Below are 144,179 nucleotides of genomic sequence, written 5' to 3'. Positions count from 1 at the left end.
GCGCGTTTGGACAGTGGCCTGTCAGAGGACCATCAGACTGGGGCTCGTGCACGGGCGCACGAGATGTTTTTATTTTCCCTCTCTTTGAACGAAAACCACCACTCCCGGTCGGAATATTATCGTTTTTTTTACGAGAAAAATGGCATAAAAATTGATTTTAAACAGCGGTTGACATGCTTCGAAGTACGGTAATGGAATATTTCGAATTTTTTTGTCACGAAATGCGTCGTGCTCGTCACCCTTCTTTACCATTCGGATAGTGTCTTGAACGCACGAACAAAACGCCGCTATTTGGATATGACTATGGATTATTTGGGACCAAACCAACATTTGTTATTGAAGTAGAAGTCCTGGGAGGGCATTCTGACGAAGAACAGCAAAGGTAATAACATTTTTCTTACAGTAAATCTGACTTTGGTGAGTGCTAAACTTGCTGGGTGTCTAAATAGCTAGCCCTGTGATACCGGGCTATCTACTGAGAATATTGCAAAATGTGCTTTCACTGAAAAGCTATTTTAAAATCGGACATAGCGAGTGCATAGAAGAGTTCTGTATCTATAATTCTTTAAATAATTGTTATGTTTTTTGTGAATGTTTATCGTGAGTAATTTAGTAAATTCACCGGAAGTGTTCGGTGGGAATGCTAGTCACATGCTAATGTAAAAAGCTGTTTTTTGATATAAATATGAACTTGATTGAACAAAACATTCATGTATTGTATAACATAATGTCCTAGGGGTGTCATCTGATGAAGATCATCAAAGCATTTAGCTGTGGTTTGGGTTTATGTGACATTATATGGTAGCTTGAAAAATGGGTGTCTGATTATTTCTGGCTGGGTACTCTGCTGACATAATCTAATGTTTTGCTTTCGTTGTAAAGCCTTTTTGAAATCGGACAGTGTGGTTAGATTAACGAGAGTCTTGTCTTTAAAATGGTGTAAAATAGTCATATGTTTGAGAAATTGAAGTAATAGCATTTCTAAGGTATTTGAATATCGCGCCACGGGATTACACTGGCTGTTGAGTAGGTGGGACACAAGCTAGTTAAGGATCACCTCCACCTTACCTGGCACCCTAGACCCCTCAATTTGCATACTGCTCCAATAGATCCACAGACGATGCAATCGCCATTGCACTGCACACTGCCCTATCCCATCTGGACAAGAGGAATACCTATGTAAGAATGCTGTTTATTGACTATAGTTCAACATTCAACACCATAGTACCCTCCAAGCTCATCATTAAGCTTGAGGCCCTGGGTCTGAACCCCACCCTGTGCAACTGGGTCCTGGACTTCCTGACGGGCTGCGTCCAGGTGGTGAAGGTAGGAAACATCACCTCCACAACGCCGATCCTCAACACAGCGGCCCCACAAGGGTGCTGCTCAGCCCCCTCCTGTACTCCCTGTTCACCCATGACTGCTTGGCCAAGCACGCCTCCAACTTAATCATCAAGTTTGCAGACGACACAACAGTAGTAGGCTTGATTACCAATAATGACAAGACAGCCTACAGGGAGGAGGTGAGGGAACAACCTCTCACTCAACGTCAACAAAACCAAGGAGATGATCGTGGACTTCAGGAAACAGCAGAGGGTGCACCCACCTATCTACATTGACGGGACCGCAGTGGAGAAGGTGGAAAGCTTCAAGTTCCTTGTTGTGAATATTTCAATAGGGTAGACATTTCAAGGATATTGAGCAAAGCTATAATCACACTGAACTCCCTGTTCACCCATGACTGTGTGGCCAAGCACGCCTCCAACTCAACCATCAAGTTTGCAGACGACACAACAGGAAATGACAGAGTGATTTCTGCATATTGCATTTTTAAATAAAACATGGCAATATACAGTAGTAACAATATAGTAGATATTCCAAGGATATTGAGAAAAGCTATAATCACATAGATTCTGACAGTTGCACACGGGGGGTGTCATCTGAAACCAGCCGTTTGTTTGTGGCTCTGGGGAGAAGCACACACACACACCACTACCATCCACACCATCAGAAAGCCATCTTGTATGTAAGAGGTGATTTCTGGCTCGGCCAGGATTTGGTCAACTGAAGCCATTTTTACATTTTGGTCATTTAGCAGACGCTCTTATCCAGAGCGACTTACAGTTATTGAATTCATCATAATGTGGGACAAGGTGGGACAACCAAATACCGTATCACAGTCAAAGTAAGTACATTTTTCTTCAATAAAGTAGCTATCAGCAAAGTCAGAGCTAGTAAGGGGGAATAAAAGTAAAGCGTGAGTTTTAGATCACAAAAGGCTTTTATTTTTTTTGTTTTGTATTATATTGTTTGCTTATTTGGGGGGAAGAGTGAGGAGGGGGTGCGAGGGGAGGTACTTTGGGATTAAAGTTGACCTGACAGACGTTTTGCACTGTTTCACTATGGTTTTAGTCATCAATCTAGAAAGAGGGCAATATTTTTATTCATGTAGTAGTGTCACCCCACCCACCAGAAAGCTTTGACCTTTGACTTTCACCTGGAATTCTTTATTTATGATCTAGTACACAATAAAAGTGTAATAAAACATAAACAAAAATTCTAAATTGTGAATGAATAAGCCTTTTCATACTTTATAATATGTCCATATATAGTTATAATCTGTTTTAGGAACATCCACCCAAGATATGTCACCATATTTACCAATTACTTTACCAAACATATCATCACATTAAGTGATGGTAAACATCTGTCAAATTTGTGAATGTCTAAATCAACATTTGGGCCATTTAAACCTGGTGTGACCCTCCTATAGACAAGGGGAGAAAGGCTATGTAAAAGGCTGCATTTTGTCATTCTAAGCATATGCAATTGTGTCTTCCTCCGGCATAAAACAAATGTTTGACTTCCAAACAAAATAAATTATTTACTTATTTTAGGGTGTGTGTAGGTCGCATTCTTTATTGTAGAGCTATGAAAGTAATGTATTTATATCCGCCTGCTCGAGACAAATTCAGCATGCTTTGCCATGTCTGTGCCATGATGCAATTGAGCTGGTTAAATGTTTTTCAAAGGACCACCCCTTTGACGTAATGTTGCAGTGAAGTTATATAAATGGATGTAATGATGCAGCCAACCACTAGAGGGAGGCAAATATACATTTATTTGGATGTTGACATCTGGATGTCTGTCTTCTGACTTGTAAAACAGTGGGAAATCAATCAAATAAGTAATGTAAACATATAAAAAAATATATATTCTAATGCCTGATTTTGGGGACTGTCAGCTTAAGAAGATATTATTAAGACACTCTTTGAAGAGGTAGGGTTTCAGAACTTTTCAGAAGATGGATCCTGTCCATCTATCCTAGCTTCAGGGGGAAGCTGGTTCCACCAGTGGGGTGCCAGGACAGAGAAGAGCTTGGACTGGGCTAAGCAGGAGCTGCACTCCCGTAGGGGTGGGAGGGCCAAGAGACCAGAGGTGGCAGAACGGAGTGCTCGGGTTAGGGTTTGAGCATAGCCTGAAGGTAGGAAGGGGCAGTTCCTCTTGCTGCTCCATAAGCAAGTACCATGGTCTTGTAGTGGATGAGAGCTTCGACTGGAAGCCAGTGGAGTGTGTGGAGGAGCAGGGTGACATTAGAGAACTTGGGAAGGTTGAACACCAGGCCTGCTGCAGCATTCTGGATAAGTTGCAGAGGTTTGATGGCCATCCAAACAAGTATTTGTTTTCTTTCCAAAACAGACAGGTGCTGAAAGAAAGTGGATCAGTCCTTTGTGTATGGGCTGCTTTTGGCACAATGACACTTCTCCTCAGCTCTGTTCGGGTCTCTGCTTCCTAGTCATGCAGAATTATCACCTCAGTTAACCAACATATAATCTGTACTGTATGTATGGACTTGGCATTGTATGGACTTGGCTTCATGGGTAGGTATATAATTGCAACCTGGTCCTTTTCTGTTTGCCTATGCTTCTCGCTGTCTGCTTAACCCACATCCTTTGACAACGTGTGTTCAATAATATACGCCTTCTGATCATTCTGATGAACATACTCTGAGCACGGCTGGTCAAGTGTGTGTTTACCAGATAGCCAGTGTAAAACAAAATTAAAAGGAGAAAAGATGAAGCCCAGAAATAGCCTGGAGACAAATGAATCAAAGGCTGTTCAGTACACAGGATAATCACAGTGTCATAGTAGGAAGGTGGGCTGAGGACAGATCAAAAGTACCAAATCACTGCACCTGCCGCCACCATCTCCCTAGACGCATGGTGGGGCATGTGCTTCCTGTTCAGTATCAACCACATGCAACACACCCACACACACACACACACAGGCAGGAAAGCATCACACCTCCACCATGATATAAGGCCCCACGCCATCCTACAGAGGTCAGCGTCAAACTGATATATCTGTATCATTTATGTAACTCCTGTTTGTTGAGTTCATTGCAGTGGGAAGTGGTGTACTATTGAAGGCAATCAAACTACTGGCTCAGCGTGTGTGTGTGTGTGTGTGTGTGTGTGTGTGTGTGTGTGTGTGTGTGTGTGCGCGCGCGCACGCATTGGATTTACCAAGCATAGGCTACATCAAATGTGATGAGATGTCATGAATCCTCAAGTAATAGTTTGCGTGATACAGTCAGAGCATGCAGATCCAGATCTGGCAGCGAAACAATTCATTCAGCCTCATTTACTGCCTTTTAAAAAAACATAGCTGATATGGCTGACTAGCTTAAACAAATGTGATTTCTACTGACAATTGAGATGTACAAACTATGGCATAAGGGGATGATGAGCGGATAAGAGGCAATCCGTAATTTTGATTAAGACATGACGGATGTAGTCAATATTAACTATTTGTTCAGCACTTTGGAAATGTACTGCGACAGAATTCAGAACATGGGCCGTTCTTACAGTATTCTCCCTGTACACCAAATCAGAACAGTAGGATAAATAAAGGGAGCATATAAGCAGACAATGAAAGCTCTTACAATATTTGATTATTATGTTTCTCTAAAACAGGCTATAGGCTGCATGTGCACCACCAAGTCAGAACAGTCGGCAAAATTATGAGGGTGTTGGATTACCTTTCAAAATGTATTTTCCCAGTCGGAGCTCTCTTTTTCCCGAGTTCCCAGTTGTTTTCAACTCACTGAAGTCTGAGATTTCCCAGTTCTGAGTTTCCAGTTGTTTTGAGCAGGGCAAAAGTCATGCTGGATTGACAGCATGGCCAATGTTGAATGTTTATCCTTTAAAGCTTGGTAAAGAGACCCTTAAACCCAAACTTGGGAACACACACCCACTCCACTGAATAGCAGTGAGTGCTTTGCAATGCTTGCAGTTAGCCACTGATTCCTTCCAAACCACTCAATTTTGAATTGCAATCCCAACTTGTTGTGTAATGTTAATGTCCAATGGCCGATGAGCACCGATACGTTTTATCTATAATTTCTCTTCATTATTTCTCTTCACATGACAAGGATTGAAAAGGATTTGCCAGTAGATTTATTTTGAAAGTATGATGTTGACATGATGAGTCCAATCAAAGCTACTGTAGAAATAACGTGATTTGACGTCATTTTATCTGTGGCCAATGACCTTGAGCCTTCTTGGATGGACACTTCTAATGTAACTCTATGGCAGCACCCAAGGGGCTTGAATATTCAAGCTCTACCCTTAGATTTCGCGGTGATGTGGTGTCTCCATGAATAACAGAACACTGAGCCAATCACGGCGCAACTAGAGAACATTACCAACTCCTACGCTCCGTATTTTCCGCTGGCTGCCCCACCACCACAGAAAGCACTGACCTAGGCTGAAATGTATTTTGGAGCTGCCTTACTCAAGAAATCAAAAAAGAGACCATGTTTGTATGCGGCTTTATTTACTCCATTATTATTTTGTAATATTGTTTGCAAACTGATATGTGACACGTATTAACCTGTTGGGGCTATAGGTTAGCAATGAACCCCGAGCCGGGATTGCTAACAAGGCTGGAAATTCAAAACATCAAAAATCTAATAATTTCAATTTCTCAAACAATCAACTATTTTACACAATTTAAATGATAAACATCTCCTTAATCTAACCACATTGTTCGATTTTCAAAGAGGCTTTACGGCAAAAGCATAAAGTTAGATTATGTTAGGACAGTACATAGACACAAAAGTACAAACATCCATTTTCAATTCAAGGTCACCAAAAGCAGAAACCAGCTTGAATTATGCACTAACTTTTGTCAATCTCCATCAGATGACACTCCTAGGACATTATGTTATACAATACATGCATTTTTTGTTCCATCAAGTTCATATTTATATCCAAAAACAGCATTTTACAGTAGCGTGAAATTCAGATTTTTTCTTCTCTGAAATGCTTCCGTGAACATAACAAAATTACTATTCGAAAACATTGGTAAATTATAATATTGTCATTCAAAGAATAATATATTATCATCTCGTAATTGCTACCGAATGGCCAGATCTCAAAATAACTTTACTGGGAAATCACATTTTGCAATAAACGGGGTGCTATGCTAAGAACAACAGGCTATGCTATACAGTTAGCATCATCTAAAATCGATAATAACATTGTAAATACCCCCTTACCTTTGATTATCTCCATCAGAAGGCAGGATCCCAGGTCCGGAAGGCATTCCAGGTCCGGAACAAATGTGGTTTCTTTTGACAAAGTTCATAATTTATGTCCAAATAACACCAAGTACTTAGCGTTCATTATGCTCCCACAAAACGTGGTGGGGGGCTGGTAAAATCACGCCGAAAAGCTAAAAAAAAAACTAGTAAATAATCTTTTTATGTTCATTCAAACATGTCAAATGTTGTTTAGCATTAATCTTTTGGTCCATTTTTAACGTTAAACATCAGTAATATTTTCACACAACCTATCCTATGTCTAGATAAAAAATGATGACAAACTCACGTTTCTCAGATTTATGCGCAGGCGCAAAAAAATGTGATGACATGTCAACTTCCTTGGATTCTAATTTGCTCTCTGTTTATCATAGACGCTTCAAACAACTTTATAAAGATCGTTGACATCTAGTGGAAGCCGTAGGTGTTGCGAAATGAATCCTTTCTCACTATGGTATCTATAAAACAATGACACTAAATAGTACAGTCACAAAATCCACATTTTTTTGGATCTATTTTTCACAGGTTTTTGCCTGCAATATGAGTTTTGTTATACTTACAGACACCATTCAAACTGTTTTAGAAAATTCAGAGTGTTTTCTATCCGAATGTGTTAATAATATGCATATCCTAGCTTCTGAGTTGGTGTAGGAGGCAGTTAAAAATGGGCACATATTTTTTTCAAAATGTCTCAATACTGCCCCCGAGCCCCAACAGGTTTTAATGCCAAAATAACATGCAAAACAGGCAACAACAAAAAAGCTAAACATGAATGACGGGTCGCCACTGTACTTTATTCTATTATAGTAATGTCATTGATTTCATTATGCTCTCTCTTCCTTCTCTCTCTTTACAAGGATATGATCCATTAGAATAGAATAGAATTACTTTGTTTTTCCCAGAGGGAACTTCAGTTGTGGCAAGTTGGATAAAATATGCATGGGTCTCGCTGTATGTTCAGAAGGTATTAATACCTTTTTGGTGTTCTGTTACACATTAGTCTTTAATATTTCTGACTGGTGAATTAATATTTCACCTCAAGCTTTTTCACATTCCTGAGAGTACTCCTCCAGCTCAGCACACAAGCACTCTCAGAGCCTTGATGAAATAGCTCAACACCTCTGAGAATCTGTCAAGGCATGGCACTAACTCAAACACATCTTAGGGCTCTACTCAATCTGCTTCGCCGAAGAGTTACAGATTGTGCGATCAAAATGTAAAGGTAATTTCTGATTGAGCCGACACATGCAGCGTTTACATTGAAAGGAGCCTCCACTGACACTGGAACGTTGCCTTTAAATTTCAATAACGCTGAACTTCCATGATACGGATTGAATAGAGACCTTACTTCAAGAGTACGGTCAGTTCTCCATCTGCAAATCTTAAAATCCTATTTTTCCTCCACCATGTGGTAAGAACATGTAAATGGATTCACAAGGAGCTCCCACCAAATGAACCAGACGCTATGTAGTGCAGGTAGAGGAGCAAATGTCTACGAAGACAAATGAAGGATAGACCTGAAGTATGTGGTTCCTAAATGACTCAATAACCATGTCTCCATATTGAGTTTTCTTATAGGAAAGCTCAAAATACCTATATTCATAAACCTTCTCAGGTGTACCGATCTAGGATCAGTTTAGCCTTTTACATCACAATGAATAAAATTGCATGGATGGGGGACCTGATCAGCACTCCTACTCTGAGACGCTTCATGAGTAACAAAGAGTCTCTTGCTGATTTTCAGACTAAAAAGACCAACGTTTAAGGGGTATTTTATTCCCATGAGGGCTTTTAGTGAGCAAATTTAGTCTACATATTACATGTAGCCTTCCTTTCTCTGAGAGAACATACATACTGTAGCCCATTCCTGCAGTCAATGACTAAATGTGCCCTCTTTGGACTCGTGTGTGGAATGTTATTAATATTTGTCATAATTTCATAATTAATAAAGATTATATTTTTTGAACCGACGAAAATCCGGTGTTTCTATGTCAAACAGGTGATGTAACTCTATATCTGACATGGTACAGACATCTTCTTTTTTTTAAGCCCATAACCCAGAGAGTGAGTATATTTTTCCTGACAGTCTAGTAAAGTGTCCTTATTGATATGGATTTCCCCAAATTGTCCTATTTGTTTTTTCAATGTCGTGATTTCATTAGAGGGCTGCAATTACGAGACAAGAGAACTTCTGAAATAATTGCCATGCAATTGTGACATGGCTGTGACAATTAGCATTTCTGTTGTTCGGGATTTACAAGTGCTCCATTAAGTGCCAAATGCAATAGATCTATTTTGAACAATCGCTTTGAAAATGGACTAGAAACAATTCACATGCTCTTAGACACAGAGAACAATCTTGAGTATTAGTGTTCCTTAAAAATAGCTGGAACACTGAGGCCACAAGTGGAGGAAAAACAGACCTAAGGGGCCACAGTGGAGCGCACCGAAAGACAGTGAGGGTCAGTGGTTATGGTTTACTTTAGGATTGAAGAGTGATGACATCATAAGTGAGGCTACAAAAGGATGCATCCTCTTCAATGACGGCAACATTTGATCTCAATCACAGTTGAGTGTTTGTCATTTCCCAGTTATATACACTTTCAGTGCAGTAATGGATCTGTGAGAATCCCTTGTCCCCACAGATAAAGACACACAAGCAGACTGGCCTCCTGGGAAAACAGCAGAGCAGGTATAAGCAGGTATAAGATCACTTCATCTATCTCATTCGTAAAAGCCCAGTGCAGTCAAAAATGTGACTTTCCTAAGTTTTATATATATTTCCACACTACGAGGTTTAAATAACACAAAAATTGTGAAAATTATGATAATGCCCTTTTAGTGTAAGAACTGTTTGAAAATAATGCCTGAAATGTCAACCTGTGGAGTTATGGCCTGCCTGGTGACATAACCAAATTTGACTTTGCAGTATTTGAGTGGAATATCAGAATGGATTGTCTTGGAGTCTGTGAGGGGCAACTAGATTTTCCTCCAGGGGGCGCCAGGATAAAGCTGTACCAGGATTTAACCAGGGTGTGAAATAAAAGGCCATAAATAGAATTTGAAATTTTGGAGGTTTTGGCCACCAGCACATTTTTCCCACTGAATGGTAGAACATTTAATACGAGGGTGTTTCATCTTCCAAATGAATTTGGCAAGTGATGAATGTAGCCTATCCCAATATCCTGCTGGTGGTGAAAGAGGGATCATGGAACTATAAAAATGGATTCTTGGTAATATATTAATTTCAATTATCGAGACTCAAGCCTGGAAAGAGTTTGGGATTTGCTCCCATCTTTTCAAATCAGACTCTATGCTTTTAAAGATGTTGTTGAAGTTTACAATTGATTGCAAAGAAGGATAGCTTTATTTCCCCAGGTAGCAGAAATGCTGGACTCTGGGAATGTATGCGGGCAGCTGTGAATTACAGATTGCCTCATTCAGGGGTAATAGAGGGGATTTTGTCCAGTTGATTTTATACTGAACAAAAATATAAACGCAACATGCAACAATTTCAAAGATTTTACTGAGTTACAGTTCATATAAGGAAATCAGTCCATTAAATAAATTCATTATGCCCTAATCTATGGATTTCACATGACTGGGCAAGGGTGCAGCCATGGGTGGGCCTGGGAGGGAATAGGCCCACCTGCTTGGGAGCCAGGCCTACCCACTGGGGAGCCAGGCCCGGCCAATCAGAATGATTTTTCCACCCACAAAATGGCTTTAATAAAGACAGAAATACTCCTCAGCTTTATCAGCTGTCCGGGTGGCTGGTCTCAGACAATCCCGCAGGTAAAGCAGCCGCATGTGGAGGTACTGGGCTGTCTTGGTTACACGTGGTCTGCGCTTATGAGGCCGGTTGAACGTACTGCCAAATTCTCTAAAATGACATTGGAGGCGGCTTATGGTAGAGAAATTAACATTCAATTCTCTCGGCAAACGTTCTGGTGGACATTCCTGCAGTCAACATGCCAATTCCACGCTCCCTCAAAACGTGATACATCTGTAGCATTGTGTTGTTTGACGAAACTGCACATTTTAGAGTGGCCTTTTATTGTCCCCAGCACAAGGTGCACCTGTGTAATGATCATGCTTTTTAATCAGCTTCTTGATATACCACACCTGTCGGGTGGATGGATTATCTTGCAAAAGATAAATACTCACTAACAGGGAGGTAAACAAATTTGTGCTCAAAATTTGAGAGATAAGCTTTTAATGCGTATGGAACGTTTCTGGGATCTTCTTATTTCAGCTCATGAAACATGGGACCAACACTTTACATGTTGTATTTATATTTTTGTTCTGTATATATCCAGATATAGAGTTGTAATTATTATAAATGATGAACTCTGATATTACCCGAAAGTTTCGTTACTTTGTCCTGCTACTATGGCAAGCGGAAATGTTTTGTGGTAATCTAGGGAAGTCTTCAAAAAAAGTAGTTTGAAAAATACAAAAATGCTACTCTCATGTGAGGTAAGAATAGAGGGGCAAAAGACGGAAAGAAGAAAACACAGAAGATAATGGAGAAATAAAGATTTTCTAAGGACACTCAGAATACTGTGTTGAAATGTGGCATTGGCATTATTATACAGTTTCCCTTCATGCTTTCAGAATGTGGGTTACAACTGAGCAACTCAAGAAGTGAACCTGTCAACACTAGAGGTATCATTTTGTTGACAGACTTAAATCAACAAGTACAGGTAATGAGATTACTGTTAATTTATGCTTATTCACGTCTTGATCATTCAGCAGGGCTTGTGTGATACATTTTTAAGTTTTAGTGCCCTCTGCTGTTCATCCTGTCAACTTTATTATGCATATCCATATGGTTATTAAATACAAAAAAATACATTTGATTTGAAAAGTAGGCATTGGTCTGAAACCAATAAAGAAAGAAAGTTCACTTTAGTGCCACAATGTCTACTTCACCCATGCTCTACCAAGGTTTTCAAGCACACAGCTTTGACCTACTATATTAGATTCAAAAAAAGATCAGAATTGGGCTGCCTGTATAAATGCAGCCATAGTGCGGTGTCTGAAGAATCCACTACTTTGTATGCAGTACAAATCACATTACTGTGAGAGCTCCTCCTCGAGGGCTGTGTTTACAATTCAGGTATTTTTTTCACTAATTGCTATTTTGACCAAATAGATTAGCTCTGGAAAGGATCTGATGTGAAAATATCTGATGTGATTGGTCGAAAGACCAATTAGTGGAAAAAATATCAGAATTGGGCTGCATGTGTCAACGCAGCCTAAGACATTAACTCATTCAACTACCGTTTCAAGCTTTTTTTTATCATATGAAAGCAAGCTTTGGTTGTATACTGACAAGATCATCAGGCTTGATTTGAGTAAGCTGTTTTGTCTTGTAGTAATGTGGTGCCTGCATGTATTTCCCTAAACCTTTATTTTAGCAATACAAGTCATTGAGAATATACATTTCATAACATCTTTTTTTGGTCAGTAGGTGCCCAACATAACAACAGGGGGTGGTGTGTTGGACACAGTCACTCGTATAGATATAGAGGTTTATAGAGCCTGTCTGCATTCCTTTTTGGTAATATTGACATAACACTTACGGGGAAAAAACACATGATTTTATATTTATTTCACATGTGAAAAAATGTTTTTTGAACACTTCACATTAAGTTTCGCATGTGATCACATAACCTTTTACATGTGGATTCAAATTTCCACGTGAATATTTTGTTCACATGAGATTTCACAAGTGATGCCCTACAAACGAAAATGTGTCCTTAGGATGAACACACAAACAGTGCTTTTAACTTACATAGAGTATGTTTATTTATACAGTAATTATTAACCAACATGTGCCACACCTGGGATTTGAACTCCCAAGCTCTTGGGTCGTGGCATTCTGATCTACTTGCTACGGTACCACCATGACCATGTCAATAACTGATTGTTCCTTGAACTTAAGTCAAGTAAATTTCAGCATATATTATTCCAAAACTGCGGTCGTGCTTAGAACACATATTCTCCTACTTTTAATTAACCAGTCCATTTAGAATTTGTGGAAAAGCTGTCATGATTTGGCAAGGAATGTAGCTTGTCTTGTTTGTGTATCCTATCAATTAGATATGTTTTCATTGCCAGTCATGTGTGTGTATATGGGAGCAGTCGGATCGAAATTGAGTGAGCAACATATAGCCTAACGGTGGAAAAATAGAATGTAGGAAGAAGAACCCTCATTGTAGCTAGGTACACTATATACACAAAAGTATGTGGACACCCTTCAAATTAGTTGATTCCGACTATTTCAGCCACACCGGTTGCTGACAGCTGCGTCGATGCCACGCAAACATTAGCAGTAGAATGGCCTTACTGAAGAGCTCAGTGACTTTCAACATGGCATTGTCATAGGATCCCACCTTTCCAAAAGTCAGTTCGTCACATTTCTACCCTGCTAGAGCTGCCCCGGTCAACTGTAAGTGCTGTTATTGTGAAGTGGAAACGGAGCAACAACGGCTCAGCCGGGAATGGGACCACCGAGTCCTGGAGCGCGGTTTGTACTCTGATTGCACGCAAGTGTCGAGGTCAGCAGTTTACACAGATTACTTTAGCTTTATATACAAAAATTTAGCTAGCCAACGTTAGCTCTCATCAGATGGTATAATGTTAGCTAATTTAGCCAGCTAGAGTAATTATTCCTCAACATGTCCACACCTGGGATTTGGAATGTTGCTTGTTAGATAGCTAACGAAACCTAGCTAATCAAAAATCATTGGTTTATCGAATCGGAAACTGCTCACTACAACCAGCCGACCCATTTTTCTATGTCGGATAATTATCTGCATGCATTTATTGATTAACCTCAGCTTGAATACCAGCATATATCTACAGCAGCCTAGGTTTGTTCTCAACCTCTTCTTATGATATGCTGCCTGGTGCAGGCGGTCAGCAATGTTGCTGAGCAATCGAGTTGCTGGACCCGCTTTTAGAACTCGGAGATTTGGCTTAAAAATATGTTAGCATCACAGATATAACAATTACACAGATATTTCACTGGATGTATAAATGTGAAGCATCCGCTTGGTGTTTCCAATCATTACCAAATATGGTAGTGAGAGGAAGCCCACTGGCGAGCCGTTGGAGAAGATGGAATAAGATGGATTTTTGGACGATATTCTGCAAATGTTATCATCGATGAAACATTTGATTTCAATACAGTTTTCTCTTCCCAAAACTACAATCTATTACGAACAGAGTAGACTTTTCCCTTTGCATAAATTTGAAAAAATTGCGTTGTTTAGAAGGTGCGCAAAGGCGAATGGAGTTATTGCGCACAGGCAATTCACATAGTAGGCGTTCCCTAACGGAAATATGCAGATGATGCTAGAACACGCCAATAGAATCTCGCTAGCTCGTGCTTGGCTCTGCCCACCTCCTTGCTTGTTCTGCCCACTATGACTCATTTGTTCCCGTTGGAAACGACAGGCTGTGGTCTGTCTTGGTTTAGTTATAGACATCTATGTTAGCATTGTCAGAAATGCTACATAAAGGTAGCACATCATTGGTTCTTATTGGGCACGTGAGAGCTATACATTATATATACATTTAATAAAAACTGTTGCAACTACACACTTATTCAGTCCGACAAATGGTAAATCCAATGGTCACCGTATGGACGCTATAGTTTTGTTTTAATCCAACCGTCTAGAATGTGGACTAGGTGGTCGCATTATATATTTTTTTCCTAATGCCAACGACCCTTCCAAAAATCTGGTATGAGGTTCCTCGGTAACGGCTGAACGGGTCGTGACGAGAGGTGGGGAGTGTGTTGTGTACCTCTAATGAAGTTGATTTGCGAAGTTTCATCGACATTTGGTGTCATATTGGCTTAGATGTTTCTGTCCCAATATCAAAGTAAGAGATGTACAACATTGGCTAGGAAAAGTATGATGCATATCAACAGTAAGAATGTTAACAATTTACCATAGCAGACCTTGGGTTCACTGATGGACCCATCCCACTGTAGAGAAGAGTTAAGATTCATAATTCTCTCACCATAGACAGACGTTGAATAAACCTAATATGGGACACCATCTCTAGCCCTGTTTACACCTTGCGCTAACGTGGGCTTCCTGATCTGATGAATATGATTCAATCCCTATCTGATGAAGGTTTGTCACGTCTACACATGGTAGATTTCCTTGTATGCAAATTATTTCACTGTTATTTTTTCAAAATAATATGTATTTATTTATTTTAGGACACATATTGATGCCATTAGTCAATGGTGCTATCTATCATTGATTTTAGAGGGCGTGATAATTATGACTTACATGGTTTCGCTGTCTAAATCCGTCTGCACTGTGTAAATCCTTCTATTCAGACACAATCAAAATCAGATCACAATGCATCTTTCAATCGTCTACACCTGCTTAAAAATGTGGGCTCAATCAGAACGTAGACAAAATTCAGGACAAAGGACGCATGTAAGCACCAAGCATAAACAGGGCTTCTGTGCTGTTAGTTATTTTGCCTCTTGAGGTTGCCACTTCTTCTTTTTTTGGAAGTTATAGGCCAACAAAACAACTCTCATACTTTAGTAGAAAGTTATGGGATTACACAACATGCTTTATGAAGAGCTAAGCATAAAATCATCATAGTATGTCTGTATTATAGATTAACTTTTGTATTGTCTTACCTGGGTTGTATTCATTAGTGCACACCGTAGGGAAACGTTTTGCAATGAAAAAGGAAAATGAGCATTTCTTATTTGGCAGTTCAGGTAATACCCTTCTGTTTTAGTCTGTTTTCTTTTGCCTGTTTGATGTCTAAAAAATATGACCCAGTATTTCCTTCCTATCTCAGTATCAGGACAATGAACACTCCCTACTATCAGTATGCTACTTATCTTGCTTGATAAGTCAGTCATTTATTGTAGCTACACCTACCCACCTTAGTGGTTAAGTAATAGCCCAAACCTCATGAAAGCACTAAAATAACATTACAGAATGATCATGCTACTTTGGCAGGTCTGTAACATGCATTTTGGAATTGCATTTTGGATACCTAATTCCAATTATCGCAGGTCAAACTGCTGGGAAAATACAAAATTATGTAAAAATCTTCAATGCCCACTATGTTATAACAAGCCTATTCAACGTAACGCTCTTGACCCCCCTCCCCACCCATTAAAATGTTTTACAGTATATAAAAATATTCTACTTATTGTCGTACTTGTCTTTCTTGCTCTGACACTTGCACTTGTCTTTTCTTACCAGCACTGTTTTTGCTGATAGCTGCTTTATTCAGTATAGCTTAACTTACAATGACTGTGGTATGTGGTTGTTTTTACGTACCTTCATTAAATGCACTGAGTATAAAGCATTCTGGATTAGAGCTTCTGCTAAATGACCAAAAATGTGCTAAATTGTTCGTTGCATATTTAAAGCATTCTTTACAACAACAAAAAATAGCAGTTTCCTGTATGAAAATCACATGTGAAATAGCTGTTTTCACTTGCTGACTTTAAATTTCACGTGAAACCAGATTTTCACATGTATTAAATGTAGAGTTTACATCTTAACAGTACCTTTTCACATGTGAAGAGAATATCATGTTTTCACCTCACATGTGAATTGCAAGTTCACATTTGAAAATCCAATTTGCAGGTTCGTTCACATGTAAGAAATTCCACGTGCAAAACATTAACATGTGAAAATCTAATTTTGTCGTTTCACGTGTAAAACAACTCTACATTTGGAAATTTCACTTTCACATGTGGAATTGTAGGTTCACATGTGAAAAAATCAAATTTGCAGTTTCATATGTGAATTTTAAAATATAATATGTCATTTAGCAGACACTTTTATACAAAGCGACTTACAGTACTGTGTGCATAGATGTTTGTATGGGTGGCCCCAGCCAGAATCTAACCCTCAACAGTAGCCTTGCAAGAGCCATGTGAATTGAGCTACACAGGATAGCATGCATGTCACACTGTTATCTAGACTTCAACGCAGTGAAGTGACTTGTAAATGGGCTGAGGCAGTAACACAGTGATGTACATCAGGGACATGGCTTTCAGTTCCTCTGAAAATTGAAATATGAGAAATGAAATTTTTTTTGCGTCTCAATCTCGTATCGCTTAGGACGGGGACGGATGAAGATGTCTCCCTTAATAATTCCATGCAGTATTGAAGAATAAATTGCCAAGTGCTAGTTTGATAGATCAATTTACTCTCTGTTCTAATAGTCTCTCTTTCCCCTTTTAATATGGTGCTATTCCATTCCTCCTCTTCAGTCTAACAGCATAATCTGTGGCAGGCTTGATCTGCTATTCATTTGATGTGTTGTAACATCCTGCTTTATCCCTCTCATCAGAAGATATCTCCTAGACACCAGCAGCGAGAGGGAGAGAGAGAGATCGGGAGAGAGAGAGAGCAGAGCCGGTTGCTAGAAGCTATTTGCTGTTACGCCGAATCATTTTCATGGTTATTATCAGGGCTTTAACGTACCCTTTTTGATTTCCGTATCCACTTAGTAAACGTACTTGTTAACGTCAATGTGCTTTAAAAATACGTTCCTGCAGTCAAATGACCTAGTGGCCTCATGGGTGGAATGTTATTAATATTTTTCATAATTGATAAACATTTATTTATTTTACGCTGAAAATCTGGTGTTTCTATGTCAAACAGTTTTGTTATATTTCAGAGTTCTGTGATGTATATAAAGTGTAATATTGGGATGCAGACTCAAAATGTAACTCTCGGGGATTCGATCTTCAACCTTTTGGTTGCTAGTCCAACGCTCTAACCACTAAGCTACCTGCCACCCCAAATATATCTGACATGATACAGACGTCTTCTCTTTTTTTAACCATGTGTGTGAGGTGCAGTAGCGGTGCGTGGGTAAAATCACTGAGGAAGCCATGCCAAGTCAGGTTGTAATATGGCTTTTTTTTACTATGTTGTGATAATTGTGTTGTTTGCTCTATAAGCCATTTGTTCATACGCCACCTGATATACAATAAGGCCGTGACAACAAAAAGACAACAGTCACAGTGTGGCGGAATAAATTAAACTACCCATACGTTTGTTTCATCACAAAACGGGAGAGCAGCATCTGTCCGGAGAAGTCCACAAAGCAAATATTGCATACAACAGTTATATCACCTGCAGCATGGTCAAGCAAATTAATGTTTTTGACAGTTTACTAAACAACTATTGATTTAGAACTGGAGAATAAGCGGAAATGTTTTTGTTTTTGAATACTTTTAGTTTTTGTTGTCTTAGGCTACCTAGCTAAAATTTGTGTTAGCCTGACTTCATTGCATGGGAAACAATGAACCAGCTAAGTTAGCTAGCTAGTTAATGTGAGCCAACTAGGCTACATCTAGGCTAACTTCAATTGTCTCAGGCCAGTGACACAACATATTCATTTATGTAATTGCCATTGTAATCATTGGCCTGTACAGAGAATTAAGTCAAAACCACACGTCCAAATCCCCATCTCCATGCATGGCTTAGGAAAGGTCTGATTTAGCCCTACAGGACATCAACACAAGCAGACCAGAAACACAAGTTTTTTCTGAAAATTACGTTTCGCAAAGTGATTTTGGTTGGTCTGAAGCCAAATCCAAACTGGCCTCCCTTGAGGGGTGTTTTTCTGCACCAGGACAACCCACAGTTGAGCTCAGCTCAACGCTGATTGGCTACTTATTTTATCATTGTTTTTAACAAGGGAGGCCAAATGCTTGCTGACCTCAATCAATCAAATGCTACAGCGGCACCATGTTATACTCTTTTGGTCCAGACAGCATCAGATTCATGGGCTACACATACTGAGACAGAGGGGAGCTGTGTCCCTTGCTCGGATGATTTCTCCGGTGAGATTCAGCCACTTGTGAAGGAAAATTATGAAAACACAAGAGAGATTAAATATTTGGGGAAGCCTGGCTTCCCCAGGCATCCATGAATACATGCCACTGGTGAGGTATATACTTTGTGTTTCACAGTAGATTTGTTTAAGACTACCAAGAAACACTCTGTGTGACCCTGATTCAGCCCACTGCAGTAAAAGGTTAAAGCAGGCCTATAATTCCTCACCCTCATTTACATACTGTAACGAAATGTTATTGTGTTAAAACTGCTAGTGGAGAAAATGTATGGTGCTATCTTTCATCCTTGGTTAGGAGGTTTTTCTGTGCACAATGTGATCTCGGGACCAGGTCCCTCAAACCCCTACACTCAGCTTGAGGCCCTGAATTACAGGGGGAAAAAGGGAGGTATTAATTTAGGAGAACAAGCACATACTCCTTCTCAGCTGGGTGCAACAATGGAGGAACAATGTACTCGTGTCCTCCATAGGAAGACAATGGCATTATAGGGGTAGTGTGACACTACCGTAGATTCACCTTGGGGAGGTTCCTGTTCACGTCCTAGCCTTCTCTCTTTGACCTCCTTCCCCTTTGTCAAAACTGTGCAGCCCTGCCTGTTTATCTCTTTCAACCACATTGCATTTTCTATGTTGTGCCATAAAGTTTGATAAAGTAAATCTCAAAGACCTAATTTTCTGCATGTCAACACATTGCGAGGGAATGTGTGTCTTTGTCTGTTCTACGCCACAAACAGCATGTGTGCTCTGTGCACCAAAGACGCAATAAGGCTCTGCACTCCAAAACAGCTTTATAGTGCCCTCCTAGACATAGCAAATGGGATGTGAGAGAGGGAAAATAAACATTTCAGTTCATGAAAGATTGGAATCCTCTCTTTGACCCAGAATTCTTATCCAATAAGACATGCTGTATACATATTTGTGTCCATGGGCTGCAGAACAACCATGATAACTAAAGTATTTAAGAAAGCGAGACGGGACAAATACTAACTTTCAATCCCCCAAAAATACTTTTTTGCTTGAGTTATAAAGGCGTAATAGACTGATACAGCAGTCCTGAATCCAATTTCCTGAATCCAATTTGAAGTCTTAAATTCCACTTAAGACTTAGAACTTCCAGATGACCAACCAGGTTTCACCAAACTTATAAAAGAAGAAGGGTAAGACGTTGAAACTACTCAAATACATAAAAATATACATGTTCAATGCTAATAACATTCTATGAGTGAAATTCTCATGGTTGATGGAAATATTTGTATATGTTTCCTTAGTTTGGCGTGTCTATTTATACAATTTTGGATTTATTTAAAATTCTGATTAATACAGTCTGTGCTTTTTTTTTGCCTGCCACACTAGCTCTAGGTCAAGAAGACACACTCTTAATTTCAGTAGCTAATTTGCATGAAACGGATGATTCACCCATGGCATTGCTTTCAACAATGTTCCAGCAGCTAGTGAATAAACACTATAGCCATATTATGAAACTTCCTGCCTGATCATTTGGATAAACCCACTGTACGATTTATATTAATCCCCTGGCTAAACAACTTAATTTCATCCACTACAATTTCACCAGCACCGCAAATTGACTTGCATAAAATTGTCTCTAATTTAGATTTAAAAAGTCTAATGCAGCCATTTTTATCTCAATAACAAATAATTTCTTTGTAACAATTAAATACCTTACTGTGTGTCACGACTTCCGCCGAAGTCGGTCCCTCTCCTTGTTCGGGCGGCGTTCGGCGGTCGACGTCACCGGCCTTCTAGCCATCGCCGATCCACTTTTCATTTTCCATTTGTTTTGTCTTTTTTTTACACACCTGGTTTCACTTCCCCAATTACTTGTTCATTATTTAACCCTCTGTTCCCCCATGTTTTTTTGTGAGTGATTGTTTGTATGTTATACGGTCCGTTATGTGGGCTTGCTTTATTGTATTGTATTTGCCTATTTTGAGTAAATTACGTTTATTTACTCATATCTGTTGTCCTGCGCCTGACTCCTCTACACAAGCTTACACACAGACCTCTTAACACTGTGATTGTTTTCAATTAAAATGGTCAAAAATAAACAAAAATAGCTTCTTAGCAAAGAGCAATTTATCAAGAAAGAATTTTGCTAGGACTGTCTGGGAGTGGTCTGAGTGGGGAGGGGAAAAGTGAAAATGAACCGTTTTTAACAGAGAGGTTTGGAACTCTCTTTCTTATTGGTCTAATTTACTGCATGGTGATGTCACCATGGAAGGCCAAAACTCCATCCCACCAAAACAGGCTGAAATTTCAGGCGGTATTTTCAAACATCTTTTACACTAAACGGGCATTTTCATCATTTTAACAGTATTATTCCAACCTCATAGTGTGGAAATATATACAAAATGTAGGAAAATCTAGTGTGTGTGTATGTGTGCCCATGTGTGATATGAACAATATCAATATTTTTTTGAGTCCCCCAAAAAAAGAGTTCAAAAGGCCCCGCTACAGACAAACAGGCTATTGGATGTATATGTAGCTTGTTTTCCATACAGTATGTGTTTTATCTACATTTCAGGGATGAACCAGTTAGTAGGCAATGACAGAGCTCTAACTGAGAAACCACATGAATTTCACATGTGAAGTTAATGTGATAACATGTGAAAACATGTAAAAGCTACATGTGTTAGAGGATGCCTGGTTGCTCTTTAAAAGTGCTTTCCTCACCATCTTAAATAAGCATGCCCCATTCAAAAACTGTAGAACTAAGAACAGATATAGCCCTTGGTTCACCCCAGACTTGACTGCCCTTGACCAGCACACAAACAACCTGTGGCGTTCTGCATTAGCATCGAATAGCCCCCACGATATGCAACTTTTCAGGGAAGTCAGGAACAAATATACTCAGTTAGTTAGGAAAGCTAAGGCTAGCTTTTTCAAACAGAAATTTGCATCCTGTAGCACTAATAACAAAACGTTTTGGGGCAATGTAAAGTCCATGGAGAGTAGGAGCACCTCCTCCCAGCTGCCCACTGCACTGAGGCTAGTCACCACTGTCACCACCGATAAATGTACGATAATCGATCATTTCAATAAGCATTATTCTACGGCTGGCCATGCTTTCCACCTGACTACCCCTACCCTGGCCAACAGCTCCCCCAAATCCAGACAGCTGATGTTCTGAAAGAGCTGCAAAATCTGGATCCCTACAAGTCAGCTGGGCTAGACAATTTTGACCCTGTCTATCTAAAATGATCTGCTGAAATTGTTGCAACCCCTATTACTAGCCTGTTCAACCTCTCTTTCGTGTCTTCTGAGATCCCCAAAGATTGGAAAGCTGCTGCGGTTATCCACCTCTTCAAAGACGGAGACACTCTAGACCCAAACTGTTATAGACCTATATCCATCTTGCCCTGTCTTTCTAAAATCTTCGAAAGCCAAGTTAACAAACAGATCACCGACCATTTTGAATCCCACCTTACCTTCTCCACTATGCAATCTGGTTTCCAAGCTGGTCATGGGTGCACCTTAGCCACGCTCAAGGTCCTAAACAATATCATAACCGCCATCGATAAAAGATAGTACTGTGCAGCCGTCTTCATCGACCTGGCCAAGGCTTTCGACTCTGTCAATCACCTAATTCTTATCGGCAGATTCAATAGCGTTGGCTTCTCAAATGACTGACTTGCCTGGTTCACCAACTACTTCTCAGATAGAGTTCAGTGTGTCAAATCGGAGGGCCTGTTGTCCGGACCTCTGGCAATCTCTATGGGGCTGCCACAGGGTTCAATTCTCGGGCCGACTTTTTTCTCTGTATATATCAATGATGTCGCTCTTGCTGCTGGTGATTCTCTGATCCACCTCTACGCAGACGACACCATTCTGTATACATCTGGCCCTTCTTTGGACACTGTGTTAACAAACCTCCAGACGAGCTTCAATGCCATACAACACTCCTTCCGTGGCTTCCAACTGCTTTAAAATGCTAGTAAAACTAAATGCATGTTCTTAAACTGATTGCTGCCCACACCCGCCCGCCCGACTAGCATCACTACTCTGGACGGTTCTGACTTAGAATATGTGGACAACTACAAATACCTAGGTGTCTGGTTAGACTGTAAACTCTCCTTCCAGGCTCACATTAACCATCTCCAATCCAAAATTAAATCTAGAATTGGCTTCCTATTTCGCAGCAAAGCCTCCTTCACTCATGCTGCCAAACATACCCTCTTAAAACTGACTATCCTACTGATCCTTGACTTCAGCGATGTAATTTACAAAATAGCCTCCAACACTCTACTCAGCAAACTGGATGTAGTCTATCACAGTGCCATCCGTTTTGTCACCAAAGCCCCATATACTACCCACCACCTCGAACTCTATGCTCTCGTTGGCTGGCCCTCACTACATATTCGTCGCCAAACCCACTGGCTCTAGGTCATCTACAAGTCTTTGCTAGGTAAAGCCCCGCCCTATCTCAGCTCACTGGTCACCCTAGCAACACCCACCCATAGCACGCGTTCCAGCAGGTATATTTTACATCCCCAAAGCCAACACTTCCTTCAGCTGCCTTTCCTTCTAGTTCTTTGCTGCCAACGACTGGAACGAATTGCAAAAATCTCTGAAGCTGGAGTCTTATATCTCCCTCTAACTTTAAGCATCAGCTGTCAGAGCAGCTTACCGATCACTGTACCTGTACACAGCCAATCTGTAAATAGCACACCCTACTACCTCATCCCCATATTGTTATTTATCCTCTTGGTCTTTTGCACCACAGTATCTCTACTTGCACATCATCACCTGCACTTCTATCACTCCCGTGTTAATGCTAAATTGGAATTATTTTGCCCCTATGGCCTATTTATTGCCTTACCTCCCTACTCTTCTATATTTGCACACACTGTACATAGATTTTTCTACTGTGTTACTGACTGTATGTTTGTTTGTAACTCAGTTGTTTTTGTCGCACTGCTTTTCTTTATCTTGGCCAGGTCGTAGTTGTAAATGAGAACTTGTTCTCAACTGGCCTACCTGGTTAAATAAAGGTGAAATAAAATGTGTTAACATGAAACTACACATTTTAAAACGTTGAACATGTGACAACCATTTGAAAAACTGCACATTTGATTTTCACATGAATGTTTTTCACATGTAAAAATGCAATTCCACATGTTAGTTAGACCATGTGAAAATGCATTTCCACATGTGAGAGTTAGATTTCCAGATGTGAACGTTTTTCACATGTGAAAGCGCTAATTAGATTTTCACACGTGGAAATGTAATTCCACATTTGAGAGTTTTTTTGGGGGGAAGGGAAGCAATGGAGTGGTATGGGTGTTTTAAGGTAAGGGGTACGCTGTTCAACTAAAATAGTCTAAACATATTTAATTACATTTGACATGAACACTTAATGATGACTTTTCAATATGACCCCACCTGAAATTTGAACTCACTGCCTCTGGATTTTGGTGGAGGCTGATCTTTCTGTTGGGCCACAAAGCCTTTAGCATTCTCAGATGTCCCCTACAGATTCATTACCTATAATACATCTCTGCACTAAGCAGAAGTGTGCCATCGGCACTGCTATTTTAGTTGTCAGTTAATTCTCTCAGCATTTATTACCTATATCAGCAATTTGAGGGTTTTCTGTATAGGTGTCTAATGTTGGTGGGGCATACTATTCACTTTTAATGTTATTCCTGGATCACTAGGATAAATACCATAGTTTGTCTTGAGTGTATATTTAACAAAGCTGAGACTTTGTAGTCCAAAGTGTATTAATACAGGTGATATCAGTTATTGACACTAACCACTTTTCCATCCACAGTTTTATGCGAGCAGTCATACCAGTATAATTTGTTTTTATCATGACAGCTGTAATCAGGTTTCCATCCAACCTATTTATGTGAGTGAGGTACATGTTTGATAAAAAAAATGTCCTGACAGGCCTGATGGAAACAGACATTTCTTTCATAAACTTTCCGGACTTAGACAAAACTAAATACGCTAGTCAAGATGGAATATTTTTGTGTAGGTAAAATGTATTATGCGAGAAATGTAGATAGAAACGCTTTTATGTGCAAATATTAATATAACAACCATCATATCAAAGTAAACTTAGAGTCAGGCTATGACATGTTGTGTGGTCCTCCCACTACGACTCTTTGGGAAAGCATGCAGTTTATTAGGCTACAGATGAAATAAATGATGATGAACTTCACAGGGTGGTGAAAGTGCAAAGTGAAGAGTGTGATGCTCCTTTCCAATAAATATCTAGGGTCTTATTCTGGTGACATGACGATTGATGCTTGACTGCTGTAAACCAAGAGGTTGTGAGTTCAAACCCCCAGGTGAGGACATGTTGAATAATAATTGAATAAATAAACATACACAATGTAATCAGGTACTGTATGTCAAATATTTAAGTTGAAAACACTGCGACCATGTGATGTTCCGGGACATCCTGAGGACTTACTTTTGTTTGCAGGCTTAACCTGTGAAATGTCGTGAAACTTCATGTGAAATATCCTCACATGTGCAGTGTTCCAAAACCACATGGTTTCGCATGATTTCACATGTAAAATTTCACCTTGTGAAAAAAAAAATGTACAAAACATGTGAAATCATGTGATTTTTCCATGTGAAATCATGTGATTTTTCAGTAAGGAACAACTGGGTAGGTTGCAAACATTATGGTTGTCACACTTGAAATATGCAGGTGACTCAGTCATGTTTTCCCTTTTGTTGCCAGTATGCAAATTGACTTGGCATGAAATTGTATGTGTAAATTGAGATTTTAAAACGTTGATGTGTGACAAAACATTGACTTGGGTAGAATGATTGTCACCACAGGTGAGCTACAGTATCTCACTCAATCACTACAGGTGAGATATCAGAGAACCTGGGTTATGCAAGTAACCTTGAGATGTAATGCCAAATGCAGTATGAAAGCAGTTTCAAAAGGGGAAAGGGGGGATACCTAGTCAGTTGTACAACTGAATGCCTTCAACTGAAATGTGTTTTCCGCATTTAACCCAACCCCTTTGAAGCATAATGAAGTCTGTGCGCATGCGTGCAGGCATGTAGCCTGTATGTATCGAATGATGCCGGTGTACCATACAGTATTTATCTACACATCACCTGATGCATGTGGATTGTGTAACCACTGAGAATACTGAACCACATCACACCTGCAAAACATGTTTCCTTGTTGTTGTCAGTTTCAGTACCTAGAGACCTGGGGGTTATCCAGTCATAGACTCCTTCTGGTGATGTTATCGATGGCCTTTAGCTGGGTTGGGCTGGGTCGACAGTCATTGGCTAAGGCTGTCCTGTTGACTCGGTTTTCACCAGCCTGCCTGGAAGGTGTCTGCTTGAGTGGCACCTGCCAGAATTAAATAGTTTATGTTGGGTATGGTCTTTAAGAACTATCAAACTAGGCCTGCCTGTTGAAACATATACGATTGCTCAAAAACGAGTAGTCAGTAAGCTATTTAAAATATTTGGGTTGGACAGAGTTAATGTTATGGGCCCAGGATAGCACTGCTGATCTGGCATTTTTATTGGTAAGATAATAGGCCTACTGTAGACAAATGTAAATGTATGCCCTGCTTCATCGGAATGACTTTTTGAATAAGTTTGTTTAGTTTTCAATTGGAAGTTCGCTCCGTTTATTTTAAGTGATCACTGGTTTGCGTATCCTACTCAAACCTTCCACCAATGAAGACAGACCGCATGAACGTGCGCCAGACTCGTGTGACGTCGTGTCCTGAACGGTGGGGTGGCGTCGCGTCATATCGTTCGCCTAGCTCCCATTGGCCGACGCGACTCACCCGACACAGCTGTGACTGTTTTCTGCAGAGGAAGCCTGTCTCTGGTATGAGGTCTGCGCTCAGGAATGAAATAGCAGCTTTTTTTTTTTCTGCCTCTCTCTCCCAAACGATGATGTGACCTAACGACGTGATAACAGTCTGAGCAGTAAGAGAGCAGCACAACTCACAGCTTCATCATTGTCGAGGTGCGAATGAACATAGTCGGTTGTCGCTAGATCATACATTTAGAACGTCTGGACATCCAAGGTAAGAAGACATCAATTCATTCTTCTTTGCTATTGCCCATTGATAATCATTGTAAGATTGTGACAAATCGAAATGTAGTGGTTTAACAGCTTGAGAAAAACATGATCTACAGAGGCCAGACTAGACACCACTTTTATTTGATATCTAGCGTGGTGGTGAACTTGAAACATTGTCAATGTTAATTTAGAGTAGATACAATGTATTGATGCATATCTGTGTTTAGCTATGAGGTATTAACGCATCTTTGTTGTTTTCCAGCACTCTAAGTGCCAAATGCCAAGACTAGAAGAACACTGTTGGAGTCGCTCCTGTGCATCGAGGGTGGAATCAAATAATTTTTCTGGGGGGAACTGGGTCGCATCGAGAGCTGAAGAAATGATGTCCATTGTCACAACAGTGCTCAGCAATGCCTATGGCTCGCTGCACAGTGTGCGAGCAGCAAACTTGATCAGACGGGGTCTCGTCCTTTTCACGGTGGGAGTAGTTCTTGCGTTAGTGCTCAACTTGCTGCAGTTACAAAGAAATGTGACTTTGTTTCCCGAAGAGGTGATGGCAACTTTGTTTTCATCAGCGTGGTGGATTCCCCCTTGCTGCGGCACGGCAGCTGGTGAGTTGTCACTTTTAAACCTATATCCCGACTTAATCATTCTGTATGAATGAATGAGGTTGCTATATGTACTTTTAATTTTGATACAATTATCTAAATTGGGCTTTTATGGGGGGGGTAGGATGGGGATAGTCTGCTTGTGTGTTTCATGATGCCATTATATGCAGGCAGCTAACTACAGCCTGGGCTACATAATAATTTACCGTATATTCCATCATTGTTATTGTTCAATATATTAATTGTGTACGTGTTCTCTCAGCCATGAGCCCATAATGGTGAGCGTTTTGTCTGGTGAAAACATACATTAGTATTTATATTGTCCTTCAATATTCCAATAGGCTTCACTAGAAACAGCCGGACATGGAGGGTCATTAAGGGTTGTGCTTATTTTTCATTGGCTGCTTTCATAACGGGCGAGCTGTGGAGGTGGTCCATAATTGGCTGCTGCCTCGAACATGCCACTACAGAAAAAGAGAAACAAGGAAGTCGTGTGCAGTCAGAATTAAATAAATCATTTTCACCACCAACCCCTCCCCCATGTTGTTGAGAAGTATGCTACAGTGATTCACACCAAAAAAATAAATACGAACGTTACAATTCAATTGGGAGACAATGATCTAACGTTTTTATTTTAGTGATACAATGTTCGAGACTTGTCTTTTCACAGTAGGTTACAGACATGTTTGTGCAAGGACTGATAGGCAAGAAATGATCATGTGCCTGAAAGTAGAAAGCAATCTTGCCGTTTGTTTTAATTTCTGTGTATTTTGATCCCAAATTGAAACTCAAAGAAATGCTCAATTTTCAAGACCATAGAACAACATGAGTCAGTTTGATTTGTATGTATGCCATTCAGTGAGGTACTAACTCAACTGTCTTTTCTGCAGCTGTTGTTGGCCTGCTATACCCCTGCATCGACAGCCATCTAGGGGAGCCCCACAAGTTCAAGAGGGAATGGGCTAGTGTCATGAGATGCATCGCAGTGTTCGTTGGCATCAACCACGCCAGTGCTGTATCCTTTCTAAACATCGACAACTTCACAATGTGCACACTCTCATGTCGGCTACCGCCAATCTAGAAAAGGACGGATGCATATTTACACCAAAGTAATTTTATCACATCCAGAGCATAAACAAGGATGAGGGCCTACTAAATGTGTAACATATTCATAATTGAGTAACATTCTGTGATTAGTTTGATATATTATATTGTCATTTTGCTACTTTTACAGCCCCGAAGGCAATTCAGCTAGTGTCAGTGAGACAGTGGGTTGAATTCCCCACTGCATTCCTGCTTGTTTTGACTTCTTGAAATACTTTCCAAGTATGTATGGAACCTATAGTTGCTTTAAACATATACACTGCTTGTGCCACCCACACTGTAATGCTTTGATGTAACATTCAAACAAATACTATATTTTTTAAACATATATTTGAAGGGATTTTTTTTCTACTGAAGAGATACTTAGAGAGGATGACCGTGGGAGAGATAGTGAAAGGTTGTTTCAAAGGGTAGTAGGCCCGGATTTGAACCTACGCAAGCAAATACTGTCTTTGTCCTTAACTGCTCCATTTCACAGAAACTACACTTTGCCAATAATGCCCAGCTATCCCTGACCCTGGCTGCCCTGTCCCTGGGACTGTGGTGGACGTTTGATCGCTCGAGGAGTGGCTTCGGCCTGGGCATCGGGACGGCATTCCTTGCCACCGTTATCACACAGCTGCTGGTCTACAACGGCGTCTATCAGTAAGTCAAGTCATGCTTTTATTTGACCACGTCACACTGAGAAGTTAACCCCACACTGTAAACCCCAAGGCATTTTTAACTCAAATACTTCTAGTAAGTTGAACTAAAAGTCAATGAAAAGTCAATATTACTTAAAATGTTTGTCGTACTGACTCAACTAAATGACAAGTCACTTCAACAACCTTTTTAAACTAATGATAAATTAACTTTTTACCTAGCATGCTCTACTGCAGGTTGATTTTGATTAATCTTCTGCTACACAAAGATAAATATCATACATTTTTTTTAAATTAATCCAATCATTTAGTTAGATTTTCTGCACCCGTTGCTGAAATGGTTGTTCCAGTTTAAATGGCTTACACGGAACCCAAACCGGCTGCGCGTGTGCGCCATCATGCATACATTTATTTTGTCCCCCCACACCAAACGCGATCACGACACGCAGGTTAAAATATCAGAACAAACTCTGAAACAATTACATTAATTTGGGGACAGGTCGAAAAGCATTAAACCTTTATGGCAATTTAGCTAGTTAGCTTGCACTTGCTAGCTAATTTGTCCTATTTAGCTAGCTTGCTGTTGCTAGCTAATTTGTCCTGGGATATAAACATTGAGTTGTTATTTTACCTGAAATGCACAAGGTCCTCTACTCCGACAATTAATCCACAGATAAAACGGTCAACCGAATCATTTCTATTCAACTCTCCTCCTAGGCCTTTTCTTCTCTTGACTTTATATTGCGATTGGCAACTTTCATAAATTAGGTCCATTACCGCCACCGACCTCGTTTGTCTTTCAGTCACCCACGTGGGTATAACCAATGAGATGGCACGTGGGTACCTGCTTCTATAAACCAATGAGGAGATGGGAGAGGCAGGACTTGCAGTGCGATCTGCGTCAGAAATAGAACTGACTTCTGTTTTAGCCCTTGGCAACGCATACGCTCGTTGGCACTCGAGCGGTGTAGTCAGCCTGTTAGGTAGTGTCCTCACTCCTAACCCTGGCAGTTATTATGTATGCAGGTTATGGGTGAATAACATTTTTAACTGTTGGATATTCTAACTCTTGCTGGATTCCAATAGGAATTACACCTCACTTTTTGTTGGGGTTTTTGTAATATACATATTCTTTTTTTTGTTGGCCCATCCACCCCTCTTCGGAGGACAAAAAAAAACATTTTACAGCTTTTTCTTTTGTTGTATTTTTTTTGTTGTACACACATTTGACATACATTGCACTTTTATTTTTCTACTACAGTAGTTACATAGCAAGAATAAAGTAATTTGATATACATTACCTCTGGATAGATAGTACTTATATATTATACATAGTGTTTTCAGTCATAACTATTATAGAACATGAGCTTTTAAACCCATCCCTCAGCTACTCTCAGTCCATCCCACCTGTCTCTGTAAACTGCCCTCTTATGATTTCCATGGGCCATATATTTTTCAACTGTTTATTTTTCAATTACACATCACTTCGCAAGCCAACAAAATGTGACTTGCAGGTAGGGTTGCAAAAAAGAGATTCCTGGAAATCCTCCAACCAAGAATGTTTTTAAATCTGGGAATTTGGAGAAAGTTAATAAAATATTACTACCCTACATGAAGGCCTGTAAACCATGAGTTTCAGGCCACTGTATTAAGGTAAAGCGAGGCTTTATGAGAAATGTAATGTCATAAAGAGTTTTAATTATAATATTCACCTAGGAACTCTTGGTGAAGGCCACAGGACTGAAAATGAACAAATGTCTCTGTCACTAACAAATACAGTCATGGGTGGTAACTCTACATTTCACGCAAATGCAAAGCACACTGGGATTATATTGGAGGCGTAATGACAACTAATTGGGGTTAACCGTGCTGACAAACTGTCAATAATAAGATATGCCATTTAGGAGAAGGTTTTATCCAAAGTGACTTACAGTACTGCAAGTCTACATTTTTTGTATGGCCTCAGCGGGAATAGAACCCATATTCCCAAAGTTGCAAGTGCCATGCTCTACCAACTGAGCTGCGCAGGACCATATTATGATATTTTGGTGGATATTATGGTATCATTACTTACCTTAAAGTTTTAGTACAGCCAGTGAATCAAATAAGACATGGGTGTCTTTTTGAGAAAATATCTCCTTTGTGATTGATGTATTATTAAAGTGTGTTTTGTGGAACTGGTCTCAGTCACCTGATTCCATCAAAGAGGATCTGACAGATAAGGCATGAAAATGAAAGCAATTATTTTTTGGTGATACGGATTCCCCCATGCCTCTACACCCAATTATTGGCCCTCCTACCTGCCTCTGTGGCACCTCCTCAAAAACATCATGGGGAGAGGGAGCACTGTTGCTTCAGTGAGAGGCTTACAAAGAGCTGTGTTCAAAAGGCCTTGCAGCTTCTGTTGACTGAAGGGAAGAGAGAGATGAAATTGAGAGGGAGAGGATTTTATATTTCCGCATTAAACTTTAATAATGCTGCCTTCCCCCCTTTCGAGATCTGTCTTTGAAACTGTGTTTAAGTTGCCATTCCTGTTTTAAGACCAGTCTCGATATGTGTCTTATTTGGGGCTAGATTTGACTATTGGGGCAGATATTTAATTTAATCGGATGTATTTTTCTCCCTCTCTTGTAGATACACGTATCCAGACTTTCTGTATGTGCGCTCTTGGCTTCCATGCATATTCTTCTCAGGAGGAGTGACTGTGGGGAACATAGGACGCCAGCTAGCCATGGTAAGTCCTGTCCCCTATTTTCTTAGTCAAATTCTGCTGGTTTGTAAGCACAGGAACACATTGACTCAGCGCATTGACATGTTCGTGCGGTACGAACTTTTGTGAGAGAAAAAGCCTGACACAACACAATGTCGGCTATAATGCCTACTTCAGGTGTGCCCGAAGTCTATCCTTATTCTGTGTACAGTTCTTCACAGTCACGTCCATTATACAGTTTGACTCAATTAAAGTGTGAAAACAGCATGTTGTTTTGTTTTTCGCAGTAGTGAGTCCTAGAGCCAAATGTACCAAAGGGTCATTTCCTGCTTGTTGTTTTTCATTGATTGTGTTTGAAATGTTGCCAGTTGGCACAAGCCCTTGCTTGCTCTTTCTTTTATTTATTTTTCTCTCATTCTGCTTCACTCTCTCTCTCTGAGATGGATTAAGTCTGTTTACCTTTCATTCAGTCTTTTAGAGTTGCCTTTTAATTGTTTTCAAACTTGCATCTTGTGTTTCTCAACAAAGCAGCCAGCTTGTGTGTGGCAGGAACACGTTAGCACTAGAGTTCAGTCAACTGGGTTGCATTCACTAGAAAGAAAATGGACTGAAACAGTGAGGGACTGCAAAAAATGGTCCAATATTAAACGTTTTGCTACAGTGTGCACTAATGAATATGACCATTATTATTGTAGCTGATAGCTGATCATCTTTGAAATGCAAGAGGAAGGCCACAATGTATTATTCCAGTTTAGGCACAATTTAGATGTTGGCCACTAGATGGCAGCAGTGTATGTGAAAAGTTTTAGACTGATCCAATGAACCATTGCGTTCAATATGTTGTATCAAGTCTGCCCAAATGTGCCTAATTGGTTTGATACATTTTCAAATTCATAACTGTGCATTCTCCTCAAACAATAGCATGGTGTAATAGACTGTAATAGATTAACAAGAATGTAAGCTTTCTGCCCATATCGGATATGTCTATGTCCTGGGAAATGTTCTTGTTACTTACAACCTCACGCTAATCACATTAGCACATGTTAGCTCAATCGGGGGGGGACACCGATCCCGTAGAGGTGCCATTTAAGAAAGAGTTGTGGTTAGGACTTACACAGCTAGACGGCATTTTTAGTGATGTGTTAATTTGAGCTTTTGTTCATTATACTTTCGTATTACCATTCACTAGTTGTAGTACAGTATCAAATCAGGCCAGCGATTGAACTGTTGAGAAGCTAATCCAAGTTTTTTTGTTTTCTGGCTGATTTTGTTTTTTTTGTGCTTCCAGAAGTTTGAAATGACTGAAATATTGCCCGAACAGTATTGAAAGCGCTTTTCCTTTAATCCTTCATCACTAGCCTATAACTTGTTATATAACTGGTTATGTAGCTTTCTCTGTTTTGTGGTTGTTGTCATGTACGTCATTTTGTCTGTAAATGTTGGTTTAATGTTGTCTTTAGCACTCTTGAATGCAAAAACAATTCCTGTATAAGACCAAATAAATGAACTGAGCCCCTGCTCTAAGTTCTGGGACGTACATTCTTTTCTGGTATGTTCTACATATGCTTAACATGTGACTTGGGGCTCTGAAGGGAGGTTCTAAATCAGGAGAAATGGGAAAAGTGAGAGGGGGAACTCTCTAGACACGTATACCGTTTGGGGGGGGGGGGGGGGTTAAGGGAGGCCTTGAGGAAGGGCTATCACATTTTACTGCAACCCCAACTTCAGATAATCTTCTCACAGTTGTACCTATATATAGGACACCATGATCCACTGTATAATAGCCCTATAGTCTACTGTCAAGAACTGTAGAACTCGGCCTTAATTTAAAATCGTCAATAATGGTCTTCTCCAATCCCCATTGTGGATGTTACCACTGTTGGAAGATGTCTGTTGTTTGCTGATATTGATTCAGATGTTGAGCATGATATATGAACATGGGCTTTCCTCTCTCTCCCTTCAGGGTGGTGTCGAGAAACTCCACAACGACTGAACAGAGATCAGCTGAAGAGGGGAAAGAAGGAAGACTGACAATATGGAGAACAGGCGTAACAGAACCAAGTCTGCCATCATGGGGAGAGAGTTTGAAAGAAAAGAGACTTATTATTTTTTTACTACCTTTCTGTGTGTTATAACAAAGAGCTAGCCAGAACACCCTTGACCTAACGTGCCATGACCTAACGTGCCATGACTTCTGCACCTCTTGGTGGCCAAAATAACTTACAGTATTAGGCTAGCCGCTATGCTATTCCTATTAGGATCCATATAGCATTATTCCAGAAGATGGTCGCAAAAGTATCCCTGTTAGGGTTCATATAGCATTAAGCTAGCAGTTAGACACTAGGCTATACCAGTTTGGTTCCAAATAACATTGTGCTAGCAGTTAGCTGCTAGGCTATCCCTGTTTGGGTCCATATAGCATTAGGCTAGCTTCTAGCCACTAGCTCCTCCCTCACTATGGCAGAACAGTATTTGCCCTTCCAGTTCTTCGAAATGAAAAGTTAACTGGTTTCAGTTTTACAGTGTAAGAGTGAACTATTAGCTTTTTGCAGGTGTGTGCATGTGTGGATTTGTGCAGGTCTTAACAGAAAAGACGAGGTGAAAAGGTGGTACTACAACGTTTGCTTTTTTGTTATGGCTGAGTGCAAAATGACCGTGAAAGGGAAACTTTCAGAGCTGTGCAAAAATGTCTTGACACTCACAGAGACGGCGACCAACAGTATGTCACCGATGACATGTATTGTGTTCCCAATATTGTAATTAACCAAGAAAAATAGTTATCTGAGAAATTAGAATGCCAACACCTATAACCCCAAACCAAATATACATGAGATCACAGATGATGTGACCATGTTTTGAAAGAATGTACCATGATGCTACAATAAGTAAGCATATTCATGGTTTCAGTGAAATCAGTAATGATAACAAAAAGGCACCTGAATGTAATCGGGTGTGAAAGCTCACCTCTTGGCTGACTTCGTGGATATGGTGTGCAACCTGGAGGTGACCTATGACCCCTCAAATGAATGGCTGATTTCCTATTTTGAATTTTCCAGACTTGGCATTAAAGTTTATGATCATACATTAAGAGAAGGTGACAGGACATTTTTACTATGGCCTGGGGATTTGCAATCTGTGATTGCCTTTGTATTATAGAATTGAGTGCTTTTGTCACTACTATACCAGTTCAATTTTATTACTTGTACATAATTATATATTGCTTCCATGTATAGTCACTTCCTTATATAATCAGACAGGTATTACCACACTATACCAATCCAGTTCAATAGTTGGGGGGCTAAAGGAATAAAAGTGCAATCACATATACCTGAGCTGACTATTCTTCTTATTTATTATTTCTGACAATGGTTAAGAGGTGAGACTCCATGGAATCATATGCAGTGTGGATATAGAAAAGGAGCATCAAATAAGCAATAACAGCAGCTTTTGTAAAAACAAAAATTATGTCTAAGATTACTTGCATTTTTCGACTGTATACCAATGACTATTCTCACCATGAGGAGAAGAAAAAAACATTGTGTCAAACTGTTTGTAAATTCTCCTAGTAGTTAAAACATTAGTAAATGGGAATACAGATTATAATTTTTGTATATTTTGTTATGTACACATCACAGCGAGATTGGTTGGTACGCCTGGTTTGGTGTGAAGCTTTGCTCAATTTCAGGTGTTCGTCCCAAATGGCACCCTATTCTCTATATAGTGGACTACTTTTCACCAGGGGCCCTGGTGTGCTGCTGGGAGAAAAGGAAGCTTTATTATTGGGGTGTTTGAAACACCTACTATTTCTATGTGTAGAGAGTGTGAGTGTGTTTTCAGCTGTGTATCATTTTTATTACCTTGAATCCAAGTGGAAAATAAAAAGGAACTCCTAATGACGTGTGTGTATCTACATTGAGTCTACATAGTTCTGCCACACATCTTAGCAGAATGAAACCATACAGATACAAGATTTGTGCGCACATTTTGAGCCCAATGCATGAAGTGTTTCTATGAGAGTTTGCCATCTAAAAATGTAATTGATACAAACATATAAGGTATGCAAATACGACGTAACAAAAATATAGATGCTATTTTATTCTGAATTTTGATCACCAATAAGTTGTTTTATTCTGTCTTGGAAAATACAGACGGTATAGTGGAGATGTGTCCAAAAGGGTCCCGCTTTTGTAGGCCTGTGGATCAACTTTCCCCCTCTGATTTAAAAAAATAATAATTTAGGTCATATTCGTGGTCTCAACTTACTGTTAAGAGTTGGAATAGTAGAATACACGAGGTGCAATTTAGACATTTGGTTGTGCATCAGCACTTCTTTTGTCACAGTGGATTGCGAAAGTATTCACCCCCTTGGCATTTTTCCTATTTTGCTGCCTTACAACCTGCAATTAAAATAGATTCAGGGGTTTGTATCATTTGATTTACATAACATGCCTACCACTTTGAAGATGAAAAATATTTTTTCTTGTGAAACAAACAAGAAATAAGACAAAACAGAACTTGAGCGTGCATAAATATCCCCCCCCCAAAAAAAAAAAAATCAATACTTTGTAGAGCCACCTTTTGCAGCAATTACAACTGCAAGTCTCTTGGGGCATGTCTCTATAAGCTTGGCACAGCTAGCCACTGGGATTTTTGCCCATTCTTCAAGGCAAAACTGCTCCAGCTCCTTCAAGTTGGATGGGTTCTGCTGGTGTACAGCAATCTTTAAGTCATACCACAGATTCTCAATTGGATTAAGGTCTGGACTTTGACTAGGCCATTCCAAGACATGTAGATGTTTCCCCTTAAACCACTCGGGTGTTGCTTTAGCAGTATGCTTAGAGTCATTGTCCTGCTGGAAGGTGAACCTCCGTCCCAGTCTCAAATCTCTGGAAGACTGAAACAGGTTTCCCTCAAGAATTTCCCTGTATTTAGCGCCATCCGTCATTCCTTCAATTCTGACCAGTTTCCCAGTCCCTGCCGATGAAAAACATCCCCACAGCATGATACTGCCACAACCATACTTCACTGTGGGGATGCTGTTCTCGGGGTGATGAGATGTGTTGGGTTTGCACCAGACATAACATTTTCCTTGATGGCCAAAAAGCTAAACTGTGATTTTTACATTTTTACCTGATTTAAAAAAAAATATTAATGGTTAACAATTAATATTTAACTAATAGTAAGCCATTTCTGTCCTACTAATGCTGTGTTTTTATGGTATCCACTCTAGTTCCCTGCAGCTAATCTGGGCGTATGGTCACTAGAGTTGGCTTGAGCTGACAAATTAGTCAAAGACTACATTACATAGACAAGATGTGGTGGGTGTAACCTGAGATAGAGAGCCTGGATGAGTTTAGAACAATCCCTCATTGTCTCAAAATCATCCTTGCATCTGGGAGACTAAACCAGGGTGGGGTTAAGACACCCCCCCCCACCCCCCCTGTGCAGATGACCACAGGATAAACCCAAAGTGGCTTATGGTGCCCCCAATCTGCCATGGGAGGGGTGGAACCAGCCATGACTAAGCATTATTTGTGTCTACTCTATAAGAAACCGCATTGTCTGTAAAGGTTAGGTTACTCGGCCCAACAGTCAAGAGTGTTGGGTTGACTAGTCTCATTATTGCAATAATTAATCGATATTGAATAAAGATGCTTGTTTGAAGAAATGACAAAGTCTCTCACTTGAATAGAATATTCCACCACAAGACGGTGGCAGAAACATTATGTACAAAGTAAGTTACAAATAACGTGAAAAACACACACAATAGCACAATTGGTTAGGAGCCCGTAAAAAGGCTGTCTCTTTATCTTAATATGGCAGAAGCAATCGGGCCTGGGAAGAGTAGGGCTTAATTAAAATAATTTTTGTGGCCCCCACCCCATCAAAGTTGCCCATCCCTGTGTTATGTAGTGCACTATATAGGGAATCGGGTGTCATTTGGGACACATATTATGAATAGCTCCCATGGTGCTGCCCTTCAACCTTTACTTGCTAAGCTGATGCTTAAGTGTAATAACAGTTCCTGAGTAACCCAGTGAGTCATCTCTATCTCTGGTTGTGCAAGGGCAAGGAGTATTAAAGGGACAAACTATAGCATAGTTAGAGTATTATAAGGACAAACTGTAGTATTATAGAGGAAGAAGAATACTTTGTCTGTTTTCATTCAGAGAATGTATTTCTTCTCTTCCATTCTAACTCAATCTGGCATTGAACGCCATGTTTGTTTACAAGACTGGATGACAATAATTATTCCTGCCACTTAATTACTATGTGTCAAGATGGCTTCCACAAAGCAATGGTTTCCAAAAGTGCTGGGGCATCAGCGCAGCTCTATTGGAAGCTCGATTAGCCCGGATTGTTATTGTTGTGTCTGCGGCAGGGGAAGCTGAATAGAGCAGGACAGTCTTTTGTCTGAGGCCCCTGTCACAGTCTCGACTACCATTATAACGTACTCAGCTTTTTTCCTCTTTTCTCTCACTCCCTGTCAACCCTCCCCCTCGCTGAACTTATATACCCCTGCCTGTCACCAGGATCACTAGGATCACTATCATAAGAGGGGGAGCACCCCCTCCCCAATCTGCTCCCCCCTCTGACACGCCTTTCTGGAGAGCAGTCTTCTATTTATACCTAGCAGGGGACTGACAGTTAACCTTTTGCACTGGGGACATTTCTGGGAGTGAGGCCAATTTTCAGGCCGGATTCAGCCCTCGTTCTGAGAGCGTTGCGTCTCTCCCGACAGGGCAGCGATCCAGCGCCACACGCCACGGCTACGTTTCCCCTCTTAATGTCTCCTCCTCCACTCAGTTAGAATAATTGGCGAGGCGTCAACCCTTTTCATTTCCACCCAGAGCTGACTGAAGGACTCCAATAGACAACCGCTCTCTGCCAACACAAATCTCTCTCTCTCTCCTCGGCCTCTCTCCTCTACCGCTCTCTCTCCTCTGCCCCTGTCTCTCTTTCCTCTGCCTCGCTCTCTCCTCTGCCTCTCTCTCCCCCCTCTGCATCACATCCTTTTCTCATACATTAGCAGTTAGAAAACAACACAGGTCCTGATACAGTGCCCTGAAGGCCAACTTAACCCAACACTTGACAGTTGGGCTGTACGTAGTATGGTACAATGTTATTCTCCATCCACCTCAAGTGGAGTCAAAGCCAACCGCATGTTATCATGTCAGTGTGCTCTAGAGAGCCTTACTGTGCTAGTTCTAATAATTGTGAGTGTGATATGATTTTGTACCTGTTTATGTACAGTACACAGGACCATAGCTACATTTAGGGAAAGAACGATTCGGATCTAGTAAAAAAAAAATGTTTAGGAACTCACTTGGGGTCTCAACTTACTGTTGAGAGTTACAATAGTAGAAAACACAAGTAGTGCCATTCCGAAACTTGGTATTGCATCAGCAGTTTTCCTCATTATATGTTACTCACTGACAGTCACTCAATTAGCCCATGTCAGTAAAAAAAATGTATTGGAAAATTAGTCTATCTAAACTTGAAGCAATCATGACCAAATTATCGACCGGGCACACAGGGCACATGCCCAGGGGCACTGACCTCCAGGGAGCCCCCTTTGATTTTCTTATTCACTCTCACTGAGATATATTAACATGGCATAAATCATGGCAAAATGTCTAGAATTGCAGGAAATTTGTTTTAAAAGGAATTAATAATTTATTATTAAATGTTTATAGCACTTTTCATTACATACAGAATCTCAAAGCACATGTTAAGCAAAATAAACAACAAGAAGTCATGAAATATAGGCTATAACAGTAGCTAGATCATCTAGATCAAGTCTGTTTGAGTGCTTCTTGAAGCCTCCATCGTGAGAGGATCTGGAAGCTCATAACTAGATGGTCAGCGGACGTGTTGGTCAGGTCAGCATGTCCAAGAGCAGGTAGGCAGGCAGCTCCATGTCATCAGGGCGTCTCCGCCGTCTGCAGATTCTCTGTATTGGGACTCTGATTTAGCTCGCCACATACTACAGCCCACTCCGTACTTCAGAAGATGCGTAGCCTCCTCTTGGGTCATCGTTGGTGAAAAACAACCCAAAGTCAGTAGGTGCAATTCAAATGAAAACACACACCTTCCAGCTAGCATTAGCTAGCTTGTTGACGACACTGATTTTCATCAATTTACAGGCAGGAATCCAATTCATGCTATTAAGACTTGATCTGCACTTATTTAACTATTGAAAAATAAACAATTTATGAAACTATTTATATAAAAACTATTAAATATGATTAAATATGTACAGAATTTACTCTCTGCCTAGGCTGCCACTAGGCGCCATGGCAATTTCTCCCTACCCCATGGCAAAATGTGTCGAATTGCAAGAAAATTGCTGTAAAACTGCGACAACAAAAATTCTGTAAAGCAAACTTATTTGGTTACCTTTTGTTAATAAAATACTTTTTCTGCTAACAGATCCCTCTGTAAGTATTAAATTGTCGTTTTTAATCCCAGTGCTGCGTTAATGTGAATGAATGTGTAGCTGTTAATTGTATAGCTAATTGGCTATGTGTTTGTAGATTGCCTGAGTTGAATCAAGCTTACAGCAACCAATGTGACAATGGCCAGTGTCATTTTTGCTTGTTTTTGCTATTCTCCAAATAGCATTTAGGAGTTTTTAAATTGTATAGAAATGCAGTAAAAGAGCTTTAACTTTATAGAAATTTCTCGGAACTCACTAAAACTCAAACGTAGTGCTCTATGTAGGGAACAGGGTTCCATTTGGGATGCAAGGACAGTTTTCTCTACAGGACAGATTCTCCACAGGTGTTGGTAGTCATCTGCTGAGAGATTTAGCGAACGCTGCCTATTGGATCTGAAATCCAGACAGGATCTCTAGACAGTCCAGGAAGGGTTAGTGAATTAATTCGATGTATCAACCTGAAACTGGGACGTACCCACCCCACAGCCATATCTAATTCAACTGGGTTACTGGATAGATCAACACACTTCCCCCCTGTAAAGGATATTTTGTTTATGGTTGTTAACAGGTCAAACCACCATGAAGACCTTTGGGATGTTATGTTGACATTGGACAAACACATTGGGTTACAACTTTCATGCCAGTAGTTGTTATATGTTATGCAAAGCAGAAAGATTTTATGATTTGAAGATGGTATAACAGAAAAGCAGAACAAAACATATAGGTTCTATTATGGATATTCTGATTCTGAAAAGAGGCATTGCTTCATATTTAGGCTAAAGTATATTTGTGGTGCAGTTGGGAAGCTGATGCTCTTTGAGTGTGTGTGTGTTTTTTGTGTGTGTGTGTGTGTGTGTAAGCTTATCTGTGCACGTGTGTGTTTTGCCCGTGGCACACTAGAGTGGCTGTGCCCCCTCACCTGGAGTTGGCTCAGCGGGTGTGGGGCCCGGCAGTAGGGCCTGTCCTGTCCCCCCCTACCGTCTCTCTGCAGGGGCCTCTGTACAACAGAGCCTGGCCCGGGGACTGCTGTCAGCCCGCTCAGCCTGTGATACACATATAACTCTCCCAGGCCCTGTCATATACACTGACAGCCCTCTTTGATATGCTTCTCAGTGCTCCCTCTCTCTCTGTAAGCTGTAAGTGCTTCTAACTGACACTAGTCCCACTAGATGGGAGTTTTTCTCCAAATTAATTTTTTGATGTTTTCAAATTAAAGGGACGTATTCATGGCCTACATTTAAAGAATTGAGATGAAGACATTTCTCCCTCTGCTCTGGGAAAAGCAGACTATTAAATGTGTGTGTGAGAGAGCGCAGTGGCCGATGTGCCCTTCATTTGCAACAGACAATAACAATTCAGTGGTGATTGCTTTGGTTACCACCAGATGACAGTATTTATCCTGTTTGCTCGGACATCATAGACTTGGCAGCTGTGGACATCCTAGTGGTAAGACTGATAATATCAACAAATGTCTTGGCTGGAGAAAGTACAAGGAGTGTCTCTCTATACTGACTCAACAAATAGTTGGTGGGGTTGATTACAACTTGGACAAGAAAGACTTTCTTTGTTTTGTGATAAGACATTAGCCCAAACACACACACACACACACACAGACAGACAGACACACACACAGACAGACAGACAGACAGACAGACAGACAGACAGACAGACAGACAGACAGACAGACAGACAGACAGACAGACAGACAGACAGACAGACAGACTTCACTATAAAATCTAACAAAGCAAAGAAATTGGACAACTGTTCAAATTAAGAGAACATTTATATTGGACATGTTATCCTTTATCACATGCCAGTACAGTTTTTTTTTATTCAATGCCTTTAGCTTACATTAGGATGAAGGAGCCTAGGCCTTCAAATCTACATAGTTGGACTGCATCATATCACCTTTCAATATTGTTTATCAGCAAATATAAACCATGTTATCTAGAACATCGGTGTCATTTATTAATATGCACAGGTGTGGTAGTTGTATGAATTATTCACAATGCAAGCCTACGCAGAAAAAAACATCAGCTTTAATGCAATATTAGCTTCACAGTGAAATGCCACTATTTGGCTATGAATAATTCTTAAACTGTCAGTAAAATATCTTATTTAGCTATCTCAAAAAATAGTAGCCTGTATGCATGCAAGCTTACCTGTCATGTCCACAACGATGGCGCTGCAGACCAAGCAATAAACAAGAGGAAGACCCTATATTGTAGGATAATTATTCTGGTTTGGTGTCAACTTAATTCATTAACAGGTACTGAAGAGATCGATTCTGTTGCTTGTTGTCTTATTATTTGTGTCAAGTATTTCCATTTTGGGATAGTTGTTCACTGAATTACTAGCACTAGTTGCTCACGCTGCAACAGTCAATAGTGTGTTATTGTGACAACCAAAACATGCACGGGGGGGGGGGGGGTCTGGGTAACTGTGGCCTATATGGCTTTGGTCAGACCACACACTAAGAAAAGAGGGTTCCTTAAGGGTCCTTTGGGAACGGTGATGGTTCTATGGGGAATCATAATGAACCCTTTGAGTCCTTCAATGGTTGTTTGCAGTTCAAAAATGAGTTATTTCCTCTTTTGGTGATAATTGAAATGCAGGGGAGTCAGCTCATTCAAATATTTTGGGACATAGTTTGCTAACAGCTCTGTTTGTGCAACCTTAAGTGAGAATGTCATTCCAGTTTATCTAATCTGTTGAGCTATGCGATTAAATGTTAAATATGACTACGGCCAGTGACAATGTCTTGTGAAAGACACACGTAAGGACTTTTGTCAATTGAGAACTGTTGTCTAACTCAGTGGTTCTAAATTCTCTCCTCAGGAACCCCCAGCTGTTCTAGAGCTAGTACACCTAATTCAACTTGTCAATTAACATATTAACGGAATTTTAACAATATAATATGGATAACCAGAATGGTAACCCTGTATGGTTCTTCAAAACATCTACAAGAAGATTAAGGAAGGTTCTTAATAGAACCATTCTCCATTAAAGGTTCTATGAAGAACCATAAAAAAGGGATATACTGTATATAGCCCCAAAAAGGGTTGTAACCATAGCAGAACCCTTTTTTGGTGCTATATACAACCCTTTATTAGTGGATCTTTATATAATCTTTGGAAAGGTTTCTTTATAGCACCATACAGATTCCATTTAGAACCTTATGAGCATGGTTCTTTATAGAACCTTAAAAAAATGTTATAAACAGCCCCAAAAAGGGATCTGCTATGGTTAGAAGCCAAATAACCCTTATTTGGCACTATATAGAACAAAAAAAAATGTGTGAGCAGGTCTTGGTAAAAAATAGTGCACTATGTAGGGAATAGGGTACTATTTGAGAGGCTACCAAGAGCAGAGTCACTCCTGTCCTGCCTCGCTCTCAGTCCCATCTCTCCTTACCTGTTTGGGTCAGCATGGAGTAATGTACTACAGTGGATGCCACAAAGGAGCTGACTGAACTGGCTGCAAATGGACTCCATCTTAGGTCAAATTACCTCACAGATCCCATTCAAATGGTAGTCGTTAATGTTGTACCCTCTCCAATCTTCAACACATTCTTCTTAATGTGATACACACTTTGCAACAACTGCTGATGTAAAAAGGGCTTCATAAAATAAGTGTGATTGATATCTGATTCACTCTGACAGTTTTCACTATTCATTCATTTAGTTAGGTGACTGTAAACAGTGTTGTAGTTGGCTTATGGTGGTCAATGCCCCGTAGAACTAGAATAGACCAGTGTGGAGGCCAATTCAGTATAATACTGCACCTACTGTATAAATGTCTGGCTGCAATATCACAACAGCAGAACTAATAGAACTAAAAATGTAAAACATCTGAAAATATACCATGGTATAAGCAGAAAATGAACATCTAAGCATTTCATGTATGATGAATACACTGAGTGTCCAAAACATCAGGACCGCATTCCTAATATTGAGTTGCACCCCCTTTTCCCTTCTGAACAGCCACAATTTGTCAGGGCCTGGACTCTACAAGGTGTCAAAAGCGTTCCACAGGGATGTGGGCCCATGTTGACACCAATGCTTCCCACAGTTGTGTCAAGTTGGCTGGATGTCCTTTGGGTGGTGGACCATTCTTGATACAGATGGGAAACTGTTGAGTGTGAAAAACCCAGCAGCGTTGAAGTTCTTGACACACTCAAACCGGTGCGCCTGGTACCTACTACCATACCCTGTTCAAAGGCACTTAAATCGTTTGTCTTTCCTCTGAATGGCACACATACACAATCCATGTTTCAATTGTCTCAAGGCTTAAAAATCCTTCTTAAACCTGTCTCCTCCCCTTCAGCTACACTGATTGAAGTTTATTTAATAGATTACATCAATAAGGGATCATAGCTTTCACCTGGATTCACCTGGTCAGTCTATGTCATGGAAAGAGCAAATGTTCCTAATGTTTTGTACACTCAGTGTATATAACAACTTTATAATTAAGTGGAACCCTCAAGCAAGTGTTGTGAGCATACAAATATGTGAGAATATACCACAAGAATGGCAGTGATAGAAGTGAATAGAATAGAAATGTAAATATCTACCATGTATTTTAACTCAACATATCCCTTACAATTGGAATAGGAAAGAAAACATGCATAAATGGAGATGAGGGGCTTTCTTTGCCTGCTCTGCCGGTTATCCCATATGCTGTATGCTGCTTCTGACGTTTTCTCTTCCCGCTGGACAATCACGCGTTGACATTATAAAACCTTAGGTGATGCCACATGATGCATCTCATCCAAACAAATCCTTTTGAGTGCAAATGAAACACAAAGCACATACACACGTCATATTACAACACAAGCTCACATTCAATTTGTGCATATATGTACAGTGTTGCATATTACTGTGCGGATTAGCGTCTGGTAAACCGGCCCAGCATATTACAACCTAATGAAGTAGAAACGTGGCGCTGCATTGGTAAATAGAATTCATCAATGTGCGTCTTTTCGTTGCAGGGTTTTGAATAATCGATGCTCAGACAATGATATTCATGTAAATATCATCCACAAAGGGCATGTAAATATCATTCACCAAAAAAAAATGTGCAAACACAATTATCATGTCATAGGGCTTCCACGCTCCAAACAAATAAGAAATGTAGAAAATAAATGTACCACAACAAAAAAGGACAAGATAAACTGTCTGGATTCATAATTGAGTGATATTTTATTGGTCATTGATATAACGAACACACGCCCGGCAAGCATGCACCAATGCAGAAAGTTAGTTAATGCGTTATTGGCCATGTGTAATGGATTAGAAATCTCACTCGAGTTCTCAGCATAAAATCACCCCTAAAACGTTTCTAAAAGTTTCAGAATTACTTCAGCACCGATTGTGTTAGTAACAAAACCTTCACAATGGCTTATTTTTGCCAACTAACTTCCAATCCCATCTCTGCCTTTTCATGAATTTCTTAGAAACAATTCAGGTCAACGTGTATTATTTGTAAAACATTTATGTTGTGCTCTTAAGAAGTTATGCCCTGTAAAGCTTTTTGAGTTATAGTTCGTTTAAAGTGTGACATATGGTATTAGCATATGCAACACATGTCAAATTCAAGAATAGTATATGCTACCCAGTTTATCACCTGCAAAATCAGACGGATTAGGCATATATTATTATCACGAAAATCATCTTTAAAGTCACTCAAGAGTTATAAATCAGACAATAATAATCTCACTTCTGACACCAGTGTAATGAAACATCGTTGTGAAATGAGGTCATTTACGAATACCACCTGTCGATGTAAAAGTCACCATCACCACATTTCACCGTTGGGGGTAAAAACAATTCGGGTGGAGAGAGGGGTGAAAGGTGCGTCATCGAGCAATGTGCTTTCATGAGATCCTGCACCACTATTTCGGTCAGTTAAAACTGGGGACAGTGCAGGGGCATGATGCCACACAAGAAGAGGGTTCGAATAGCCTCTCATAACGATTGACCTCTTTCCTAAGTTCAAGTAAGCTGGACCTAAAGGCATATCGCAACTGGCCACTCACATTTGTGACTGGATGAGACATTCGATGAGAGAGTGCTTGTCCAAAACAGACGCGGACGCACTAATAAGGTTAGGATAAAATTGTCCCTTTTTGCTATTTTCATTTTCTGATTCCACAGTGCTGTTACATTATCCTTTACACATGCTTTAGGCTAATTCATTAATTTGAGTTTAGGCCTATATAAATGTATAAGGCTATACCTGAGCTTGAAGCAAAAATATATCTCTAGTGGAAATATAAAAACACATTCGTGGTTTATTGTTGATGTGTTGGAGTTACTATCGCAAACGTTTTAATACCTATAATGTCAAATGGCCAGGTCGGGTGCAAAACAGCTGAGTAAGCCTTTAGCCGAACTCTCAGTGCACACACATATTCGATAGTTTCCAATAACTTGTACGCATAACCATTATCGATAACCTATGATAATGGTTTACGCAAATCCTTTATGCATACTGTAGGCCTAATTACGTTACAAAATTACTACTTTTTACACAATTTTACCACCTTTAGGCAGTTGCAGTTACCAATACATTGACTTAATAGTCTTGTGGAAGTGGCTTTTGAGTAACAAGTGCTTCCCCAGCTGTCCACTTGTCGTGGTCCCTAGTAATCAATTGCAGACCCCCTTGGACAGGTGCACGAGGCATTTCGACCATCTAAAACGCGCGAGGCATCGGGATACTGCAGTATAACAGGCAAGGATTCAAGGGCCATATGCGTGGGCGGTAGCCCGCCATAGAAGTTATAGAAGTTGGAACAGGTAACCTAAAATACCTCTACTTTATTGATGTTGGACTTGTGTGCAGTCGATCTTTCAGCATGTTTACATTACACGGGTATATTGTTCAGCTCGACGTGGTTTTATTAGTGAGGAAATGTTCAGTGCCAATTGCCATTAATCAAGTTCAAAAAGTGCCCCGTCCCTTTGCATGATATTTGTTCTATATGACAGAGTCTAAAGCCATTAACCTCGTGGAAATAGCCACCACTTGGCATTTATTCTTTACTGTCACAATTAAGACGTCGTGACACGTGGAACGTCTGGCTGTCCGGCTGTATAAACGTAGATGTGTATAGGCGAGCTTTGGTGTTCATCAACATGGCGAGGTAGATAAGCCTATATGTTACCATTATACGTCAACATGGCAAGTCTCCAATAGTGGTGGTGAAATCGGCCTACAATATAAAGTCTAATAAATCTTTAATTAAAAAAATATTGGAAAAAATATAGCAATTTGGTCAAATGCTACTAAAAGTAAACTACATAGCACTCAAGCTAATCCAAAACCTTTCCATTAGGCTACACTGTAGACTAGTAGGCTACTTTTTATCACCAAACATTTATGTCCCATACAAAGTTTCCTTAAAGGCTATGAGTGGAACTCAAACTATTAACTGATAAGTGTTATATATACTTGATTATCAAAATGCACTGCAACAAAAACTATATTCTGAATCAGGACGAAAAACACAATAGACTAAATATGTAAAGTGTTACCTGCATTTGACCCTGACATTAAAACTTTAATTAGTAAATGTAATCCTATATTTTTACACATATGCATATTTGTGGTATGATATACCTCGATTGAATACAACACTGTTCATACTGAAATAAGCTCCATTTATTTTAGAAATAATTATTATAAGTTCTTGGTTCAATTGTCATAAATAGAAACGCATATGACAATGACAGCTCAGCCTTCTGTATTCTTTTGGAACACACTTGTGATAATATATTTTCACAACTTTAACAGGATTTCTGACCACATTAGAAGAATATCAAATTAGACCTGAAATCATAGCCTGATGCTTTTGCAAATATAAAGATTACAAGCATGTTGTCTTTGCGTTGAGTATTGATTGACAGCGAAAAACATTCACCATCAATTAAAGAAAAATGCGTGTGATCTCAGTTTTGAATTCATCGTATAGGGGCACGTGTAACAGAGTTAAGAATGTACATTAAGCTCACTCCACAAATATTGCGGATGGAGCCGTCCAATTGGTACCTTTTGGGTGGCTCAACGGATCACTGGTTCGAAACTAGTATGTGGCAGTCGGACAGTGAAGGAAGCAAAGCTGTTAGCAGCATACATATAGGCCTAGCACAGCATTCTTGTTTGGCATTGATTTTAGACCTATATCCATGGCACTTTTTAGGATAGCCTTGACCTACTTCAGTTAAGGAAGGAACAAAAGTGTGTAAGTTTCAAATATGGGACATATTACCACCATACTTATTGTGTTTCTTGTGGATCTAAACTTTAAATAGAGGACACTGACTTTACCAAAGCTAGAAATTGTTTATCTCCCAAATTGTCTGCATCTTAATCTTAAAAAACATATATAACATATGTAAATAATTCTAAAAAATAAAATAAAACTTCGTTGATGCATCAGTCAATATAGCATTGCAGTTTATAGTTTGATGTATAGGCTATACGCCATTATAACGCTGTTTTTCAACATTATAACGCTTCATTACACATCATCTTCCCCAAAGAGATAAACGTCTAACGAATATACTGTTGAAAAAGTGCATTCTTTCTAGACGGGACTGGCGTTCAGTTAGCTTTATCTGAGCAAGACCTTAATTGTGTTCGGGGGATGCAGCAGTCAGGGCTGCGGTAAACTCAATTAGGACCTCTATGCTGAAATCCGAACAGATTCCAGAACAATCCCAATTCAAAGGAGGCTTATCTACACCAGGGCGATCAGACGGATTAAGAGTTATTGAACCTATAAATTATCTCCACCCAACAGTTTCAAGTGGCCATTCGGTTGGCAAGACCCCGACGGTGACGCGGTCCGTGTGCTTGAGGAAACATTTATCCTAAAACAGAGGACGGGGACGGAACACCCCTCAACAATTTAGGATACATATAGGGTAAAGAATCGAAGCTGGATTTTGGAGCTTCAATATATGTTATAACCTCTGGTCCCGTCACACAGGCTACACTCCACCTTTGATTAACTTTGAGTTAAAGTTAATGAAAATCTCACCTTTAAAAGTTAAAATTCTGTGAACTCAAACCCAAATAATGTTGTTGACTCGTCCTATACTAGTTTTTGTGACCAAAACATAAATTGAAGAAGAAAAAAAAACACTTAAAAAACATCACCACAAATAAACATGCATCTCAAACGCATGTTGACGTTTATTGGGATGAGTCTTGTCCTTGAGGCAGAACTGAGCTATTCCCACTAGATGGGCAAGCTGCAAAGTCAAAATTGGAAATATTGTAAAAATGCAAGAAACATAATTTCGCTTTTTAGTCATAATTTCAGTTTATGGTTCGGCATTAGGGTTAGCAGTGTACTTTAGGTTTAAAATGTGATTTTATTACTTTGTGGTTGGGCCTGCTAGTAACCACACTGCAGAGCTGCCTCCAGAACAAGACTCATGACGAAAAACGCTAACCTGCAATATCTCAAACAGACGTTTAAAAAATGCTTCCTCATAGAACATGACGGCTCGTGTGGCTCATTGGCTGAGCTCCTCAATCAGCGGTCTACTCGCATTAAATATTTTTCATGACAGGTAGCCTTATATGCCCAAATCATTCTGTTGTTGTGGTAGGGTATGCCCACACCATTCATACACATGAAACCTGCGTTTTAACATACTTAATAAATAAAAAAATAGGAAGGAAAACTATTTTACTCATGTTGTAATTAATTATAAGTCATATTTCATAGGAATCTGGAAACACTCAGTTAGGCTACTAAGAATAGGCAAAAACAAAGACAGGGATGTTTTAGGCCAGGATTGATGGCGTGTGGATTTGACTGTGATATTACTGTTCTGCTCTTGAGTGACCTAGGATGAAGAAAAAAAACAGCTCTCACCGAGACAAACCACAGAAATTATACGTGCTTTCCGGTTTTTAAAGGGCACAGGAAGCTGGCAGCTTTGGGCCGACCCCGGTGACAGAGCTGATATCTTAGCGACCCCATTAATAGGGAGGAACGGTGACCGGGGTGGGAGAGGGAGGGTGGCGAATAATGCACATCTGCAACGGTCCAGTGGTGGAAAAAGTATTCAATTATCATACTTCAGTAAAAGTAAAGATACCTTAATAGAAAATGACTCAAGTAAAAGTGAGTCACCCAGTAAAATCTCACTTGAGTAAAAGTCTAAAAGTATTTGGTTTTAAATATACTTAAGTATCAAAAGTAAAAGTATAAACCATTTCAAATTCCTTATATTAAGCAAACCAGACAGCACAGTTATTTTTTGGGGATGGATAGCCAGGGGCACACTCCAACGCTCAGACATAATTTACAAATGAAGCATTTGTATTTAGTGAGTCCGCCAGATAAGAGGCAGTAGGGATGACCAGGGATGTTCTCTTGATAAGTGTGTAAATTTGACAATTTTCCTGTCAAAATGTAACTAGTACTTTTGGGTGTCAGTGAAAATGTATGGAGTAAAAAGTACATTATTTTCTTTAGGAATTAAGTGAAGTAAAAGTAAAAGTTGGCAAAAATATAAATAGTAAAGTAGTACTTTAAGTAGTACTTTACTTTAAGTACTTTAAAGTAGTTTTACTTAAGCACTTTACACCACTGCAACGCCCATGTGATCTATGATCTAGCATAGACCGTGAACAGCTTCCATTCACAAATCCTTCCCTGTGCATCGTCACCTTTTGTAGTTGAGGTTCTCAATCCATGGCAGTAACTTCTTGTGACGTCTCAGAAAATCCTAGCCAAAAGAAAAACAGGAAAAATAGGGTTAGGTACTCAGGACGGTTTGCAGTACATGCATACGCACACGTAGGCCAAACCTAACCAATGTCAACTGAAAAACGCACAAATTTGTATATGAAATGCATCAACACTGATTTTTTTGGGCCACAGCATCTTCCAAAGTAGACAGTCTTGGACAGAATTCAGTGAATTGTTAATTCTCGGTTCATGTTGGCTATAGGCTAGTCTACAATAAACATTTGCATTACATTTTATTAGTCATTTAGCAAGCACACTGCAGCTCTGTAGAAAAGTGACAGGTTTGGGTTGTATGCATGCATGGCCTTAAGGGTTATCAATATTTCCACCTTCCCTGAAGGAGCACATGAATATATAAATGCAAAACATCCATTTTACATAACCATAAATGAGTTATTAGCTAATATCATTTACATAAGCAACATTTCTTTCCGATTTTAACAAAATTGGTTGTTAATATACAATAAACAGACTCAACTGATGTTATGAATGACAAACTTTTCATTGGAAGTGTTTAACGAGGCTACACTTACAATAATAGGAAAAAGTGGCCTAGATTTATCAGGTTACAGAACGCATGAAGGCATAAAGCCTACTATACCCATAAGAGGCATAACTGACATACACTGGCTTTCGCTTTGCCGATTACCATCGTTCTTTTTTGCCTACTATTGCAATAGGTGTTTTAAAGAATAAATCCCTTGGAATTCGTTGAAAATTGACTGCTTTGAGTAAATATCTGATTTCCTTCGTCGGGCCAGTGTCCATTCAGGGAAAGGTATAGGGTTGCTGTCAGGGCGCGATGTTTTGTCTGGGGGGATTAGACTGGTGCGGACGTGCGGATACCCAAGAAATCTTTAGTAAATCAAATACCGTTTGCAAACCAGGTGTGAGCTCTCGTGTTGCGGCATTGACCACCAGCAGACTAATACGCTATATGCAATGTGCACAACACAAACAACAACAAAACATGATAACCAGAATGATGTCACATTCAGGCATAATAAAAATGTCAATGTGGCATACCCCTTTACGAATCTCACTACTTTTTAAAGGGGGCGTTATTGCCAAACTGACAAGATGCTAACCGATACATCTCATGTAGGCCTACCATAGGCTACGAGAGATGGGTTACGATCTCAATCGTAAAACGAAATGATATGCACAATGCGTAAATGCATACGAGGGCATATTGCAGAGATAGGTAAAGACTCTGCTAAGAGAGTTGTGGCCAAATGCACGTTTATTATCATGTTATAGGCCTATCTGGGCTCCCAAGTGGCGCAGCGGTCTAAGGCATTGCATCTCAGTGCTAGAGGCGTCACGACATACCCTGGTTTGATTCCAGGCTGTATCACAACTGGCCGTGATTGGGAGTCCCATAGGGCGGCACACAATTGGCCCAGCATCGTCCGGGTGAGGGTTTGGCCGGGGTAGGCCGTCATTGTAAATACATATTTGCCTAGTTAAATAAAGGTTAAATTAAAAAATACAAATATGAATGTATAATTCAGCCATGGATTTAATACAAAAGATCTATACGCTACGCGCATCCCCGCATCCACACTGAATTAGTTACCATTCTTTAAAAAACTATAGTCACGAAACGATGTTGGGAATTATAAAATAATAAGACATCAAATTAAGCCTAACATTTTTTGGGACTTCATTTCACCTAACTTTTAGGCAACATAACCCAAATAACGGAATATGTGCGCCAAGATATAAGGTGCAAGGTAGAAAGGTAGAAAGAAAATGTGAGGTAACCTATGTCAACATTTTAAGAAAAGTCTGGGTGACACACCACAAACAGACGAAGTCTACTAATTAAGGGATATACGATGCCATACTGTCCAATAGAATCAATCAAAAACAACCAATGTAGCCCTTCAATATTGACATGTATAGGCCTATAGGACTATGCGGTCTAAGAGCCTGCAAAACAAAACGCATAAAACTACATTTATTCAATGTTTAATACCACCATATAGGCCTATTGAAGCACCCTATTTATAATTGGCTGTGGTCTAGTCTGTATGACTCTTGACTTGAAATCGTGAGGTTTCCTCCACGCCAGCGCTGTTTTGCTGTGGCAGACAGCGAGAGGCGGAGGGGGTAGCGGGCCTGTCTGGCCGCCATTGTCTCCTGTTCATTTATTAGTGCTCGGGATAATCTGGGTATCCCTCACATGTGAGAAACAATCACAGCATGAGAGTGGCCTATCTAATTACAACCTTTACTCAGAACTTTCACTCCATTTGCTGGAGAGATAAGATGGACACTGCATGGTGGTTGTGCATGGTTCATGGACCGCCGCCGCTCCCAACCATACAGGCTATTGTTAGACAGGCACTGCTATAAAATGGATGACGTATGGAGATCGCTCTATGGTGGAAATGTAGGAATTTATTAACAGAAACCACCAGGCTATTGGTCAAAATGACTATCGTTCAAGTAGGCTATGCGGGGCTCACATGATTTGGCCATTTTACATGAGCCAATAGGCCTACACAATGTAGAAGAAAATGTGTAGGCCTATTCGAGATGCATTCTCTGTAGAGCTGGCACGCTTTCATTTTAAACGTGTACATAAAGTGCAAACAATAGAAATACAATAGTTCGCACACAAAATAGGGCACAGTCAGCCAACTGTGTTTTGAAACAGTGAAAGGCTAGGCCATTTACCACAGGACAATGCCTAAAAAGTTGTGGCCTAATTATAGGGTCTTAGTACACTAAAGAGGTACTGTCATTCTAAAACGCCCTCTTGGAGAATATTCCACCGTCCTCTCTAAAAACTCTTAGTTTTTCCACCGTCCATGAACGTTCGACGCACGAGTTGACCAATAATAATGACCTTTCGTTTTGTGGAGACTGAGTTGAAATTATAGACCTTTTTCCGCTTAATTGTGAAATGCCACAAGTTAAAATGTATATGCTACCTAGATACAAATAATTTGAAATTAGACAGGTTACCATTACTGTGACAATAATTTACATCAGACAGGCTCACTGGCCCACAAGAGGTTGAAAAAACAGTTCCACAATTCAGTTATTTTTCACCTAAATTTGACAAACGCTATGGGTCCAATGCTAAATACAAGAATTAATCATCCAAGGGTCATCACTCACTCATGCGCCGTTTTACCCACTGCGTAGCCAACATGACGTTTCAGATCAAATAGCAACTTATCTCTGGCGACTACGGCAAGGCACGCTCTGAATCCTGATTTGAGCGAAAACAGCCAAGGAGTTGGTCAGTAAAGTTTTCCCCAAGTTTTGTCTTTGGCGCGACTCTATATCATGTGCACCGTGAACACAACAGTTTGTTTGCATAACATATTTTTTTAAAGGGCTAGTGACCCATTTTTGCTTTGAACCTTTATATAATCATGAAAGAGCATATGAAGAGACGAAAAGGATTTCGAGATTGTATGACTGGCTATTATTGCATGACTGGCTAAGAGATTGCATGAATTGTCCATTAATATTGTGTCGCTTGCATCATGACATTGACAGGGCATTGACCATCCAGAGTTTCTAACGCCCCATCATTAAATATCATAAATAACTCCTCGGAATGAAAAGCTCCATAAAGTAAAAGAGGTACACAATGTCCCAAATAAAAAACGCACCGAGTTAAAAACCCTAAATGTAAAGCCCTCAAACACAATGTACAGCAGCCTGCTTCAATGCGAGCCATACAGACTCCGGTATCCCCCACCCAATTCTGGTTGCAGAGGCTATCCCTAATGTACCATAGTAGTTGGTTACCGTTTCGATACTTGGCTACTAGTTACATGCCCGAAACAAAATAGTTATAACATGCGAACTTCACACAGCAGGCTATTATTAACCGACTCTCCATATTTTGCCCAATATAATAGTCAATCAAACGTAAGATACATTTAGTGTAGGTATGTCGTTTTATGCCAGAACGCCTTTCCTTTAAGAAGGCGAGATTGGGCGTTTGTCGATTATTCACGAGTCACTGTCACGTGGTAAACATTCTCCCAGTCTATTGGTTCAAGGCACGTGTCTAGGATAACCGCTGCAACGTCACTTGGGGGCTCGTATTGAAAATAAGAACAAAACTCCAGTGAGTGTATTTCAGGATCAGAAGCCTCTTTATTTACCCTTAGTTTAGTAATTGAAGCACTTGTATTGGACAGACTGAAACCGGATAGTACCAAATTGGATGGGCAAATGACAAATGGTGTCTATCCAGTGCAACAATATAGGATAGCCAAGTTTGGGAATATATGACCAAAACTATGTTTTTGTCTGTGGGCACTATCGCAAAGGGTTGCATGGTGTCCAGCACACTCAACAAGATTTGACTTTATTTTTTATTTTTTAAAACCTTTATTCAAACATTTGAAAAGCTCCGCCTCCCACAAAAGTGGATTGCGCTCATTTCGGTGCGGGAGAGCAATAAAGGGGTTAAGGAAAGAAAACTGGAAAGTGTATCAGTATGGAAGAAAATGATCATAGCAACAGAGATGCGGTGCGCCAAGGGTCGGCGGATGAGTCAAATAGAGTGATACTCCCTCTATTACAAGCGCCGGGCAACCTGCAGCAGATCCCGCACCGAGTCACCAATTTCTTCATCGATAATATCTTACGGCCAGACTTTGGCCGGAAAAAAGAAGATAACATAAATCATGAAGAAAGTAGTCACGCTACCAGAGAGAACCATAGCCCGGCTGTTCCAAGAACGGAGCAAGTGGGGAGTACTGTGCCAACAGAGGGAACTTCCACTCCTCATCCAGGCGGCGTGGCCAAGAAGGCTGAAATAGCGACCGAAGAGCCCCTGAAACCCCGCGGGGAGAATGGAGATCAGTGCCTAAGCTCGGACTCGGATAGTTCTCAAGCCAGCTCAATTACACCATCCAAACCGCCTATGCTCTGGCCAGCTTGGGTGTACTGCACCAGATACTCGGACAGGCCCTCATCAGGTAGGCTAGGATTATTTTCCCTCGTCTTTGTAACCTGAAATACACCGGCCCGTTGTAACACTGACCTCAAACGCCTTGACCGAGTTCTTCCAGGAAAGGAGGGCAAATAGTGTTCACCTGTTTTAAGATCAGAAAAACCTTGCAAAATCTTCAAAGTGTATCGGTGGAAACATGACTAACAATAAAAGCATAAGAGCCGATAGCCTATCAATATTATAGAACGCTAAAGAATTGCCACGAGTCTGAATAATGGCAAAATTTCACGACAAAACAAGCCGCTCAAAATAGCATCCTGCATTGCTTTAAAACTGAAATGTGCAAACGCAGGGATATCGGAAGTCTACACATTAATGTTAAAAGCCTATAGTGTGCGGGATAAATAGTAATTTTTCGAATTTTGGAATAGCCTCATACAATTTTGTATTTTTTCATGAGTATTTCAATTATAGTCCCATAATACGGATATGATACCGTCATTGCGATGGCTATTGCTTTGGGCTAGCTAGATCATAACCAATGTAATACTAGGTTAGCCTACTACTATAGGTTCCTATAAACATCTGCGCACATATCACCAAAACAATACGTCTTTCAAAGAATTATGAAATATAATAAAATACAATAGGTTAAAGGACTTTATAGGGTATTTTTCCTCGACAATTCTGTCGTGCAAATCCACTCTTTTTGTTTATGCATGAGATTTCACAACGGAGTTGCCTGGGTCTCTAAATATTTAGCATATTTAGCACATAAAACATGAACGTTTCCTTCATTATTCTATATTCTACTTGTGTAAAAACTCAAATATTCGAATGCATTTTCGTTAAATTCTAAAAATCGTATTGTACACAATGTTCTCATGCATTATGTAACGTTGATCGCATGAACTAGACTACTATTCGATGGTATCCCCATGGGCTGCATATCTTAAAACGTTGTACGTTGGTTTATCATCTCCAGCGAGCTCCAAATGTATTGAATAATCTCTTTGATAGTCATCCAGGCCTACTTGCCCAAACAGACGTCACCACTTTTTTTTTTATCAAATAGTTTGGGCTGACGATTTTTTTTACTACTCAATTACAACCCATCATGTTTACTCACCAAAGGGCAAACTTAGAAAAATAATTAACAACAGCCAAAGACCAAATTCAGCAACCTATAGGCTACGATATAAGCCAATGTATTCCACTAGACATCATCAAGCCTATAGGCTATTAGCCTAACTGTATATAAAATGAAGAGTATAATATAAACAATTATTTACGAAAAATATATATTTGATATTATTCAGTAAGTTGCAGTTGAGATGGGAGGTCCAGTTGTGTTGATATATTTCAGGCCTACTCAGCATATCCTCCAATGACCATAACAAACTACTGAACCGACATGCCCCATCGGTATAGGCCTACCTACCATCTACATATCTACCAATGCATTGTTCTACGTAAAGAAGTGCGGAACTACGGTTACATTATCAATATTAATCTTTATTCCTTACTATTTTGACAACTCTTGTGTGATATGGAATGGTATGCATTGAAATTAACACTCAAATCCTTTTTTTTTTGCATGAGCAAAACACTCTTAGACAAAAGGGGCTATCTATAACTTAAAAGGGTTCTTCGGCTGTCCCCATAGGGAAACCCTTTGAAGAACCCTTTTTGGTTCCAGGTATAACCCACTTTGGTTCCAGGTAGAACTGTGGAAAGGGTTGTACCTGGAACCAAAAAGGGTTCTCCTAAGGGGACAGCCGAAGAACCCTTTTGTAACCCTTTTTTCTATGATTGCACGAGGTATTGGCATACAGTGTAATAATAAATAAATAAGTAGGGCCTAAATTAATTAATTAATTAATGTATGTATGTATTACTACACAGTTGTAGTAACTGGAACACTTATATCCTATAGGCTACACCAAGTTTTCACATTTCATATTTTGATTGGTTTTGGCTAATAATAATATTGTTTTCTAAAACACAGGACCGAGATCTCGAAAACCAAAGAAGAAAACCACCGCCAGCAAAGAGGACAAGCGACCAAGGACGGCCTTTACAGCTGAACAGCTACAAAGACTAAAAACCGAGTTTCAAACGAACCGGTATCTGACCGAACAAAGGCGACAGTCCCTGGCGCAAGAACTCGGCCTTAACGAATCTCAAATCAAAATCTGGTTCCAGAACAAAAGGGCAAAAATCAAGAAGGCCACCGGCGCAAAAAACACCCTAGCCTTGCACCTGATGGCACAGGGACTGTACAATCATGCTACGACGTCAAAAGATGACAAATCAGACAGCGATTGATTTCGAGAGAGATACAGATCAGTATATTTACAATGCAATAATTTCATCGAATAAAGGGCCAGTGTATAGAATATACCAGCATAAATTGATAAATATATAGAGATATTTCTGCAATATCATGTCTATAAAAATATGTTGTAAAAAGGTACGTTTTCAATCTCCTGTAACGTGTGTCGTTTTTCTTCCAGGAAAAGTATAAATGCTTGTTATACACTTCATTTTATATTGCTATTCATTGTCATTTTTTACATTATAGCGCTTTTATCTGGCACTTGACGTTGAGATCTGTCAGTGAAGTGAAAAACAACCTGCTTAAGTCCAAAGAATATTTTCTGCTGCATCCAGGCAACTGTGAATCTTAATACATTTGCTGACAAGATATTTTATTCCCATGGTTATTCTGGTTTTATTGAGGTTTAGTGTAAAAAGGACATAGCAAGGGGTTTGAGTGTCAGTGATGTGCAGACTTAATTGAAAAGTAGATGGATTTTAATACTATTTTTGGAAAATTCATATAACCACAGAAGTGATTGGGTAGCAATGGTTTGGTTAGCAAACATAATACACACATTGCTAATACGTAGGATTCAAATTTAGATTTTGTCTCATAACTACATCTAAGCCAAGTTCATTTCCATGAAACATGTGCGTGTTCTGTGTTATATCAATGTACCAAGGCCTCTATAAATCGTTTTTGAAGAGCAATATAAATCATCTCTTGTAGAAAATTGTTTTGAATGATTACAATGCTGCCTATAACGTGGGAGACAACTCTGTAGCATAGTGACAATGATGACAAAACGTTTAACACACTCTTGGCTGAAAGTGTTATAGGCCTACTTGATCAAAAGTAGACACAAGGTATCTGATGTAGGCTGTCAACTATCCGTCCCATGGAGTTATTTCTCTATATACATTTTTATTTAATATACATATATATCATTAAAAAACAAACAAAACCATTAGTGACTGTATAACAATAGTTGAAAATCTCTTTTATTGTTGTTGAAAGAATTTCATGTGTATTTATATATATTATATTGAGGGGGAAAAAATCTATCCAATGAACGGTGTTGCTTTTGTGTAGATTTCTGAGGTATTTACACTGCTTGCTTATCTTGCAATAACTTCTCTTTGAAAATGGTTTATGGGGCCTTTGCATGAAAGCTGCAATTTGTTGTACTTGGGCAAATAACTGTGTTTATAAACTTCTGTCTTTGTCGACAAGAGTATGATCAAGCTAAGTTTTAGACTATCCATACCAAATTGTGGACTTTTGCCTTTTGAATTGTTTTGTTGTGTATCTGCAAAAAGTGTGTGTGAATTACAATCCACCAAACTGAACACACTTTGCCTTAAAGTTCAAGCGAGAACTTTTTTATGAGACAGAACTGTGCCGAATCAGAGAAGCAGTATTACTTCAAAATGCAGACTATTTGATTCAAGATTATTGCCTTCATGAAAACTGCTGGTGTGACATATTGAATTTCCTCATCAGCGAATATCTATCTATAGATGAATATGTTTAAATGAAATTACAACACGGAGTTGTATTATTATACAATGCTATTTTTATTTTATGTTCCAACATATTCTTTGGTATAATGTACATAATTATCATGTATGTATTAATTGTGTAATTAACTGCCTCATGAAAAACTGGAAAAGAAAAGTCAATAAACCTCGAAGATACACTTAAAAATGTATCGAGCATCATCATTTTTCTATAATCCACAGTCAAGGATAATTGAACGTCTATGAGACATGGGCATTTCTATGCAAACACAGAAAGATTGGAAAGAAAACGTGATCCTCCATTGCCAAAATAGGAGTGGATCCCTGTGGATGACGTCATTGGTTTGGCAACACCGCTGACCAAAGAGTCATTCGTAGTAAGTAACCTTTCGACCAAAATGGTCAATGACAAAATGCAAAACAAAATCTAAAATCGAGTATATTTACATGATTTGAATGTGTCCACCATGGGTTGGTACTATTTCTACCCCTGAGTGTTTAGGTCCAGCCCAGAACGGTACCTGAGTCGTGCCCTATTATTTGGTGTAACACCCAAAATGACACTCCCTTCTGAAGACCATTGACGTTACAGTTACCTTACCAATAAGACTACTACATAAATACAAATAAATAATGACCAAAATATTTGTTTCATGTGACACAAGGCCTACAATAAAATAGAAATATCACCACAAAGCTGAATGCGTAAATGTCAACCTTTGCTGGTTCAACACATTAGGAATACCTGCTCTTTCCATGATATAGACTGACCAGGTGAATCCAGGTGAAAGCTATGATCCCTTATTGGCCACCTGTTAAATCCACTTCAAATCAGTGTAGGTGAAGGGGAGGAGACAGGTTAAAGAAGGATTTTTAAGCCTTGAGACAATTGAGACATGGATTGTGTATGTGTGCCATTCAGACGGTGAATGGCCAAGACAAACGATTCAAGTGCTTTTGAACGGGGTATGATATAGGTGCCAGGTGCACCGGTTTAGTGTGTCAAGAACTGCAACGCTGCTGGGTTTTATACGCTCAACAGATTGTCGTGTGGTCCACTACCCAAAGTTCATCCAGCCAATTTGACACAACTGTGGAAAACATTGGAGTCAACATGGGCCAGCATCCCTGTGGAATGCTTTCGACACCTTAGAGTGGAGTGCATGCCCCGACGAATTGAGGCCGTTCTGAGGGCAAAAAGGGGGTGCAACTCAATATTAGGAAGGTGTTCGTAATGTTTTGTACACTCAGTGTAAGTTCCAAGTAGGTCTTATGTTTTCTCATGAAAATTTGTGAAAAAAGTGAATTTCATCCAATATCTTTACGTTCCCAGAGGTTTGTGTTGTCATCACATAGGTTCGTCAATACAGGTGACACAAACATACTCATTTAAAACACATCATATTTGAGTACTTCTTCACTTTTATTGTGATTAGAATAATCACAACATTACCCATAAATAGAACAAAATAAAGACGCATCAAATGTATTGGATATCTTTTCTCAAGGTCTAAGACAAACAGAGACAAATCTTGCCAAATTTCCATATTAACCCATATACTACTCAGATGGGCCTTAAATCACACGGATTTGTAATGAAAATGAGCTAGCCTATGACTTCATTCAATCAAATCGTCAGAATATAACCAAAACAGCTAGTTTTGGACTGTTGGGGGATCATTTTGTTTTATGTCATCCTTGACCCAAAAATATTGATATTGATAAAATATAAAACACTTTTTTTTTTACATACTTCCAGATCTTCTATGAATTACCCAAATAGCATATAGCTTGCAAAACAAATAGAGAAATTCTAACCCACTGGGCACAGACGTCAATTCAACGTCTATTCCACGTTGGTTCAACATAATTTCATTGAAAGGATGAGGAAACAAGAATGATTCAACCAGTGTGTGCCCAGTGGGAAAGCTTCCTTTGTACTTTTTGGATTGTTTTCTTGTAAACATTTTATGGCAGTTGTATAATTCCATATCTTACAAACTGTGTAGAGAATGTTTATCTGAAAGAGAACATTCAGCAAACTGTGACAAGTCATTGTAAATAAAAACAACATTTGTTATTCAAATCGCAGGCCAACATAATCTGAGTCTGTGGATGGATACCTTCGCTCTACTGATCCGTACACAACCGAAAAAAGTTAGCAAAAGTTTCAAAACAAAAGAACATGCACCAGGCAAAGTGGTAGACGGTGACCGTTTCCAGGCATTTCACTTTTTTTTTCCTCCTATTTTTTTAATTTTTATACAACGCTTTCGCTGCATTTCCATACTTGTGCCGCTAGTCTTTGAACACAACGCCTATAACAGTCATTGACTGGCATGATGGGAGAAAGGCCAGTGTCTCACTCGCACACGGTCAGTACTTACTGCTTCTGAAAGGAGTCTGTGGTTCTGTGACCAGGCGGGAAAGGGAAGGAGAAAGAATAAAAGACAGAGAGAGAGAGAGATGGAGAGAGAGCGAGAGCGAGAAACCAATGAAGGTCAAAGCCTCCTGTCATGGCTGCAGGTGGCTAATTCCCCCCAGCCCACAGTAACCCATTCTCTACACACAGTACTTTCTCACCCAAACTCACTCCCCCGTATTTCTTCCTCTCTCTGTTCTCCCTCTCTCTCACACACACACACTCTCTCTCCTGCACCTTTTTATGCAACATTTCGATGGGAACCTCTCATAAAAATTTCCCAAGTTTCAAACCCAACATCAAAAACCCCATCACTCTTCAAAGAAATAACAAACTGCTCTGCCCTAAAACCGTTGCTTGTTGTATAAACGTTCAAGGAGACCATAAATGATGGTTTAGAAACCATAGTGGTTTTACTTGAGAACTGTACCAGAGTTATAATGCATGATACAATACATTGAGGTTTCGTAGGTAACATTTTAAGAGCTAGCTATCCAAAGAAAACATTATTGGTTTCCATTGCGATGAATGGTTAGTTAACTGAAAGTGAGCAACTTCTGTACAAACATACACGTGGGCCTTAAAATGCTTTCTTTAAAAAATCTATTTTTTAAAGGAGAATAGAAGTCATTGCTTTGAAAGTTCACAGGACTTTTCAAAAGTTCACTGCCAACGGGCAGTTAGGTGGCAGAGAGATAGAGAAAGAGAGAGAGAGAATAAGAAAAAAGAACAGAAAAGTATTAATGCCCCTTGTCTACCGCTTCTACAAAAGAACCCATCCTGCTATGCCCTCCCCCTCCCCTACTGTGACATTTAACCATAGTTTCTAAATGCTTCCTATAGCCCGAGTGGAATTTGCTCCGAGGTGCCCGGGCTTTGTGGCGGAAACATAATTAAAACTGGTGAAAGATGTAAAAGGTGGAGAACGGGGATGACATCAGGCCAATTTCACACTAGGCACTCGAATGGCCAGGCCCAAGCCAGGACCCTTGCCATGCAACGCAGATCAAAGCCCACTGTCACCGCACCACTGCAAAAAGAAGGCAAAAGGGCACCTAACTGTGCTAATCCCCAGGACAAATATATTTTAATCTTGTTAGAATACAAGTTAATGCCAGAGCTCAGTGACTGGACTTTGTGGAGAGAACCCGAGTGGACAGATGAACCTCTTACCTTTCTAAATGAGGTACTTCTGTCTGGCACTGCTTGACCATAGTCAGGTCCAACATGGATAACCACCACAATGCATTATCAAGCTACACACGCACGCGCGCACGCATGCACACACACACAGAGCTGGGTCCGTTTTCATTAAGAACAATGATGAGACAAACAGCAACTCCAGCAGTTGTGTCAGTGACCCTGTCTGAATCCCCACCAGGGCACCTAACATGCAAAGGAAATGAGTATTTTGTGGTGCAGTTTGTTCCTTTTGGTATTGAGCCCTTCTCTCTCTCAATAGCACCTTGGTAACCCTTGATCTCTCATGTATGAGACTCAGGGCACTGGGGCCTGCAGAAGTTGACTGGGCAGACAATGAGAAGCGGATGCATTCTAAGAAGACACACAGAAGGCAACTCTCATTTCACACACTGCGTTTGAGTGACCCCTTGAAAACAGAGGCACGGGATCATTTTCATCGTAATGCTAGACGTTTTTAGGGACCTTTCCACTTCCATTAGGCTGTTATAATCATGTAGGATATACAATGTCCCTTTCTGTTATAGGTTACCCTACCCAATCTCTCACCTAGGAGGCATTTTTGTCTTTAAAAAAAAGATATCTCATGAATTTTCATAATCTACAAACTTGTTGAAAACACTTCCTGGACTAAACTAACCAATTGAATAACGTTGCTGATTGATTGATGCATACCAAATATAATTCATTTCAATTTATGGATGATTTGATTCGCTTGCAAAAAAAACCTAAAGTAACACCATGCTACGATGTTGTTGGCGATTCATAAAAAAAGTAGGGATCAGAGAAAATGGTCTCAAATTATCTATGCAGATTTTTATTCTAAAACTGAATTCCCTGAACTGACAAGAACTGAAGTGAAATTGTCTTAAGCTCTGGCAAAAGTCCATACGATAATATGAAAGTGAAGAAGACCGTTCATAGCATGAATTCATGGTAGAGCATCACTTTTGTGGATTTTACGAATTTGAAGTTTGGCTGATGGTGTACCATTGCAAGAGAATAATCAATCATCAAGTAGTTCTGATGGTTATGTTTTCGAACTGACAGGGCTGTGGTATATTGCAGTAACTGAACTTCATGAAATATAACTTATATTCAGATTCACTCAAATTCCAACTCCATCAACTATAAGGCATAACGCCAATAAAGCATTAGCTCCAATTTCCCTCAATTCCTTCATTTTCATGCACAAACACTTTTCTTAAAATGCCGAAAGTGAATTCTAAGTCCACATATGACATAACAACCCACATCAAAACGTTCTGTTAAATGTTTATAAAGGCTGCAGTGAAATACAATAGCAGTGTAGGGGATTTCTTTTTAAATGTCATGTCAAGGTTTCTAGAATAGAATACCATATTCACATTTCACTTACATTACAGATTAGGAAGTGAAGAGTATGAAAGGATGTTCATTCCACTGTAAGATTTTTCATTACACCTCAGACATGTCTAAACCTAATAGTCTATAATTTGGAGTTGACCAATAAACCTCAGTTGTGACTAGTACAGACTGACTGGGTCATGGTGCAGTTTTCAACACAGTGGAAATCTAAACGTTGAACTCGGCAACACTACAACAGTTCCCAAACTTTTTTCGCTGTGAATTCGTCATTCAATATTTTTTTCAGGACCCCACAAGCAACATTCCCTAGTAAGAATTGGCCGCGGCACGTGAGTGGGTCTGACCCACCATTTTGGGAACACTGACTGAAACATCATGCAAATCATAAACATTGGAAATGGAGTCAGCACATGATTTTTCTTCTATACTGTACTGTCATGAGCAATCTCTCATATGGCCAAGCCGTGGAATAAACAACGAGAGAGGTTTAGGATTCTCATAGTCCATACCATATTAACATCCTTGATTTTAACCCTGACCGTTGTAATTGTTCTTATTTTTCTATACCCCCAAAACAGAATTTGTCTAACATTTTGGCTGGATGCAGACATCCACATCCATAATATCTGTCCTTTGTAATATGTATCTGAGTTGCTGGGAGAAACAAAGGCAGCCAGACAGGCAGGGCCAAGGGCACATCCTACTCACCTCAGGCCCCCTTTGCTGTGTAGGGACCACGCTGTCAATCACTCTCTATGGTTACGCATCATGGGCAACAGAGACACAGTGAGAGAGCCGCTGCTACATCACACCAAAAACATCAGTGCAGAAACCCATCCTCAGCATGACATCTTCTTCGTGGAGCACAGCACAGCCATCCTCCTCTCACACTGAACAAAAAAAAGACACAAATATACATTGTGAACAAATGAGATTACCTTATTTACCAGGGGTGCCTAATTTGACCACTGTTTCGTATGATCCAATCTATCTTTTCTTATGTATTGTGTGTAGATTGGATGGCAAAGTGCTGTATACTGCATCACAACAATTCATTTATCAGGAAAAGTACAAAATTGGTGTTCATCAACAGATTGTAAAGAATGACCTCTGAATTAGGCTACATTCAAAGTTGCTGGGGCAGAAGCTAACAGATAAGAGTACTGCAATGGGATTTGTTATCGTATTCTGTAAAACAACATTTGGCATCAATGGCATATAATCACCACAATAAACCAAAATTGTAATATATTCACCCATTTGACACAAATGTAAGGGTAACCATGTTTCAGACCACTCAATGCCCTTCCTATGCCACAAAAACAGATTCTACTTCTGAGTACAGTACAATTCTGGAAGAACAAATGACGCAGTGTTCTATGGTGACGAGAAGCATCATTGGAGACATGATACTGCAGAAAAACAGCGCAGACGTGTTACGCAAGAGGAATAAAATATGATTATGTAACTAAATCCCTGTTTGCCCTTTTACTGTGTACATTGACTGGTAGATTAAGCATAGAGCACCATAAAGGCTTCTCTATGCTCAGTAGAGGAGCTGGTGAAATTGGGCATTAGAACTTGGCTCCAACCTCTCATTTGATAACTGCCGATAACAAAAACGTATCAATGCACGAAGATAAGCCTCACAGCATGATGTACCGTTTACTGTATCCCAGTGAGCAAAACTGGTTTTAAATGCCTAATTTGAACCAGTTTTGTCCACTGTTCCTAGTTACTTAGTTACTTGCCAGACAAATGCAAAAACTGCCACTGTAAAGTCCTTTTTGCAAATAACACTACTCACCAATCCAGATCCTTATACTTCTAGTGTGTGGTCTGCCACACATTACCATGGCGAATCAACATCAATTCTATCATTGAGAGTGTCTGAAAGGCTTGCACTGTCGACCATTCCTGTGGCTACAGTCACAGAGAAAATGGTGGTAGGCTAGGCTACCCATCATCTGTATTAGTAGCACCTTCTACCTGTGCTGTCCTATGCAATTATTCTTTCCCTAAGCACACCCTCATATAATAACTCGCCCTCATACGTCACCGTGTTTGAACAGTTTAATAAAACCACCTAAAGACATATAGAGAGCCCCTAAGCTCGGTGTGGTGAACGGAAAGGGTTATGGTTCAGTGGAGTGTGCCACAGCAGCCACATAGGAGTGGTGAGCGCATCACCACTCCTGTCTCCTCCATGCTGCCATTTTACTGCTGAGTGGCAGACGTGAGGGCGGGGTGGCAGCAGCGGCCATGATGGAAGAATCACTACACCCAGTGGTCCACAGGAACAACAACCACCGTTTCCTGCAGCTGGATGTGTGCTAGTGAATAGGCACTGGTCATCACAAACTCAAAATAAATAACGGTACGATGTGTGTCCCGTGTGATTCAGTTGGTAGAGCATGGCGCTTGCAACGCAAGGGTTTTGGGTTCGATTCCCACGGGGAACCAGTACTGTAATTCACTCTGGATAAGAGAGTATATGAAATTACAAAAATGTTAACGTTAATGTACTAACGAAACAATGAGTTTTCCTTCTTGGATATTGGAAAAAAATGTGAATAGTAGACCGCAGATTTGTTTATTTTTATCAAGGAACAACAGAAGTAGACAAACTACGTAGACACGCTTTATTGACCATTTATTAACAGTTCTATTATACATTGAATCAATAAATATATTGTAATAACTTCATTATTTGACAAGATTTGTTAAATTCTGTTCTCATATATTCGAGTGGGTGGCTAAACTGTCAGAACTGTCAACAAACCAAATGGATATCTCTTGACATGATACAGCAATTTATGTCCCTCAATATAAGAATAGAAGTGGCCTTGCAATATTCCATACAAGCTATAGTTACACTGCTTTTCAGAGTCAATTTGCACAAAAACAATGCAATGCCTTTGAGTCTATTAAGAAGCTATGTTCAAACTTTTTTTTATTTTTACATTATATTACCCTGTATTACTTAGTACATAAAATTATTAAAAAACTTCACAAATTACTCAAATACTATAATAAAAGTATGTTGGGTTATTTTACACATAACCAAAATAATGCATTTATCAGAAAAATATTTCAAAGATTACTTACTGAAAACTTTATGAAATTTGATGTCCCAACTGTAAAATACTGAAAATCCAGAAGAAATGCTCCCATGTAGATCATCTGCTATGCTGGGTCCCCGTACCACATAAAGTCAATCATGCTTCCACAAACATCCCCAAGTGAGCAGGTATAATCTGCTAACAAACAAATGAAATAAAGAAACGTGTTTGCTTGTCAGAGCAGTTAGCGCCACATATGTACCATGCCATTGTGCCCTTCAATGTTATGTAGCAGTTCCTGCTCAGACTTATACAAAATTAATGAAACAAAAACAAATCAAATGAAACTTCAGGAAAACTTTTGTCAATGCATTCAACCTAGTGATCCTTTCCAGAAGACTGTGTATTATGTGGGTCACATCCTCCCCCCACCCCAAAAAACCCATCCCTTTAGATGACCAGTAACTCTTAACCAACTACATTTAAGGTCAGAGTTCATAATTTCCCCTTGGCAACACCACAGCAACATGTGACAGTGTCTAGACAGGTCATGATGCCCCACCACCACAGGCCAATCCCCCTGGCTCTTTCCGGAAGAAGGTGTCAGGAGCAGCCAAGTACAGGGTAAAGAGGGCAGGTCGGATCAGTGCCCTCCACCCTCCACTGATCAAAGCTGACGCTCCTCCGTGCCATAGCCCTGGTCAAAGGGGGCAGGGTCGGCCGATGAACTCTGCGTTTCTGTAATCTGGACGTGTCCAGACCCAATTGTCTCCTTTCACAGCCCAGAATGGACCCTTCCGGTGCCACTGATTACATTAGGGAGAAGAGGCTCTTTTCACAGGGGCCGTCCACACAAAAGGGGAGCTTCCGTGCCCCTCCACCATCTGGTCCCCAAAATAAGAGAAAAGGTCCCTGGAAGAGAATAAGCCTGGCGTGCCGCGCCTCCCTTTAATTAAAGGGATCCTATTTGAATAGATTGGATGGCTGGACAGATAAGCAAACATACAGTAAAGCCTCACACATTCAGCCCAGAGATTGGGACCCAATCTGCATCTACAAATAAAGCCAGTGTGAGCTATAACCATGTTGAAGGATTTATGCAAATATGGATTTTTGCTGCATAACCGCAGAAAACAACAACAATCGAAATGTGGCTATTGAGCACCATTCTTAAGCCATCTGTTAATAACCACACATTTTAATTCATAATTCATCGGGGGGGAAAATGTAGTACTTTGAATTGACAAATGGTGTAGAAAGGAGAGAGTTAATGTCAAAATTATCTCTTGTTGATCTGAAGGTGATAGTAACATGTTCATCAAAGCTCCTACCTCAGCAATGACAGGCCCATCCATGTCTTTTCTTGGCCAGTGTGAGGGATTTGAAGGGCATCTCTCCGGACATGGTACAATGCGAGAACAAGAGGATCCAACCGGCCAGCCATCCTTAAAGAGAGGAGGCCCCTCAATAACTTATCCATTGTATTCCCATTGGAGGAACGGACAGCCATCTTTGAAAAGACTCTGGACAGAAACTGGTCTCTATATCTATCGTTACAGAGGCAGAAAATTCTTTCAGGTTGCAATTATCTCAAGAGAACTCATCAAATGTTGTTGTCCATGACTAGAAAGAAAACAAATCCAGCCATTGAGGGACATTTTAGAAAACATGCCAATTACATAACTATCATCATCGGGCATCTACAGGCATCATGATAAGATTATACACAAGCAATATTTAGACAATTACTTTTTACATGGTTCAAATAATCCTCCAGGTAGAACTGAGCGTGTGCCAAACAATAAGACTTTGAATCCATGATAATCAGTTCCTCCTGAACTGTAATCACTTTTAATTACTTGTTTCTCTGAAAATTATACTTTAAGGCCAAACGGCATTGTGATATTGCTGTTATGATTTCATCTCGATTGTGTGTGTGTGTGTCTGTCTGCAGGGCGTGTCTGTCTGTCTGCAGGGTAAGGGTGGGGTCTACAGATGGATGTCTGAGACTGACTCAGTTCACTTCGACTGTTTTGGGACAACTCGAGGGAGCGTGGCATGAAGAGGGCAGGTGTCTGCAGTCAAATGGAGTATATAAGCACAGTCCCACTCCACAGTATTTTGGCTTCGTAATTAGTGTTTGTTTCATACGAATGTTTTCCGAGCAACAAATTATGTTATCTGGTCTTATGGTTCCCCATTACTTCTGGTAACAAACAAACTGAAAACAACTTCCAATCCTACAGAGACCTGCGAATGGCGTTCCAGGGAGGGACTCGAGTCACCGTGTGAAACGAACAAGAACAGACACGACACCTGGCATTTCTCAGCCAAAGTGTGCTGTTGCACACTGCTGAGCACACTGCTGAAACAGCCTGCTTATTTGTGCTAGTTGAAGGAGACTTGCAGAAATGGCAGTCTAATCTCCCCTTTTGTTTTCCCCAACAACATTTAAAAAACCTGGGGCTTTATTGACGAAACACATCTGAAAACTGCTTTTCTTTTTGTTACACACAATTTCTGATAAAAGTAAATCATAAAAACAGTGATAAAAGCTTTCTAGTTGAAATATGCTAAACTTCATTGTAGCCTGGTGTGACGCGAGTTGCCCATGCATAACAGCTACCCCAAAACATAGCTTGCGGTTTCCTTGGCATCACTGTTTATCCACAGTCCTGAAGTTAATGAAAGTGCCCAAAGTCTTTAACAATGAGCGCACTGAAGAAAAAAACCATGCAAAATGATTAAAGGGGGAGTAAAGCTACTAGATAGAGGTTTCTGAAAATGGTTGAAATGGGGAAGCAAACATAAACTCCACATTAGACTCATCAAATTGCAGTATTCTACTGATATGAGCTTACACTATATTTGTTTCCTGGTTGATAAACCAGACTTCTTTGTAATATGCACAAGACTTGACGTGAACATAAACCCATCGTTAATTGTGCCCCTTGATTTGAGATGACAGTCACCCAAATATACTGCTCAGTCACAAATGTCACGGAACACTGCATGTTCACCACCAGACATTTGCATACTGTATGTGACACAAAATGTTATTGTACAGTAAGATCCGGTTAATATTGATAATTCCATGAAAATGATATTCGCTGTGTATTCATGTTTGAGGTTATGATTGTTTGACAAACGAGGGCCTATGTAACAGTGAATATAATATGGTATTCATGCTTCCCCCATTTTTAAGTGATTCTTTAAAATCCAGCCAAAGACATCAACTCATTAAAAACTTTGTTTAAAGGGGAAGTTCAGTATTTTACAACTGGATGTTAAATGATTCATCATCATGAAAGTAGTCTATCGGCCAACAGAAACTGTAATCCATGGTTCAGTTCTCTAAATAGCCTCTACAAACTTCAGCTAACTTTAGCCACCGCTAGCGAACAATCAATTGAAGTGATAGGGGCAACCGAGCAGTGTATTTTTGAAATGATAAGTAATTAGCCCACAGTTTACAGCTGTACAACCGTCCTTAAGATGGTGTTGTAGATGAAAGAGGTCAAGTCAAAACAAACGTTACCATTGAGGTCAATGAGGGATCCTGGAGGTCACGGTTGTAAGCCCTGCTAAGAGCCTCAGATGACACAAACTGAACACAACACTTTGTAAATGTCTATTTTAAAAAAAACAGCAGGGTTTAAGCACACAAACATGAAAAATATCAATTTCACATTTGGTTTAGCGCTTTCACACTTTGTGTCACCGACACTCACGTTGGGCTGCGGAAGACAAAACAGCTCCTGGATAAGGATTGTGTTATTGCCTATCAATTAGGATCAAATGGGGATTAACCCACATGGCTGGTGGGGCAAGGTGGAGTGGGGGCAAGCACACCACCCCTGAATACCAGGGGTCACACCTCTGACTTCATTAGGCCTGACCTTTCCACACCCTTGTGTGACAGGAGGAAAGACATGGTGCAGTCTGCATTTCCCCTTTTCTCATTTTTACTTCTGTGGAGACAAATATATGAAATAGGCCAAAGGCATGCTAGCTCGCACTCAGTGAGATATGAAATCTACCCTAAAGGTCTCCTGACTGACGTGGATTTTCATGGTTTGCAGTAGGTGAGTATTTACCCTCCAACCCCCACCCTCCCTGTACTAGAAATAATTTCTTCCACCTTTGAGAGAGGTGAGCTTTACTAATTAGTTATGGTAGCTATGAGGAACCGCGGGGTAGACTGGTTCTAACTCCACTGCCTGGGCGTCTTAATTCATGAAAGGTCACAGTGCTGAAGGAGAGAGAGTGCAGGTATTCCAGGTGAACAGAATGAGCCTCTAATCAAGAAAAAACGTTAATACACCCTCAGGACGAAAACTGCCATGCGTACGAGGAAGCGTGCTGGAAAAAATACTCCAGGATGGTCGATATCTTAACTACGCAGGTGATACGCTAGGCTATGTATTTCATTTCCTTTAGGGAGATTGTCATGAACTATCAATTAACTCAGCTGACTAATGGTCAGTCAAGAAGTACAGGTAGTACAAGAAGCGCTCAACCAAATGTGTAGTAAGATAAATGAGAAAGAGCGAAGACAGAGAGGAAGAGAGGAATAGTCCATCTCATTATTCTGCCAACTGACAACTCCAGATATGAATACACTTCTCTAATGTCCCTCTTTTATTAAACACCTTCCATTTTTCCTCTGAACAAAGCAACAACAACGAGTTAGCATGGAAGCAACCCCTGCCCATCTATACCATTGGTCAATTCATCCCAAGAATACTCAAGAAAATAAATAACCAGGGCAGCAGCATGGTATGAATGTGTAATACTGTATCTTACGATGAAAGATGATACATACTAGGAAAGAAAAATGTGTTTAATATGAGATGCCATCCCTGGACAAAAGTTTCCAGCCACAGTCTCTATTCAATCTGGACAACCTTATGGAGAAAACACATGATTTCACGTGAAATGTTAACATGTTTTGCACATGTAATGATATTTCACATGATCACAATCTTTCACATGTGAAATCATGGTTTTGGAAGACTTCACGTGACATGGTATTTCATGTGGATATTTTTCACATGAGATTCCACAGGTGATGCCCTGCAAACAAAAATGAGTCGTTAGGATGTCCCCGGAACACGCAGTCGCAGTGTTCTCAACTTACATATTTTACACACATGATTATGTTATGTACATTTATTATTCAACAGGTTCTCACCTGGGATTTGAACTCACAACCTCTTGGTTGATGGCATTCTGATATTCCTGCTATGCTACCATGTCTGTGTCAATAACTGATTTCACCTGTATTCCAACACTTTGGAATTCCAATTAAATCTCAGCTTTCTTAAAAATACACTCAAGAAAAACTATTATATTTATCATAGTGAGGTGTAACATTAAAACAGAATAACATGTCCCACCAACATTAGACAACTATACAGAAAACCCTGAAATTGCTGAAATAAGTAAATTAAATCAATGATGAGAGAATAGTCAAATTAACTAATAACTAAAATAGCAGTGCAGAGGGAACTTACATTTTTAGATATATTTTTGGGGGTATTTTACCCCCTTTTTCTCCCCAATTTTGATCTTGTCTCATCACTGCAACTCCCCAACGGGCTCGGGAGGCGAAGGTCGAGTCATGCGTCCTCTGAAACATGACCCACCAAACCACATTTCTTAACACCCACCCACTTAACCCGGAAGCCAGCCACACCAATTTGTCACAGGAAACACTGTTCAACTGACGACCGAGGTCAGTCTGCAGGCGGTCAGCCTGCAGGCGCCCAACCTGCCACAAGGGTCTGTAGTGACGCCTCTAGCAATGCGATGCAGTGCCTTAAACCGCTGTGCCACTTGGGAGGCCCCCAGAGGGAACTCTTTTGCTAAATGCAGAGATTTATTATAGCTAATGACATTGCAGATGCCTTCTGAGAACGCTACATACTCTTTGGCCCAGCAGAAAGATCAGGGCACCCCAAATCCAGAGGTTGTGATTTCAAATCCCAGGTTGGGTCATATTGAAAAGTCTGCACTAAGTGATAACGTCAAATGGAATCAGATTGATTGAAGATGTTTACAATATTTTAGCTGAACAGCGTACCACTTTCATTAAAACCCCCATACCATTTCATTACTTCCCTTACAAAAACAAACACGTGAAATATCAAATCAAATTTTATTTGTCACATGCGCCAAATACAACAGGTGTAGGTAGACCTTACAGTGAAATGCTTACTTACAAGCCCTTAACCAACAATGCAGTTTTAAGAAAAGACCCGCCAAAAAAGATAGGAATAAAAAATGATTAAAGAGCAGCAGTAAATAACAATAGTGGGGCTATATACAGGGGGTACCGGTACAGAGTCAATGTGCGGGGCACCGGTGTTGAGGTAATATGTACATATAGGTAGAGTTATTTAAGTGACTATGCATACATAATAACAGAGAGTAGCATCGGGGGGGGGGCTGGATGGCCCCGGTGATGTACTGGGCCGTACGCACTACCCTCTGTAGTGCCCTGCAGCCGGAGGCCGAGCAGTTGCAATACCAGGCAGTGATGGTCTCGATGGTGCAGCTGTAAAACCTTTTGAGGATCTGAGGACCCATGCCAAATCTTTTCGCAAAATAGGTTTTGTCGTGCCCTCTTCACGACTGTCTTGGTGTGCTTGGACAATGTTAGCTTGTTGGTGATGTGGACACCAAGGAACTTGAAGCTCTCAACCTGCTCCACTAAAGCCCCGTTGATGAGAATGGGGGCGTGCTCTGTCCTCCTTTTCCTGTAGTCCACAATCATCTCCTTTGTCTTGATCACGTTGAGGGAGAGGTTGTTATCCTTGCACCACATGGTCAGGTCTCTGACCCCCTCCCTATAGGCTGTCTCATCGTTGTCGGTGATCAGGCCTACCACTGTTGTGTCATCAGCAAACTTAATGATGGTGTTGGAGTCATGCCTAGCCGTGCAGTCATGATTGAACAGGGAGTACAGGAGGGGACTGAGCATGCACCCCTGAGGGAAGTCCGGGATCCAGTTGCAGAGGGAGGTGTTTAATCCCAGGGTCCTTAGCTTAATGATAAGCTTTGAGGGCACTATGGTATTGAACGCTGAGCTGTCGTCAATGAATAACATTCTCACATAGGTGTTCCTTTTGTCCAGGTTTGAAAGGGCAGTGTGGAGTGCAATAGAGATTGCATCATCTGTGGATCTGTTGGTGCGGTATGCAAATTGGAGTGGGTCTAGGGTTTCTGGGATAATGGTGTTGATGTGAGCCATGACCAGCCTTTCGAAGCATTTCATGGCTACAGACGTGAGTGCTACGGGTCGGTAGTCATTTAGGCAGGTTACTTTAGTGTTCTTGGGCACAGGGACTACTGTAGTCTGCTTGAAACATGATGGTATTATAGACTCAGACAGGGAGAGGTTGAAAATGTCAGTGAAGACACTTGCCAGTTGGTCAGCTCATGCTAGGAGCGCACGTCCTGGTAATCTGTCTGGCCCTGCGGCGTTGTGAATGTTAACCTGTTTAAAGGTCTTACTCACATCGGCTGTGGAGAGCATGATCACACAGTCATCTGGAACAGCTGATGCTCTCATGCATGTTTCAGTGTTACTTGCCTTGAAGCGAGCATAGAAGTTATTTAACTCGTCTGGTAGGCTTGTGTCACTGGGCAGCTCTTGGCTGTGCTTCCCTTTGTAGTCTGTAATAGTTTGCAGGCTCTGCCACATCCGACAAGAGTCGGAGCCGGTGTAGCACAATTCAATCTTAGTCCTGTATTGATGCTTTGCTTGTTTGATGGTTCGTCGGAGGGCATAGCGGGATTTATTATAAGCTTCCGGGTTAGAGTCCCGCTCCTTGAAAGCGGCTGCTCTACCATTTAGCTCATTGCGAATGTTGCCTGTAATCCATGGTTTCCGGTTGGGGTATGTACATACGATCACTGTGGGGACGACGTCCTCAATGGACGTATTGATAAAGCCAGTGACTGATATAGTGTACTCCTCAATGCCATCGGAAGAATCCCGGAACATATTCTAGTCTGTGCTTGCAAAACAGTCCTGTAGTTTAGCATCTGCTTGACCTGACCACTTTTTATAGAGTCACTGGTATTTCCTGCTTTAATTTTTGTTTGTAAGCAGGAATCAGGAGGATAGAGTTATGGTCAGATTTGCCAAATGGAGGGCGAGGGAGAGCTTTGTACGCGTCTCTGTATATGGAGTAAAGGTGGTCTAGAATTGTTTTCCCTCTGGTTGCACATTTAACCTTTTGATAGATATTAGGTAAAACTGATTTAAGTTTCCCTGCATTAAAGTCCCCGGCCACTAGGAGCACTTCCTCTGGATGAGCGTTTTCCTGTTTTCTTATGGCGGTATACAGCTCATTGAGTGCGGCTTTAGTGCCAGCATTGGTCTGTGGTGGTATGTAGACAGTTACGAAAAATACAGATGAAAACTCTCTAGGTAGATAGTGTGGTCTACAGCTTATCATGAGATACTCTACCTCAGGCGAGCAAAACCTTGAGACTTCCTTAGATATTGTGCACCAGCTGTTGTTTACATAAATGTATAGGCCCCCACCCCATGTCTTACCAGAGGCTGCTGTTCTGTCCTGCTGATGGAGTGTATGTTCTTAATGTCTGTATGCTGTATGTTCTTAATGTCGTCGTTCAGCCATGTCTCAGTTCATCCCACACAAGGCACCCTGATCTCCTTCCGCGAAACCTCTGTTTCCTTCTCCAGCGAATAACAGGAATATGGGCCTGGTCGGGTGTTTGTATTATATCCCTCCCGTCCGACTCATTGAAGAACTCCTTGTCCAGTTTGAGGTGAGCAATCGCAGTTCTGATGTCCAGAAGCTCTTTTCGGTCATAAGAGACGGTAGTAGTAACATTATGTACAAAACAAGTTACGAACAATGAGAAAAAAATAAAAAAAATAGCATGGTTGGTTAAGAGCCGATAAGAGCCCTCCAGTGCCGTTCCGGCGCCATGTTGCATTTCACATGTGAAAATCGAATCTGCACTTTCACTTAAAAAACATTCAAATGTTATCATGTGCAGTTTCATTGCATCACGTTGAAATTTTACATCCCCACGTTGTCAAATTTATTTCACAAGATCATGTTTTCACATGCTCATATGCTTTCACGTGTAGTTTCATTTTATCACATGTTGCTTTTACATGTTGTCACATTAACTTCACATAAGATCACGTGATCATTTGAAATGCATGTGTTTTTTTCTGTAAGGGCAGTCTTCACGGCTAGAGGTTGCAGTTAGAAGTCAGACGTTGCTCACCCACCCCTACCGCTTTTTCATAAGTGTTATGGAGAGTTTTATAGACGAGTAAACCCCATGTAAAAGGCAGTGGCTGAAGGATTTGCAGTCAAATGAAAACAAGGGAAATTGCTGGAGCTGTCATTGTTACGCAGCTGGGTGGAAAAGGACATGCGGTGTATGCACATCCTAAAACTAGCAGCTGCATCTAGAACGGTTGAACATGGGAAATCACTTAGCATTCAGACTGAGCACCGCAGTCAATATCTGAAACAAACCATTCACTTGGTTACCATTCAAAATAAACAGCTCCCAGACAAAAACCAAGAAGTCCACTTGACATGCTCACAGAGCCATTCACCTACTACATGTTCAAAACTTTACTTCCATTAGTACACTCTTTGAAAAAACGGCTTCCAAAATGGTTCTTTGGCTGTTCCAGGTAGAACCATTTTGGGTTCCCTCTGTGGAAAGGGTCCTACAGTACATGGAGCCCAACATGGTTCTGCCTGGAAACAAATGGGTTCTACTCTGGAGCCAGCAAGGGTTCTTCAAAGGGTTCTCCTATGGGGACAGCCGAAGAACCCTTTTAGGTTCTAGGTAGCACCTTTTTTTCTAAGCGTGTAATCTGATGTTTACTCCATGTTTTCATTGGCATTGATATTTTTTGTCCAGCTAATCTTTCCTGTCTGAAGATCCCTTTGTTAGTGAGGGGAAAGCCAATCCTCGTCAAGGTAGGCTTTATGGCTGAGAAGTTCGCACAGGATCCTGGTACACACATACCAGACTTGAAAGGATGAGTAGCATGAAATGTGTACTGTACTGTACAAACATGATACAGCATTATTACAATGTCTTCATTACAATGTCAGAAGAAACATTGAGTAACAAAGTGTGCTAGATATCAAGACTTTAAAAATGGATAGTTCACTCAAATGACCAAAATACTTATTGGTGGTTTCCTTACCATGTGAGCAGTCTATGGACAAGACCACAATTACATACTTTGGTTTTGTTTACCTGACCAGTGTCTCCAAATACTTACTTTTTAGCATCCCCCCCCCCAAATAAAGTAATTATCCCTGATTTGGACATGAAACACAAACAAATGCTAATATAAGGTCAGGGGATATGTCTCTTCTTCATACCCATAGCCCTATATGGATAGTCCTTTAGACAACAGTAAAGACGAAGGTACTGTTCACTCTGGATTAGAGCATCTGCTAAATGGTAGCTAGGTTGTTATCTTAAACTACAAAACACATTTTCTTATATCGAAACAAACACACTTTCGACTATCGCAGCTGCCTAGAAGGTAACGCTCGTGTTTTTTTTTTTTACACAGTCAGAAATTACTTAGAACCTCAGAGTATTCATAATAAGAGTATCACAAAATAAAGTATTCATATTCTTCAGCAGAATGAACTTTGAACTAAGCAGCCTTTATTCTATGTACTATGTGTGTACGGTACAAAAATATATATTTTCACAATTTTTACTAAAGCTCAGTCATGCAGTGCCTTGTTTAAAACTTTGGGAGATCTTCATGTTTTTGGTTGTTATGTAATACTTCAGCCACAACCATCAATGTAAAATGATCTATAATGCCTGCTGGGGTCAATACCAAATAGAAAATGTAGATGAATCTAATCCCATGTGTTCCAAACCCCAATGTACCCGAGAAATCTCACTGCAGAAAACTCAGCTCAACTGTGTTGGGCTTCGCTTTGTCTCACCCTGAAGGTCAAGAAGTTTGAGAGAACAGTGAAAATCCAGGACTATAGTGCAGACAACCTGACATTAAGCTAAAGCTTGATTCTCCTACCCCACCACCAGCCCTCAAAGCTCCCCAACACCCCTCTCCACACCACAACACACACACAAACCCACAGTCCTCTTTCACTCTTTCTACCTTTGTGACGAGGGAGTAGCATGGCAGCTCAACGCGTCACTGACAGACATTCTTGTGTTATGTGGTATAGAAACCCAGTTCGGCCTTCACAAAAGTTTTTTTTCTTTTTTACAGTAGACCAAGACCAGCATTCAGAGAGAGAAAGTAAGAGGCACCAGTCATCTATGCCCCACAATTCAAAAGATTAAGTCACTCGTCATACGTGGAGTTTGTAGCTACAGTTTTTACTATATGGGAACATGTTAAATACTTTCAACCAGACTATACACAGGACAGAGAGAGACATTTCAATGTAAGGACATTTACAGTTTATGAGTATTTTTTTTCTCACTTACAGAGGATACGTTTTTTTAAGACTTGATAATTCTTTGATTGTTCAAAAGTATGTTGACAAATAGTATATAGAAAACGTATTACAAGTGAATGTGAATTCAAGCAATTTAAAAATAACGTGGGCAAGTATAAAACATCAAATATTATTCCAAAACCTAATGAACTCGAAGGCCAACACCATAAAGTCTTATCGGTTTAAAGGTTTAGTTGTGAATGTCCACTTCAGGGGGTGAGTTTATTTGTTAATTCATTCCTCATGTAACATCCATTCTATTATAGTATAATAATTGATTGAAACGTTAGTTGAAAGTTACCTTTATTGCAAAAGAATATTCATAATATACCCATATATACCGTTTGAGTTTTGCAGTAATGATGGGTGTACAATCGCAATAAATATTTCAATGGGTTACACAAAATGAACGCTAAAATATACAATATTAGACCGCAAACCATGTACAGTACAAAATGGTTTTGTAGTTTTTGTTTAAAAACCAGCCAAATAACAACGTGAAATTGCAAAAACAAACAACAACAAAAATACAAAGACATTAAATTGTCACGTAACGTCATTCTATCATATTTTACAATAATCAGTCAATATTATACAATGTGGTATGTATCCTTATTTGTGTAAATCTAATTTGATTGCAATTCTTCAAGTTCACGAAAAAGTGAATAATATATTTGTTTGCAAATCTACGATTTTATTTTGTATTTTTTATATGTATTATATAAGCACCATCTGATAATGTTTGATACTAAAAATAACACGACTTGGTACGGTTTGAAATGAGGTCATATATAGGCCTACATATTTCCCACTATCTGTATTTATCAAGGTTACGTTTTTATTTTAGGACAAAACAACAGATAACAAGTTAAAATTAACCTGAAAACTATATTTTTTTTTTATATTGTGAAATGTTTTTATTTTACATAAACATTTCTTTTACATATAAAAAATAAAAAAATATCATAGGACATGTTGGATCGCGGTCAAATGTTAAATAATATACAGTCTCTGCTGAGAACAGTCAACTATTTTTATTTGATCTTATTTGACAAACAGATAATGTTGTATGATAACATTTTATGAAGATTGACGGGAAACCATATTTTAGTACAAATCGCCCTGATTCCTATACGCGCTGCATTTTCAATTAGCCTGTTCCAGTAGCTACACTGGAGCGCAAACTCTTTCCCCTTCGCTAGCATAAAATGGAGGCTGCTGGCCTTGAGATTTCAACAGCTAAGACCAGCAAAGAGTACAGCTGTGCAAAGACTCATGATCTTGTGCAGCCATGGGGGACGAGGAAAGTGGGCCCATATTCTGGCAGACTGCCAGGAGACCCCTTAAAATACAGCGAAGGCCTTGAGCCTTGATTCAAAAATATGCCAGACCAATGTCAAAGGAAACGCCCTGTTTCCAGAGTGCAGCGTCATTACGTAGTCAGAATAGGAAAAACAACCAGCCATTTAGAAAGCAGCATTGGCTGGTGTAGCTGTTGTGTGGTGCACTGCTCAAAGATGAAATTACCGAACTTAACCTAAAGTAATATATTGTATGAGCAGAGATACCCCAAGACATGTTTAGATAAAATATCAAACGGCTTTACATGAAAGATGAACCACCATTCTCTCTGGGAAGTTCCATGATGCTAGACCATAAATTGTGACTTCGGCCACTAGAGTGAGGCAAGCAAAAGGGAACCAATAGCAGAGTAGTAAAATTATTCTGAGATATACGTCAGTATTTTTTCCCAGCTAAAAGCCTTCGGTGAAAAGTTATCCGACTTCAGATCCACATTTTTTTATCATCTTATGAAGAGATCAAGAATCTGAGTTTATTAGAAAAGATTGCTGAAAATGATTGGACTGCAGTGCTGAGTACAATGTGCCATTTCTCAGCATCACATCAGATTTGACGATGCAAGCTACTACTCATTTTCTGTTAATATTAGTCCGTGCAGCAAACTCATGTTCCCCCAAGGCGATAACACTTTCTCTCTTTACCCAAAACCTTACAGCATTCCTAGCATTTCTCTTCTCTCCTTGCATCATGCTCAAATGTGCTTTAGCGAAAAACAGGTCAACAAGAATCTTACCATCATCCCTGGAAAAGTGTCATCAGTACACACATGGGGGGTTATCGACAGGGTTCAAGGTGTCATAAGGGCCCCCTGTAAACAAAGACAACAAACATCTAAATATGCTGCTAACATGAAAAACTAAATAATACTCCATGCTTGATATAGGATTAAGGACAGAGCCTGTTTTAAGTGCCACTGACATGTTCTTAAGCATTATAACTGCATAATGTATGGGCTGCTTTCAGTAAAGTGCAACCGAAAAAAATGAAAACAATTTGAGTCATAATTTAATATATATGTGTGTGTGTGTGTGTGTGTGTGTGTGTGTGTGTGTGTGTGTGTGTGTGTGTGTGTGTGTGTGTGTGTGTGTGTGTTGAAGAGCATGGCAGGGATTTCCCAAAAGAGGCCTATTTTATTGCATTGTCATCGTACACAAATTGTATGGTTTTGAATTTAAACCAGCTCCGCTGGACCATCATGAAAATGCTTGCAGACAGACTAATAGCACCATGGGCACGGTTTGCTATTTTTTCTCCCTCTCTAATTGCAATTGGAATATCGTACATGTCAACCATTACAGGTCAGGTTAGGGACACACCTGAAAAGATCAAAGGAGCTGGCGTGTTTAAGCGTGGCTGCACACTTCCCAAGTTAGGCTACACTGAAAACAATCTAAAACCTTTCAAAAACCATTAAGGAGTATGATGAGGGCTCAGTGAGGACAAGGTCTGACAGCAGATACACAAAGCAAGCTTTAACAGGTGATAATTAAGTGATCTGTCCAGGCCGGTCAGTGATAAGAGTCACAGATAAACATCACAGAGCCACCGAGCGGAAATAACATGTACTGTCAGACAGCACCCAGAGGGCTGTTGAACAGCACCCAAAGTGGCCTTGCATCCATCAGCATCTCTCTGATTAGGCCTGTCTAAAGAAGAGCTCTAGTGGTCTACTACTGTACATCATTAACTAGACATTAGAACTCATTCTGATCATTTGTGGTTTTTGTACAGTTTTTACTGTATTAAATGTAGGCTATGAAATCTTGTGTCCATTAACCACATTTGGCACGCGAAAGAGTCTGCATCGAAGACTTGTCTATCACTTGCATTAGTTATGTCAAACCATACTGACGAGTCATTTTGAGCCATGAGGAAAATTGTGATGGGTGTGCCGGCGAGATCTCAATGTTCCAGGCTGCCCTGCTCATTTTCTGAACTCTTTCACTCCCTTCTACTGTGACGACGAGAGGCGTGAGACTGAATACTATGGATTTTTGGCTTAAACAAAACCAGACACTGAGATAATTCATATCATATGCATATCAAAAACAGGGGTGATGTGGGAAGAATATTGGATAACAATGCCCAGAACAATTGTTTACTTAACACATAAACAAAAAGCAGTTTTGGTGCAATGAAAGCTCACTTTAGATTTAGCAGTACCAAATAAATCTATGATTTCTCTAATCTAACGCGGATAACCGTGTTATACTATTCTGTCCAAGATTTGTCTCATCACATTCATCAACTAGCCAAAGAATCAATAGGCGATGGGACATAACAATGCTTTGAGACTTCAACAGCCGCCATCTTGCCCTGTCAGACCAGACTAGTGCCTTCATACAACTACAAGACAAAGCAAAGGTGTCTATTTCACATGCAAAGATTAATCTCTGACTGAGGCAACAAACAAAAAAAAGGATAGAGAACCGTTGTATCTAAAGACAATTTCTTAGAAGTTAATTGTATGTGTAATGGAAAAATCTACCATGTAAACGTTTCAGGCTACACGATTTATTTTGTGTCTTATACAACCATTTTGAATGGCTTCTCTTCAACTAAAATGCAAGTAATTCTAGTGTCCTATGCCAAATCCAGTGAATGACCAGTAATCAACCACCTTTGTGAGGTGCAGTAGACTAAACGACTAATAAACCTACAGCCTGAGACTTATGACGTTTTGATTCATCTTCAGGGCTACGTGGCCCTCCCTACCTGAAGTAACAACTTGTTACCTATATACATTGACTGTGTGAATAAAGAAAAGTCATAACTGTTACTCGTGTTTTGACACAGTTCCAACTTCCAATCCATGACTAAGATCTCTTTGAGCAATAGATATCATTTACTTTTTGGGTTAGGCGCTATCCTGCCTTACCTAAACAGGTAGACGCCATTTTTACAATACCTCTTATTTACTTTTCAAACAGAACCAACCTTTCAAATAATTGCTCCATTGAAATGCCACGTTACGCTTAAACTTCAGCTGATAGGCTTATTTTCAGAACCGAAGAAGATCATACCTGCGGGGGAAGAGCACACTAGAAAACAAACAAAACTAGAAAACCTACGTGTAAACTATTTTTCTACGTGCCAACAACGGCTCTTGTGGTCATATACACACGCTCAGTGCAGCTACACTAAATTAATTCAAATTAATTCAAAGTTGTAAATGTTTCCTCATCCAAAAACAACAAATGACTAATATGCTAGTTTGGCGTAACATCAGGGTATATCACACTGATAACATTTTCCAAAAAGCTATCATCATCCTCTGAAGATGCTCAACAGGTACGCGCCACTCTCGTGAGGTGCTCAAAGGGTTATTAAGAATAACGGTATTCACGAGAGCAAAGATGCGTTGCCTGCGCACATTCACAAAGTAGGCTACAGGACGAAGAATGAGGGATAGATAGGCTACATATTCCCAAAAGCAACAATTGCGTATGTCTGTACAGAGCATCATTCACATCGCATAACGCATGCAGCGTTATATCAACGAATTAACAGCAATGACGTCAACTTTAACGGCATGTAATGTTGGTTACTTTTATGTTACAATAACACATTTCCATTCTTTATCATAATAACATATACATTTTTAACAGCAATGAATAACAGCATTTAGTAAGCTTATATAAAATAGAATCGCGATCTACAGACGGTAGTCTTACCTGTGCATAATGAATTGTCTGATGATAAACATTGAAAAAACTTTCAAAGCATGAGCCTAAATATTGATTTGTATTGCGTCGTAATTCAATCGCTAGCATTGTTGAGTGACTGTAAATTCCCATTTCGAATTCATGATTTCTTATCAATTTACATAGCTAGAGCCTTAACTCCATCTCCAATTTTATCAGTTTCAGACAGACTCCAGACAGTCTCAGAGCAGTTACGTTCCTGTCTGTGTTGCGCGTTCACGACCCGCGCAAAAATCAGCAACATTTCAGACTGACAGCCAGAGAGCCAATGGGATTGTGAATCTGAACCTGGCATCCAATGACAAAAGGCCATAGTGAAAATCCTGGTGCCCGCGTGTTGGGGGTGAAAATGAATCAATAGTCTGGGAATTTGAAAATAGCATGAATGTGAAAACTGCCAAAGCACTTAGCCCATCTTTTGTTAAATAAAGTGTCTTGTAGATTTGTCAATGTAGTGCACCTATACAGAATGAATCCACAACTGTTAGGTTTATGTAGGCGTAATGCAAATGTTATATGCAATAATTCAGCCAGCAGACAGACCAATTGTTCCCAAAACAGTTATGAATTCTGTAACATACTTTCACACACAGCTTATCATGAAGGTAAACGTTTTATTATTGACAAACCCAATAGAGGGTGTCCCGGAACATCCTGACATATTGATTTGATTTGTTTTTGTGTTTGTAGAAGCTGTTTGGCTCCTAAGAATTGCCTGATGCTGTGATGGTTTTGGATATGTGTGGCCCAATGTGGAAGTAACATCTATTCAAAGTCACAGGTTCTAGGCCCATTTATAGGGAAACAGTTAAAGGCAGACATAAAAAACATATTGACACAAATTACTTATATCCAGTGATTATACATACACTAGATGACTGTCGGCACAGGGGGCGTTGTTTTGAAGGGACCGCGCCTCCATTTTGGTACTCTCCCACCATTGTTAAAAAAAGAAATGCATTTATTAAAGTTGGAATTCGTTGCGTTGAAACTGCCAAGTCCGTTTGCGATATTACAACAATAAAGTCGTTACTTGAAACAACGAACACTGTTTTATTCCCTCGGACATCATTGCACGCACAATAGAATAGCAGAGTATGTACTACAACTTTGTTTTATTATGTTGCTGGATAATCAGCTCCTCCTTTTCAAAAACAAAACAAAAACAGTAACAAATGCGCCTGGATCGACCATTGGCGCTATTTCACATTTCGCATATCCCAGCTTTAATGTCTACATTCGTTTTTGCCAGGTATATTCTATTACAGACACCTTAAAGCATACGTTTAAATTATATGTGAGCTAAACACACAAATAAAAATGAATATATATATTTTTTCCTTTAAGTAGATATTTTTATATAGTACTAATCTTACTGTCCCCACTACAACAAAAATACTTAAATGCATGTAATTTTGTCCTTGATTTTAATTTAAATACTGTAGAATTGCATTAATTCCTATGGGGGACTGCTCCTTCTGAGGATTACCAATATGACTGACTTGTGTCTTCAAAGCCTCTCCTTGACCAATACATAGCATCAGCAATCCATGGTTTATGCACTGAGTGTCCCTGTGTAATATTAGGAACACCTGTACTTTACATTACATAGACTGACCAGGTGAATCCAGGTGAAAGCTATGATCCCTTATTTATGTCACTTGTTAAATCCACTTCAATCATTGTAGATGAAGGGGTGGAGACCGGTTAAAGAAGGATTTTTAAGATGAGCAATGTCGGAGTGGCACTGACTAGAATACAGAAGAATATAGTATATACAGTGACTTGCGAAAGTATTCACCCCCTTGGCATTTTCCCTATTTTGTTGCCTTACAACCTGTAATTAAAATAGATTTTTTTGGGGGGGTTTATCATTTGATTTACACAACATGCCTACCACTTTGAAGATACAACATATTTTTTCTTGTAAAACAAACAAGAAATAAGACAAAAAAACAGAAAACTTGAGCGTGCAGAACTATTCACCCCCCCTAAAGTCAATACTTTGTAGAGCCTCCTTTTGCAGCAATTACAGCTGCAAGTCTCTTGGGGTATGTCTCTATAAGCTTGGAAAATCTAGCCACTGGCATTTTTGCCCATTCTTCAAGGCAATATTGCTCCAGCTCCTTCAGGCTCCTTCAAGTTGGATGGGTTCTGTACAGCAATCTTTAAGGCATACCACAGATTCTCAATTTGATTAAGGTCTGAGCTTTGACTAGGCCATTCCAAGACATGTAGATGTTTCCCCTTAAACCACTCAAGTGTTGCTTTAGTAGTATGCTTAGGGTCATTGTCCTGCTGGAAAGTGAGCCTCTGTCCCAGTTTCAAATCTCTGAAAGACTGAAACAGGTTTCCCTCAAGAATTTCCCTGTATTTAGCGCCATCCATCATTCCTTCAATTCTGACCAGTTTCCCAGTCCCTGCCGATTAAAAACATCCCCACAGCATGATGCTGCCACCACCATGCTTCACTGTGGGGATGGTGTTCTCGGGGTGATGAAAGGTGTTGGGTTTGCGCCAGACATAGCGTTTTCCTTGATGGGCAAAAAGCTCAATTTTAGGCTCATCTGACCAGAGTACCTTCTTCAATATGATTGGGGAGTCTCCCACATGCCTCTTGGCGAATACCAAACGTGTTTGCTTATTTTTTCTTTAAGCAATGGCTTTTTCTGGCCACTCTTCCGTAAAGTCCAGCTCTGTGGAGTGTACGGTTTAAAGTGGTCCTATGGACAGATACTCCAATCTCCGCTGTGGAGCTTTGCAGCTCCTTCAGGGTTATCTTTGGTCTCTTTGTTGCCTCTCTGATTAATGCCCTCCTTGCATGGTCTGTGAGTTTTGGTGGGAGGCCCTCTCTTGCCAGGTTTGTTGTGGTCCCATATTCTTTCCCTTTTTTAATAATGGATGTAATGGTGCTCCGGGTGATGTTCAAAGTTTCTGATATTTTTTTATAACCCAACCCTGATCTGTACTTCTCCAAAACTTTGTCCCTGATCTGTTTGATGAGCTCCTTGGTCTTCATGGTGCCACTTGCTTGGTGGTGCCCCTTGCTTAGTGGTGTTGCAGACTCTGGAGTCTTTCAGAATAGGTGTATATATACTGAGATTGTGTGACAGATCATGTGACACTTCGATTGCACACAGGTGGACTTTATTTAACTAATTATGTGACTTCTGAAGGTAATTGGTTGCACCAGATCTTATTTAGGGGCTTCATAGCAAAGTGGGTGAATACATATGCACACACCACTTTTCCGTTTATTTTATTTTTTAGAATTTTTTTAAACAACTTATTTTTTTTCATTTCACTTCACCAATTTGGACTATTTTGTGTATGTCCATTACATGAAATCCAAATAAAAATCAATTCAAATTACAGGTTGTAATGAAACAAAATAGGAAAAACACCAAGGGGGATGAGTACCTTTGCAAGGCACTGTACATATGAAATGAGTAAAACAGTATGTAAACATTATTAAAGTGACCAGTGTTCCATTATTAAAGTGACCAGTGATTCCATGTCTATGCATATAGGGCAGCAGCTTCTAAGGTGTAGAGTTGAGTAACCGGGTGGTAGCCGGCTAGTGACAGTGACTAAGTTCAAGGCAAGTTACTAGGTGGAGGCTGGCTAGTAATGGCTATTTAACAGTCTGATGGCCTTGAGATAGAAGCTGTTTTTCAGTCTCTCGGTCCCGGCTTTGATACACCTGTACTGACCACGCCTTCTGGATGATAGCGGGGTGAACAGACCGTGGCTCGGGTGGTTGATGTCCCTGATGATCTTTTTGGCCTTCCTGTGACATGGGGTGCTATAGGTGTCCTGAAGGCCAGGCTGTGTGCCCGCGGTGATGCGTTGGGCAGAACACACCACCTTCTGGTGAGCCCTCCGGTTGCGGGCGGTGCAGTTGCCGTACCAGACGGTTATATACCTAGACAGGATCTTCACAATGGTGCATCTGTAAAAGTTTGTGACGGTGTTAGGGGCCATTCTGAATTTCTTTATCCTCCTGAAGTTGAAGAGGCGCTGTTGCCACTTCTTCAGCACACTGTCTGTGTGGGTGGACCATTTCAGATTGTCAGTGATCTGTACACAGAGGAACTTGAAACTTTTCACCTTCTCCACTGCGGTCCCGTCAATGTGGATGGGGGCGTGCTCCCTCTGCTGACTCCTGAAGTCCACGATCGGCTACTTCGTTTTGTTGACGTTGGGGGAGAGGTTAATTCCTGACACCACTCTGCCAGAGCACTCACCTCCTCCCTGTAGGCTGTCTCGTCATTGTTGGTAATCAGGCTTACTAATGTTGTGTCGTCTGCAAACGTGATGATTGAGTTGGAGGAGTGCATAGCCACACAGTCATGGGTGAACAGGGAGTACAGGAGGGGGCTGAGCACGCACCCTCGTGGGGCCGCTGTGTTGAGGATCGGTGTTGTGGAGGTGTTGTTTCCTACCTTCACCACCTGGGGGCGGCTCGTCAGGAAGTCCAGGACCCAGTTGCACAGGGCGGGGTTCAGACCCAGGGCCCCGAGCTTAATGATGAGCTTGGATGGTACTATGGTGTTGAATGTTGAGCTGTAGTCAATGAACAGCATTCTTACATAGGTATTCCTCTTGTCCAGATGGGATAGGGCAGTGTGCAGTGCAATGGCGATTGCATCGTCTGTGGATCTATTGGAGCAGTATGCAAATTGAGGGGTCTAGGGTGCCAGGTAAGGTGGAGGTGATCCTTAACTAGCCTCTCAAAGCACTTCATGATGACAGAAGTGAGTGCTACGGGGCGATAGTCATTTAGTTCAGTTCCTTTGCTTTCTTGGGTACAGGAACAATGGTGGACATCTTGAAGCAATTGGGGACAACATTTTGAAGTGCCTTTGAACTGAGTATGGTAGTAGGTGCCAGGCACACCGGTTTCAGTGTGTCAAGAACTGCAACGCTGCTGGGTTTTTCACACTCAACAGTTTCCTATGTGTCAAGAATGTTCCACCACCCAAAGGACATACAGCCAGCTTGACACAACTGTGGGAAGAATTGGAGTAAACATGGGCCAGCATCCGTGTGGAAAGCTTTTGACACCTTGTAGAGTCCATGCCTCAACGAATTGAGGCGGTTTTGAGGGCAAAGGGGGGTGCAACTCAATATTAAGAAGGTGTTTCTAATGTTTTGTACACTCAGTGTATACATCATAATTTGCTTAGATCTGTTACTTTCACTGGAAGTCTCTCACGTCCTACAGTACTGGGCTGCAGTGCTTTCAGACCTCAGTAGTTGCTGACCAAGATCACGACTGACAGAAAATGCACGTAAGGGAGGTCAGATTCACTGTGCTTGGACCCCATCTGACACTCTAAACACATGAAACCAACTGAAAACAAAATACATTATTGCAGTGTCATAACTTCACACAATCATTTGAATATTATAAAACAAACAAGCACTGATACAAATAAATAAACACTGTATCTTTTCAGAACAGCCCCCCCAACAGCTAAACTCTCAGCGAAATAGATTTGCACAGCATAGACTATACATGACCTTGAGGGACAAAAGCTCTCACCTTCCACAAGTCTAAGGGGTGGTTTTATACACTTTTACATATTCATCACAACTTGGGGTCCCCTGGAAAACAAGGACCAAAATGAAGAACCTATCCTGTCACGTAGGCCTACATTACAATTTGATTGTATTTTTCAGGGGATCAGAGTAGACGGTGTGTAGAAGACAGAACTATAATGAGATTAAATTTCTATGGTATAGATAGGACCTACTGTATGCTTTTTATTTTAAAGGGCTTATGTGTGTGTGTTATCTCACCAACTCAATAGAGGAATGTTCTGTTACAATGAATCCTTTCATTTACATGTCTCTTTGCAATGCTATTGGGCTTTCTCAGGATGGTTTATATTATTTTGACAATGATTAGTTCTTTGTAGATACAAATGGCTTACATACAAAAACAAAGAAGATGAGGCTGTGGCTTTGTCAAGTGGGTCTACACAAGGCATATGGGCAGGTTTGTTGTGGGAAGAACTTTTGTCCGTTAACTGAAGAGGATAAATTCTTGTCGCCTCAGGCTTTCCACCCTTTAAATTGCATTGTTATGGAAAACCGCTGGATTGAGAAAAGAGCACAGAATCATTCAGGGCACCGTAATAGAATGTGACAGCTATCCTCAGAACTTGTTATTGGAAATAACCCCCAAATTCTTGGAAAAAAAGAATCAGGATCGAGAGATAATTATATACAACCTCTCAGCATCTTAAAAGCAGCTGTTCAGTTGTTAATATTTCATAAGATGGTATCCCAATTATGAATATCAATATGCATAGCAATAATGTTGATCATCATAAGAAAAACATGGTAAAACATGTAATGATTGGAGCATGATGAGTACTTATAAGTTAAATAATTGTATTATTAACTGAAATGTATATATAGGCTATCTATCATCTTTTCAAGTCATGTTTTTACAGCAGGATCTGTACTACTACTGCTGACGGCTAATGTTGTTTTGTGTTCATTGGACACCCTGAAAGTTATTTTCTTATTTACTGTATAACAACCTTATCCTTAATAACAACCATCAAGAGTTTAATTGTTCACTGCTTGAGGATTTCCTTTTGTACTTGCATGCATAAAGACTTTATTTACAGATAATGTTTCCAAAAATGTGTGTCAGAAGGTAAGCCTACCTTCCAAACATCAAAATAAATGGCATGCAATGCTAAGGAAAATTACATAGTAATTGAGAAATAGGGATAATATTGTATATTTTATCAATACACAACTCCATAAGAAACCAGGAAAATATTCACCAGCTCAACATCTTATCATTCCAATCCTTCCAGTCCATTAGGATTCACAGACTGTCAGTTACCAGGAAAGTCCCTTTACACCTTCTGAAATTAAAAATCTCATGGCTGATCCCCTCCATCACTCTGGCTTTCAGATATTGACCTTGTGGTGCTACAAAATGGCTTCTTCCTCACTGCAGGATCCCATAATGAGCCAATACAATGAGGCTTCACTTCACTGCTCACCTCTCTTTGGTGTCTCTAGGGGTCTTTGTTGACATTTGTCAGCCAAAGAAGAATTTGGGGGTTAGACTTTACCAGTAGCTCCAAAGTCTGGCTGTAGAGTCTGAGAGACAACTGCTTGGATTCCTACTTCAGAGCTTAATGGACTCCAGACTTTAGAATGGACACCAGAAAAAAAAAATGCTATGCCAAAACCTTTGTTACGTTAACTGGAAAGGCTTTGGTTGCCCCCCCACCAAAAAAAAAAAAAATCAAAGGAGGGACTTGAATAACTTTAATAAGATTAACTCCAGTTCTGGAATTGCATAATGACTAGATCTAAATGTAAATATGCATTTGTTGATCTAAAAACATCAAGTAGAATACAAAAGATTTACATCGGTCATGTTTACACCAGTCAGTTTCTGGCCTAAAGAATAGATCTGAGAGTGATTGATAACCTCAAGTTATTCCCAATGGACTGAGTCCTTTGTTAAGGATAGTTCACTTTTTATTCACAATCCACTGTGACATCATTGTGACACACCCATTATCCACAAATGATTTTTGTGACATTTCCCCTCTGTTAATTCCTATAGCTGCCAGTGAGACTGATAAGCATCGTCCGTTTCCTATCCAAGTCACAATCCCAGAGGATGGTCTCTATGAAGAACGGGATAAATTGGCCCAGTATGTGTGACAAATGACTGACATTGTATAGCTATGTATTGTATATTTAATGTTATCACCTACTCTTATTAAGAAAAAAATGTATACTTTCATAGTTTTATGCAGTGGTGGAAAAAGTACACAATTCACACTACTTGAGCAAAAGTAAAGATACCTAGAAAATGACTCAAGTAAAAGTCAACCAGTAGAATACTACTTGAGTAAAAGTCTATAATCTGGTTTTAAATATACTTATTATCAAAAGTAAAAGAAAATGCTATAAATCATTTCAAATTCCTTATATTAAGCAAACCAGAAAGCTCAATGATAATTTTTTTACTTATATATTTACAGATAGCCATAGGCACACTCCAACACTCAGACATAATTTACAAACGAAGCATGTGTTTAGTGAGTCCACCAAATCAGAGGCAGTACGGATGACCACATGTTCTCTTGATAAGTGAAGTCGAAGTGGAGTAAAAGTAGAAGTTGTCAAAAATATAAATAGTAAAGTAAAGTACAGATACCCCCCAAAAATGACTTGAGTATTCCAAACTATTTTTACTCAGTTTCTTTACTCCACTGGTTCCATGCAATCTGTACAAATATAATTAGATATCATGCATACTTATTGTTGGGTCTCATGAACCGCAGAGAGAAGTTGACCAAAAGAGCAGATTTAGGATCAGTTTATTATCATATATCCAAAATAGATTCGATATATTTTAGGTAATATAATCTGACTTCGGATCAGGTTTTAGAGAAACATTTATGCTTTCCCAGAATACATCAGAGCTCATTCCCTCCGCCATGTTTATGTTCTGATTCTCTGCCGATGGTGGTAAACAACGTTAGCTGTAGCATTAGCTTGATTTAAACACAAAGGTGTAAACATTTCAATGTATTCTGCAATTATATAGAATTGCACTTACACGGAGGGAACAGTATTGCGTCATGGCGGCCAGCCCCCGAGGTATGTTAACCATCATTATTTCGGTAGAATGGGCTTGCAAGAGTTAGGCCGCATCATTGGCCTAACACAATAATTCACAGAAACAGATCTATAGGTAAATGTACAATCACGATACAAGTTCATGCTGTGTAGTGAGTGTCTTGGTCAAAAGTTCGACGGTGCATGTAGATATTTGAAGCCATTATAACCAAGTGTAAAGCCCACAGTAAGCTAGCCAACTAACGTTAAAACATGCCTAGATAGCGAATTTAGTTCGCTGCGCCATGTCACATTTTAATGGTCACATACACATATTTAGCAGATGTTATTGCGGGTGTAGCGAAATGCTTGTGTTTTGTGATTGTTTTGATAACGTAATTGCAAGTTAACTTGCTACTGTGTCTGCATGTGATAACTAGATGCATAACTGTAGAAGTTAAACAAAGCTATGTTCTGTTCCTGATTCAAATACATGCTAACGGTAGCTAGCTAACTGTATGACGCAGGCTCCGCTGCCTGGCTGGTTAGCTAGCAGGCATGGTAGCTATGTGTCGCGCTAAAATTGTGTCTTACAGTAACTTTGAACGATTAAAACAAACCTTTGTTGGTTAGTAAAATGTTGTAGCATGCTAACCACACAAGTCATTAATTCATTGGGCGCGTTCCTCTGCCAGATCTTACACCAGGATATGTATTTTACTGCCGCGTTCAAAACAACTGGGAACTCGGAAAAATACGATTTCCCAAGTTGGATGACCGTTCAAATCGATTTTTTCCAGTCGGAGCAGTTGTTTAGTTTCCAGTTGGTTTGAATACACGGAAGTCGGAGATTTCAGAGTTCCGCGCTCCCAGTTGTTTTGAACGCGGCATATGTATCAGCTAACCACATATGTTATAGAAATCTGACAGTCGGTGAGTCTGTCATGGCACTCAACCATTAGTTGACGCATGCAACGTCTGTGCGGGGGACGTGAGCCATATGTTATAGGCTATGTATGCAGTGTTAAAAAACACAGGGATCCAGACATCTGACTGAATTCAGTGTGTTCAAGACAACTGGGAACTCTGGGGGGAAAAATAGTTTTGAATGGTCATCCAACTTTCCGACCTGAGGATCACTGATGTCGATGATTTTTTGGGGGGGATTTCCTAGTTGTCTTAGGGTGCGTTCCAGACAATTGGGAAGTCAGAAAAATACATGGTCAAATCATGACTTCGGTGATCTTCTGGTCGGAAAGTTGAAGCTCTAGAAAGAGGCCAAAGTTCCTAAATTGAATGACAATTCAAAACGATTTTTCCCAGTCGGAGCTCGTTTTTTTCCCAGAGTTCCCAGTTGTCTTGAACGCACTGATGTTGGAACACTGATGTCTCAGATTTCTGAGTTCCCAGTTGTTTGGAACACGGAATTAAAAGCACCAATAGCAATCTGGTGCCCGACTTCATAGTCAATGACATGGCACGCAACCATGGGATGCTGCATGCAACGTCTGAGCAGGGGAACGCAATGACCAATGAAACAACTAGGGTTATCAATGGGCGAATTAGATTATGCTGAGCCGCAGGGCGCCGGTCTATGGCCCATGATGTGAACGGGCAAAGCGGTGAGGAAGGAGTGCCCTTCTCAAATCAAACAGTAATCTGCACCGCTCGGTTATGTTGTCAACAAGGCAGCATGGTGCATCATCCAGAAACATGCATCTCATTTCCAGGACGAAATATGTTTACATTATAAAACTAGTTTTCATTAGGAAGGCAGATAAAGCGTTTTCATTAAAAGCAATCACTTTCGCACGAGAACACAGAATCCTACTCATTACTCCACGTGCTTAATTACGTAAAAAAAAAATGTCCGACATAGCCGTGGGCTTTGAACAGGGCACCGAGCCCTCGCCCGGGACTTTGCCCGGTTTCTCAAACAAATGCATCCAACTTTCACCCGGAGCAAGACCCGGGTGCCCGGCCAGGTTAATCGAATCCCCTCAATTGCTGAACCGAATTGATCGACCAGAGAGTCTTCACACCTGGTTTCCCATGTTTTAATTTGCCAATTAGAAAGCAACGATGTGCTAACTTTGTGGCCCTCAAGGACTGGTGTTGAAGACCCTGACAGCAAACAGAGTTAAGAACCCTGTCTCTTTGTTTTCAGATGATGACTTTGAAGATTATGATAAACCAGGTGCAGAGAGATCACGCAGGAGGAGAGGCGAAGATGATGATTTAGACAGGTATATCTGCTGCTTGGTGTAACATGACTGTCTTAGGCTAAAGATTCAAGCATTCCCCATGTTTTGCATGCCCCCTTTTCCCTTTACTGCAGGCAGTTTTAGGTTTGGCCTCTAACAGGCTATTTTAGTTAGGCTTGGGCGGTATCCAGATTGTCATGCTTTAATACCAACCTTTGTGCCATTCTGGGATATTCGATAATATCGGCACTGAACACAGGGGGCGCTATTGTAATTTGAAAGTTAGCAATGCTAACAGGTACATGTGCAATCCCAAAGAGAAGACTAACGAGCGCATTGCGTCTCTGACCTAAAGTATTTGCATGACTGACATCCCAGTTCAAAAACAAAAATGCTACTCAGTTTGCTGCACGCACAAAACATTTTTTAGACAGCAAGGCTCTTGATCCAAGCAAAACTAGATTTCTTTTAAAGATATTTGTGTATTTATTTTTGGCTGGAGTTAACCACTTAGTCAACTAGCTACTAAATTAGCAAACCAAATGCACAACTGCAAAGCATTTAGCACATTTTAGACAGTTAACTTAATAGTAATAATGTATCTAGCTGGCAAACATTTACAGTTGAAGTCGGAAGTTTACATACACCTTAGCCAAATGCATTCAAACTCAGTTTTCCACAATCCCTGACATTTAATCCTAGGAAATATTCCCTCTCTTAGGTCAGTTAGGATCACCACTTTATTTTAAGAATGTGAAATATCAGAATAATAGTAGAGAGAATGATTTATTTCAGCTTTTATTTCTTTCATCACATTCCCAGTGGGTCAGAACTTTACATGCACTCAATTAGTATTTGGTAGCATTGCCTTTAAATTGTTTCACTTGGGTCAAACATTTCGGTTAGCCTTCCACAAGCTTCCCACAATAAATTGGGTGAATTTTAGCCCATTTCTCCTGACAGAGCTGGTGTAACTGAGTCAGGTTTGTAGGCCTCCTTGCTTGCACACGCTTTTTCAGTTCTGCCCACACATTTTCTATAGGATTGAGGTAAGGGCTTTGTGATGTCCACTCCAATACCTTGACTTTGTTGTCCTTAAGCCATTTTGCCACAACTTTGGAAGTATGCTTGGGGTCATTGTCCATTTGGAAGACCCATTTGCGACCAAGCTTTAACTTCCTGACTTATGTCTTGGGATGTTGCTTCAATATATCAACATAATTTTCCTACCTCATGATGCCATCTATTTTGTGAAGTGCACCAGTCCCTCCTGCAGCAAAGCACCCCCACAACATGATGCTGCCACCCCCGTGCTTGACAGTTGGGATGGTGTTCTTCAGCTTGCAAGCCTCCCTGTTTTTCCTCCAAGCATAACGATGGTCATTATGGCCAAACAGTTGTATTTTTGTTTCATCAGACCAGAGGACATTTTTCCAAAAGTACGATTTTGTCCCCATGTGCAGTTGCAAACCGTAGTTGGCTTTTTTATGGCAGTTTTGGAGCAGTGGCTTCTTCCTTGCTGAGCGGCCTTTCAGGTTATGTTATAGGACTCGTTTTACTGGGAATATAGACACTTTTGTACCTGTTTCCTCCAGCATCTTCAAGGTCCTTTGCTGTTGTTCTGGGATTGATTTGCACTTTTCGCACCAAAGTACGTCCTTCTCTAGGAGACAGAACCTCGTCTTCTTCCTGAGCGGTATGACGGCTGCGTGGTCCCAGGGTGTTTATACTTGCGTGCTATTGTTTGTACAGATGAACGTGGTACCTTCAGGTGTTTGGAAATTGCTCCCAAGGATGAACCAGACTTGTGGAGGTCTACAATTCTTTTCTCCTGAGGTCTTGGCTGATTTCTTTTGATTTTCCCATGATGTCAAGCAAAGAGGCACTGGGTTTGAAGGTAGGCCTTGAAATACATCCACAGGTACAGCTCCAATTGATTCAAATGATGTCAATTAGCCTAACACAAGCTTCTGAAGGCACAGTCAACTTAGTGTCTGTGAACTTCTGACCCACTGGAATGGTGATACAGTGAAATAATCTGTCTGTAAACAATTGTTGGAAAAATTACTTGTGTCATGCAGAAAGTATATGTACTAACCGACTTGCCAAAACTATAGTTTGTTAACAAGAAATTTGTGGAGTGGTTGAAAAACTAGTTTTAATGACCCCAACCTAACTGTATGTAAACTTCCGTATTCAACTGTAGTTGTGAATTCCATACTGTAACTAGATCACCTGGCTGCACAACAGTGAGTGACTCACAAGGCTCTGGTCTCTCATCGTTCTGTGCTTGTAAACAAACACCACTTGACTTGAGACTACCGGTAAGTTTCATAATAAATGACAGGTGAAATGAAGAGTGAGATCTTTATCTCCTAACATATTGCACAAGTTGACTGCAGGTATTTACTTAAAAAGTAGTTATAAGTATTCACATTGATAACATTTTTTCTCTCCAAATAAATTGTTTCAACGGTATTGACTGTTGAAAAACCATCCTGTGGCTATTTCCAAATTCTCCAGTATACGGTATGTACAGTGTACCGCCCACGCCTAATATTAGTACAGTAGTTCCTTACTCTTAACTATGTAGCACATAACTCATGCAGAAAATATAGGCCAAGAAGAGATTTTAGGCAGAGACTATCTTCTGCAGAGACATTGCCACCATGTCACCACATATATTTTTCCCAATTTACCAAGTGTGTTCATGAATGGAGCTGGGTGATACTGTATATACAAAAGTATACTATCGTAATTTGTAAAACAATTTCCCCAACAACAATATGACAAACAGTATGACAACATAATGAGTTTATGATCTGAATGTGATGTAGATTTATGAGCATACCTGGTAGGAGAGAAATTGAGGTGGTACAGCTTCTATTTAAAGTACTTGCTCCTGTTTGGGGCCAACTGAACATGACCCAGGAACAATATAGGGACTGCAGCCTATGAGAACAACATTTGTATCACTAGAATCTGGCCTTGCAGAGACGGGTCTAGTGTAAATATTGTGGAACATTGGCATCTGCTTATCGTAAATATGTTGTGTTATTGGCGCACAATTTAGCCTATTAGCTGGCCTTGCTCATAAGAATTTAGGCTCCAATGAAGAACCCTATCTAGACTAGCTGCATAGAGACTAGACCAATACATAGCATTGTAAAATTAGATACACTGCCTTGCTTTACGTCATGGTTTATCTCTTCTCTTACAGTGAATTTGATGGTGATTTGCTCGATGAGGATTGGCTGACAGCCAAAAAGGTAAGACAGAGGACTCCCCATCTCCTCTTTTTGTGATTACTTACATAGCATTCATAGGTGCCTCTGCCATGCTAACCTATGACACATATTAACAATGCAGCCTGCCAGCTGTAGGAAAGGTGAATTAGCCTTGATCCCATAAAGTTAGACCTCACAGTGATGCTACATTTTGCAGTAGGCTTGTGCCAGGTGGCTCCACCACAGGGCATTTATTGACGTGAGCCAGGAGGAAGTACAGTGGTCAACAAAAATGATCTTAGGGTGTGTTTTTTTTTTGTGTATTTATTTTTTTTTGTACATAGAGTCCTTTTTGGAGAGAAAAAAAACTGTCCTCTTTAAAGTGGAAAAAAAACATAAGAACTCAGTTCTCTTTGTATTCTCATTGCCTTTGAATGAGGACCCAATTCTTATATCTCCCTCACTAATTTTAAGCATCAGCTGTCAGAGCAGCTTACCGATCATTACACCTTTACACAGCCCATCTGTAAATAGCCCACCCAACTACCTCATCCCCATATTGTTTTTTGTTTTTTTTGCTCCTTTGCACCCCAGTATCTCTACTTGCACATTCATCTTCTGCACATCTATCACTCCAGTGTTAATGCTAAGTTGTAATTATTTTGCCACTATGGTCTATTTATTGCCTTACATATGGGATACTCAAAACGTCCAGTCAATAACACAATAGAAAAATCTATATACAGTGTGTGCAAATGTAGTACTACATTTGCACACACTGTATATCGATTTTTCTATTGTGTTATTGACTGTACATTTTGTGTATCCCATGTGTGACTCTGTGTTGTTTGTGTCGCACTGCTTTGCTTTATCTTGGCCTGGTCGCAGTTGTAAATGAGAACTTGTTCTCAACTGGCCTACCTGGTTAAATAAAGGTGAAATTTGGAAAACAAATAAAAACTCTTTTGCCATTTCACTTAACCCATTTTGTGGTCCGAGTCCTCTTTGCATTAACATTGCTATGTTTACAAAGAAACAAATATATTTTCCTAACATTCACTCAATGCACCCTGGGACAAACCATTTCATCAGAATGTGTTATTGGACAGCTAGATATACCTACTTAAATTTTGGAAGCTAATAGATTGCATTTGTTAAAAGATGAGGCATAATAATTGTAATCAGAAGATACTATTAACATAACTATTATTGGTAACAGAATAAATAGCAGAAGAATAACTGCAGATTAAATCATGTTGTAATTAATAATTGTACACCCAGTGAAGGCTACTGCTCTTTTAAGAGCTATCATTTATTTTGTACCCTATGTTGTGATTCTCCAAATACACTATATGACCAAAAGTATGTGGACACCTGCTCGTCAAACATGTCATTCCAAAATAATGGGCATTAAAAAGAACTTGGTCCCCTCTTTACTGCTTTAACAGCCTCCACTCTTCTGGGAAGGTTTTCCACTAGATGTTGGAACATTGCTGCGGGGACTTGCTTCCAATCAGCCACAAGCATTAGTGAGGTCGGGACTGATGTGAGGTGATTAGGCCTGGCTTGCAGTCTGCGTTCCAATTCATCCCAAAGGTGTTCCCTGGGGTTGAGGTCAGGGCTCTGTGCAGGCCAGTCAAATTCTTCCTCACCGATCTCGACAAACGATTTCTGAATGGACCTTGCTTTGTGCATGGGGGCATTGTCATGCTGAAACAGGAAAGGGACTTCCCTAAACTGCTGCCACAAAGTTGGAAGCACAGAATCGTCTATAATATCATTGTATGCTGTGGCGTTATTTCCCTTCACTGGAACTAAGGGGCCTAGCCTGAACCATGAAAAACAGCCCCAGACCATTATTCCTCCTCCACCAAACTTTACAGTTGCCACTATGTATTGGGGCAGGTGGCGTTCTGCCATCTGTCAACCTGTCAGACTGTCAGATTGGTCCTTTAGACTGCCAGATGGTGAAGCGTGATTCAATACTCCTGAGAACGCGTTTCCACTGCTCCAGAGTCCAATGGCAGTGAGCTTTACACCACTTTAGCCAATCCTTGGCATTGTGCATGGTGATCTTAGGCTTGTGTGTGGCTGCTCGGCCATGGTAATCCATTTCATGAAGATCCTGACAAACAGTTCTTGTGCTGACGTTGCTTCCAGAGGCAGTTTGGAACTCTGTAGGGAGTGTTGCAACCGAGGACAGACAATTTTTACTCGCTACGCGCTTCAGCACTCAGCGGTTCTGTTTTGTGCGCTTGTGTGGCCTACCACTTCGAGGCTGAGCCATTGTTGCTCCTAGATGTTTCCACTTCACAATAACAGCACTTACAGTTGACTGGGGCAGCTCTAGCAGGGCAGAAATTTGAAGAACTAACTGTTGGAAAGGTGGCATCCTAGGACGGTGCCGTGCTGAAAGGCAATGAGCTCTTCAGTAAGGCCATTGTACTGCCAATGTTTGTCTATGGAGATTGCATGGTGGTGTGCTCTATTTTATACACCTGTCAGCAACAGGTGTGGGTGAAACAGCTGAATCCACTAATTTGAAGGGGTGTCCACATATTTTGTGTGTGTATTTATAGCGTATTACCAAAATGGCCTATGTGTGGAGGTTTTACTTCAGATTATTTATTAGCAATATGTGATCTTTAGACTAAAAGAGCTTCATAAACTGTTTATTCGGTTGTGCGGTTTGAATAGTGTGAGAAGACAACATATATTTGGTGAGAGTCACAACAGGGTACAAAGTCCATTCTAGCTCTTAAAAGGGCTGTAGCCTACATTGGGTGTACAATTTTCAATTACAACATTATTTAATCTGCAGTTATTCTTCTCCTATTTATTCTGTTACCAATAGTATCTTCTGATTTAAAATTATTGTCGTGTATTTTACCTAAATTCAATCTATTCGCTTCCCAAATGTAAGTAGGTATATCTAGCTGTCCAATAACATATTCTTATGAAATGGCTTGTCCCAGAGTGCACTGATTGAATGTTGGACAAATATCTTGGTTCCTTTCTGAATATAGCAACTTGGACCACAAAATTGGTGAAGTGAACTGGCAAAAGAGTTGCATCCTCGTTCAAAGGCAAGGGCAGTGTGAATACAAAGAGAACTGAGTTTAAAAAAAATATATATATATATATATTTAAAGAGGACTATATGTGAAAACACACTTAACCTGCCCAGATTGCCTTCACCACATGAGAATAAAGCATCCTTTTGGACTGAAGGAGATCCCCATGTTTGTTTGAACTATTTTATTAATTCTCAAGTATTTACCTAAAATATGTTAGATTAGCAATCTGATTCGATCAGACATAGGCCTACACATTCAATCTGATGTGGTTTGTAGAAATGAAAGCACACTTCACTTTTGGTTGATATTCAGTAGTTGTACTGTAGTTGACCTTGCCATCCAAAGCCTTGGCTTGCAAGGAATGAATAACATGAGCTAGAACATACTGATCTGTTCTGGGTTGTTTTTCTTGATTTTAGAATCCCTCAGAAGTGTCAGATGAGGAATTGAACGACGACCTTCTGCAAAGCGATGACGAAGATCAAAACATGTAAGTTCATTTGTGTCTACGTGGTCTGATTGTGCTGATTTGCGTTTCCATACTTAATCTGTAGACACTTGACGTTACAATTTCTGAGCTGCAGTCTCCTTAGTTTATAATTTAGGGTGTTCACCCATAAAAGGATTAATGCATTCAAGGTTTATGCAAATATGTCCACACAATTTGAAAATTCAGTCAGAAAAACAATGGTCCGAACCCCATGTCTCTACCATATATGGTTCCACACGATTTACTCTGAGAATGTTGCTTGTTTAGAGTGAGTGGAATGTTATCACAGGCATGATCAAAAAGTGGTAACTACTCAATAGAACTCTGTGGCACTGCTCCGGCGCTAACGGAGCTAACTTTGTACGTCAACTGACAAGCTAACTAGTCAGTTTGTGAGTGGAAACCACGACCCCCTGAAATCTGCTGAACACAAAACAAATAGGGACTAAATGTATATTTCTTTACAAAGCTAACAGACTGAATTTCAATATCCACCCTCCGTGAAGACAATCTGTTCTTGTTTTCATTGTGTATTTCTGAGTCTTTCCCTTTAAAAAGCCATAGAAATGGCCCTCAGCGTAGATTGATCTCCAAAATAGGCAATGAAAGCCAAGGATCTGGAGGTGAAAATGACAAAGGTATCAAGTTGATTTTTTTTATTGGTCCAACCAGTGGAAACACCTCCAAATAATACCACCTCACAACACCAAATATGGAAGAGATACAACCAAGAGCGGCGCAGTCTAAACTAGCAACGTTCACAGCAAATTAACGTTCATCAACACTGTAGAGAACAATCAATCTAATGAGTCATTCAATGTCATTTATAAAGAAAACAACTACGTTTTGACATTAATTTCGTAGCACTTTCTTGAATTGCCCGTTTTTCTCTACATTGTATAGCATTGAGTGAACACCCTATATAATTGTGTGTTTTTGCCTTTCAGCGGCCAGGGCGTTAGCCTCAATGCTACTCTAGGCGAATTTGACCAGCAGGTGAACCCCGTAGACTACACAGACGACCTAGGAGATGTAGAGAGGGGCTACCAGCAGGAGGGGGGAGAGTACGTGGATGAGTACAGCCAGCCCGATGACATGGAGATGCCAGACGGCCAAATGGAATACTCAGGAGAACAGGCCGAAGGCGACGGGATTTACCAGGACGAAGTGTTAGACATTCAAATCAATGAGCCTCTAGACGATGAATTTCAAGTGAGTCACCCCCCCCCCCCCCCATCTCCCCTCCTTCTGTCTTACTCCATTGTATCTTGAAAAGATAACGTTGATTTCCCCGTCTTGGGTTTCAGGGGGCACATATCAAATCTATTCAGGGGGTGCTAAAGGGGATGCGTGTTGGGTGGGGGGGATTAGATTCATTATCACTCTCCGCCAGTTGATTTCTCCTTTCGCTGACAAAGTTGGTGTTGACAGCTTGTTTGGCGGTAGGTAGGTAATGCTCTGGTGTCTGTCGGCTGTGACGCCCGGTGCCATTGTGACCTTGGGCCCTGTATCTTTGTCCGGCTAAAGAGCCGCTTTGTGCGAGGAAGACGCGCTGCCAATCGGTGGAGGTTTACGCGAGGGGCTTTTATCTCGGGCTCTCGACTCCATCTGATAAACTCTCACATAGGTGAAAAGATTATTGACCTTCCTAAGGACAAACCGACACCCCATACAGTCCTGAAATGATTGATGCGATTTTCCCCGTTATTTATTTCCCAAACCTCGAAGTGAAGAGGGGAAAAAGATAAGACTAGATTAATGTGTGATGTCTGTAATGGCCCGATTTACCAAGGTGTGATGACGCTTGACACCTGTCTGACAAAGACGTATTACTTTCTCCACACTGAAAATAAAGCCTTTGACCTTAGTAGGGTTGCACGGTTTTACTTCATACTTTCTTTGAAAAACCCCAGTGAGTGCGTATTGCACATTTTGTGTTTTTGTGTGTAATAACTATGTTTACAAGGTGACTTGACTGCCTGGGCTTAAACACTTCTTTTTGCAGTGCTATTCAGAGGTAATATGTGGAACAGTTTAAAGGATTAAGCCCTTTCTGTCCCTTCGGGGCAGTCAGTCTGCCTATCCTTCTGCTGCCAAGGGTATTTGTCTGCAATATTATGTGTTGGGTTGGCAGGTTAATGGTGCAGAACACCAAACACTGGCCTGCGACCTACACACTGACCTCATTTGACGGTTATGAAGCACCTAGTGGCTTCTCAATGGAAATATGCTTTTAATATTTTTTTTTATTACCAGAATTGCAGGTTTCGGAACCATAAAACTGTTGTATCGTGTGTGTGATGTTCCTGCATGGCATTGAGTCAGGATCTTCTAAAGTGAGCCAATAAAGCAGCGATTTGTGCAGTAGTCAGTAGCTAGCTCGATGATATTTTCACCATCACTGATCCGGAGAGTGTGTCGTCGTCGTCGTTTCTGTATATCATGTCAAACATTTACATCTCATTGAATTTCAAATGCCGTCAGGAATAGTAATGAAGCCTGCTCCCACTGTTATGGTAATTCAAAAGAGGCTCCCCCTTTCTAAACCCCACCCCCCTCCCTGCTAACCCCCCCCTTCATAACATTTCAATGTTTTCCCCTTTATACTCGCGGTTAATATTTTCATTAAAGGGAAACACTGCAGTACTTTTGGCTCTACCGTTATTCCTTTAGACATCAGTTCCATGGGGATATAGTTAGCCTAAACCCACAAAGGCTGTAATCTTAGGCCAGTGTAAAACTATCCTCCTAATATTTATAGTAACAGTAAACATGAGCCAATACAAGGGTGGTAGAAAGAAGGAATATACTTCATCTACAGTGCCTTCAGAAAGTATTCATACCCCTTAACTTATTCCACATTTTTGTTGTGTTTCTGTCTGAATTCAAAATGGATGAAATATAATTGTTGTTCACCCATCTACACACAATACCCCAAAATGACGAAGTGAAAACATGTTTTTAGAAATGTTGGCAAATGTATTGAAAGTTGTATATAGAAATATCCGATTACATAAGTATTCACACCCCTTTGATATGATACTCCAAATTGAGCTCAAGTGCATCCAATTTCCTTTGAGCATCCTTAAAATGTCACTACAACTTGATTGGAGTCCATGTATGGTCAATACCATTGTTTGGACATGATTTAGAAATGAACACACGTGTCTATATAAGATCCCACAGTTGACAGCGAAGTCCAAGGAGCTGTCCGTAGAGCTCTTGTGATGAGCCATATCAACTCAGCAAAAAAAAAGAAACATCCCTTTTTCAGGACCCTGTCTTTCAAAGATAATTTGTAAAAATCCAAATAACTTCACAGATCTTCATTGTAAATGGTTTAAACACTGTTTCCCATGCTTGTTCAATGAACCATAAACAATTAATGAACATGCACCTGTGGAACGGTTGTTAAGACACTAACAGCTTATTTAGGCAATTAAGGTCACAGTTATGAAAACTTAGGACACTAAAGAGGCCTTTCTACTGATGTCTCAGTTGTTGAATCTTATTTTCATACAAATATTTACACATGTTAAGTTTGCTAAAATTAAACGCAGTTGACAGTGAGAGGATGTTTCTTTTTTTGCTGAGTTTATCTGGGGAAATATGGAACGGCCTAGAGCTGGCAGTCCGACCAAACTGATCAACCGGGCAAGAAGGACCTTGGTCAGGGAGGTGACCAAGAACCCAATGACCACTTTGACTGACATACAGAGTTCCTTGGCTGAGATGGGAGAACCTTCCAGAAGGACAACAGTCTCGACAGCACTTTAACAATCTGGGCTTCATGGGAGTGTAAAATATGGGATGTTTATGAATTCGAAGGACCAATAAAAAAGGATAGAAAAAACGTAGGTGCTGGATTTTAGGCTGGTAGCAACCACCACAGGGTGTCCGTTCAGAACACTAGGAAGCAGTAGTTCCAGTTCAAGGATTTAATGAAGAGCCACACACACACACACACACCACTCTCTCTGATACTAATTGTGGTTCTGTAAAGAAAAGAGGAGAACTTAGGCTATGGCACAGTATGGGAAAATATATGCCTATTTGCATGTCAACAACTTAACAGGCTATGTGGACCCAAACACATGCTAGATGCACAAAGAACAATAGAGCAATGCAGAAAAATCTACACATTTTAAAACATAACAAGCATGAGCGATCTACAACCGAAAATCGCCTAGCACCACAGACAAGTGCTAACAAATGTTAATCGCTAATAAGCATGCTAAATAGTAATGCATTCTGGATGACAATATGCTAATGCTAGCGGGAGTACGCAAGCTAACTAGCTAGCAAGTTTAACACAAATGGTGCATATTTATGTCAGACACTATTTAGCTCCAAACAAAAAGACATCAGGATTTTGGCACATACATTTAGCTGCACACACAATAACATCAGAAAGAAAAGCAATTTCTTCTAAGGAGGTAAAATAAGCAGGAGAGAACACCGGTTGATCATCAGAATGGAAACTATAGACTGCCTGAGGCTCTGTCTGATCGGGTATTACCCTAAGTCCCGGAAAAGAAGGCTGCTTATTAGCTAATAAAATTATGATGATTGGCGTGACCTTATTCCAATAGGAAAACTAAAAGAATGTTGGGGTCTTGGAAAGGAGATGAGCTGGCCTTTTTAACAGGAGAATGGCCAGACGGAAGCACTCCTGAGAAAAAAGTACATGACAGTATGCCTAGAGTTTTCAAAAAGGCACGTGAAAGACAGATCATAAGGCAAAATATTTTGTGGTCTGATGAGACAAAAATGTGACTCTCTGGCCTGAATACAGAGCGCTATATCTGGAGAAAACCAGGCACAGCTTATCACCCGTCTAACACCATCCCTTCCGTAATGCTTGGTGATGCTTTTCAGCGACAGGGACAGGCAGACTGGCAAGGATAGAGGGAACAATGAATGGAGATAAATACAGGCAAATCCTTGATGAGAATCTGCTTCAGATTGCAAACGACCTTAGACTGGGGCAAAGATTTATGTTCCAACAGGACAATGACCCCAAGCAAACAGCCAAAGCAATGCTGGAATGGCTTCAGAACAACAATGTGAAAGTCCTTGAGTGGCCCAGCCAAAGGCAAGGCTTGAATCCCATTGAAGAACTGTGGAAAGACTTGAAGATTGCTGTTCACCACCACTCCCCATTTAACTTAACAGAGAAAATCTGCAAGGAAGTATGGGGAAAAATCCGCAAATCCAGTTGCGCAAAGCCTTATCCAGACATACCCAAGACGACTGACTCAAAGCTGTAATCGGCGCCAAAGGTGCTTCTGCAAAGTATTGACTCGGGTGTGAATACTTATGTGAATGAGATTTCTGTATAAAATGTTTTATAAATGAGCTAAAATGTCTAAAAATATGTTTGCGTTATTGTGTGTAGATGGGTAAGATCATTTTTTCTAATCCATTTTGATATTCAGGCTGTGGAATAAGTCATGGGTTACAAATACTTTCTGAAGGCACTGTTTGTTAATGACTGACTAGTATTTAGAATATGGATTCTGAATCTCTCCATGTTGTTGTAGGTGGATGATTACTCGGCAACCTACAGAGATGGAGAACAACCGGAGCATCTAGAGGAGCAGGCAGAGCAACAGGAAGCACCGGAGGGGGAAGAAGAGGAAGACTCTCAGCTTGCAGAGGAGGTGTGAACAGAATGGGTCTCCCTCACTCACTGGCTATGTCCCAAACGACACCCTATTCCCTATATATTCCTATATAAGGAACTACTTAGAGTTTCAGGTCAAAAGTAATGCACTATATAGGAAACAAGGTACATTTGGGACACAGACATTAATATTCAGAGACCCGTTGTGTTGACTGACGCTCGCTGTGTGGCGATTTTGGAGTTGCCTAGCTAAAAAAGTAGCAAATTACCAATAATATCAATAGCTAATTCTAATGGTTTAACCCATACTGAAGGCCTGCATCTTTTGTGAAGTGTTGTGAAATCAGATAACACCTCGTATGTTCATGGTTGCAGTTCATAGGCCTTCAAGATGAACACTATCCATATATCTGATGGGTTGTTCATCATTTATGACTAAGGTGATCCATATATTTCCAAAGGCTGAAAATGAACCAGAGCCAGAGGAAGAAGTGAAGGAGGAGGAAGACGAGGACGAAGAGGAAGACGACGATGGACAGTCTGGCCGGTTGCGTTTCAAAACGGAGCGCAAAGACGTCACGTCTGGCATTGTGCGGCTGGCAGATGCAGCAAACAAAAGAAGAAACATTCCTGAAACATTAGGTACATTTATTTACAACCTTGCACGCAGTTAGGAAACTCGAATTCAAATGTCTACATTTCTTTTGCTTCATATGTTAGCTGTAATATGTTTGGGCTTTGTTTGGTTGACTTGGTTAAGGATGAAGAGCATTTCAAGTTTAACTCTAAAATGTATTTACACAACATGGATCAAAAGAAAATGCTCAACAAATCTATCTTGAGCAAGTCCTCTTAAATGGGCTGTATTTGAGGGCTTGTTTCCCAGACATTGCTTTAAGCCAAGTCCTAGAATAAAAAGCATGCTCAATGGAGATTCTTCATAAGAAGTGCTTTTTAGTCTAGGACAAGACTTAAATCTGTGTCTGGGGAAACTACCCCTGAATGTTGCAATGCTCACTTCCTGATGTGTTTTGCCCACCAGAACTCTCTGAAGAGGCCAAAGCAGACCTGATGGAGTTTGAGGAGAAGGAGCGCCAGAGGAAGCAGGGCCGCTTTGGGGGCCGAGGAGGAAGAGGAGGAGAGAGAGGAGGATTCAGAGGACGAGGAGGAAGAGGGGGGTTCCCCGGATTCGGGATGGGAGACTTTGGTGGAGGAAGAGGACGAATGAATGACCAGAGGCTCCCAATGATGCCACTGCATATGGGCATGCAGGTAAATCTTAACAAAATGAACCGACACAATGCAAAAGGTTTGCTTCATGTTTTCATTTTTGCCAAGGAAAAAATATTGTGATACTGGTATCGTCCTGGCCCTAATGTTTACCTGCAAAACTAATAAGGCACAGCCATGAAGGCTTCTTGTGATTGTTCGCAAATATGCCGTTCTCTCCATGGCCTATTGGAGCCGTGATCACTTGCGCGTGAACAAAGTCAATTATTCCGCTTCTCTGCTCCCCTTATCAATGTTGATATATGGATTATATCAAAACGTTGGCGGTAGTCCATTTAGACAGAACGATATGAAATTAATTTTGTTCTTTGCGTAGGATTTAGTTTCTCATGGCCTTTTATTAGGCATCTTTCGAAGCATATAATCCATTAATTTAAGTTGTTCATCCATTTGAAGTCGTTTCTGGATAGGCCATGTCTGCAGATAAGACTTTTTCCAGACATATTTTTTTTCCGGAATTAAAAAATCCCGAAGCTTCTGCACACGTTTCTTTACTTTACGCACACATTTTGTGGCCTCCTTCCCTTCACATTTGTCACTGTCAATTGTGAATGATAATTCTTACATTTTTACCAGTGAAATGCCCATGCAGCATCTGCATACAAACCATTTGATCTCAATCAGTTTCACGAGGATAGGCATTTAGATTTTCTTGAGTTTATACAGTGTTTCGAAGTTGCCCACAGTGTTGTTTTGAATGATGTACAGTGAGCGAATATTAGAGCAGATGGTGTTAACAAATTGCAGCATAGCCTACTTGTGTATTTTGTCTAGTGGCGTGCGCTGTTGAGTTTTAGTCACATGAGTGAAAAAATGCGGTGGTGTTTTTGTCTTAAGCCTGTCACATGCTTCCCAGTTGAAACAGTTAGCGCATATTTTGTGAGGTTTTGGTGTTCGGCAGTTTTTTAGGGAGCTGTTCTCGCACCTTTTTTTCTTGAGGCAAGTCTAAGTTCGGTAGGCGAAGTCTACGCACATTCGTCGGTGATTGGTCAAAAGTTGGGGTGGGAACTATGGACAGGAGTTTTCAATGAAGTGTTTGCTGTCTTTCGACGAGAGAGCACAGCAGCAGTTAGGCCCTACTGTCTGCAGTGCATTACTAGTTTTCATGCAAGTTGTTTCACTTGAGAAGAACTGCACCAAACAGCTTAGCTAGATGAAAAATTGTGCGACTAAGACCTCCTCAGCAAAAACATCAAAATTAATGACAGATTTCTTGATTTATCTTAGATTAATTCGGGCTATTTTGAGGAAGTGTTACTCCGTATGTTGTTACGGTTGCTCAAGAGGGACAAACGACATTAATATTGCCACTTTTTTAAAAAGTCTTTGGGGAGTATGCGGGCACAGACGTTTGCGTTGCCTGGCCGAGGTGGCTAGGAGCAAACCGAACCTATGTATACAGACGCCTTTAGAGTAATGTAATACTATGCTATTGCATTTGTTATGCAGAATACTATCAATATGTGATCTTGCAGACATTGATTCAGCTTTGATCCGACTTTATTAGACAAGCACCATTCGCCAGAGTAGCCTGTTCTCTACGAGTGACGTAGAGCATATGCACATGCGGAGAAGGTGATCGGCGCGTTGCACAGAAGCTTCGGCATCTTTAGTCCGGACCAAAAAAACGATTAGACAAAAGTCACGTCCGCAGCCATTCCGTTCTCTATATGAAAAAGGAAAATCCTTTTAAACATGCTTCTTTAAGAGGTATGGGAATGCTCAACTGGATCGCAATTGTGCTATGAATTAAAAGTGGGACCAGTCTTAATTTAGCTATATATTACTAAAAGCCTAACAGGATACATTCATGCATTCGTCTTAGTGGTGATGTACTGTGTGGGGAATGACTGGAGAGGTGAAAATATCTTAACTTGGTTTAGAATTGATACATGACTGGCCAACAGGTAATTGAATAGGAGCTAAACTTAACGTATAGGCCTACGTGAGGGATTAGTGGTGTCTTTATTTAACTAATTTACTGAGCAATACACCCACCCCGCCCAAAACCGCCTCAATGCGTCGGGGCATGGACTCTACAAGGTGTGGAAAGCATTCCACAGGGATACTGGCCCATGTAGACTCCAATGCTTCCCACAGTTGTGTCAAGTTGGCTGGATATCCTTTGGGTGGTGGACTATTCTTGATACATATGGGAAACTGTTGAGGTGAAAAGCCCACCAGTCTGCTACCAGACCTTGTTCAAAGGCACTTCAAAAATCTCGTCTCGCCCATTCACCCTCTGAATGGCACTCATATACAATCCATGTCTCAATTGTCTCAAGGCTTAAAAATCCTTATTTAATCTGTCTCCTCCCCTTCATCTACACTGATTTGAAGTGGATTTAACAAGGGACACTAGTAAGGGATCATAGCTTTCACCTGGTCAGTCTGTCATGGAAAGAGCAGGTGTTCATAATGTTTTGTATACTCAACATATTTGACTTGTTGTATTGGTCTTCCCTCTTTCTCCCCCACTCTATCTCTCCATTTCTCTCTCTCTCTCTCTCTCTCTCTCTCTCTCTCTTTCCCTTCAATTAGCAGTCTCCCTCCAGAATGCCTCCCCCTCACCACCAAACTCATCAGCAGCACCATCGCCAGGGCGGCCCCGGTGGCCCCCGAGGGCCTCTTTTCCAGGAGCACAGTGGGGGCTCGCTGGCCCAGCAGCCCCTGCAACCCCTCATCCCCCAGCACATGGCCCACCGTAGCTCTCCCTCCTCACACGGGGCACCAGTCAGGCCCCAGATGGACCCGCCTCCCCGCATGATGAGTCCCCCTCCTTCACACAACCACCCCCACCAGCAACAGCAGCAGCAGCAGCAGCAGCAGCAGCAGCAGCAGCCCAAGAACATCCACATCAATCCCCATTTCAGGGGCCCAGCGTCCTCCCCTGCACAAGGTAGGTCTGCACTTCCGGCGGCTCCGCATGTTTGCAGGGTTTGGCTTGCGTTCCAAGTAGCACCCTATTCCCTATATAGTGCATTACTTTTGATGTTGTCATAAATGGCACCTTATTCCCTTTGGGCTCAGGTCAAAAGTAGTTCTTTATTTAGGGAATAGGATGTCATTTGAGTGGCTCACTGGGTCCTTTTTCATAAAGTTTTGGACTTATTGTAAGGATAGCACCTCCGTTGAATGTTTTGAATATTTGCCTCTAAGTAAAGGCGTACTTTGCCGTATGGTTGGCAGTTATCCGTGCACTGCTTTGAAAAGTGTCTGGATTAGAATGTCATGTTGTTGTTTGGGTTGAATGACAAGTGAATAGGGCTTTCAGCCAGTAATAGGTTTATTTACTTGTCGTTTTTTGGCGGTATCTCCATTCCATTCCTTGAGATTGGTTTATCTTCCCTGTCTGTCCAGGCTGAAATGTGTTGGTGAGGTGTTTGTGTGTGTCGGTCTCTGTGTGTGAAAAGATCAGGGATTGCCTTCAGTCATGACTCGGGGTGTGTGTAACAGAGATAGACAGACGGTGTGTGTTTTGAGGGGAGGGGGGTGGACAGGATAACGGGAGTGTTTACCAGAGGTTGGCATATGTCCCTTAACCCATATTTGCAACGAATTGTCCTTTTCAATTTCTGTGGGAAATGAATTGCCATTACCAGTGGCAACTCAAACTGATTTATGAATTGAAGATGCATGGAGTATTTACTGAAGTCAAAAAGCCTCATACTGTGTGATGAAATGGCCTCTTTCAGAGCCCAAAGTACCTATCCTCCTTGTCCATTAGACAACTTCAACCGCAATGCTTCACTATGTTCATCCATTCCTTTTTGCCTCTGTCCAGCTGTGTACAAATGTGAGCCCATCTCGGAGGTGAAATGTAAGATGCATGCCTGTGAATCAGCCTTTAGTACACACAGAGGTGTCTAATGGACTACCCCTCCTTCTCCCCACCCCTGCGTTCTCTCTTCCTCTTCTCATTTCTCTCTTGACCCCTCCCCCCTCGCTCTCTCTCATTGCAGTGCCCTTGATGCCTCCTGCCCAGAGCCAGCCCAGACCTGCTGCGAGTCCTCAGAGGTTCCCTGTGAGTAGCAGCTGCTCCTACACACACTCCCCCATCACACGGTTAGCGCTGGGCCTCTTTGTGAGAGAAATATCATTATCGCAATTAGATACCCGCTCTGGTCCATATACTGTTGGAGCAAATCTGTAAACACTCATACCGAGTCTGTCTGCACAACTGGAAATGGTTGATAGGGGCTTTTGGCCGTGGCTGGCCTTCTTGGAGGGCTGGGGTGGCTGAGGCTTAAATTAGTTAGCACTCTTTATGGATGTGCTAGGGCTCAAACTATGTGGTTGGCTTCACAATGGAATCCTGAAATCAGGGTTCTGTCCCAAATGGCAACCTTTTCCCTACATAGTGCACAAATTTTGACCAGAGTACTATGGGAATAGGGTATCATTAGGGACACAGTCCAGGATACAGCCCACTACCACCAGTGAAAATACTACTTTTTTACGGAAAGTTTGTGGCACAAGGCAGAACAGACCTTTAGAAGGCTGTTTTGAATTAGAAAAACAACCCAATAACATAATTGTGGTTTAATACTAAAGGATAAATAGATATTCAGGTAGTTAAGAAAAGGAAACTGGAATCATTGAAGAACCTCTGAGGCTGCGTTTAGACAGGCACCTGAATTCTGATCTTTTAACCAATCAGATCAGATCTGAAAAATATCTGATGTGAAAAGATCTGATGTGATTGGTCAAAAGACCAATTCATGAAAAAAATGATCAGAATTGGGCTGCCTGTCTAAACGCAGCCAGAGTAACATAGAACCCATTACAGAGATGACAGGAAAGGAATGCCTTTAAAGTGATTACAGCACTGGCAGGGAAGTGGATTGGCCAGGCAGCCAACTGTGCCTCCAGTTACTCAGGTTGCATTAGTGCTGGGCGATTATATCAGATTCATTTGAATGTATGTTTTTGAGCGATATTCCAAATGCCTGTATTGCGAGAAGGTTTTGAGGTTTTGTTCTTTTTTGTTTTTATGAGCGTTTGTCGGCTTGTTCTCGTGTTGTATTTTTGGTCTCCTCTCCTTCGTGCCTCTGTGCTGTGTGTACCTTCCCCATTTACACCATAGATATGTATATAATTAAGAAATGTAAGTCTCCGCCCTGACAATGGGAGTCGTTATCCCAAAGGCTGGAAGGCAGGCGACAAGCTTTGTTCCAAAATAAGCCCATAGAAATGCATTGGTCTTATTTTGGACAGATTTTAGCGAGACTGAAACCTCTCCCTTCGCCTCTTCCTCTATGGTTTACACACACCAAGCCCCCTCCCTCTGCCTCTCATGCCAACAAAGTTGAGATCACATCTTCCTCTCTGGCAAGCGGTTTCATCTCGCTATTTGCGTTTGAGTTTTGGACACCAAAACACATTCAGACAAGAAGTTAACTTTTCAAACGATACCCTTTTCATGTCTCAACTACTCAAATTGCGTGCAGAGCAGACACTACTACAACGAAAGTATCATTGAACATTGATTCTGGAAAATGAATGCTCTGTTTGTCGCATGTGGAATTGGTACGTTAGCAGCGTTTTAGCCAAAGACTCTTATACTAGCTGTCTAGTCTGTGTTTTGTAAATGTGCAGTTAGCATAAAGCACAAACATATAAGGAATTGGCAACTCTTTGTCATTCTGAGAAATAAGTTAGGCCACTTGATTTCAACATCTGAACAAAGTGCACAGGCTAACATGCTTTAAAAAAAGTTGGAGATGGACAGAAGGGTGTCTTCATAACAATTCAACTGTTCAACCTTGTTAGCTAGCAAATAGATCCAAGTTGGCTAAACTTGAAATATAAAGATTAGCTGGCTAATCACTAGCACGTGGGCTTGAGAGGTTGTTGATGAGACCTGTGTTCATTTTCTATAGCCTAATACCTTCTACAAGAAGTCATTATTGGTGAATGTGCATTATGCATGGTTAAATTTGTAACAAAAAAGGGCATTTTCATAGATGGACTTGAAAGCCAGATCCATTATTATTGCAAAAAAAAAAGCAAGGAACTTTTTTCATGAAATATTGTAATTATTAGTGGGTCTTATGGTTGTGGAAGGCTTATATTTAGCCTAGGTATAACTTCACAATTCCTGAATTCATTACATTATTGCTGACTGTTTGAAATGCAGTGTATTTGACCTTTAATTGTATATAACACATATTTAGAGAAAACATTAAAAAAAAAATCGAAATACAGTACCAGTCAAAAGTTTGGACACACCTACACACCTACTCAAGGGTTTTTCTTAATTTTTTACTATTTTCTACATTGTAGAAAAGTAGTGAAGACATCAAAACTATTAAATAACACATATGGAATCATGTAGTAACCCAAAAAGTGTTAAACAAATCAAAATATATTTTAGATTCTTCAAAGTAGCCACCCTTTGTCTTGATGACAGCTTTGCACACTCTTGGCATTCTCTCAACCAGCTTCATGAGGTAGTCACCTGGAAGGCATTTCAATGAACAGGTGTGCTTTGTTAAAAATTAGTTTGTGGAATTTCTTTCCTCCTTAATGTGTTTGAGCCAAACAGTTGTGTTGTGAAAGGTAGGGGTGGTAAGGACTGGGGGTCTCCAAGGAGAGGTTTGAGAACCACTGATGTAGAGAACAGGGTGCCAAGCTTATTGATGCCCAGGCATCAGGTGGCACTGGTACTGACTGACACCTTCTCGGGAAGAGCGTTTTATATGGATTAATGCAAATCAGACATTGACAAATGGCTGCATCCAATTGCATTTGGCAAAGATGTACTTACAAACCTTGTCAACAAATGAGCCAGGATCTCACGTTTAGAGTCTGAATACAATTTTGTCGTTTTTCAAATAACCATTGTCCTCGTCTCCTTTCCAGTCTGTCATTGTGGTGGACGATGATAGCAGAGAGGGCTCCAGTGTGTAGCAGAGCTGTTTTTCACTATTATTAGAGTTGGAGGGAGAGGCTGGGCTGATGCCTAGCATAGTGTTGGATTCTCCAGCTGTCATTCACATTTAGGCTGCTGTTGCCAGGGACACGATTTGAAATGCAGGTGACAAAACACCCAGCAACATCCATTTACCACTGGGCAGCAGATTATGGATGATTATCATACATTATCATACCATCAGATTTAATTGTTCAAGAAGGGGAGGGGTGATTTCCCCCCCCCCAATATGTAATATCATTCTATAAAACATTTGGAAAATGTATTATGAAATATTAATCTGAGGTTCCAATTAAGAGCTAATTAGAGGCTATGGCGATAGAAACTGCTAGTCAAGAATACATTTTTAGGTTTGTAATTTGGCCCAAATGTACATTTCTTGCGTCTAGCATAAAAAAATTATCCAGCATATCAAGGGACTGGTGGTTAAAATATAATATATTTTGTCATTTGTTCCAAATATGAATATGTTGTAATATCATCAGGTTAGATATTGAAAAGATAAAAGTAGCCTTGGTTCCACATTGTCCAAGCTACAAAGATGACATTAAAAGGTGACATTGAAGTCACATCAGGGCAAATTTCTTTCTGATGGTGGAGGCACTTGTCTAACGTATCTTTTAGTCTCATTGGTCAACAGTACCACTGTCCTTTAAATATGAAATTCCTCCATAAACAGTGGCAACAATGTGAAATTTGTACAAGACACTATGTCCAAAGAGGGACCGACCAAAACAAATGCCACTTCTAATCCTCTTCATTTCCATTTCTCAGTGAATGGTTTGACATATGGCCCGGTCCATTGTATGACGTTTGTTTTAGCTAGCCCTCTCTTTCCGAGAGGGATATCTGCAGCATCAGTTACACATTGAGCACCTCTCAGCCTGTTTATCAAGGATTAGCACTCAGAGCGGATGAGCCGCGTTATCAAATTCATACAAATTTCCAGAGGTGTTATGTAGACAACCGAGTCTCCATTGTGCAAACCGGACTGACCTTTGGAACAGAGCGATAATGTCCAAACTAACAATATGATCCACTCCCTCTTGTCCTCTGCTTCGTTAAGCCCCGTTGATTAACTTTCTGTTAAGTAACTTTGGCGACTCTCTCCCTTCCAGCACTCAAAACGCGCCTCTATCCCTCTCTAAATGCCGGCAGTCTACCGTCGAATCAAGGTGGATTGAGCCTAGATAGCATTTTAAGCAATTTACAAAGGGGCGAGGAGGATGGAGGTCTGAGCAACCCAGTTGTGGAAGTGCCACATGTTGAGTTGAAGGTTAATTTTTCAACAGAGACTGATGTTTAAGCGAATAAAGGAGAGACAGGCTATGAGGGGGGGGGGGATCTTATTCCGAGGAGGGATTATGGGATCGTTATCTGCTGCTTTTCCTTGAAGGTAGACTAGATGGAGCACTGGGGGGGGATTTTGTGCTTTGTGGAAAGCTGTTCTACATACACAATAGGTAGATGAAACAAAGAAATTAGCACTAATCTAACACCAGCCCAATATGCTTTGCCGTCCATGTTCCCGAAATGCGAGCAGGTCCCGTCAACAAAGATCTATGTTGGCTTTAGTACAGGTTTACCATAGATCCATTGTGTTATAAGATTGATTACGATTTTTTAACAGTTTCTTGAATTAATGTTTTTCTGGCCAAGATGGCAGATTTTTTTGTCACAATGCTTAGGATGCTAATGAACACTAGTGAATTTAGAGGTTTACTCTCAATGGTATTTCTCACAAAATGGTGTAAACATTGATACATTTTACCCAAGTCAACATCGTGCCTAATGAGAATCAATTCTGAGCACTCACTCCCTCTGTAGTATAATATTGTTACCCAAAATGCACCCTTTTCATTAGTTTTAATTCGTTTGTGATTACTGTGGTTCCCAATGTGGAATTCAATGTATGAGTGAGTGTGTGTGCACCTCTCCCCCCTCACAGGGATCAGGGGACTTCCAGCAGCAGCACATGCCTGGTAATTTTGGCCAGCCGCCCCAGAGGCCCCCCCATCACATGGAGCCCTGGAGGAACCAGCCTCCCCCCGCCCCCCAGGACAGAGAGCCCTTCTTTATCGGGGGTAAGACCACAGCCTGCATCCCAAATGGCACCCTTTTTTCCTATTTAGTGCACTACTTTTGTCCCAAATGTCACCCTATTCCCTATATAGTGAATTACTTTTGACCAGGGCCCGCTCGTCATAAGTAGTGCGCTATATAGGTAACAGGGTGCCATTTGGGACGCAAACCTCCTCACCTAGACACACACACCTAGCTTGCCCACCCACGTGTCCTTCCCTGCCTTTAAGGGGTTAAATCGTCTCTCTTAGCATATCTAAGCCTTCTGGGCATTAACCCCTAGCAGTATACCTTCAGGGTACGCTGCGAGCGTAATTGCAGAGTTCCATTAACTAAATTAATGTTATACAGTGCCTTCAGAATGTATTCACACCCTTTGACATTTTCTACATTTTGTTGTGTTACAAAGTGGGATTAAAATGAATTTAATTAGATTTTTTTGTCAACGACCTACACAAAATACTCTAATGTAAAAGTGGAAGATAAATTGGTACTTTTCTAAAAAAAAAAGTACTAATACTGTATATCTTGATTAGATGAATAAGCATTCAACCCCCTGAGTCAATACATGTTAGAATCACCTTTGGCAGCGATTACAGATGTGAGTCTTTCTGATTAAGTCTCTAAGAGCTGTCCACCTGGATTGTGCAACATTTGCCATTTTTTTTAAATGTATTCTTCAAGCTCTGTCAAATTGGTTGTTGATCATTGGTAGACAACCAATTTCAGGTCTTACCATAGATTTTCAACCAGATTTAAGTCAGGAACAAGCACTGTGCTCTTGGTAAGCAACTCCAGTGTAGATGTGGCCTTGTGTTGTAGGTTGTTGTCCTGCTGAAAGGTAAATTCGTCTCCCAGTGTCTGGTGGAAAGCAGACTGAACCAGGTTTTCCTCTAGGATTTTGCCATTACGTTTCTTTTTTATCCTGAAAAACTGCCCAGTCCTTAACGATTACAAGCATACCCATAACATGATGCAGCCATCACTATGCTTGAAAATATGGAGTATGGTAGTCAGTATTGTGTTGTATTGGATTTGCCCCAAACATAACACTTTGTATTCAGGACAAAAAGTGAATTATTTTGCCACATTTTTTGCAGTATTACTTTAGTGCCTTGTTGCAAACAGGATGCAAGTTTTGGAATATTTTTATTCTGTACAGGCTTCCTTCTTTTCACTGTCAATGAGGTTAATATTGTGGAGTAACTACAATGTTGTTGATCCATCCTAAGTGTTATCCTATCACAGCCATTATACTCTGTAACTGTTTTAAAGTCACCATTGGCCCATTGGTAAAATCCCTGAGCGGTTTCCTTCCTCTCCAGCAACTGAGTTAGGAAGGACACCTATATCTCACCATGCTCAAAGGGATATTCAATGTCAAATTTTGTTCCCCATCTACCAATGGGTGCCCTTCTTTGTGAGGCATTGGAAAACCTCCCTGGTCTTTGTGGTTGAATCTATGTTTGAAATTCACTGCTCGACTGAGGGACCTAATTGTATGTGTGGTTGTACAGAGATGAGGTAGTCATTCCAAAAAAAAACATGTTAAACACTATTATTGCACACAGAGTCAGTCTTTGCAACTTATTCTGTGACTTGTTAAGCACATTTGTACTCCTGATCTTATTTATGCTTGCCATAACAAAGGCGTTGAATACATTGACTCAAGACACTTCAGCTTTTAATATTTACTTCATTTGTAAAAAATCCCGAAAATCATAATTCCACTTTGACATTATGGGGTATTCTGTGTAGGCCAGGTTCTCAATTTAATACATGTTCTCTTCAGGCTATAACACAACAAAATGTGGAAGAAGTCAAGTGGTGTGAATACTTTCTGAAGGCACTGTATGTATGTGCACCTACATGCTTTCGAATGAGTCGGGGCTCCTAATATACAAGCGTATCACACATTTTCTAATCACTGCTTATGTGGAATTAAATACCATCATATATTGGTGTTGTGTTATTTTCTGTTGATAGAGATGTAGACCTATGTGTGGTGCTTCCCCCAGCCTTAGTCTGTGCAGCCAAGACTCGAGGCAGTCGCTGTCTCATGTATTTAAAGTGAGTGGGAAATGTGGCGACGCAGCAAACAACTTGACGTCTCTGTTGTGGATTTTTCCTCCCTCCTACTTCCCCTCCTGTTCTATAGACCCAGGGCGGTTCCCTGGGCAACAGCAGCACATGTTCGATCACCAGAACCCTGGCTTACTCATAAACAGTAACAACCATCAGATCCCCAGCCAGGGCCACATGGCCTTCAACCAGCCAGGCCTAGGAGGGTTCAACCAGCCAGGCCAGGGTCCAGGGGGCCAGCTAGGGCTGTTCCAGAGAGAGCCCCCCAGACCCAATCTGCCTCCCCAGGGCCACCCCCAGGGCCACCCCCAGGGCCACCCCCAGGGCCACCCCCAGGGCCACCAGGGCATGGCCAGCCTGACGGGGCTCGGCGGACCCCCCAACACCAGGCCCTTCATGGGCCACATTCAGCCCGGGTTTCAGCAGCAGCAGGTGCCCCCCGGGCCCTTCCCCCTGCAGCAGCTCCAGTTTGGGATGCAGGTACGGATGAGAGTAAGTGAATCTTCTACCAATGTACGTGTGTGGCGGTGGCCTGCGCTTTGCCTGTGCAATGTGGAGTGGAATGATTCAGGGGTTGGTCCACAACTAGGTATGTGTTGTCTATTGCTTAAGTATTAACTGGGCATAGATGGAAATCACTTAGATGTGAATCACATATTGTATACTGTGGGTTTTTACAAGCTTCTTCACAATTAGTGATTCTGGCGCGGCAGGTGGTTAGAGCGTTGGGCCAGTAACCGAAAGGTTGCTAGATCGAATCCCCGAGCTGACAAGGTAAAAATCTGTCCTTCTGCCCCTGAACAAGGCAGTTAACCCACTGTTGCTAGGCCGTCATTGTAAATATGAATTTGTTCTTAACTGACTTGCCTAGTTAAATAAAGGTTAAATAAAATAAATTATACAATACCTGTCGGGATACATATCAAATTTGATATATGGTCCTTATTCTAAATTCATGAATTTCGTACCATTCTTACTCGGTTATAAAAATATTGGAACCGCTTGTTGAATATTCCCTGTTTAGTGAAAAAGTCATGAAAGCAGCTAATATTTCTGAGACCTTCCCATGCGGTATGAATGGTGAGGCGCAGACAAGAGTGCCCTCTAGTGTACGGCTCATTGTTCTACCTCTGTTGCCGCGGCTATATGAGGACACCGATTGGAGGTTAATCATATGCATGTAACCGTTTCTCCTTAAAGAAGCGCCAATCGTCTGCATATGAGAACTTTAGAAGTGTGGCTGATTTTAAAAAAATAAATAAAAAGTTGTAAGTCAAAACAGTCAATCTTTTACCCTGTCTGTCAGAATCACTCATTCTGCCCGCTTTGTCTTTTTGCGTTGAAAATAAAACTAGGGCTTGATGCAGCACGGCCCTCCCCACTCGCACCTCCAGCATCACGACTTGCCTCTCTCCCATCAACAACAACAGCAGCAGCACCACAGACAGGACCTGTCTCAGCCGCCCCCCCACCACCACCCACAGCACCAGCTCCACCCCAACGAGCAGCGGCAAGGCCCCATGATGCACCACGGCGGTGGGCAGGGCCAGCCCCTCTTTCACCAGATGCAGCAGCACGGCAGCCCCAGACAGACGCACCCTGGCGGACCCCACCCACAGCAACGGAACGCCCCCATCAGGCCCAGGATGGTGAGCAGCCACTATCGGTCGTAGGACTATTTGGATTCATGACACGTTCCAACTGATTTCGAAGGAATCAATGTGCTTTGCTTTCAATCAAAAACCCAACGTGCACAGAATAAAAAAAAAAAATCACATTGGTTATATAGATATATGAAGCTAATGTCAGTTCGGAACTGGCTAGTGATTTAGAATATGATTGTGATCAAAAGACTAACAAAATACAAATCCTCCCCCCCTTCCACAGAACCCTCCTGCACTGAAAGTCCTTCCCCAGCGCAACAGCAACCTCCGCGAGCTCCCCGTGGCACCTGGCAACCAAAACATGAACAATGTCCGCCCCGCCTCGGCGCCCAACGTCAGGCCCGTTGCCAGGGCAATGCAGTCGGGGGTGCGACCGAGCCTGAACGCTTGGCCGGTCCCCGGCAGTGGCAGAGGGAGAGCCCAGCCTACTGTTGCCAACAAGGCTGCAGCACAGCTACCTGGACCACCTGAAAGAACGGTGGTTCGCAGGGATTCCACAGGCACTCAGCCAAACATAGCAGTACAGGTCAGTCCTGCACCACATGTTTGTTTCCCCGTTTTGGCCATGACCTCAACACCGTTTTATTTAGACACTACTTTTGTGTGCGTCCCAAACGGCACCCTATTCCCTACATAGTGTAAATAGGGCTCTGGTCAAAAGTAGTGCACTATATAGGGATTAGGGTGCCATTGGGGATGCTACCCGTGTTACTAGCTCATGGAGAGTGTGAGTGTGATGTTTCTCATAGTGTTTGGTTGGTTGCAGGATCCCGATGAGGACGAAGAGACGCGGCAGTACCGTCTGAAGATCGAGGAGCAGAAGCGACTCCGGGAGGAGATCCTGAAGAGGAAGGAGATGAGGAGGCAGATGCAAGCCGGCGTCCGCAAGAAGGAGCTTCTGGAGCGCATCAACGGCCAGGGTGACCCACAACAACAGCAGCAGAGGCAGTTTCCACCTAAACCCCAACAGCCCCAGCAAGGTTCTACTGCCTTCCCTCCCAACGGCACTCCACCGACGGCCCCCGCGCTCCGCCAGAACGTGAAGACCCGCCTGCAGATGACCAAGGGCCAGGGTCAGCAAGCCCCAGCGCCAGGCTGGCAGGGGGGCCAACAGGCGCAGAACATGGGCCCTGGTCCCAACCCTACCCAGCAGGCCCAGCAACAACAACAGCAGCAGAGGAGGAACGTTACCCAGCTGAACCCTATCAGACCAGGGGGGCCCACTGCCCTGGGGAACATGCCCATGCAGGGAGCCCTGATGGCAGGTCTGAGTCCAGGCCAGGCCCAGGCTCTGGGGCCTAAGTCAGGGGTGAAGAGAACTGTGATGCAGCGAGCCAATAGTGGAGACAGAGCGGGGCCACACATCCCACAGAAAGTCAGAGTTGTCAAGCTTCTAGGAGGGGTGAGTGCCTGTTTTGGTCATTTGTTTTTAGACCTGACAAATATAGGATTGCAAAATTCACGGAATCAGGAGGAAAATCTGAAATCCTTTGACAAGGATTTCTGGAAAACATGGACATTTGGGAAAATGTACTGGAATTTTACAACCTTAGACAAACGGTATCTTTATTGTTTGGTTAGTGCCTTTGTCCCTCCACCCCCCCATCATTGTTCCCTTGAATTCAACTTAAGAATTTCCAGATACTTTTAAATGTCACTCACTCCGTAGGAGGAACTAATTTTATGTAACCTATTCCGAATGACATATGGCTCTCTGTCGGTTTCATGTTGGCAAAATGGATCCATAAAGTGTCTGATTCCCTTTGTTTGAGTGGTGGTATTGAAGATTAGGTGCTTCCACACTAATATTACCTTTAAATAGTGAAAGGCGCCAGTCAATAAACTGTCTGGCATTCATCTGACATTTATAGCATTTATTTGGTGGCGACACCAGTCCACTGCCCTTAAAGGTTGGCGTCTGTCCTTTTAAAGGCAAAAAGATAAAGACAAGGGAACTTGAAGTGTAAAAAGAAAAGAGCGTTATAAGCCAACTGTGTCCCGATTCAATCCCTCCTTTGTCAGCGTCGATCATTTTATTCTCATTTGATCAAGTCACTGCCGCCGCCTTAATTATGAATTCAACTCGTTTGTAAATTGGAAATGGCTTTGTGTTCAAACATTCATATTTGTTGTTGATGAGGCCTTTGTGAGACGTGATAGTATTTTGGAGTAAGCTGCGTTGCCGCCATCCCAGAGGGTAAGGCTGTAAAGGCTGAATTGCAGGCTCTCTCTCTCTCTGCTGCCTTAGATTAAGATAACTAGGTGTCAGCCGCGTTAATAGAAACCTGTGCCGAGCTATCTGAAGTGCTGCATCTCAGAGGGAGAAAGAGAGAGAGAGGGAGGGAGCCCATAGCTGTGCTGAAAAGCAGATTCTCCTGATGCTCTCTCTTCCACATTGTTCCGCTGTCATCGACGGCAGCTTGACAATGTTCTCTCCCTCGCCCTCTCCTTCTCTCTCCCTCCCTCTCGCGCTCTCCATCAGCCGTCTCTCAGGTGTGTGAGCTATAGAAACGTCAACCGTCAAACCCCGACGCGCGGCAATTAATCTTCCTTTAACAGGGCGGTTCTGCGCCATAATACCTGTGTAAAAAAGTCACCACTTTGGAGGGATTTGGATTTGTATAGCTTAGGCAGCGCAGATAAGGGGGGAAATAAAATTTTCATCAGACAGAACAGGGCCCTACAATGCGGCACAAAAGCAAGTGGGGTGGGGAGTAGAGGGGGAGGGGTAAAGGGACAGGGAACATGTCACTCGGTTGTAATTCAGCTTAGCATCTGATGGGTGCAATCAGCAGCTGTAGATTTCTATAGGAGGATTAATCCATTTGCTTGGGGGGGGGGCAAGAGACAGGTCAGTCATATATATCACTGCTGTCTTTCTCTCCACCGTTCTCTCCCTCCCCGGTATTGATCTGTCACATTTAGAATAAGAGAGAAGACGGGAGACGACCTTTCAGCTGTGTCAGCCTGTGCACGTTTGTGTGTCGTGTGTGTGTGTATGCATGGTAATTGTAGGCTGCACAGCCCTAGCTATCTGTAACTCTATTTAATAACGAGAGTGTCCATCCACCATCCCATGTTGTATCCATTCACAGCATGAGGCCCACACTGCTCCACCTCAAAGCTAATGTCTTCATGGGTATTGTAAGGTGTGAACGGGGAAGCCAGACTCGCCTCAGACATTGCTCTGGCGGTCCATTTCGGCAGGATCTTTTTCAACCATTCTGGAATCCGTGATCGGTCTGTGTTCTCTGCATCGCCGGGCACTTGTATTGTTTTCAAGGACTTAGGACTCCAGTCGGACAATACACTGTATAACTGTGTGTTAAAACCAAGAAATGTGTGGAAAGGCAATCGATCAAAGGGTATACGTCCGAAATGGCAACCTATTCCCTACAAAGTGCACAACTTCTGACCAGAACCCCCTATGGGTAGTGCACTACAATAAGTTAAAAGGAGTGCAATGCCTTCCGAAAGTATTAATACCACTTGACTTAGTCCACGTTTTGTTGTGTTACAGCCTGAATTCAAAATGGATGAAATAGAATTGCTGTTCACCCATCTACACACAATACCCCATAATGACAAAGTAAAAGCATGACATTTTAGCAAATTTATTGAAAATGAAATACAGATTTATATAATTTACTTAAGTATTCACACCCCCAGGTCAATGCTTTATAGAAGCACCTTTGGCAGTGATAACAGCTGTGAGTCTTTATAGGTAATTCTCTAAGAGTTTTCCACACTTGGATTGTGCAACATTTGCCCATTATTCTTTTCAAAATTCTTCAAGCTCTGTCATTGGTTGTTGATCATTGCTAGACAACCATTTTCAGGTCTTGGCATAGATTTTCAAGTAGATTTAAGTCAAAGCCACTCAGGAACATTCACTGTCTTCTTGGTAAGCAACTACAGTGTAAATGTGGCCTTGTGTTTTAGGTTATTGTCCTGCTGAAAGGTAAATTTGTCTCCCAGTGTCTGGTGGAAAGCAGACTGAACCAGGTTTTCCTCTAGGATTTTGCCTGTGCTTAGCTCCATTCCGTGTCTTTTTTTTATCCTGAAAAACTCTCCAGTCTTTAAAGATTACAAACATACCCATAATATGATGCAGCCACCACTACGCTTGAAAATATGGAGAGTGATACTCAGTACTCTGTTTTATTGGATTTGTCCCAAACATAACACTTTGTTTTCAGGACAAAGCTTTACCACATTTTCTGCAGTATTATTTTAGTATTACTTTTTTTGCAAACATGATGCATGTTTTGGAACGTGTTTTATTCTGTACAGGCTTCTTTCTTTTCACTCTGTCAATTAGGTTAGTATTGTGGAGTAACTACAGTGTTGTTGATCCATCCTCCGTTTTCTTCTATCACAGCCATTAAACTCTGTAACTGTTTTAAAGTCACCATTGGCCTCATGGTTAAATCCCTAAGCAGTTGCCTTCCTCTTCGGCAACTCTGTTAGGAAGGACGCCTGTATCTTTGTAGTGACTGGGTGTATTGATACACTATCCAAAGTGTAATAAATAACTTCATCATGCTCAAAGAGATATTCAATGTCTGCTTTTTATTTTGCCCATCTACCAATAGGTGCCCTTCTTAGCCAACCACAGGAAAACCTCCCAGGTCTACAGAGATAAGGTAGTCACAAAAAAATCATGTTAGCCCTTGGCCTACAATTTCCGCGCCCCTACAGAAATCTAATTAACATAATAATAAAAAATGATTATCAAAATCCGTCTGTTTAAGCTAAAGATATCCGTTTTTTTGCCTGGGCTGCGTCTCAATCCACCGCGTCTGCCGATATTGCATTTCTGCATCTGCGGTGAAAGGTGGCAGAGCTAGAGTGGTGTTTGTCAGACCATGAGACATCCCGAAAATCGTTCTTCTTACAAAAACATCTGTAATGGTTTGGCCTGCAAACTATTATGACCACTCCTAAGACTTATCAAAAGGTCCCTGGTACCAGTTTAAAAAATGAATGGATGTATATATGGAGTTTAGTGCCTAAAATAAGGGGATAAATAGTTCTTAGTTCTCTCAGATATACAGTTGTAGTCGGAAGTTTACATATAACTTAGCCAAATACATTTAAACTCGGTTTTTCATAAATCCTGACATTTAATCCTAGTAAAAATTCCCTGTCTTAGGTCAGTTAGGATCACCACTTTATTTTAAGAATGGGAAATGTCAGAATAATAGTAGAGAGAATGATTTATTTCAGCTTTTATTTCTTTCATCACATTCCTAGTGAGTCAGAAGTTTACATACACTAAATTAGTATTTGGTAGCATTGCCTTTAAATTGTTTAACTTGGGTCAAACGTTTCGGGTAGCCTTCCACAAGCTTCCCACAATAAGTTGGGTGAATTTTGGCCCATTCCTCCTGACAGAGCTGGTGTAGCTGAGTTAGGTTTGTAGGCCTCCTTGCTCGCACACAATTTTTAAGTTCTGCTGCATGTTTTCTGTAGGATGAGGTCAGGGCTTTGTGATGTCCACTCCAATACCTTGACTTTGTTGTCCTGAAGCCATTTTGTCACATTTTGTCTTTGGAAGTATGCTTGGGGTCATTGTCCATTTGGAAGACCCATTTACGACCAAGCTTTAACTTCCTGACTGATGTCTTGAGATGTTGCTTCAATATATCCACATAATTTTCCTACCTCATGATGCCATCTATTTTGTGAAGTGCACCAGTCCCTCCTGCAGCAAAGCACCCCCACAACATGATGCTGCCACCCCCGTGCTTGACAGTTGGGATGGTGTTCTTCAGCTTGCAAGCCTCCCCCTTTTTCCTCCAAACGTAACGATTGTCATTATGGCCAAACAGTTGTATTTTTGTTTCATCAGACCAGAGGACATTTCTCCAAAATACCATCTTTGTCCCATGTGCAGTTGCAAACCGTAGTCTGGCTTTTTTATGGCGGTTTTGGAGCAGTTGCTTCTTCCTTGCTGAGCTGCCTTTCAAGTTATGTTGATATAGGACTCGTTTTACTGTGGATATAGATACTTTTGTACCTGTTTCCTCCAGCATCTTCACAAGGTCCTTTGCTATTGTTCTGGGATTGATTTGCACTTTTCGCACCAAAGTACGTTCGTCTTTAGGAGACAGAACGCGTCTCCTTCCTGAGCGGTATGACGGCTGTGTGGTCCCATGGTGTTTATACTTTCGTACTATTGTTTGTACAGATGAACGTGGTACCTTCAGGCGTTTGGAAATTGCTCCCAAGGATGAACCAGACTTGTGGAGGTCTCCAATTTATTTTCTGAGGTCTTCTTCTGATTTCTTTTGATTTTCTCATGATGTCAAGCAAAGAGGCACTGAGTTTGAAGGTAGGCCTTGAAATATATCCACAGGTACACCTCCAATTGACTCAAATTATGTCAATTAGCCTATCAGAAGCTTCTGAAGCCATGACATTATTTTCTGGAATTTTCCAAGTTGTTTGAAGGCACAGTCAACTTAGTTTATGTAAACTTCTGACCCACTGGAATTGTGAATTATAAGTGAAATAATCTGTCTGTAAACAATTGTTGGAAAAATGACTTGTCATATACAGTCGGGGCCAAAAGTTTTGAGAATGACACAAATATTAATTTTCACAAAGTTTGCTGCTTCAGTGTCTTTAGATATTTTTGTCAGATGTTACTATGGAATACTGAAGTATAATTACAAGCATTTTATAAGTGTCAATGGCTTTTATTGACAATTACATGAAGTTAATGCAAAGAGTCAATATTTGCAGTGTTGACCCTTCTTTTTCAAGACCTCTGCAATCCGCCCTGGCATGCTGTCAATTAACTTCTGGGCCACATCCTGACTGATGGCAGCCCATTCTTGCATAATCAATGCTTGGAGTTTGTCAGAATTCGTGGGGTTTTGTTTGTCCTCCCGCCTCTTGAGGATTGACCACAAGTTCTCAATGGGATTAAGGTCTGGGGAGTTTCCTGGCCATGGACCCAAAATATCGATGTTTTGTTCCCCGAGCCACTTATCACTTTTGCCTTAATGGCAAGGTGCTCCATCATGCTGGAAAAGGCATTGTTCGTCACCAAACTGTTCCTGGATGGTTGGGAGAAGTTGCTCTCGGAGGATGTGTTGGTACCATTCTTTATTCATGGCTGTGTTCTTAGGCAAAATTGTGAGTGAGCCCACTCCCTTGGCTAAGAAGCAACCCCACACATGAATGGTATCAGGACGCTTTACTGTTGGCATGACACAGGACTGATGGTAGCGCTCACCTTGTCTTCTCCGGACAAGCTTTTTTCCGGATGCCCCAAACAATCGAAAAGGGGATTCATCAGAGAAAATGACTTTACCACAGTCCTCAGCAGTCCAATCCCTGTACCTTTTGCAGAATATGAGTCTGTCCCTGATGTTTTTCCTGGAGAGAAGTGGCTTCTTTGCTGCCCTTCTTGACACCAGGCCATCCTCCAAAAGTCTTCACCTCACTGTGCGTGCAGATGCACTCACACCTGCCTGCTGCCATTCCTGAGCAAGCTCTGTACTGGTGGTGCACCAATCCCGCAGCTGTATCAACTTTAGGAGACGGTCCTGACGCTTGCTGGACTTTCTTGGGCGCCCTGAAGCCTTCTTCACAACAGTTGAACCGCTCTCCTTGAAGTTCTTGATGATCCGATAAATGGTTGATTTAGGTGTAATCTTACTGGCAGCGATATCCTTGCCTGTGAAGCCCTTTTTGTGCAAAGCAATGATGATGGCACGTGTTTCCTTGCAGGTAACCATGGTTGTTAGAGGAAGAACAATGATTCCAAGCACCACCCTCCTTTTGAAGCTTCCAGTCTGTTATTCAAACTGAATTAGCATGACAGAGAGATCTCCAGCCGTGCCCTCGTCAACACTCACACCTGTGTTAACGAGAGAATCACTGGTCCTTTTGTGGCAGGGCTGAAATGCAGTGGAAATGTTTTTGGGGGATTCAGTTCATTTGCATGGCAAAGAGGGACTTTGCAATTAATTGCAATTCATCTGATCACTTCATAACATTGCCATCATACAAACTGCGGCAGCAGACTTTGTGAAAATGTATATTTGTGTCATTCTCAAAACTTTTGGCCTCGACTGTGCAAAGTAGATGTCCTAACCGACTTGCCAAAACTATAGTTTTTAACAAGAAATTTGCGGAGTGGTTGAAAAACAAGTTTTAATTACTCCAAGCTAAGTGTATGTAAACTTCCGACTTCAACTGTAGGACAGGCACTTCAGAACAAACTTCCTTTTAATATTTTTTGGGACCATCTGTTGTTCCATGTATTGAGTCTGTTATTCAATGTGTTTCTGTTGGCTAATAGCAGTAGTGCCAAATTCAATGTTTCATCCAATAATTTTTTTAAGTATTTTTTGTTGATACCTTAAACACTATTATTGCACACAGAGTGTGTCCATGCAACTTATGTGACTTGTTAAGTACATTTGTACTCCTGAACTTATTTAGGCTTGCCATAACAAAGTGGTTGAATACTTACTGACCCAAGACATTTTGGCTTTTAATTCTTTATTAATTTGTAAAAATGTCAAAAACATAATTCCACGTTGACATTATGAGGTATTGGGTGTAGGCCAGTGACTAATGTCAATTTAATCCATTCTAAATTCAGGCTGTAACAACAAAATGTGGAAAAAGGCAAAGGATGTGAATACTTTCTGAACACACAGTATATAGGGAAAAGGGTGCAATTTGGGACGCAGCCCTGCAGTCTATTTATTTTCCCTGTGCTGTGTGATCTCCAGGGAGCAGATGTGATTGGTATCAGCGCCCCCATCCAGCAGCAGCAGGCCACCAGGCCAGCCCCCCATCTCCGCCAGGGCCCAGTGAGGAAGATAACCCTGGCCAACCCCCCCGGAGGACAGCCCATACAGGGCCTGGTCACACAGGGGGACAGAGGGGGCCTGGGCAACAGGGTAGGTTGTTCTCCCTCCTCACACTTAGCACCATTACCACCACTACACAAAATACATAAAAACATTTAACATTTCCCAAATGGCACCCAATTCCCTACATAGTGCATTACTTTTGACCAGAGCCATATGGGGTGCCATTTTCAACAGAACATGTGTTTCCTCTGATGAAATGATACAAAATTGTCTAATACTGTCATATTTGTTAAGGACAGGTGTTGTGTTTTGGATAGGAGTGGTACCTAGGTCTTTCATCTTAAATATAAATGTAAGAAATCCTCTGAGCACATTGCTATTCTCTATATGTTTTTTATACCTCTGGCATTCCCCTGCCATTTAGTAGGTTTACCATTTGGAGTAGCTCTAGTAATATGACAGGCCATTATGCCAGGTATTGTAATGTTGACAAGCTGAGAGTCGGCGTGACACAGATGCTACACAGGGTCTCCTGGCATCTCTGCACGCCTGTCATCCGCCCGTCGTCTCGGCGGACACCCTCAGCTCGGCGACGCTGACCGGGTGAGTCAGCCACCATGGCGCCTGGCTGGTTCTCTTCTCTGTACTCTGGGGTCTCTCCCTGGATGCAGCAGATGCACACAGCGCGCAGGCAGCAGTCGTCATGGCTTGACGTTGATGCCGTATGTAGAAATATGATGAGTCAATCAAAAAAAAGCAGCTCAGCAGCCTGGAGGTGTTTGGGAAGATAGAAGGGAGGAAAACCATCCGGTTGTTGAATTTTCACTCATGCTGAAAAACAGTAGACCCTGGTAGATGTGTCAGACATCTCGTCTCCGCTCGGCTGGATACGGAATTAAAACATAAACATGCTTGCATAAGAGGTTCAAGCAGTTTCCTCTCTTTCTTTCTCTCTCTCTCTCTCTCTCTCTCTCTCTCTCTCTCTCTCTCTCTCTCTCTCTCTCTCTCTCTCTCTCTCTCTCTCTCTCTCTCTCTCTCTCTCTCTCCTCTCCTCTCTCTCTCTCTCTCTCTCTCTCTCTCTCTCTTCCCCCCCCCCTTTGCTTTCCTCTCTGCCTGGTACAGGTGGTTGTCCCGGGGCGTGGCAGAGCCAGAGGGGCAGCGGGGGCAGGAGGAGCGGGTCAGCTGGGGTGTGGGCGTGGCAGAGCCAGAGGGGCAGCGGGGGCAGGAGGAGCGGGTCAGCTGGGGTGTGGGCGCCTGATGCCCACCAGACAGAATCAGCGAGGGGCGGGGACGGGGGACAGCCAGGCCTGCACTGTGTCCATAGACGGCCTGTCTACATCCACCACGGACACGCAGCTCCAAAACCTGCTCAACTCCATCGGCCCCATCCAGGTATGCCCCCCCCCCCATGTCTGTGTCCCAAACGACACCCTATTTTCCACATATAGTGTGCTACTTTCAACCAGGGCCCAATATGGATGAGAGAAGCTTGAGATGAGAGTAGCAGCAACTGCCCTGTTCTAAACACATGCTCTTCCCTTCTTCTGCTTATTCGGCTACAGATGTTCAAAATGCTGCCCCATCAGAGGAAAGCTATTGCCAAATTTCACAATCCCCAGCATGCCCTGAGTTTCCAAGTCAGCTTCAACAGGTAAATAAACCACTTTGTTTCACTCTCCCTTTTTAAAACCCACAAATCCTAATGAGGCCCATCTCTCTAAAATAGGGCCTACACCTAACGCCAAATTAGAACACTTACTCAACGAGACATCCTCCTTTTGTAACCATACAGGCATATGATAGATTTGTCGCACATTGACGTGTCACTGATTGACGGCTGAAGCGAGCGGTAGAGGGAGGAGGCGAGCGCCCGGTGCGGGGACGTCGCGTCAGATGCTTATTCAACCTTGAGGCTCCCGTGTACAGCTCCTTCAGCTAGATGTAACCACGTCCCTATGGAACACTAACCTACACCGTACCCTCATCCTCCTCACAACAAGCACCCCCAACCGCCTGGCCTGCGGACTATCTACTGTGGAAATCCTCAGCACAACGCAGCATGTCTTTTTCTCCTCATGGTTGAATTGCGGTCAAGGGGGGAGGTTCAATGCCGGTTTCATGTGACAATATGTTCACGGTCGCCGGTCTGGTGACATTCAAACTGTGACAGAAGAAATCTGAGATATGAGAAAAGGTTTGAGTAAAAGGTTTGTGCATCGGGCACTTACGACAACAAGAAGTAGTGGCTGACACTGGATAATGGTTGCTCCCATCCTCGGCTCAGTTGTGAACACCATCGATATCAACAGTTAGAGAGAAGAGATCTGGAGATCTGCCTGTGTATAGGCTATTGTTTTAAGCTGTACCTCAAGATTTTGCTCATTTTTCTGAACAGGTCTTTTGGATTCGAGGAAAGCTACTGAGTAAAACAGGTGTAGAAGAGGAGCGAGGCTTGCCACTATGTTGTTTCCCTTCTGGCAGTGCCATTTTCCTCCTATAGATGGCAGCATTTGATAATGATTGTGTACAGTATGGGGGGGCTTTTTGGGTAGGGCCCTTCCTCAAGCAGCTGGGTAAATGGCATAGTTTCTGGGTAAATGGCACTGCCTAGTGGAGAACATGTAGGATCGTATTAAAGCCATTAACAAGAATTCTGGTCAAATGCAGTTTGAGGGTATGACGATGGGGATGATTCAAACTTACACATGCGTCAGGTAATGGTTCCATGGATTTTTGTTCGAATAGAATCTAGATTGACTGGCCATACAAAATAAAGTAAGATCTTATTCCTAACATTTAAGACTGGATAACATGGATAATAGTGTCTATATGTGAGGTTTTCTTCTGCACTTTTAAGTTAATTGACGTTAACTGGTATACTGGTTCCATTTTCCTTCTCACTCTAAAGAGTCCATTTTGGCCGGTAGCATTACTTGATCACTGAGCTTTTAATTTAGTCTTTTAATTGGTTAAACACGAGTAGGCCGCCTACATTGGTGCGATCTCTAAATGGGTTTTAGACATTATTTTACTTTTCTGATGCACTCAACTTTAGTTTTGTATATTTTTTTAGCATATTCTGATTTCATTGGTACATGTCAGGTTTAGTGGGTGTGCTCCAGAATAAATTATCGTTACAAGTTCTATTTTAAAGATTTTTGATTGTCATGGTCCTTTGGGATAATGATTGAAATGCTGAGTATGGCTGGTAGGCTATAAAACTATGTCAACAATATCTTTCACAGATTGATTGGAAAAAGAAAGACCTTATGAAGCTTCCCGATTTTTGCAGGGTACATTTTTACATTGTAGCAGATTTGTTTAAGTTGCTATAAATTCATATTTATCTGTATTGGATTACTGATACAATGAATGTTGTTGGCCGATTTCTATTATGAAAACTATTGATATGGCTCATTTAGGAACAGTTGGAAGCCTGGTTTGGTCTGATTTGCATGCCTTTCTGACTAGCTGATATTCATATAGAGCTATAATTTAATAGTAAACTTTCCTTTTGATTTAATGGTAAAACAAGGATACTGGTTTGTTGTTTTTGTGATTGGCCAGAGTTAAAAATGTCGTAGCAGTCTTGACAATCTCTTTGTAGTTTAGCATTCTGATAAGAACACCAAGCCGCAAAAGGAAAGAGGACGTTTGTGTTTTGTTTTACTTTCCAGAACAAATTGATTTACAAACTCTTTCTATGCTGAGTGATTATCTAGATTAATGAACACATACATAACACACACACACACACACACACACACACACACACACACACAGGTCTTTTGATGTCATGAAGATGTTCCCTTCCTTCGGTAGTTAATTTGATTTAGTATTGATCCATTTCAGGTTTACGGAAACCTGGTGTCTGGTGCAGCAAAGTCCAATTTACTTCTGAAGACAACGTAGTACATTTCAGTGTTGCTGGATCACGGTCTAGTGAAGTTTTTATTTTGAAAATATTGTTGACATTTCCTTGCTTCCAAAAGTGGCAAACCTCGAGTAATAAGATATGAGAATAGAACAGTCGCAGTATAATTACATTATTTTGTATATTTTCGTTCAAGTCGTTCAGAGCAATACATTTTCGGAAGGTGTGGGGGCAACCATTATCAGTGTATTAGTAATGTACATAACACCAAACAAGTAGAACTTTCACCGAATGTTTATTGCTGTTCCAAACTTTTTGAGTTCTCATTATGTGCTTTGTTGTATCAAGTTAACTTTTTATATATGTCTATATAAAAAAACAACTGATGTGTCCAGACTTGAATTATTCTACTAGTGTTTCATTTGTGTGTTGAACCGAAACTAAAGAGACCCTGGACCCCGTTTCTGTTTGTTGATATTTGAAGGCTTTTTTTTAAGGGGAAATAAATAAAATATGGCCTATATATATACCATGAAGATATGGGTATGTGAAGCCGATTTAACTTCTCCAGCCCACAACTTTGTCTGTGTGTCTAATGTCTATGTGTCTTGTGCTTTACGATGAAGCTCAATTCTGATGCAAGCTGTCATTCATTGTGATCTAATATTTTTCTTAAGGTATTGTTTCGTTTTTATCCCCCCTGGTATTGTTTCTTGCATTGACTCCCCTCCCTGTGCTGTGTTTTACCAAATCCTTTAACAATTGCCTGTTGCGCAATGAAACTTGGGATCTAGGTGTATCAGTAAGATGAGGTACTTTTTAACGTAGGTTACATATTTCCATTACATGCCAATTTGGTACAATAATATGCCATTATTTGTGGCAAGGAATCTATTGTAGTAATTTATTTGAGTATACTTATTCATAGTATATATTTAATTACCCTCCAACACTCAGCACTGATAATTTATAAAGTATTTTAAATGCTAATAGTATTAGCTGTAAGTCTAAATCTTGCCGTTTCCTGCGAGACATAGAAGGGTACAGTTTTTAAGTGGTTTTGTTTGTCATTGTTCCCCTTTCGTGGTTTCACTTTGACTACTGACCTAGTTTTGTTTTGTTCCTTTTGTTTGCTTTTTCTAACTGTATTGAGTTTTAGTTCTGAATCCTATGGATTTTTGAAAGTATCGGCTATGCCATTTCAGTCACATTAGTATACGACATAAGTTATGTCTGGTAACGGAGAACAGGTTCATATTGGACCTATTTGTACCTTCTTTCTAAGGTTTTTACTGCCAATGTACTTGCATGAACTTTATGATGAACATAATGATTTTTATGTCCAGGTTTGGAGCACTCCTCTTTAGCGGTTTTAAATGTTGATGATTTTTTTAAAAGCTGCACTAATTTAGATTTTAAACAAGATGTTACATAGTGTCTTAGTGATTGACCGATCTGCTCATATTGTCTTATTGTTTTTGCTATTGGTTATTTTATTTGAAATGTCTATGGTTTTTGCCCTGGAACATCCAGTGAACTGCTATGCTGCTTAAAATGTTATCGTGGCCAAAACCTGTTAAACCTGAAGTTTAAAAGCTCTTCGAACGACTAACATTTCTTATTCTTCTCAGGTGTTCTGGATGGGATCCAGAAGCGCTTTGTGTTTTGCAGAACCACGGCTGAATAACCATAGTTGACTCCTTCTCTCCGTAATAGGTTGGATCCCGCCGACTGACACCTTGCGTCAATGCTAACACTGTTTGTTTGATTTGCAGGTCCTGTGAGAACACAATTGACAAATCTTTCTTCATCTTGATAATTCAGTCAATTTTGCAGCATGGTTTTGGACCTCAAACACCCTTGGCCAGACTTCTCCTTCTTCCAACCTCTTTCCCCCCCCCCCCCAAACCTCCGAGGTTGGCGTTGACTCAGTTGAGGTGTGTTGTTATTGTGGTGGTTGTTGCTGCTCTTAACCCTCTGTATCAAGCAGGGGCCTTGCCTGGATTACCTTTGTTTGTTAGCCCAATGGATGGAGGTTAACATCTCTGTGACGACACCCGGGGGTCACAGATCAGACACACTTAAAGCCACTCGCTTCCACTCCACCCAACTCATGCCAGCTATGCTCGGCATTCAAATGTTTGGTTGGATCGTGGAAAAGGTACTACACTGATTTCTTGTGCGGTGTGATATTGTCAAGCACTGGGGGAAAAAACGGACTTGAATCGTTGAAAGAAGTACCAAAATGTATGTTTCACATTTGTGTTGGAAGACATGTTGATCCGTCGAGATTGTTCAACCCCAGAGTTTGTGATGCGATGTTGTTGTTTAAGAACTTCAGTGTTTTGTCCGTGAAATGTTTGCCTGTGATGCGTTTGTACACTGAATATTGATGCAACACGTTGAACAGTTAAAATGATTTTTACGAAATATACAAGCTACAATGTAACTTTGTTGACTAGTTAAGTGATTCTTACCTAAATAAACACTTTTAAATGTATTTCGTCTTTTGTTTTTCTTGAAATAACTTTCAGATTGAAGACTGTGGGGTGTCTAGAGTGATGAAGATAATAGTAATAGTATAAAGAGCTTACTAGAAGCAGATAAGAAATATGCTAAAGTTAGGCTTATACACATATTTCTATGTTATTACCACTTCCTTTGAAGATTGTGGTTATGTACTCTTTCATGTGTTCTTTTGGGGCTCTGTGGCTTTTTCCAAGTTACTACCAAGCATCTACAGTGTTGTAGAGACACCTAGTGGTTGGTGGAAACATTAGATGCAACCCATCAAAACAGTTTCCACAAACATTTTTATGGAAACATCCATTTTCAAGCAGCCATAATTTAATCTGCCATTGCGGCAACATAACCCCTATGAAACCAAGTTGTGTTTTCAGAAATGCCAGACGATTGCTCATGTTGCAAATGTCACCAATTGTTGAAACGGTTGTTCAAACTGCAGCAGGCAGCAGTCAGACATGAGGCCTACACAGGGATTAGAGGGCTTTATTTACCTGCTCTGTGGAATGCTTTCGCTCAGCCGCTTTTGTATCTGCCAGAGACCCAAGGTCAACGCTCTGGAGGAGACGTGCCACATTGTCCCTCCCAAGTTTCCACCTCACAATATCAACAACAACACACAATGTAGGTGACTCGAGAGAAGGAAGTGAAATTCCTAGTCGTGTTGCAACAGTGTTCAGACTTCAGAAACCTTGCAGTGGCCCTACCTCTTTTTGGAGACTTAAGGGGCATTTACTCTTTCCCCCCCCCCCATCCCCCATTTTTATTTTTGTCTGTTTGCTCTTACTCTCTGCTCAGTATAAGATGTAGAGCGCTGCTCAGTAGTACAGCATTACACATCAAATCAAATTTTATCGGTCACATATATACACATTTAGCAGATGTTATTCTGGGTGTAGTGAAGTGTTTGTGTTCCTAGCTCCAACAGTGCAGTAATATCAAACAATACCCAAGAATGACAAATAAAAAACATGTTTTTAGAAATGTTAGCAAATTTATAACAAATAAAAAAACTGATATCACATTTACGTAAGTATTCAGACCCTTTACTCAGTACTTTGTTGTCTTGGGTATTACGCTACAAGCTTGGCACCCCTGTATTTGGGGAGTTTCTCCCATTTTTTTTTCTGCAGATCCTCTCAAGCTCTGTCAGGTTGGATGGGGAGTGTCACTGCACAGCTATTTTCAGGTCTCTCCAGAGATGTTTCATCAGGTTGAAGTCCGGGTTCTGGCTGGGCCACTCAAGGACATTCAGAAACTTGTCCCTAAGCCACTCCTGCATTGTCTTGGCTATGTACTTAGGGTCTTGGTCCTGTTGGAAGGTGAACCTTCGCCCCAGTCTGAGGTACTGAGCGCTCTGGAGCAGATTTTCATCAAGGATCTCTCTGTATGTTGCGCCGTTCATCTTTCCCTCGATCCTGACTAGTCTCCCAGTCCCCACCAATGAAAAACATCCCCACAGCATGATGCTACCACCACCGTGCTTCACCGTAGGGATGGTGCCAGGTTTCCTCCAGACATGATGCTTGGCACTCAGGCCAGAGTTCAATCTTGTTTTCATCAGACCAGAGAATCTTGTTTCTCATGGTTTGAGAGTCCTTTAGGTGACTTTTGGCAAACTCCAAGTGGTCTGTCATGTGTCTTTTGCTGAGGAGTGGTTTCAATCTGGCCACTCTACCATAAAGGCCTGATTGGTGGAATGCTGCAGAAATGGTTGTCCTTCTGGAAGGTTCTCCCATCTCCACAGAGGAACTCTATAGCTCTGTCAGAGTGACCATCGGTTTCTTGGTCACCTCCCTGACCAAGGCCCTTCTCCCCCGATTGCTCAGTTTGGCCAGGCGGCAAGCTCTAGAAAGAGTCTAGGTGGTTCCAAACTTCTTCCATTTAAGAATGATGGCGGCCACTGTGTTCTTGGAGACCTTCAATGCTGCAGAAATGTTTTGGTACCCTTCCCCAGATCTGTCCCTCGACACAACCTTGTCTCGGAGCATTACAGACAATTTCTTCGATCTCATGGCTTGGTTTTTGCTCTGACATGCACTGTCAACTGTGGGACCTTACAGGTTTGTCCCTTTCCAAATCATGTCCAATCAATTAAATTTACCACAGGTGGACTCCAATCAAGTTGTAGATACATCTCGAGGAGGATCAATGGAAACAGGATGCACCTGAGCTCAATTTCAAGTCTCATAGCAAAGGGTCTGAATACTTATGTAACTAAAGTATTTGTTTTTTATGTTTTATAAATTTGCAAAAATGTATAACCTGTTTTCACTTTGTCATCAGTGGGGTATTGTGTCTAGATTGATGAGGAAAACATTTAATTTCATCCATTTTAAAATAAAGCTGTAACATAAATCATGTGGCTATATAGACCTTTTTATTACCGTTGATTCAGGTTAATATGCCTACCGCACTTTATTCAAGATTTGATCCCTCAGTTTAGTATTGGTGATCAGCCTCTGAAAGTCATTTCTTTTCTGTTACCTTTCGGTTAAACACTTTATATGAAAGGGGGTATACATAACACTATATGAAACCACCTTTTGAGTGTTTCAGTATTAAGTATCATTCATAACACATTAATTCAACATAACTCATAAGTCCCCTCAAATAAAACATTATTCATCCATTTTACAACTGAAATGTGTATTTTTAGTGTCACAGTACCCAATCTCCTGAAACACTTCACATAACCAGTTAGGAGCAGCACAGGGTCAGCCTTAAAGGGGTACTTTGGGATTTTGTCAATAATACCCTTTATCAACTTACCCAGAGTCAGATGAACTCATTGATACCATTTTTATGTCTCTTGAGTGCAGTTTTAAGGAAGTTGCTAACTAGCGTTAGCGCTATGGTATATACCAGAATGCCAGCAGTTACCATAGACTTCCAGTCAATGCACTAACATTAGTTAGCAACTTCCTTCAAACTGCACGCAGACATGAAAATGGTAATCACGAGTTCATCTGACTCTGGGGAAGTAGATAAAGAGGCTTCATTGCCAAAATCCTGAAGTATCCCTTAAAGACATTACCCCTATAACAGTTAAGAGGGTTAAATGCCATGCTGAAGGCCACCATGGCAGTAGGGGATGGCACCAGCCCTGGGTGTGTTATCTTTCAAATACATAAACTAGCTGTGCTTGATTGAGCTTTCCTGGCGCAATGGAATAGTCACTAAAGTGCAAACCCCACCTGACCCTCTGGCACTTCAGGAAGGCTCATTGAAAAGCTCCCAGTAGTTGAAAGATTTCAAATAATATTTGATCCCAGGTCTGGATGCCACCTGATCAATTGTTTGCTGCTGTAATGCTGTGAAAAGCATATTTAGCTGAGACCTGAAGCCTTATATTACATCCACAAACTAATGCCTAACCCTACCCTTGAACTCAGCAGGCTAACACAGTCTTGTGGTACGCAAGAGACCCGGGTTTGAACCAACATAATTAGTAACAGCAGCAACCATCTGGCTTAATCCTTCCAGATTATTTTATTTACGGAACTTTTTTGTACACTAATGAAGAGGGACTTTTATTTTGAAGACCCTTTATGAAGGATGTTGAATAAATCTTGTATGAATAAAACTGAAATGTAAAAGGTGTTATGAATGCCTTATGCATACCACCTTCATGTAAACAAGTGTTACCAACCTTCCTCACCTGGTGTGTTTGTGGAACGCATTCCTAATATTGAGTTGCACCCCCCCCCCTTTGCCCTCAGAACAGCCTCAATTTATCGGGGCCTGGACCCTACAAGATGTCCAAAGCGTTCCACAGGGATGCTGGCACATGTTGACTCCAATGCTTTCCACAGTTGTTTCAAGCTGGTTGTCCTTTGGGCGGTGGACCATTCCTGATACACACAGGAATCTATTGAGCATGAAAAACCCAGCAGCGTTACAGTTCTTGACACAAACCGGTGCACCTGGCACCTACTACCATACCCCGTTCAAAGGCACTTCAAATGTTTTGTCTTTCCCATTCACCCGCTGAATGGCACACATACGCAATCCATGTCTCAATTGTCTCAAGTCTTAAACATCCTTCTTTAACCTTTCTCCTCCCCTTCATCTACACTGATTGAAGTGGATTTAACAAGTGACATCAATAAGGGATCATAGCTTTCACCTGGATTCACCTGGTCAGTCTGTCATGGAAAGTGCAGGTGTTCTTAATGTTTTGTAAACTCAGTTGCCTTCAGTAAGTATTCACACCCCTTGACTTTTTCCACATTTTGTTGTGTTACAGCCTGTATTTAAATTTGATTCATTTAAGATTGTGTGACACTGATCTACACATACATACTCCACAATGTTAAGGTGGAATTTTGTTTTGAGAAATGTTTACAAATGATTTACAAATTAAAAGCTGAAATGTCTTGAGATAATAAGTATTCAACCCTTTTGTTATGGCAAGCCTAAATATGTTCAGGAGTAAAAATGTGCTTAACAAGTCAAATAAGTTGCATTTACTTACTCTGTGTGCAATAATAGTGGTTAACATGATTTTTGAATGATCACCCCATCTCTGTACCCCCACACATACAATGAATTATCTGCAAGCTCCCTCGTTCAATTAGTGAATTTCAAGCACACATTCAACCACAAAGACCAGGGAGATTTTCCAAAGCCTCACAAAAAAAGAGCACTTATTGGTAGATGGGTAAAAAATTTAAAAAGCAGACACTGAATAATATCCCTTTGAGAATGGTGAAGTTAATCATTACACTTTTGATGGTGTATCAATACACCCAGTTGCTACAAAGATACGGGCGTTCTTCCTAACTCAGTTGCTGGAGAGGAAGGAAACCGCTCAGGGCACTGAAGGAATACTGCGAAAAAATATGTCAAAGAAATTCACTTTTTATCCTGAATTCAAAGCATTATGTTTGGGGCAAATCCAACACCAAACAACACTGAGTACTACTCTTCATATTTTCAAGCATCATGTTATGGATATGCTCGTCGTCGGCAATGACTGAGTTTTTTTTAGGATAAATATAAACTAAATAGAGCTGAGCACATGCAGGCAGAATCCTAGAGGAAAACCTGGTTCAGTCTGCTTTCCAACAGACACTGGGAGACAAATTCACCTTTCAGCAGGACAATAACCGAAAACTCAAGGCCAAATATACACTGGAGTTGCTTACCAAGACGACATTGAATGTTCCTGAGTGGCCTAGCTACAGTTTTGACTTGAATTGGCTTGAAAATCTATGGCAAGACTTGAAAATGGCTGTCTAGCAAAGATCAACAACCAACTTGACAGAATTTGGCAAGTTTTTAAAAGAATAATGGGCAAATATTGTACAATCCAGGTGTACAAAGCTCTTAGAGACTTACCCAAAAACACCCACAGCTGTAATCACTGCCAAAGGTGATTCTAACATGTATTGAATACTTATCTAATCAACATATTAGTGTTTTATTTGTCATTCATCTTTTATAAAATGTAGAATTTTTCTTCCACTTTTACATGAGTATTTTGTGTAGATCATTGGGGGGGAAAGAAAATTACATACATTTTAATTCCAATGTGTAACAACAAAATGTTTTAAAAAATCAAGGGGTGTAAGTACTTTCTGAAGGCACTGTTTATGTCAAATATATGTCATATATGATGCATGCCAAATTACCATTGCACCACTTTCTCAGCTAGAGCCTTTTATAGAACAAGACCAGCAATTTAGCATTTACATTTACATTTACATTTAAGTCATTTAGCAGACGCTCTTATCCAGAGCGACTTACAAATAGCATCAGCAATCTCACCTACAGTTTAGTCTCCTGGGACATTCTACCAATTTACCTAAAGTTATATTCCTTCCTATATGCTGCTGGTCCGTCTTTTCTACTCACTCCTTTATAGGAATAGTAAATAAAGAATATTTAGACAGTTGAGAAGGTCAATGTGACGTTTTTAATCGTGATGGTGTTGCACCCCAGATTTAATTCATGGAGAGATGACGCTTGTTTTTCTTTGCTCTGTCTGTCGCCTGTGTACGGAAACATTTCAAATGCCTGATCCACATGGTGTCGCACTTGCACACGTTAACAGATTGACTAAAGACCGTTTTTATTGTGTAGAGTCCAAATCTGCGGATTTCATTCCTATCAGTCGGTGCCCAATCACATCGATTTGATTAATATCGATAATCGAATGGGTAATGATGACCAGAAGATAGAGACTTTGAAGGTTGACATGTTCAATAGCTTTTACCTTAAATATAAGCGAAATAATTTGCCAGCCTATCTTTCAGTTGTATGACCATGTGTAAAGTAAATATTGACTTCTAAACAATGTGTAGACTAGGTTCTTCAGCGTGATGAGGACTGCAGCTAGAAAGACTTCCAATAACTCGCCATTGTCTGAGGACATCAGTCGTTGTTTGTTGAATTGACAGGCATTTGTGTATTGTGTGGCAGTGAAATCTTCATAAGCAGTCAGGTCATTGAGCAAATATCTGATTTAACGACGTTTCCTGTAAATGGATTTGCCGCTATGCTCACAGTCTGCAAGCAGTTTTAGGGCTAACAAACACGGTCCTGTTTAATCTGTCTGCAAGTTTTTCAGAAGTTATTTGCGAAAGGCTAACCTCGTTAAATGTGACATGGGGTCTCTACATTTCGCAGGCAGACATTGGGCAGTTCAAAGCAGAGGAATCCCTGCACTTTTACCTCAATATGTTAAACTTCACATTTCATTTGAGAAAAAAATCAACGTAATTCATAGCTATATAGAACTATTCCATGGGTTGAGTCAAAAACGCGCGTAACTCGAATTTTAGAAATGCATTGGTGTCAAAATCAAATTTGCGCCAAGGTTATGCAATTGAAGCAGCATTTCGAATTCTAGATTTTAGTAGAAGTAATATTAATTTCATTTTGATAGTCTTTTCTTATGTACCCAGAATGTCAATTTACAAGAGCTACTGGAAAAAGACATGTAACAACTGCAGGTTTGAATATTTTCTTTATCTCATTTTGTAATAAACATATAAATAATAAACTCTAGACATTTTTGACACATCGCCCTGTTATGAAAGTTAACTGGAACGCTATTATATACTATCCAAACTGTGCATCTGCCGCATGTTATTTCTATAAAACTATTTCCCTATTACAAAATATGAAAAGAAAAATACATTTTAGTACATTTACAGGAGTTACTTTTTAATTTATTCAACGAAACGTTTTGTTCTGTACTACTTAAACTGTTACTGAATTGTCAGAATGTGCATTTCAAATTTTCTAAAAGAAAAATTGAAAAAAGAAATACAACAAAAGCTGAGGAAATAATTATACGAGGCAGAATATCTGTCCCAATCTGACAATTTAAATGAAACGTTTCCAAAATAATACAATTCTTAATAAACAAAACAGTACAAGATTTCCAAGACTTTTCCCAACTATTTAAATTAAAATATATTCTCGTATCTTACACTATTTCAAATAACGAAATGTGATTCGGTAA

The 144,179-nt window shown here is 40.8% G+C and overlaps 4 protein-coding genes and 1 long non-coding RNA gene across 10 annotated transcripts in view; 3 read left to right on the top strand and 2 right to left on the bottom strand.

Annotated features, from left to right (window-relative positions):
* Positions 1 to 26,255: 26,255 nt before the first annotated feature.
* On the top strand, positions 26,256 to 35,478 carry LOC106578605 (insulin-induced gene 1 protein). The gene is made up of 6 exons (XM_045702174.1): positions 26,256 to 26,523; positions 26,782 to 27,130; positions 28,018 to 28,142; positions 28,710 to 28,876; positions 31,507 to 31,606; positions 33,546 to 35,478. The coding sequence occupies exons 2-6, from the start codon at positions 26,797 to 26,799 to the stop codon at positions 33,573 to 33,575; spliced, it is 756 nt and encodes a 251-aa protein (XP_045558130.1). The 5' UTR covers positions 26,256 to 26,523; positions 26,782 to 26,796; the 3' UTR covers positions 33,576 to 35,478.
* A 15,058-nt stretch (positions 35,479 to 50,536) lies between these two features.
* LOC106578607 (uncharacterized) lies at positions 50,537 to 84,378 on the bottom strand. Its single transcript, XR_001322487.2, has 5 exons — positions 84,153 to 84,378; positions 83,416 to 83,501; positions 81,212 to 81,286; positions 65,250 to 65,431; positions 50,537 to 50,773 (listed from the first exon to the last, which is right to left on the bottom strand). It is a non-coding gene; the product is annotated as an uncharacterized lncRNA (long non-coding RNA).
* Positions 54,894 to 59,753, top strand: LOC106578606 (homeobox protein engrailed-2a). Its single transcript, XM_014157599.1, has 2 exons — positions 54,894 to 55,754; positions 57,738 to 59,753. Exons 1-2 carry the CDS (start codon positions 55,271 to 55,273, stop codon positions 58,055 to 58,057), a joined length of 804 nt encoding a protein of 267 aa, XP_014013074.1. The 5' UTR covers positions 54,894 to 55,270; the 3' UTR covers positions 58,058 to 59,753.
* A 7,411-nt stretch (positions 84,379 to 91,789) lies between the features above and the next one.
* LOC106578609 (RNA-binding protein 33) lies at positions 91,790 to 136,682 on the top strand. 6 transcript variants are annotated; one of them, XM_045702169.1, is made up of 19 exons: positions 91,790 to 91,879; positions 94,960 to 95,038; positions 98,217 to 98,265; positions 101,720 to 101,790; positions 102,738 to 103,002; positions 107,334 to 107,453; positions 107,878 to 108,058; positions 108,459 to 108,688; positions 111,251 to 111,605; positions 112,669 to 112,730; positions 117,589 to 117,724; positions 119,881 to 120,296; positions 121,160 to 121,453; positions 121,692 to 121,994; positions 122,235 to 122,870; positions 130,225 to 130,395; positions 131,431 to 131,700; positions 131,871 to 131,959; positions 132,101 to 136,682. In XM_045702169.1, the coding sequence occupies exons 1-19, from the start codon at positions 91,846 to 91,848 to the stop codon at positions 132,147 to 132,149; spliced, it is 3,810 nt and encodes a 1,269-aa protein (XP_045558125.1). In that variant the 5' UTR covers positions 91,790 to 91,845; the 3' UTR covers positions 132,150 to 136,682. The 6 variants fall into 6 exon arrangements, with proteins under 6 accessions (XP_045558125.1, XP_045558128.1, XP_045558127.1 ...); XM_045702172.1 differs by having other exon boundaries at positions 111,248 to 111,605; positions 119,881 to 120,284; positions 121,235 to 121,453; XM_045702171.1 differs by having other exon boundaries at positions 111,248 to 111,605; positions 121,235 to 121,453.
* A 6,977-nt stretch (positions 136,683 to 143,659) lies between these two features.
* Positions 143,660 to 144,179, bottom strand: part of LOC106578610 (sonic hedgehog protein A) — an 8,379-nt gene continuing 7,859 nt past the window's right edge. Inside the window, exon 3 of the mRNA XM_014157606.2 lies at positions 143,660 to 144,179. This exon is cut by the window's right edge and continues 1,107 nt beyond it. The gene's annotated coding sequence lies outside the window, so the exon portion shown is untranslated.

The sequence above is a fragment of the Salmo salar genome, chromosome ssa19 (genome assembly GCF_905237065.1).
Source record: "Salmo salar chromosome ssa19, Ssal_v3.1, whole genome shotgun sequence".
In the NCBI taxonomy this organism is placed as follows: Eukaryota; Metazoa; Chordata; class Actinopteri; order Salmoniformes; family Salmonidae; genus Salmo; species Salmo salar.
This window is presented reverse-complemented; position numbering and strand designations above follow the sequence as displayed.

Bases quoted from the DNA above. Each gene is read 5' to 3' on its own strand.
- LOC106578605 (XM_045702174.1), top strand. From the start codon at position 26,797: ATGCCAAGACTAGAAGAACACTGTTGGAGTCGCTCCTGTGCATCGAGG. The intron at 28,877-31,506 runs GTAAGTCAAGTC...CCTCTCTTGTAG, and splicing joins GTCTACAACGGCGTCTATCA to ATACACGTATCCAGACTTTC. The intron at 31,607-33,545 runs GTAAGTCCTGTC...CTCTCCCTTCAG, and splicing joins TAGGACGCCAGCTAGCCATG to GGTGGTGTCGAGAAACTCCA.
- LOC106578606 (XM_014157599.1), top strand. From the start codon at position 55,271: ATGGAAGAAAATGATCATAGCAACAGAGATGCGGTGCGCCAAGGGTCG. The intron at 55,755-57,737 runs GTAGGCTAGGAT...TCTAAAACACAG, and splicing joins CTCGGACAGGCCCTCATCAG to GACCGAGATCTCGAAAACCA.
- LOC106578609 (XM_045702168.1), top strand. From the start codon at position 91,846: ATGGTCTCTATGAAGAACGGGATAAATTGGCCCA. The intron at 112,731-117,588 runs GTGAGTAGCAGC...CCCCCCTCACAG, and splicing joins CGAGTCCTCAGAGGTTCCCT to GGATCAGGGGACTTCCAGCA. The intron at 131,960-132,100 runs GTAAATAAACCA...GTAACCATACAG, and splicing joins TTCCAAGTCAGCTTCAACAG to GCATATGATAGATTTGTCGC.